Source organism: Oncorhynchus kisutch, linkage group LG13 (assembly GCF_002021735.2).
Source record: "Oncorhynchus kisutch isolate 150728-3 linkage group LG13, Okis_V2, whole genome shotgun sequence".
In the NCBI taxonomy this organism is placed as follows: domain Eukaryota; kingdom Metazoa; phylum Chordata; class Actinopteri; order Salmoniformes; family Salmonidae; genus Oncorhynchus; species Oncorhynchus kisutch.
This window is the reverse complement of record NC_034186.2, coordinates 52541997-52686175: the sequence shown is the minus strand read 5'-3', so window position 1 is coordinate 52686175 and position 144179 is coordinate 52541997. Positions and strand designations below refer to the sequence as shown.

Here is a 144179-nt window from a genome sequence, read left to right as displayed (position 1 = left end):
CTCGTGCATCTGTAAAAGTTTGTGAGTGCTTTTGGTGACAAGCCAAATTTCTTCAGCCTCCTGAGGTTGAAGAGGCGCTGCTGCGCCTTCTTCACAACGCTGTCCGTGTGGGTGGACCAATTCAGTTTGTCCGTGATGTGTACGCCGAGGAACTTAAAACTTACGACCCTCTCCACTACTGTCCCGTCGATGTGGATAGGGGGGGTGCTCCCTCTGCTGTTTCCTGAAGTCCACGATCACAGCATACTGTATGCCAACTGAGACTCACAAGCAGTGCTCGACTTGGAGTGGAATAGGTTCCGGTATTCATTTTGGCTGCTGGAACTGTTTACATTTATAGTAGGTGCAGGAGTTCCACATGACATTTGAGCTAATATTCTATAAGAGGAACAGGAGTTCAAGCAGTAGAAAATGTGTAGTGCCGGTACTCGGCTCCTTTGAGCTCCTGCCCAAGTCAAGCAAGTTAATAAAAAATAAAAAAATGCTCCATATTATGTGTATCTCCGATAAGCTACAGTACCCAGGAAAGGGCTAAGAACAGCCCATATGAGTGTATGTAGCCTTAGAAATAAGGCCGATGCAATCAATAACTTGCCAACGTTGGATAACATTCATGTACTGCCCATTTCTGAAACTCCTTCCTTTGATGATACAGCAGTAGTATTATAATAATATGACATCTACACAAAAGACAGGAATGCCTATGGGGGAGGGGTTGCTGTGTATGTTCAGAGCCATATTCCTGTAAGATTTCACGTCAAATGTACAGGTAGTTCAAGAGATGTGGTTGCAAGTTCACCTGCCTCTTGTAAAGCTTCTTATTTTAGCATGCTGCTATGGGCCACCAAGTACTAACAGTCAGTATTTACAACTGTGACTAATGTCTGTATTATGACCCAGTTTATCACTCAACCAACTACAGTAGAGTGCATGCCAATAGCGTTGGATCTGCGACATCCACTTTTATTGATCATATTTTCACTAATGCTACAGTTCCCATTGGCTGCGGTGATCACAACAGCATGGCAATAACAAGGAAAGCCAAAGGTTGGACCTAAAGTAATTCATAAAAGGTTATACAAAATGTTCTTTCAGGAGTCTTTTGTTGAAGATATAAAACATTTATGTTGGTCTGATGTGTTAGAGGAAGTGAATCCAAATGCAATGGAAGCATTTGTAGAGTTATTCACGCCAGTTGTTGACAAGCGTGCACCTGTTAAGAGACTGTGATTACTGTCGAAAAAGTGTATGGTTCAACGAAATGATGCAACGGGCAGTATTGTACAGCCATGATCGTATGGAACTCCCTTCCATCTCCAATTACTCAAGCAAACAGCAAAAGGATCTATAAAAAGGTATAGAACAACAATGGGGATTGTCAAATGAAACACTATTACATTCTAACACACACAATCTACACACATATTACTATTTGGTTATATTGTTTGAATATTGTTGTATTTTACATTTGTGTGACTGTTCTTGTCTATCAGTGTCTCAGTGTTGTATTACTCGTCGTGTTTTATGTTTTTGTGTGACCCAAAGAAGATTAGCTGCTGCTTCGGCAAAAGCTAACGGGGAGCCGAATAAATCAAACCAAAACAAAACAGTTCAAACTGACCATTGCCAGGAAGGCTGCGGGTCCGGATGGAGCCAAACCCCAGGTGGTCAAGAACTGTGCTGATCAGCAGTGCTGAATCCTGCACTTTATCTGTATGCAGTCACTGTCTACCTCCATTGTACCTATTCCGTGAAAATTCTCCTGCATTGTGCCTGTACCCCAAAATGCCAATGGGCAGAGCCTAAAGAATTCTGGCCTGTTGCAGCTGGTGCGTAATCTCTAATATTAAGTAAGTCTCGAGGTTCTGCTCGCCTGAGTTAGAATACCTCATGACATGCTGTAGACCACACTATTTACCAAGAGAGTTTTCATCTTTTCATCCTTATTTTTCGTATCTGTCTATTTACCAACACAAACCAATGCTGGCACTAAGACCACACTCAACGAGCTGTATATAGGGCCATAAGAAAATAAGAAAATGCTGATCCAGAGGCGGCACTACTAGTGACCGATGATTTTAATGCAGGAAACCTGAAATCCATTTTACCTCATTTCTACCAGCATGACACATGTGCAACTAGAGGGATAAAATGCTAGATCACCTTAATTCCACACACACAGAGATGCATACAAAGCTCTCCACAGCCCTCCATTTGGGAAACCAGACCCAAAAACTCTATACTCCTGATTCCTGCTTACGAGCAAAAACTTGATGAGGATTTATTTTTTATCCATTTTAGAATAAAGTGTAATATTAAATAAATTATAATAACATAACAAAATGTGGAAAAAGTCAAGGGGTCTGAATATTTTCCGAATGCACAGTACGTGCATATCCCAACAGAAGCCATGGATTACAGGCAAGATCTGCACTGAGCTAAAGGCTAGATATAAGAAATTCCGCAACGCCCTTTGGCGAACCATCAAAAAGACAAAAGGTCAATACAGGACTAAGATTGAATCCTACTAAACTAGCTTTGACATGCGACTGCTGTGGCAGGGCTTGCAAACTATTACGGATTACAAAGGCAAAGCCAGCCGAGGAATGCCCAGTGACACAAACCTACCAGACTAGCTAAATACCTTCTATGCTCGCTTTAAGGCAAGCAACACTGAACCATACGTGAGAGCACAAGCTGTTCTGAACGACTTTATGATCACGCTCTTTGTAGCCGATGTGAATAAGACCTTTTAACAGGTTAATATTCAGAGCATGCGCTAACCAGAAGGCAAGTGTCTTCACTGACATTTTCAACCTCTCTCTGACCCAGTCTGTAATACCTACAGGTTTCAAACAAATCAAATCAAATTTTATTTGTCACATACACATGGTTAGCAGATGTTAATGCGAGTGTAGCGAAATGCTTGCGCTTCTAGTTCCGACAATGCAGTAATAACCAACGAGTAATCTAACTAACAATTCCAAAACTACTACCTTATACACACAAGTGTAAATGGATAAAGAATATGTACATAAAGATATATGAATGAGTGATGGTACAGAGCGGCATAGGCAAGATGCAGTAGATGGTATCGAGTACAGTATATACATATGAGATGAGTATGTAAACAAAGTGGCATAGTTTAAAGTGGCTAGTGATACATGTATTACATAAAGATGCAATAGATGATATAGAGTACAGTATATACGTAGACATATGAGATGAATAATGTAGGGTATGTAAACATTATATTAAGTAGCATTGTTTAAAGTGGCTAGTGATATATTTTACATCAATTCCCATTATTAAAGTGGCTGGAGTTGAGTCAGTGTGTTGGCAGCAGCCACTCAATGTTAGTGGTGGCTGTTTAACTGTCTGATGGCCTTGAGATAGAAGCTGTTTTTCAGTCTCTTGGTCCCAGCTTTGATGCACCTGTACTGACCTCGCCTTCTGGATGATAGCGGGGTGAACTGGCAGTGGCTAGGGTGGTTGTTGTCCTTGATGATCTTTATGGCCTTCCTGTGACATCGGGTGGTGTAGGTGTCCTTGAGGGCAGGTAGTTTGCCCCCGGTTATGCGTTGTGCAGACCTCACTACCCTCTGGAGAGCCTTACGGTTGTGGGCGGAGCAGTTGCCGTACCAGGCGGTGATACAGCCCGACAGGATGCTCTCGATTGTGCATCTGTAGAAGTTTGTGAGTGCTTTTGGTGACAAGCCGAATTTCTTCAGCCTCCTGAGGTTGAAGAGGCGCTGCTGCGCCTTCTTCACGATGCTGTCTATGTGGGTGGACCAATTCAGTTTGTCTGTGATGTGTACGGCGAGGAACTTAAAACTTACTACCCTCTCCACTACTGTTCCATCGATGTGGATAGGGGGTGTTCCCTCTGCTGTTTCCTGAAGTCCACAATCATCTCCTTAGTTTTGTTGACGTTGAGTGTGAGGTTATTTTCCTGACACCACACTCCGAGGGCCCTCACCTCCTCCCCGTAGGCCGTCTCGTCGTTGTTGGTAATCAAGCCTACCACTGTTGTGTCGTCCGCAAACTTGATGATTGAGTTGGAGGCGTGCGTGGCCACGCAGTCGTGGGTGAACAGGGAGTACAGGAGAGGGCTCAGAACGCACCGTTGTGGGGCCCCAGTGTTGAGGATCAGCGGGGTGGAGATGTTATTACCTACCTTCACCACCTGGGGGCGGCCCGTCAGGAAGTCCAGTACCCAGTTGTACAGGGCGGGCTCGAGACCCAGGGTCTCGAGCTTGATGATGAGTTTGGAGGGTACTATGGTGTTAAATGCTGAGCTGTAGTCGATGAACAGCATTCTCACATAGGTATTCCTCTTGTCCAGATGGGTTAGGGCAGTGTGCAGTGTGGTTGAGATTGGATCGTTTGTGGACCTATTTGGGCGGTAAGCAAATTCGAGTGGGTCTTGGGTGTCAGGTAGGGTGGAGGTGATATGGTCCTTGACTAGTCTCTCAAAGCACTTCATGATGACGGAAGTGAGTGCTACGGGCGGTAGTCGTTTAGCTCAGTTACCTTAGCTTTCTTGGGAACAGGAACAATGGTGGCCCTCTTGAAGCATGTGGGAACAGCAGACTGGGCTGGGATTGATTGAATATGTCTGTAAACACACCAGCCAGCTGGTCTGCGCATGCTCTGAGGGCGCGGCTGGGGATGCCGTCTGGGCCAACACCTTTAAATGTTTTACTCAACTCGGCTGCAGTGAAGGAGAGTCCGCATGTTTTGGTTGCTGGGCGTGTCAGTGGCACTGTATTGTCCTCAAAGCGGGCAAAAAAGTGATTTAGTCTGCCTGAAAGCAAGACATCCTTGTCTGTGACTGGGCTGGTTTTCTTTTTGTAATCCGTGATTGACTGTAGACCCTGCCACATACCTCTTGTGTCTGAGCCGTTGAATTGCGATTCTACTTTGTCTCTATATTGACGCTTAGCTTGTTTGATTGCCTTGCAGAGGGAATAGCTACACTGTTTGTATTCGGTCATGTTTCCGGTCACCTTGCCCTGATTAAAAGCAGTGGTTCGTGCTTTCAGTTTCACGCGAATGCTGCCATCAATCCATGGTTTCTGGTTTGGGAATGTTTTAATCGTTGCTATGGGAACGACACCTTCAACGCACGTTCTAATGAACTCGCTCACCGAATCAGCGTATTCGTTAATGTTGTTGTTTGACGCAATACGAAACCACCATAGTCCCTGTGTCTAAGAATGCCAAGGTAACCCACTTAAATGACTATCGTCCCTTAGTACTCACATCTGTAGCCATGAAATGTTTAAAAGGCTTGTCATGGCTCACATCAACACCATCATCCCAGAAACCCAAAGGTTGCATGATCGAATGTCATCACGGACAACTTTAGCATTTTAGATACCTTGCAACTGCTTAGCATGTTAGCTAACCCTTCCCCTAACCCTAACCTTTTAGCTAACCCTTCCCTTAACCTTAACCCTTTAACCTAACTCCTAACTTTAACCCCTAACCGTAACCCCTAGCCAAGCTAACGTTAGCCAGCTAGCTAAAATTAGTTTTAGCCACCTAGTCACATACAGTAGATTACATTAGCCACAACAAATTCATACCACATCATACGTTTTGCGAATTCATAACATATTTTACATTTTTGCAGATTCATAACATGGTATACGAATTGTAATTCGTAACAGGGTTTGCATACCGCCCCAACAGATCCCCAGAGGACGCAATCTCTATTGCACTCCACAAGAACACAGAGATGAGAATGCTGTTAATTGACTACAGCTCAGCGTTCAACACTATAGTGCCCTCCAAGCTCATCACTAAGCTAAGGACCCTGGGACTGAACACCTCCCTCTTCAACTGGATCCCGGACTTCCTGCCTGGCCGCCCCCAGGTGGTGAGGGTAGGCAACAACACGTCCACCACACGGACCCTCAACACAGGGGCCACTCAGGGGTGCGTGTTCAGTCTCCTCCTGTACTCCCTGTTCACCCATGACTATTACACTATAAAGTCTACACGTTGTATTTGGTGCATGTGACCAATAAAATATGTTTTGACCCTATGAGCACAAGACGTTGAAAATACATATTTGGGGTAAAAATATGTTTAACCAATTTTGCTCACTGGGAAGGCTAAATCCAACTGTAGTCGAAAACATTGTGTTCCTCGTCAACTCAGAAAGGGAAAGCTTCCACGGCAGGTTACTGCCAAACTCCTCTCAGGATTTTGAGCTGTTTCAAATGTCTCCATCAGTCCTCCTTCCCTCAACCACTGCTCCCCATGCGTTTCTCAGTAGGTTAGGTTACCCAACGTCTGCATAAGTAGCACACTTCTCTTTGTTGGCGGGGTAAATTGATATTTCACTCTTTTATGCAAACTGACTCAACTGTCAAAAGTATCCCTGGTCCCCATCTACGCATGACATCACCACGTCTGCCTTGAATTAAAAAACAAAATGGCAGGATGAGAAATATGAGCGGATATTTGAATTTCAGTCACTATCGCATTTCCATTATTTCACAGTCTGCGTCCATGGGAATGTGTCATACATGTGAATATACAATGATGTGATCAGTCAGAGAGCGTTAGAGCCAGGGCAGTGGGGAGAGGAAAGTGCTGTGAATGGAGACTGCTGTGAATGAGAGACCATGGAAATACAGTAGAGTCTTTCTTACCCAGGTGGATTTCACAAGGAGGCCCAGCACACATTAAGGCGGGCATTTTCAACTCATTGACTTCAACTGTACTTCTCAAGTTTCTACGTCATGTAGCCTAAGACTTATTCATACACACACGTACGCGTGTGAGCACGCACACACGCACGCACACACACATACAAACACACATGCAACAAAAGAATGAAGAGAGGTCATCCACGGGGTAAAAATCGGTCCTCTCAATGAAAGAAGAAAACTGAAGAGACAGAGGATAACTGTCATGGAAATGTTTTACACATACTGTACACTCTTAGAAAAAAGGGTTCTATAAAAGGGTTCTGAGGCTGTCCCCATAGGATAACCCCTTTTGGTTCCAGGTAGAACTACTTTGGGTTCCAAAAGAACCAAAAGGGAGGGGTTCTTCAAGGGGTTCTCCTATTGGGACAGTCGAAAAACACTTTTTGGTTCTGGATAGCACCTTTTTTCCCCCCAAGAGTGTACAGTAGAGGCCTAAAGACATTTAAAAGCACAAATACAGATCAGAATTGAGTAACCCATAGATATGAATGGAGTGAAAATAGATCTGGGGAGGGTAAGGATGGATAAAGTTCAATGGGAGGAACATTTAGTTGTTCATTCCTTCTCACAACCTTTGAAGCCTGAGTGTACAAAACATTAGCTCTTTCCATGACAGACTGGCCAGGTGAATCCAGGTGAAATCTATGATTCCCTATTGATGTCACCTGGTAAATCCACTTCAATCAGTGTAAATGAATGGGAGGAGACAGGTTAAATAAGGATATTTTAAGCCTTGAGACAATTGAGACATGGATTATGTATGTGTGCCATTTAGAGGGTGAATGGGCAAGACGAAAGATGTAAGTGCCTTTAAACGGGGTAGTAGGTGCCAGGCACACCGGTTTGAGTGTGTCAGGAACTGCAATGCTGCATGGTTTTTCACGCTCAACAGTTTCCCCTGTGTATCAAGAATGGTCCACCACCTAAAGCACATCCAGCAAACTTGACACCACTGTGGGAATCATTGGAGTCAACATGGGCCAGCATCCCTGTGGAACGCTTTCGACACCTTTTACAGTCCACGCCCCAACGAATTGAGGCAGTTCTGAGGACAAAAAGGGGTTCAATTCAATATTAGGAAGGTGTTCCTAATGTTTTGTACACTCGGTGTGTCTAGGTCCATCCACTGATTCAACACTGGATGAATAGTAGTGTATTGGCTATGGCATAGCTTCTCTTCCCATTTCCCTTACTGCTACACAATAATTGCATGCTTACCAAAGAACAACTGTACAGGGCACTATCCCTGAATTTCACTCATCACTGCAGTGGACGAAACAACAAAAGGGCCGTGTCCATTGATTGAATGTCCACCAGGAGGTGTAATGAAAGACCTTGGAATGACACCTTTTTAATGCAGTACTTATAATGACCAGTAGATTGCGCCAATGGCACATGAATCAAGGATGCAGCTTTTTTTGGTTCACCACACTCCATTTCAAAATTGACCTGTATTTGACTTCTTGTGCTGTGTGACCATATACAGTATGAGCTATCCATAAAATAACTGGTACCAAAGTGACTTTACATCCCTAGATCATCTTAGGAACTGTCAATCAACAAGAGCCATTCAGGCTATAAAAGTGTGGTTATCCAGCACTGAGTGCTGTCATGTCCACTATTCTAAAACTCTTAAATCCAGATGCATTCTCAGTGACAGTTGGCAGCACAGTACATCTGCTTGGTGCCATCTGTCGGTGGCCTGTGGGTGTCTGGACGTGCCAAGGTTAAGGACCCTCTACCACATGTGGCAGGCAGCTGAAGGGACATCCTGCTCCCCCTTCCACCCCTCCCCTTCCATATCACCCCCCTCCACCCCCCAGCCCCTCAGACCAGGGTGAGTTATATCAAACACTTCTCCAACCTGACTGATGGTATTTTAATTACTCTTGTCTGATTCCAGTCAGCGATCCAGACACCCACAACTTTCCATCTGCTCATATCCAATGTTCTTTCCTTCAAGCCCTTGTCTGATTGCTTCACACATCTCCACGATGCCATGATGCAGTATTGTCACGATTGTTCCTGTGATTAAAAGTTTGTGGTCTCGCTCTGTCATGAGATGTGTAACGCGATATCCTTGAGACTGAGATATTAAAGCACATCTTTATCTGCTAATGTCTGTTCCTATAGTTTACTAGCTCCTTTGGTCTCTGGTCAAAAATATACTCTAGATAGCCTCTGTGAATTTGTAAGCGCCTTCATATGGGAATCTATTCAAAGGAAGACATTGTTTCTCGTTATCTGCGATATTACAAATGGAAAGTTATGATGAATAAACCTATGACCAATATGACTGTGGCTCACTGAGCAAAGACATCAGAACAACTTCCAATTTTGATAGTTTATTCAACGTGAAATAAACTGTTGGAAGCCCCAACGTCGATTTATGGTTGTAATCTGGGTTATTATGAGACAAAATTAAGAGTAACTGCAAACTTGACTAAATTGATAAATGGAGTTGAATTAACAATAAAACAATGTTTAGCCAACCAATCGACCTTGCATCGCGTGTTATTTTAAGGTAGCATACAAATGATCATTGATGCTATATACAGTATGTGTGTAATTTTGTGCACATAAATTGGACTGTGTGTCCACAGTCCACCAACACAATGAATGTAGGAAAAAAGAGAGGACCTCAGCTTGGGCACACAGAACAATACTGCAGTGTTTTCCTAGTGGAGAGTCCAACTATTTTGCCAGTCAAATCTGCATACCTAGAATGCAGTGAGGGTGGGTGGCGTGGTGAATGTGGCACACAACTAACACTGTTCTGCCTGTTTAACCTGCTGCGGTTCACCCTCAAAAACACACATCTGGACATATGCTCATGTGCTCATGTTCAAACATACAATATGTGTACATATGTATCACAGCTCAAAAGGACAGTGTGATTAAAGTAGATCAGAATAACATACTGTAATCCAAGGAAGCCAATCATACTCTATATTTTTTTGTTTAACACACAACAAGTACAGAACACAAGTGTACTGTACATGAAGTATCAGGATATGCCAGGGGATACAACAACACATTACACCCATATTTGACTGTCAATCTTGGGTCCAGGGGACCTCCATGGCCTAGCATCAGTCCCGGAGAAATGCCCAGACACACTTTACCATTCTGGGCAATGAGCAAGTGGTGGGAGACAACGAGGATCTTCCTCTAAAATAGAGCTTGGTGCCAGTTTCCCTCCAAAACCACATCACGGAGGCATAACTGGGTTATAATAATGCGTTTGGTGAGCGAGTTTCATAACCGTCTAGACATTGGGCCAGTGCCGCCATGCCAGTCTAGCAGCCTTAATATGAGACCACCTCTCCACTCCAGCCAGTTCACATCCATGATGAGATGTAATGGATTTCAGAGGCCATTTTCCACCTCCAGCTCAATTCAGGGTCTGAGGGGCTTTTAGAAGTAAACACGCACACGCAAACTCAAAACACTAATGTGTCCCAACAGAGGACCCAGGGCAGAAATTGGAAGTCTCAGCCGTCTGGAGACCTCTCTAACCAGACCCTGGTATTTCTTTCTGGGAATTGTGGAAAGCGAGCCACACTGAGTCACTCAACTTTGAGTCAGAGCTGTTAAAGACTTTTAGAGGGGGAGTAGTGAGTCGGTGGAGGCCAGTTGGGAGCATGTCTATTCTCAGTCTGGCTAGCAGGGATTCCCTCTGACAAGACCTAAAGCCTTGCTAATCAGGACTTCTGTAGAGGGAAGGGTGAACGGGAAGTTTGCATGAAAGGTGTGTGTGTGTGTGTGTGTGTGTGTGTGTGTGTGTGTGTGTGTGTGTGTGTGTGTGTGTGTGTGTGTGTGTGTGTGTGTGTGTGTGTGTGTGTGTGTGTGTGTGTGTGTGTGTGTGTGTGTGTGTATGAGAGAGAGAGAGAGCGATTGAGAGAGCGAGCGTGCATGTTTGCATTTGCATGTGTCTGTGTGTGTGTGTGTTTGTATGTGCTTGTGTGTGTGTGTGTGTGTGTGTGTGTTGCACGCACCTCCGTGCGTGTGTGTTAGTATTTTTGTATGTTAGTCTGTCTGCATATTTGTCTGGCAGCATTGCTCTCCTCAATCTCTCTACAAGAGAATGATTAAGGGCCCAGACGGTTTCCCAGAAGCCCCAGGGTTACGTAGGTAACAGCCGTGAGCCGTGACACACACACACACATTCAAACATTCAGACATACAGCCAGCAGTGTCTTGACACATGGGAGCTGCTGAGTAACAGTGCCTCCTGCTGCCAGATAGGCCAAGCTAACAAACCGTGAAGGCATGCAGACTTCCACAACCTCTTACCCAACCTGGAACGCACTGGGGAGAGATGTGTCGTCTCAAATGGATATAGTATACAGTAAGGCATTATAATGCCAGCTCTCCTGTGAAAATACTCCATCCTGCAGCTAGCGCACTAATGGTTCTCTTAATAATGGATAGCATACGTGGATGAGGAATTTAACCAGGGGCGCAACTTTGGTTTTAGAAGTGGGGGGGAAGGGGCATTACCTGGTGGGTGGGGGGTCTGAAGGTCCTCCCTCAGAGGAGGGGGGCATCTAAAGCTAATTTTCTGCATTTCTACACAATCTAATATGACCCTTTTTGGGTCATTTTGGGGAAACTTTTATTGTAAATAAGAATAGAACATGTTTCTAAACACTTGTAAATGAATGTGGATGCACCATGATTATGGATAATCCTGAATGAATTGTGAATAAGGATGAGTGAGAAAGCTATGGATGCAAAAATAACATACCCCCCAAAAAAATACTAACCTCCCATGTTATTGTGTTGGTGTGAGGTTAGAATGTCTTGGGGGTATGATATTTGTGCGTCTGTAATGTTCTCACTCATCACTAATCACTATTTACTCAGGATTATCTGTTAAGTGTTTAGAAACATATTTTAATGTTATTTACAAAAAAAGTGACTCCAAAATGACACAATACATTATTTAACATTAATTTCTATTGTGGGAAATTAAATTATCTGAAACTCAACCAAAATAAACAGCAAATGCATCAAATATCCAGCTTGATATAGTAATTGCGTGCTATGAATATGGGCCGGAATACTTTTTACTAATTTAATACACACATAAGGGAATTCGTCCCAATTATTTTTCTCACCTAAAATGGGGGGACTATGTACACAAAGTGTTGTAATTTCTAAAAGGTTCACCTGATATTGATGAAAATATCCTCAATTGAAAGCTGACCATCAACACTTTAACTTGTACTAAAATTTTAATTCCAAACTTTTATATATAGAGCCAACAGAAGAAAAAATGCTTCACTGTCCCAATAAGTACGGAGGGCACTGAAATTCATATCCTAGGCCTAAAAGTACTATAGAACTCGTTTTACTTGCACACAGAGGTGGAAAAAGTACTCAATTGTCATACTTGAGTTAAAGTAAAGATACCTTAATATAAAATGATTCACGTAGCCCAGTAAAATACTACTTGAGTAAAAGTCCAAAAGTATCAGATTTTAAATATACTTACTGTAAGTACAGTGGAAAAGTACTCAATTGTCATACTTGAGTTAAAGTCCAAAGTAAAAGTAAATGCTATACATTCAATTCCTTAAATTTTGCAAACCGGATGGCACAATTTCCTTTTTTATTACTTTTATGTTGACAGCTAGGGGCAACTCCAACACTCAGACTTAATTTACAAAGGAAGCATTTATGTTTAGTGAGTCCACCAGATCAGAGGTAGTAGGGATGAACAGGGATGTTCTCTTGATAAGTGTGTGAATGAGATTTTTTTCCTGTACTGCTAAGCATTCAAATTCAAGCTAATACTTATCTTATCTAATACTTATCTCCCCTGAGGTGGGTATGTTTCAATACAGACTCCTTTTGTCGTACAATATTCCATGTATTAGGCATCCAGACCTTGTGAAAGTTGCACAGTATACCCTTAATCCTGTAATAAATCAAATATAATGATACATAACTTGACATTCCTGCCATCCACTGTGACATTGTGGGAGGATAACCAACCTTCCAATAAATGGCAATGCATTTCTTAGCCGCTACAAATGCTAGCTTACACGGTTTCTTCTGATAACAGTCTCCAGTAACAATATTTCCAAGCAAACAAAAACAGGGAGAAGGTAGAATCTGTAGGCATGCAGATAAAAGAACATACTCTTTGCCAAAATTCAGCCAGCCTTCACAAGAGCATAACATAATGAAATATGTCCCCTTATGTGTTTTACACCTCCAGCCAAGGAATTAGTTTTCTGAGTGCATGATATTCAGTTTCACCTCTATATAGTATGTTCTATGAATGGTCTTAAGTTATAATTTATGTCTGAGACTACATGAACATGGCTGGGCATTCAAACATATCTGTATCATCATCAGTAGTGTGTCCAAGGTCTTCCTAGGAACGCGAAGCGAGGCGGCCATCTCTGTCGGCGCCGTCTTCCTCACATTTTTGTTTTACATGTTTGGTGTAATCGGGAAAACCCTCTCAACTTTAGATAACATTTGGAAATCAACTTTAGAGGTTTGACAGACTGCCTTAATAAATCTTCTTAGGGCTGAAAGTGCAGAGCGCCAAATTCAAACAACAGAAATCTCATAATTAAAATTCCTCAAACATACAAGTATCTTATACCATTTTAAAGGTAATCTTGCTGTTAATCCCACCGCAGTGTCTGATTTCAATGGGCTTTACAGCGAATGCGCCAGAAACGATTATGTTAAGTCACCGCCAAGTCACAGGAGAATTCAGCCATTTTTCCAGCCAAAGATAGGAGTCTCAAAAAGCACAAATAGAGATAAAATGAATCACTAACCTTTGATGATCTTCATCTTCATGTTACACAATACATGTATATTTTGTTCGATAAAGTGCATATTTTTTTAACAATCTTAGGAGCTGTCATTTTAATGTAAGGAACTGCAGTTTTATCAGACATTTTCTGTTTTGTCCTCTGTTGTGTGTATGTAGGATGTATCCAAAAATCTCAGTTTACATTGGCGTGTTATGTTCAGTAGTTCCAAAACATGCGGTGATTTTGCAGAGAGCCACATCAATTCACAGAAATACTCATAATAAACATTGATGAAAGATACAACTATTATACATGGAACTTTAGATAAACTTCTCCTTAATGCAACCGCTGTGTCAGATTTTTTTTTAAACGTTATGGAAAAAGCATACCATGCAATAATCTGAGTACGGCGCTCAGAGACCAAACAGCCAAAGAAATATCATCCATGTTGGGTAGTCAACATTAGTCAGAAATAGCATTATAAATATTCACTTACCTTTGATGATCTTCATCAGAATGCACTCCCAGGAATCCCAAAATGTTTTTTTTTCTTTTCGATATTGTCCATCATTATGTCCAAATTCCTCCTTGTTAGCGCGTTCAGCCCAGTAATCCAAATTCATGACGCGTGAGCAGACGAGAAGTCGAAAAGTTCCGTTACAGTCCGTAGAAACATGTCAAACGATGTATAGAATCAATCTTTAGGATGTTTTTAACATAAATCTTCGATAATGTTCCAACCGGAGAATTCCTTTGTCTGTAGAAATGCAATGGAAAGCAAGCTAACTTTCACATGACCACGCATGGTCAGCTCGTGGGACTCAGGCAGACCTGAGACTCATTCCCCTCTCATTCGGCCCCACTTCACAGTAGAAGCATCAAACAAGGTTCCAGAGACTGTTGACATCTAGTGGAAGCCTTAGGAAGTGCAAGATGACCAATATCACACTGTATCTTCAATAGCGTCTGATTTGAAAAACTATAAGCCTCAGATTTCCCACTTCCTGTTTGAAATATTTCTCAGGTTTTTGCCTGCCATATGAGTTCTGTTATACTCACAGACATCATTCAAACCTGTTTTAGAAACTTCAGAGTGTTTTCCATCCAAATATACAAATAATATGCATGTATTAGCAACTGGGACTGAGGAGCAGGCAGTTTACTCTGGGCACCTCTGGGCACCTTATTCATCCAAGCTACTCAATACTGCCCCCAGCCATAAGAAGTTAAAATAATTTCAATCTTTGAAGCTTCTGGCTTCAAACTTTGAAGCTTCTGCATCTGCAGAAGTTCACCGCAGCGCAGTCAGACTGGTCTTTCCCGGTTGCCTGACTCTGCTGAGACCTATGATCCTGCTTAGATGACAAATGACAAATAATGACAAATAACTATCTTAGCATACATGTATACATTATATTATCCAATAATAGAATTAATGGTTCAATAATTGAAATTACCATTATTCCCAGATCCCAGATTGTAGAATGCATATCAACTCAAGATGGAACTTTGTATCGATTCACTGACTGTTATAATATGCTGCAAAATTGACCTGTGCTCCATAGACTGGTCTTCCCTGTCTGTCTGATGCCTGCTGGGACACCTGTCACCATCTGATCCTGCAAAGACAGGATGAGTATATTGTTGTGTACTGACTGTGCACCATGACAGTGAACCTGTAGAGCTGTTTATACCGTTTCAGTGTAAAAAGCAGGGAATTAGTTAGGGAAACTGACAAATCAATAACGTTATATTGCTATACTGACTGTGATTGGGGCAAAAATGATATCTAACGTTAGCCAACTTTTGGCTAGCTCTAATGGTACATCAACTGGCAAAATGGAGCCAAGTTAATTTACTTCTGTTGAAACGCGACAAAACAACGGCTACAAAACATTTGCATGAACACAATAGCTGTTAGATACTGCTAACTGACAAATAGCTAGAGCCTACAGCTGAACTGGTACTCCAGCTACTAGCTAGCAAGTTCATTCACTTCAAACAGAACTTCAGTCCACATAGTCCTAAAGCACACATTTGCATTTTTTGCTGGGGGAGACAAAAATGCAATTTCAGAATGTGGGGGGGTGTCTCCCCTGTCCCCAGTGAAAGTTGCGCTTCTGAATTTAACCAAGGGAAAAAGCGTTCTGCATCAAACATCTACAACCTCATTCAGAGAGCAAGTGTTTAACAGTGCTTTACCCTAGAAAGGAGGCCGTATCAACAATTTTACGCTGTAGAGTCTACACAGCAAATCAAACAAGACACTGTCATTCACTTGAAGTGTTACTGTAAAGTTCCTGAAAGGAAAGTTATGTTTTCCATATCCGTAATCAATTCAAATCCAGCCATGTCTCAAGAAGAAACATTAGGATGCCTTTTGTTTGTAGAGGACTGAGTTGCCATTGCTTAAACACACATCTCCTGCATGTCTGTCAATAAACCCGCCCTGAGCCGGATGCACAGTTCCTCTCTGCTTAGCTACTGAAGGTCAGTCCGTCTGGGCTAATCCTGGAAAGAGGAGAGGACAAGGAGAGGAAAGGGGATGAGAGGGGACGAGAGGAGGCGATATATAACGTGTCCTGTTTTCTCTCTGTACTGAAACTTGTCCTAGACTCACCACAAGTCTTCCCAGGGCATCCCAATTCAGTCATCTGTTTGTCTGAGTGTTTTTTGTTGTCAAACGACGTTGTTTACTCTGATTGTGTATTCAAGGCTATATACAAGGTTAGACTAAAACTCATGCAAATCCAACAGTAGCATCGGTCAATAGATCTGCCAAAACAAAGACTTAACATGACAATATAACAGTGTGTGTACTGTTTTTATTTGAATGCTAGTTCTTAAAATGACAACTTAGTTTCATATTTAATGGGAAATATTCATTATCCAATACAAATGTTGAATGTTTTGGTACCACCGTTGTATACCAAGCTCACTGGGATAGACCAAGAGAGACATACTAAGTTATCTGCAGTAGCAGTGGTAGGATTTTCCAATGTTTTCCATGGAGGAAGGCCACTCATTATACCATTATACTATTTGGTTTCAGTGTAGAGGGAGCAAACTGCAGCATCAGTGGTATTCCACTTGATTGGGATCATTGTCTGGGCTTAGGAGCACTGCTCTCAAAAAGGGAAAAACACACCATAGCTTTTGGCTGCAAGGTGGATATAACTTCAAATGTATTCACAAAGATTTGACCTATATTCCCAATGGAGGGATATCTTTCAGCAGACAATAATTGTTGTCCTTTGATTTGGTAAGCTGATCTACAGATGTAGGATATTAATTTGATCACCCTGTTGCAGAAGACCTTGTAGTATATTTGAGGTTTATAAAGGCTTCCATTTCCACTTGGAAATTTCAGAATTGTTTTTCCCTTACGAAAAATGTATTAACACATAATAATTAACATCTCCTGTTGCTACAGGATTATTTTTCTGCTGTAGCAAACTGCCTCAAATTAAGATCCTACATCTGTACTTTAAGCCTATCATGTAGAAATGACTGAATGGAAATAAGAGCCCAATTTGTTTTATACTACACCACCACAGCTGTGTGTGTGTGTGTGTGTGTGTGTGTGTGTGTGTGTGTGTGTGTGTGTGTGTGTGTGTGTGTGTGTGTGTGTGTGTGTGTGTGTGTGTGTGTGTGTGTGTGTGTGTGTGTGTGTGTGTGTGAGTGTGTCAGTGTCAGTGTCAGTGTCAGTGTCTGTATCTGTGTGTCCGTGCCTGCGTGCATATATGTGTTTGTGAGATTGACTAAATAGAACGCATGCCCTCTGAGTCACAATGTCTTGATGATAAGTTTATCCTGATGCAGAGATGTTCTCACACTCACACTGTGCGTACAATGGAAGAGACACATGTGTGTGTGTCTCTTCCATTGTACTGTACCTCGCTTACTATCTACAAGTGGAGCTAAGGTAAAATAAGTTCAGTTCTGGGGGGATATGTGCTCTGATAAATCAAGTCATTTGTAATTACAATCTAAAGTGAAATTGAAATCCTCTTGTTATTTAATGGCAAGAAAGGACACTCCAACAGTACAAGTACTGTGTGTAAGCCTAATGGGCCAATCATGTGTGTGCACACATCTGTTGTACTGTGCATAAATAAACCTTACACTGTGGTCCAGTGGTCCTCACCAAAGGCTTGTATTTACATAATTTAGCAGAAACTCAGCAATTTGGGGTTAACCTCTCTGAACTACTGATACCGGATCCGGGAGCGTAACTACACCCTCAGGCTCATTACCATTGCTCAAAGATTTTTCACCTAGTTGTCTCAGAGATTTGAACCAGCAACCTTTCAGTTACTGGCCCAATGCGCTTAACCTTTGGGTTACCTGCTGCCTACAGGGTTTCTATAGTCTCTCTAAGGCTGTTGAACCTTTGAGGATCATACAGTAAATTCCTCATGTGATACTGGCTCATGTCATATCAAAACCAGATAGAAGTGAATCAAACAAAGGGCTGTCTATAAATATAGTGTGAATCACACGCTATATTTCTAACAGGGTCTGGAGCATATTTTGGCCATTTTGTCCTCTTAGTAAAAGAGCAGTAGCTAAATGGCTTTGGTTAACACGAGAGACACCCATTACTATTAGACAATTATTTATCCTATCCTCTTCTGACAACATCAAGAATGTATATCGGGTGTATTCCTCTTTTTCTGTACCAAAAAAAATGAAACACAATCAAAAATTCCCATAATCAAACTCCCCTCACACACACACACCTGACCCGCTAACCCCACAGCCCCCAACGTGACTTCAGAAAACACACTCCAATCTGGACAGCTGCCACGGTTTCCCAGCAACCCTCTCAAACAGCAGGAAGCAGATGAGGGATTCCGTCCCAGGGCCTGCGAGAAAGAGAAAGCCTTGACTAGAAACAGGAAAACAGAGGGCAGCCTTGTATTCTCATCCTCCACGCACAAATATCTACCCTATGTTTTAGAGACCACTTCATAGTGCCAAGTTCTGCTCCTATACAACCTGACCAGATATACCCTTTTCACTGAGCCAAGAGCAAGCTGTACTGATCCATACTGAAATAGAGAATGTGGAATTAAGTTGTGGAAAGAAAATATCCAAGCCAGCACAAATTGGTTCTTAGAGGCTCTCAAATTGGCTCTTAGAGGCTCTCAAATTGGCTCTTAGAGGCTCTCAAATTGGCTCTTAGAGGCTTAACAAGAATGTGACTTACTACTACAACACCAGCCATGGCAAGGGTATTTTTACTATTTCTACTGCAAGTCACAAGGGTCAGCAAAGGACAGGTCATGGAATTACAGTCACATGTGCACACATTGGTCCCAGTCTCCTTGTAAACAAAGTACAACACACACTACAGAAATAGCTCAGTGTACACCATATTCTGGTTCATAGTCATTGTTCTGTACTCCAAACTATGTTGTAAAATTCAGATTCGGGAAAACATATCGCTCCATCTAATCTAACTACATAGATGAAGTGAAGTTCCCTGTACAATAGAGAGCAGGATAAGGTCCTGTTTAGGCTTGTCTCTGTACAAGTGCCCTACTCTGCCTGAGCAGGATGGTACTCACTACTCATTCATTCAACAAGGGAAGCAGAGATGAAAACATAAACTTTATGACATGAACGGATCATAAACTATTCAGACAGTCATATATTTTGGAAGTGGAGGCAAATGCAACAAACTCAGCAGAGGGTGCCCTATATTTTGACCACCAAGAACAACCTACAGAGAAAAAATACAATATATCAAGTGGAAAAAAAAGAAGAAGGACGGAAAGCGCCAGAAGGATACAGTAGTAGATCATCAACAATCTAATTGAAGGTGCTCTTTGTGGTGTTATTGGTCACCCGAAAAACAAAAGAGTACCAAGGCACTCTTCATGACGTTTCCTTCATCGCAGTGGTTATGTTCAACTAAACAAAATCTGGAACAATAGAAAAACAGAGATATGCAATGTCTCTGCATTCAGCACTGAGCCAGAACTGCTAGATCATTCTGACAATGCTGTGATGTAGGCTACGTACAGTGCCTGTCCTCACCTGTTGTACACTTAATGGAAACTATGGTTCGAAAATAGCCATGAAAACCTGGCTGTATGTGACAACTAGTCAACCCCAATGTCAAAGGAGAGAGTGCAGCTTGATTCAATGAGTGATCTACACGCGCCGCTTCGGGATTCGGAGATTGAACCTGAATTTGTGAGTGACCCTTTACATGGCATAGCCAGGGCTCTCACTGCACTAGACTCTATAAAGGCATTTAAATGCACTTCAGAAAGCCTGGAGAACCCCGTCATAAAAATGGCCTTGGCATATGTCCCTGGGTTTAAATCATCGTAATAGAGCCTGATGTGACAGTCATAGCCCAAGGAAAATGAAACCATCCACGCTCATAATCCCATATCATTACTGGATTTGCAACAAAACTAAACTAATACACATTTTTTGAGGGAAAACGTGTATTTATATAATATCATCTTGTCTGAAACTGACATTATGGTCTTTCTCGTCCGGCTCGCCAAATGATTCTCCATGTTAAATCTCCTGTTGGAAAATTGGGTCTATATGACTTGACATAGCATGTTATTGGCTACAGGTTTGGATAAAACACACATGCATACATGTTGCATTGGTTATCCACAGTATATTTTACAACACAACAGACTGTCTAACTTACTTCACATCTGGTGATACAGACGTGTTACAGACTAAAGTTCAAAAATACAGTATGTTGTATTGTTGACCATGCAAATTCTGTACACTAATGCTGCCTTCAGGTGCTGTCAGAAATGTGAATAAACAATTTTAATTTAGAAGAAAATCTTATCCAGAGTGACTTACAGTAGGGAGTGCATAAACATTTTTACTTTTGCATAGTAGTCCCCAGTGGGAATCAAACACACAACCCGAGCATTGCAAGCACCATTATCTACTAACTGAGCCACAAAGGAGGTCATACGAGGAAATCGTCACTTGAACGACCCTTGAAGTCTGAATTATGAATTGGACAGATTTTGTTGACCCAATTTTAGGAGTTGACCCGTTTAATCACTTACCTTTCATCATTTTAACTAAATAGATGATAAAGCAAATCCATTTTTACAATGTCAAACTTTGACAGTATGGATAATGTAGCTAGTTTTAGAATGTTGTTAAAGTTAGAAGAAAGCTAGCTTACTTTTAGCATATCATTAGCGACATTACAGTTAATCTAGCTAACAATAATCTAATTGCAGCATAAACCATAAATACCTTCAACAAATGACAGTTTGTATAAGGACTGATCTCTTAAACAGGATTTGAGAATAGTATGCAAATTCTTATGAATCAAGTCGTTCCATCGCCTTGCCAACACACCAGCACAGTAACCTGGTCCTATTTCTGACAAGTCTATAGATTACATTTTAGTCAATGGCTGTGTGACAATGAACATCCTGTTCTCTGAGTGTACAAACCAGCCAAACACAGCACTTCACTTCATACCCAAATGAGGAATCTTAAAAAAAAGGGGGGAAAAGTCTGTTGCTAAACATACTGTGTTGTCCAGACATGCCTAAGATAGCTTACAGCAGTTCTTCATTGTGAGCTGTAAGACAGTGAATTTTGCAGCTCCATAAATAGTAACAGAGGAAAAAGAGTGTGAGGTTTGTAGCTACAGGCCCTGGGTTGTCAATGAGTAGGCGCTGCAGGCACCATTAACAGCGATGGAACTAACCACAATCATTCACACCTTGTTTTCTGTATCAACAACAGAATTCTACTGTCTTCCGAGCCACTCTGCTAGATACCCTCGGAGAGGACATAAGGAAGTGAGACAAAAAGGGGTCTTCCCGTTGTTACAACGGTAGCCTAAATAACAAGTGTCACAAGACAGAACCATGTGATGCTTGTGGAATTGATCGTCCTGTCCTTTCCAAAAACTATCAGCAATACAAATGTTTTGCAAAATAGGTCTACACACTACTCAAATATATATTGACATGTACAGCTACTGTAGAATACGTTTATTGATGATACGGACTGAAATAAGTCTTTGCTTATTTGAGGTGATAAAATGTATGTATGTTGAGGTCCTACAACAGCCATGTACAGTGCCTTCATATTCATACCACTTGACTTATTCCACATTTTGTTGTGTTAATTAAGACCTTAATTAAAAATGGTTTAAATATATATTTTTCACTCATCTACACACAATACCCAATAATGACAAAGTGAAAACATTTGATCTATTTTTTTTGATGTATTGAAAATTAAATACAGAAATATCTAATTTATATAAGTATTCACACCCCTAGTCAATACGTGTTAGAATCACTGTTGACAGTGATTACAGCTGTGAGCTTTTCTGGTTAAGTGTCTAAGAGCTTTGCACACCTGGATTGTACAATATTTGTACATTATTATTTAAAAAAATATTCTAGCTCTATTAAGTTGGTTGTTGATCATTGCTAGACAGCCATTTTCAAGTCCTCCCATAGATTTTCAAGCCAATTTATGTCCAAATTGTAACTAGGCCACTCAGGAATATTCAATGTCATCTTGGTAAGCAGCTCCAGCATTTATTTTACCTTGTGTTTTGTGTTATTATCCTGCTGGAAGGTGAATTTGTCTCCCAGTGTCTGTTGGAAAGCAGACTGAACCAGGTTTTCCTCTAGGATTTTGCCTGTGCTTAGCTCTACTCAGTTTCTGTTTATCCTTAAAAAAACTCCCTGATCCTTGCCGATGGCAAAATACCCATAACATGATGCAGCCACCACCATGCTTGAACATCTGAAGAGTGGTACTCAGTGATGTGTTGTGTTGGATTTGCCCAAAATATAATGCTTTGTATTCAGGACATAAGCATGGTCAATTAATTTATTGTTTTACCCATCTATAAATATTGTGAGGAATTGGAAAACCTTCCTGGCCTTTATGGTTAACTGTATTTGAAATTCACTGCTTGACTGCTTTTACAGATAATTGTATGTGTGGGGTATAGAGATGTGGTTGTCATTCAAAAATTATGTTAAACACAAATCCATAGCTCAATTTTCCCAGACTATCTTAAATTTGAGTGTTTAATAAACCTCTCAGGACAGTTGTTTATCACATTTGTTTACTCTGTTTTGGAGTGTGCTCTCTCAGTCACAATCCAGTCTCCACTGCACAAGTGAGTGTGACCATTATTGTAGGAGGTACCAGCCAGCATCTAGTTAAATGGTTTGTACCAATGTATCTTATGGCACATAAATGACCAAGTATTTACTTAGAAAGTACATAATAAAATGGTAACACAGCAATAATATGATTATTCTGTTATTCTCAAGTCAATGCCATTGCATTTCCATCTTTCATCAACTGGATGGACCCCAGTAAAGTATGAATGCTTAGCATGTCTTTTAGATTTGATTAGAGACAAGAGGGGCTGAAGAGCACAAACTGGCATCAATAGGTGTCATGGCCTTTCTCTCCTCTGATTCAGCTGGTGTCAGACACCGATGTTTCAATTTGCGGCCAGTTGATATTGTCTGTTGGAGTGTGTTTGAGTGAGTCTGTCTCTTGGAGAGTTTTAGAGGTTCAGATGTTTAGTGCTGCGTACGTACACACATGTAGCACGAAACATCTGAACATCTAAAACCCTCCAACAGACAGACTCACTCAGACACACTTCAGAAGTCTTTAGCCAAGATCAACTGGCCGCTATTCACGAGTGTGCACTTGAACCGTTAAGCTTGCATCCAGAAATGACCATAGGAAAAGTACCAGTAAAACCAACCGCAGCAGCAGTCTTCAATGCGTAAATGTTGAGGGAGTGAATGTCTGTTTACAAGACAGAGCAATAATAATTTTGCATGAAAACACAAGCGAGGAGCAGACTGCTCGTAAATCTCAGCGCAAGACATTCCATGTGGTTGCTCTTTGCTGCGCTGTGCTATGTGTGTGTGTGTGTGTGTGTGTGTGTGTGTGTGTGTGTGTGTGTGTGTGTGTGTGTGTGTGTGTGTGTGTGTGTGTGTGTGGGATGCCATTGGGCCAGATGTAGAAGCGTTATAAATTATGACGTCTTCCCAGGAAGTGTATCATTAAAACTATGTAAAAACACAATTATCAATTATTTTAATGACACTTTGAGATGAGAATGATATACAGGAATAAATACAGGCTGGGAAACTGAAAATGTCGGGGCATCAATAGGTGTCATGGCCTTTCTCTCCTCTGATTCAGCTGGTGTCAGACACCGATGTTACAATTACAATCAATAGCACATTCACAAGAATGAAGTTCCAATTCCACTTGCCAAGGGTGCAATGATTCCTGGTCTGACTGCAGTTGTAAACAAGCGGTAGCCGGACCCCCGTCATTGAGCTTTTCCACAATTGTCTACAGCTCCTTTTTTCCCTACCAATGGTTAATACCATCATTTATCTTCTAAAGTATGTGATGTGGCTTTTCACCCAGAAGCTCCGAGAAAGAGAAACAGCCAAGCCACAGTCGAAACCAGAAATCCACTGTAGGCAAGGAAAACACAGCATATACTTTCCCCTCTAGCAGAGTGCTTACGCTGCCCCAACCCTACACCGCCCGTCCCACAAGGCTCGGGATGTCTGCTGGTGATTATGTGTGATGATCCTCTTTGCTTAACTTGCCAGCTAGTTTTTCAGGTTAAGGGGGAATCCAGGGTTTTTCAGGACTGGCTCCGGTTCAAGATGAATTACTCTGTAGATTATTCAAACTGTCACTAATTATGGAGTCCTGGGAGTAGTAGCACTGATAGCAATATTTCTGATCTCCTTCAGTAGGAGTGCTAACATGGGGAGCCAGGGAGAGAAGAGCACAGGGTGTCCTGCCAATCCTTTTATTATGGACAGGTTTTATGATTGAAATAGGGGAAAGAAGGGATTGGTGTATTCACACAGTTTCTCCTACAATTCTATGTTGCTTTGTGGAAAGTAACTAGGCAAGTCAGTTAAGAACAAAATCTTATTTTCAATGATGTCCTAGGAACAGTGGGTTAACTGCCTTGTTCTTATATTTCTCCTGTCTTATCCGGTGTCCTGTGTGAATTTAAGTATGCTCTCTCTAATTCTCTATCCCTTTCTCTCTCTCTTTCTTTTCTTCTCTCTCACGGAGAACCTGAGACCAAGGACCATGCCTCAGGACTACCTGGCCTGATGACTCCTTGCTGTCCCCAGTCCACCTGGCCGTGCTGCTGCTCCAGTTTCAACTGTTCTGCCTGCGGCAATGGAACACCTGACCTGTTCACCGGACATGCTACATGTCCCAGACCTGCTGTTTTCAACTCTCTAGAGACAGCAGGAGCGGTAGAGATACTCTGAAAGATCGGCTATGAAAAGCCAACTGACATTTGCTCCTGAGGTGCTGACCTGTTGCACCCTCGACAACCACTCTGATTATTATTATTTGACCCTGCTGGTCATCTATGAACATTTGAACATCTTGGCCATGTTCTGTTATAATCTCCACCCGGGCACAGCCAGAAGAGGACTGGCCACCCCTCATAGCCTGGTTCCTCTCTAGGTTTCTTTCTAGGTTCTGGCCTTTCTAGGGAGTTTTTCCAAGCCACCGTGCTTCTACATTGCTTGCTGTTTGGGGTTTTAGGCTGGGTTTCTGTACAGTACTTTGTGACATCAGCTGATGTAAGAAGGGCTTTATAAATACATTTGATTGATTGATTGATTTGATTACAGGTCCTACCATGTGGGCAATATCATGCTACAGTGCCTGGTGTGGGTGCAGGCTTTTGTTTTAGCCATGCAGCAGCATACTATGTTCTACTAATCAAAGACCTTGGTTAAAAACTACATGACTTTTTTTTGTTGCTTGGCATGAATGAAAGTCTCCCAATGGCCCTTGCAAAGGTAAGATGACCCAGCCCTGGCCCCTGGTCTCAATAAATGGAGTTACACAGGGCCATGCACAGACCTTTCAGGGGGAACAGACCTTTCACATAACTCATATCTCGAAATTCATAACATACAAACGGCCTCTGTAGCCATTTTTTTCTCTCAATGTTTTAGCATAGGCCTATATATTTATGCAACAACGCATTCATCACATATTGTAAGCACGCTAGTTGGAGTGCCTCCTAAACACATGACACCGGAAAAGAGGGTGGGCTGTCAGCTGATCACTGATGTTGATTGATGTACATCTGTTAGCTAGCTCCAAAAATGTTCTGATTGTGATTTATCATAAATGCTCTTACATTCTTAAATAATAGCTTTATAGTATATTAGTAATACTCTTCTAACTCTAGATATATGCCTGGCTAGTGGCTTGTGTAGATAGTTTTCTATATATATATATATATATGGTGGTTAGCTAGAGTCTAGACCACCTGTGTTGCTACATGAGCAACTCCTGACTGAAAAAGGGAGGGAGTTGAGTTGGGGGGGGGGGGGTGCTGATGCAGCTGCTCCTCTCTCTGTCTTCGCTTACTGCCTCTCTCTTCTGTGCATATCGGGCAGCCAGACCGAATATTGATGGTGATGCAAATCAAGTGGTATCAGGTGTTAATCAAATGTCGTGCTGCTGTGCCAGTACTGTTTATACTTAAACTAGGTAACGCCGTACAGGGCAGACCAACAGGCGCAACCAACCGACAGACGGACGAGGTGAGGGGTGAGGGGTGACGAACTTGAAGACGTCACGATGACTTGTTGATATTTATCATGTGTTACCTGAATGTGTGTAAAGCCTTTTTCTTTCTTTTGCCTGTATGAAGTGTTGCTAATAGGCAAGCGGTAGCCTATGTAAAGTACCCACGGAACATAGGCTACCGCTAGGTTTAAACACATCCAAGTAACACATGTTGAATGTCAACAGAAGTGATCGAAAAATGATTTAAACACACATAGCTCAGGGATATAGACATGTCCTCCCCCTGGGAATTGGTAACCTTTGCACTCATACTTGCAAAACAGGATAAACCTTGCGCTCCAGAATGCACCGTTGTTTGACTGTCAACCTCTGACCAGGAACCGGACAGAAAACTCTCTTCAATAATGAGGCAAATCGTGGTAAATACTTTACATTTTTGGCTAGACGATTGGCTACAACATTGATTGGCATTGCTGTTATGACTTTAGTTGTCCTTGATGTCCTTTGTTTTAAATGTATTATTTAGTTGTATAATTTTTTTTGCGTTGTTGTTTGCTGTTTTCTTCAGTCCTGGTTGTTGAGCGGCTTCACTGCAAGTATATTGTATGTTTCGGATGTTCAATAAATAAATACATTTAAAAAGTACAAATATTCACTAAATGAACTAAAGTAAAACATTGAATAAAAAGTAACACAATAAAATGACATAACAATAACGAGTCAGTGTGTGGGGTACAGGGTAGTCGAGGTAGGTAGGGGTAAAGAGACTATGCATAGATAATAAACAGCGAGTAGCAGCAGTTTAAAAACAAAGGGGGGGGGTCAATGTAAATAATCCGGGTGGCCATGTGATTAATTGTTTAGCAGTCTTAAAGTTTGGGGGTAGAAGCTGTTAAGGTGCCTTTTGGACCTAGACTTGGAGCTCCGGTACCTCTTGTAATGTAGTAGCAGAGCGAACAGTCTATGACTTGGGTTACTGGAGTCTTTGACCATTTTTGAGGAACTTGGGTGGCTGTCATACATGTCGATCCAGAGCATCGCAAACATGTTCAATAGGTGACATGTCTGGTGAGTATGCAGGCCGTGGAAAAACTGGGACATTTTCAGCTTCATGGTATCTCTGTGCATTGAAATTCGTAGCTTATGCCTACCCATACCAGAACCTCACCGCAACCATGGGGCACTCTGTTCACAACATTGACATCAGCAAACCGCTCGCCCACATGATGACATACATGATGTCATCTGCCCGGTACAGTTGAAAACCAGATTCATCCATGAAGAGCACACTTCTCCAGTGTGCCAGTAACCATCGAAGTTGAGCATTTGCCCACTGAGGTCGGTTACAACGCCTAACTGCAGTCAGGTCAAGACCCTGGTGAGGACGACGAGCACGCAGATGAGCTTGCCTGAGACGGTTTCTGACAGTTTGTGCAGAAATTCTTCTGTTGTGTAAACCCACAGTTTCATCAGCTGTCCGGGTGGCTGGTCTCCAATATTCCCTCAGGTGAAGAAGTCGGATGTGGAGGTCCTGAGCTGGCGTGGTTACACGTGGTCTGCGGTTGTGAGGTTGGTTGTCAGGTGGATGGATTACCTTGGCAAAGGAGAAATGCTCACTAATAGGGATGTAAGCAAATGGGTGCATACAATTTGAGAGAAATACAGTACACGTTGCATTTATATTTCTGTTGAGTGCAATTTCAAGAGCTCTGTAATGTATATGGTAGGTTAGGCTAGCCTAATTTTGGTATTTTTGAGGTGAGCACATTATCACTTTTTTTACCCAGGTCAATATTATTTGCATTCACCTGGATATTATGTTGTAATACAATTCTAATGAGGTCATACACTTGTAACTGTGGCTATGGATGTTCAAGTTATTTATGAACTAGGCCAGGGGTAGGCAAACTTTTCTTGGCCAGGGATCCCCATCATACATTAGAATTTATTTGTATTATTATTAATATGTTTATTGTACTTTTTACCCCTTTTCATGATATCCAATTGGTAGTTTACAGTCATGTCCCATCGCTGCAACTCCCGTACGGACTCATGTGTCCCCCACGACCCTGCCAAGCTGCACTGCCTCTTGACAAACCCGGGAAGCCAGCCACACCAATGTCAGCGTGCATGCAGCTGCCACCACAAGGAGTTGATATAGAGCGATGGGACAAGGACATCCCAGCTGGCCAAACCCTCCCCTAACCCGGACGACGCTGGGCCAATTGTGCGCTGTCTCATGTATCTCCCGGTCGCGGCCGGCTGCGACACAGCCCGGGATCGAACCCGGTATCTGTAGTGATGCCTTAGACCGCTGTACCACTCAGGAGGCCCAGAATGTTTCGTTTTAATTCACGTCTTGTCTTAACATCAGGAAAATGATCATGGAAAGTAGAAGTAATCAACATTTTCAAATAAATAGGTTGAGTTAATCATTTTTCATTATTTTGACCTCCCCACATTGTTTTTTTTAACCTTTATTTAACTAGGCAAGTCAGTAAAGAAAAAAATCGTATTTACAATGACAGCCTACCAGGGAACAGTGGGTTAACTGCCTTGTTCAAGGGTGGAACATGTTTTACCTTGTCAGCTCAGGGATTCAACCCAGCAACCTTTCGGTTACTGGCCCATCGCTCTAACCGCTAAGCTACCTGCCGCCCCATTATAATTATAATTGGAAGAGGAAGTGTAAACTAACATAGCCAATTAGCTAGAAAGGTCACGCCGAACGCATTTTCGCTAAGAGCAGCTGTTTAGCTGGTTAAACAAAGGTTAGTGTGTTGGCAAAAAATGTATGTCCAAGTCAAGAAAGCTTAACAGCAGCCAGCGACAAAGCCTATTTCCTCAATATTAGTAGTTGAGAAATAGAAAGTTAGAAAGAAGACATTATCTTATTTTCTACTGTAGGTATGTAATAACACATGTATTATTTATGTTGTTGCTAGCAATATTCATAACAACATTGAAATAAAAAAAAGATTTGTTCCATTTTCTTTTGTTTTTATATTTTTGCGGACCCCATGCAGTGCATCAGCGGATCTCTAGGGGGCCTCGGACCCCCGGTTGAATACTCCTGAACTAGGCTATCTGCATTCAAACTGCCCAAACTGACCTGAAAGGTGAGCAATGTAAGACACAAATAAATAGTCGAGGATTTTCAAAACACCTCCCGACTCCCTCCCACGTATACAACAATGGAATCTCTTGGCGGACTTGATCAAGCACCGTCAGTCTTCCAGAAAGGAGCTTGTAGGCAGCGATAACGTCATTCCTAGAGGGGCGGCGCGCTGAACAGGAGGTGTTTTCCAGCTTTAAAAGGGATGGAGCCAGCCCCTTCTGACATGCCCTGTGTCACAGCTACCAGGAGTCTAAGGAAATCTTAATTAGGCTAAAGCATAACAAAACGACAGCAAAACTCATCTAACCATCAGACCAACCCCGAGTGTGTGAGAAGTGCTGTGAAGATAACCCTTTCGCATACTCTACTCTCTTTTCCATCTGTTTCTCTTGGAGGGCTGTCACGTAGATGAAAGTGTTTGAATTCATCTCAAATCAGCATTCGAGTTTACTTTTTTATTGACAAATAATGCGTTTATTTTTGTTTTGATTAATGCACATTTCTACAGCCTGAAATCGTTTTTTTCTCGCAGTTCTCATATGATACTGCCTGTGATATTATTGTCAACCGTCACCACCACAAAAGTAGACCAATCGCAAGTTGAATGCAGGATATCAGCTGTTTGAGACTCAGCTCCAAATTCAACTTTGGACCAGTCCTCCCAGCGGCTTTGGGAAAGGAACGAGGATTGCAGTTTCTCAACTCTCTCGCTACCGAGATGAAGTCTGCAGAAGAAGGTAACCGGCTTCACTGTCTAGCCTATATTTTCCGTTAATTTGACGTGGCAATGTTCAAATGATATTATCTGACTGGAGTGCGTGTGTCATGTTTACTTTAATGATTCTCAAATCGTGAGTTGCTATCAATGAAACCATGCGTATTATTATGAAGGTATACACTACAATAGTTGCAACCGTCTGGGAAGGTTTCTTCAGCTACCAATCGGTGTCGGTGTTTTCAAAACAGGAGTCTCCTAAGTGCGCAATTGATGCTGTGCGTATCGCGCTATACCTGACGCTGTGAGGGGCATCCATATGATAACCAGAGCCCGAAGTGCGCGAGTAACACTTTTATAGCAATGTGTAGGCGACATTTGAGTGCAGGGAACGCTGTTTTTGGTAGGATACACTCATTTGTATGTTTTTTTCCCCCCAGGCTTCACAATGCCCTTATTGTCAATAATCAATCATTCACAGCCCACATTTTGCTCTATTTATTTGACCATGACGATTGAAAATATTCCTGTATGTTTTCATGGTTGTGCTTTTCCACCTTGACAAATCTACATCATGCATGCACACATACTTGGACCATCCACTTCACTGACGGTGCTCTATCTGCCATGACACTTAATTCAGGAAGTAGCCGAGGCTATTCCAGTGCTGATGTCATGGACTTTTTGTGGTTTGGGGATTTAATTTGTCTTTGAGGTTTCTAGATGTGGACGGGTGGGGGCTGTGTTATTTATTCATTTCAGTCCCTCCTAAGACTCATAATTAATAGCAGACACATGTGCGTTTGTGTGTGTGTGTGTGTGTGTGTGTGTGTGTGTGTGTGTGTGTGTTTCCATGTGTAGCTTGCTTGGCTGGGGTATATGCATAACCACTCTGCTTCACCAGTCTGCTGACAACTGCAGTATTGCAGACATACAGTCAGACACACACACACACACACACACACACACACACACACACACACACACACACACACACACACACACACACACACACACACACACGCAGCCCCTCTCTCTATGGTGACTTAGCCACAACAAAAAAAGGTGCTCGTGATAACTGACTGCAAGCCACGAAGCGGCTGATTTTCTGAGCCTACAGAGGGCTTTATCTGTGACCATCTAGCTCTTCCTGAGGTTCACTCTGTCTGGGCCGAGCAGAGCCCCACCATCTGTGTGAATGAAACCAGATTGTATTTAGAGACATGCAGATTGACTTGGTCCCATGTTCTGGGGGAAAGGATTTATGGATGGTAATAACACAACCAGAGTGAAAACATTTTGGAATATGGTGACGAGAGAGAAAAGCAAGCCATGCGAGTCACTTTAAACTGCAAACGCTTATACAGTGTTAATAGTGCCATAATTCTGCAGATGTGATTACTTACTGTCATAAGAAATTCCTTGAAAGCAAGTCACCGAAACAGGTCATCAGTGATTGTTTTCCTTGGATTTTTAGATACCATTATTCCATAGAGCTTTCACCCTCAATTTGCTATCTGTCACTTTGTTAGTTCAGCATTCAGCAGACGCAACCTGGAAATACAAAGCTCAAGATCGGCAGCGATAACACAAATGAGTGAAAGTCCCGATGTGTATGGGTGGATGTAGCTCATGTGTTAGAAACAGAGAGTGTGCTGAGGCATAGTGTGCGCCACACACACACACACACACACACACAACACACACACACACACACACACACACACACACACACACACACACACACACACACACACACACACACACACACACACACACACACACACACACACACACACACACACACACACACACACACACACACACACACACACACACACACACACACACACACACACACACAGACAGAAGAGGGAAAAACAACTTGCAGTCAGCCCTGTAGTCAGTAGGTGTGTACCACCCCTCTAAGTCACATTAGGTGGAGTGAGAAAGAGATCTGCATCCTCAGCACTAGTGGAGGGTCTGTCAGGAACGAGCACCAGAAAAGAACAGCATCTCTAAAGACAAAAGGAGAAGACAAAACAGACAGACAGAGACAGACAGACAACAGTTAGAGCTGAGGTGTTGGAGGCTGTTCTCATCACCCTTAAGCTGAGGCTAAGATGAGCTCCCTTCGTGAAGAACCGGAGTTTGACTTCAACTTTTTGTTTGAGTACAGCCAAGGGGGAGAGTGTGGCCACAGGCCTGACAGAGGTTGGTGGTGACGGATCTCTGGATAGGGGCTGGTGTCTGTCCCTGAACTTGTGGTTGCTCAAACTGTTTTGGTGATTTATTTTGCTCTGTGTGTATGTTTTACCTTATGCAGTTGGCCTAGTGTGATTCTTTTTCATCTGCTTGTCAGAGCTAACTTATTCCCGTGCTTTTTTCATGTTTCTGGTGTGTAATTAATAATACATAGGCTACTTAGACCGTAATAAGTATAGGACAATAAACGTTTTGTTGTCCTATCTTGCTTAGCAGAATCATTTACGTAGAGGCATTTAGGCTTGTAATTTATTATGATTACACATTATTAGAAAATCTAATAATGTAGTTATGTTTGCTTCCCTTATTATTGCAAGCTTTGTTCGTGCCCTTTGGCCCTTTTTGCTAAGAACATTTCACATTTGCATTCCCTTCCTTTGCTTTCTCCACCATAATGTGCTTTAATGTAAGTTTGTGTGCCTATAAGGTTTCATACTACTGTTAATTGCTTCATTGAGCACCAAAAACAAACCAAAACTTTATGAACTACTAAATACAATTAGAATTTGACCTGCCACTGTTTCTGGAAATAGTCTGCCGTGAACTAATTTTAGACAGTCTACCCACGTATTCTGTGGTGCATGACAGGTTCATCATTTCATGTGACGTGCTGTTTGTGTAGCGTTGTGGTTAACAAATATAGCACACAAGCTGGAAGGGGATTGCCTTACTCTAGTACACTTCACAACATTTGGTTGAATATTCATTTGAGATTGTAAAATAAAATTACCCTTATCAGACAGAAATCATTATATTGTAACAATTGTGTGAATTGTTAAAGTAAATGTTTCTGTGTTTGTGTGTGTGTTGTGTGGCAGATAATGTGTGTATGTGTGTGTGTGTGTGTGTGTGTGTGTGTGTGTGTTGTGTGGCAGATAATGTGTGTATGTATCTGTTGTGTGTGTGTGTATGTATCTGTTTGTGTGTGTGTGTGTGTGTCCAACCATTTGTGTCTGAGCATGTATTCTGTATGTGTGTGATGCCTCAGCAGCTGTAAACTCTCTGACTTAATCACGAGCTCAAAGCAAAGCAGAGTGCTGTTAGTGTTCAACATGGGCGATCCCTAATTCACTCAGTGAGTGAAGCCATCAATCAAATAAGATCTCCATCACTGCTTCGCTGGAGGAGGTCCTATAGTCTAGAGAGCAAACCGTGGATCTCTGCACAGCTCAAGACGGACTGTTAACAATCTGCTGATATCTCACACATTTCATTGGACCGTTATCAGTTCAATAGACGTAGGGTTTAAGGGATCATTTTGGGATTTTCGGCAATGCAGCCCATTATCTACTCCCCCAGAGTCAGGTGAACTCGTGGATACCATGTTTATGTCTCTGTGTCCAGTATGAAGGAAGTTAGAGGTACTTTTGAGAGCTAATGCTAACTAGCATTAGCACAATGACTGGACGTCTATGGGTATCTACTAGCCTGCTATGTGTTATACCTGTAATATAGCTTTTATAAAGGCGTTATGAATGCATAGGTGACCTAGGGTAAAAAGAAATCAAAAACTTCATGAAAAATACTGTGATGTCTTGGATGGTGGCCTATACTTACAGTGCCCTTGTGTGTTTGTATTTTCCAGATGCATATAGCTACACTCCAAACGTCAGCCTGTCCCTGCCACTGGGCATGGGAAATCCCTGTCTGGCCACCCAGTACCACACACTGCAGTCCAGCCCCATTATCTCTGTGTCCTCCTGCCACCAGACAGGCTACGGTCTCCACGATCACAACAACCACAACCCAGCCCAGGGCTACTACATGTCCCACGGCCTGAGGCCTAACGGGGCCCCGGCCCTGGAGAGTCCTCGCATCGAGATCACAGCCTACCACCAGTACCCCGAGGAGGAGGTGGAGGAGAGCAGCAGCATGGACCACATCGTCCACCACAAGCGGGGGGTCAACTCCATTGTGACCCTGACGCTGCCAAACGGCGATGGCTACCGCGACCCCAGTTGCCTCAGCCCGGCCAGCAGCGTGTCATCACGTAGCTGCAACTCGGATGCGTCGTCCTACGAGTCTGGCTTTTACAACTATGACAACTCATCCCAGAACTCGCCATGGCAGTCTCCTTGTGTCTCTCCGAAAGGCTCGTCCTCTCTCCTCTCCTGCCCACACGCTCCTCTCGGCCCCCCCTCAACCTCCCCCCGCCACTCGCCATCCACCTCCCCCCTGATCGGGGCCCAAGCCGAAGAGGGCTGGGTGGGACAGGGGCCCTGTGGAAGCTCCAGGCCAAACTCCCCGGCTTGCAGCGGAGGAGGTGGCAGTGTTGGCGTGGGGAAGAGAAAATTCAGCTTCAACGGCACCACCTACAGACAGCCAACCTACTCGCCCAACCAGTCGTCCACGCCTTCCCCGCGCGGCTCGCCCAGGGTCAGTGTCACAGACGACAGCTGGCTGGCCAACACCAACCAGTACACCAACTCTGCCATCGTGGCAGCCATCAACGCCCTCACCACCGACGGACTGGTCGACATGGGCGAGGGTGTCCCCGTCAAGGCCCGCAAGACCAACCTAGACCACAGCCCCACCATGAGCCTGAAGACGGAGCCGGGAGGAGAGGAGATGGGCCTTGGGAGCGAGCTCCTACAGGAGGACTACATCTCCCGCCTGCCTTTCAAGAAGGAGAGCTACTGTGGAGGCTTCCTAGACGTGCCCCAGCACCCCTACTCCTGGTCCAAGCCAAAGCCCTACCTCAGGTAGGTGGAAATAAAATATTGCTGGACTGGGAAGGCTTGGGTCAATTAATTGTACTGTATAATCATTTATTATCAACAGTTTAAAACAAAGTCATTTTGACGTCGGCAGGGAATTCACTGATAACATAAGGCAGCATTGTTAAGCGTTATTAGGCCTCTTGAAAAAGACAATGACGCTCATGGAGCTGTTGACTTATTTCAAAAGATTTATGGACTAACATCCACACCACACAAAAAACAGTTCCTCCACTTGCACTGCTATTTTGCCATCCCAGGTTTTGTCTTGTCTTTTTCCAAAAATAGACATGTTTATTTATTGCAAGTGCCAAATTGTTTTTGTCTTCATAGACCGCAGAGAAAGACAGCAGTCGAAACGTAGTCGCTGTATCGTGTCCAAGAGGGCTTCTCTTTGAAGATACAAAACATTTCGTAAATCATATTTCGCAGGGAGGAGTAGTGTAGCACATGTGCCCTGTTACCATAGAAACCCCCGCACAAACAATACACACGGATAGACATACACACACATACACACACACACAGACAGACTCCCTTCTTAATAAGGCAACCTTTTCAGTTCACGGCGACCCTTCCTCTGTTTTCTCTTTCCTGCCCTGGCACACTTTCCTGTTGGAAATCAAATGTTTGATTAAGATAATGCAGAGACAGGAAGTGATGGTGACAAGCTTGCTCAAGGAAACAGTTGGTGGGGTAATCACACAACCGGCTTCCCTGTGCTGTCATGTGCCCCCTCTCTTCTTTGGCCACTAAACATGATGTAATGTTCGGCCAGAACAGATAAAGCCTGAGAGGGGGGAAATCAGTTAGTTTTGGGTCAACAAACACCCTGAAAGTTCCAAGAGGATGCCAGAGATTGCTTTTCATGGCCAGCCTTTAGGTCAGGGGTTTTATGCTTCACAGGCATCCGGCGCAGTGAAATATTGTCTCGCAAATGTTTGTTTTGGTTCAATATCTCTGCGGTCTTCACATGGGAAGATAGGCTAATTCCCTGGCGACATCTGAACAATGATATTATGAGTAGCCAGCTGTGACACTTTCTGAGATACCATGGTCTTTCGGGTTGTCAGACAGTTGTCTGGTTACTTGGTGAGTTTGTTTATTTAAAAATAAAGGACTGTGGGCTTCAATGATTTTTGATGATAGCTCTACTTCTATTATTGATACCATCAATGCACTTAGGTTATCTATGTTAAGCCTTTAGGCATGTTGTATCATTGTGCTGCTGAAATGACTATGCCCCCTCCACACACTTAGGAAAAAATATGCTATCTAAAACCTGAAAGGGGTCTTTGGCTGTCCCCATAGGAGAATCCTTTGTTGGAACATGGAACCCAAAATGGTTCTACCTGGAACCAAAAACGGTTTTACCTGGAACCAAAATGGGTTCTCCTATGGGGACAGCTGAAGAACCCTTTTGGAACCCTTTTTTTTCTAAGAGCCCGCTTATCGACACCTGTCACAGCAATATAAAAAAACCAAAAACACAGCAGACTAACCAGACCACATGCTTCTTTCATTTAGTTTCATTTAGTTTTCATCAAAAGAGCCGTTATTGCCCAGGCTTTAGGAATTACATACGTCAGGCTAGGACTTCAATTGATTAGATTAGAGCCAATGATGAAATGGAAAGGATCAGGACATTATTTAACAAGGGAAACAGAGATCTGGATTTAAGTGAAATGGATCCGTCTTTGTGCATGCGTGCGTGCTTGTAGGTAGCCTGGTGGTCCTGTCTGTTTGTGTTTTATCCAACTCCTTTCTGGTTTCGTTCATTGCATTGTCATGCCATGCATATGTTTCCATGTATTGCATGATGTCTATAGAAGAGTTGGCTACGGCTGATACAGCTGGGACCAAGCTATTCTGTAGATTCTTATTTATATTATTACATTATAAATACTATCTATATGTTCCACACAATACCAAGCACGGTCTCTCTTCCTCATAGCTCCCTGCCCGCCCTGGATTGGCAGCTGCCATCTTGCTCTGGCCCGTACAGTCTGCAGATCGAGGTGCAGCCCAAGTCCCACCACCGTGCCCACTACGAGACAGAGGGCAGCCGCGGGGCAGTCAAAGCTCCGTCCGGAGGTCATCCGGTCGTACAGGTACCTTTCTCAATAATGTGTGTGTGTGTGTGTGTGTAGGTGTGTGTGTTCTCTATTATGAATGTCCCTTGAAGCCGGGAGTCAACCTACTGCAGTAAGAGGTCACTGTGGCTAGCAGTTGCACATATTGACACAATTAGCATGGAGCAGGACCATCACCTCTCGGTATTGTGCTTGGCAATGCTTCTAGAGCTCACGTCACTCTCACCACAGCGGCCCAACACAGAGCTCCTTTCTCTCTAAGGCCGTCACGCTGATTTACTCAAGGTGGGGACCCTGGTAAGCTACTAAGACAGTAGTGTGTGAATGGGGGGGGGGGGGGGGTTGTGTGTCTCATTATATATGTACTGTAAATAAATATAACAATACATATCTTATATATAAACACATAGCAAACACAGTATAGCGTAGCACATTGCCTATTAGAAGGGCTGAGCAAACCCTCTTCTCTTGGTCCAGCTTGATGGTTCCTACTTCTCTCCAAAACACTCAACATGTGTTGTTAGCACTGCACCCCGTTTTTCCAAATAGATCTTTTCAACACAACTTAACGTGCTGAGTTTCAAGTCTGACAACAGCTGTTGTGCCCAACAAGGTGTTGTAGACATAGCCTGTCAAGTTTCAGTTTCTCTCTCTAAATTTAAAGTAATTACACCCCTTCATTAAAACCCTTTGTGTAACAACATACAAGTGCACTGTTGACCAACGTTCAGTGTTTTGGCAGGTGAAACTGAACTTGATTTAGTTTAGTTTATACCACTTTGTGACTCAGGCTGTATGTCAGTCTTTAAGGGGGTCTAAGGAGTGAGTCAGGAGTAGGGAATTAGCATCCTGTGTGTGTACGTGGGGGAAACTTTCACAGGTGGGTGATGGTAATGGTGAGTTGCTGTCTTACAACACGGATACTTCAGTGAAGTGAATTGAAAAGGAAGTCCAACACACTACAAGCCTGCATAAACCCTGACGAATGTCTACTGAGAGCATCAAGCATCGAGGCCCTTTTTTCCCCGAGGCCCGTTTTTTGATTCCTCGGAACCTTATCTCCTCGCCTCCTTCTCAGCTGTATTGGAGAAGGTCCAAGGTCCCTCCCCTCAGGTCTTCTACTCCAATGCCTTTTGTGGAGGAGGAAAAGAGAGAGTATGTGAGGAATCGAGGAAAGATTCATTGAAAGAGCCAATATCACTGGGGTGCTGGTGTTTTATTAAAGAGGTATCAACAGCTGTGTGTCAGTATTGCAATGGTTCAGATAAACAATATGACAGCTGCTCTAGTGACACACATATTCTCACCCACTCACATTGTTTTTTACTTTTACTTTTACGGAACAATGGAGGTGATTCAACACCTCTAATATTACATTTGGAGAGAATTAGAATCTCTGGGGAATTTCACGAGAATCAAGCCTCTGACTGGAAGTTTGTTGGCAGAGAACGATTAATGCAGAAGGTCAGGTAAATACTTGATACACACGCACAACATTAGCAAAATGAAGACAGAATTTCATCATGTCTTTCCCCGTGTGTAGGATGTGGGGGCACATTTCTCTTTCTCTCCTTCTTCTTTCTTTCTTTCTTTCTTTCTTTCTTTCTTTCTTTCTTTCTTTCTTTCTTTCTTTCTTTCTTTCTTTCTTTCTTTCTTTCTTTCTTTCTTTCTTTCTTTCTTTCTTTCTTTCTTTCTTTCTTTTCTTTCTTTCTTTCTTTCTTTCTTTCTTTCTTTCTTCCTCTCTCTCTTTCTCTCTCTCTTTCTTCACTCATCCTGTGCAGTCCCCAGGGAGGCTGGATAGGGGTGATAGGGCATGTTGTAGTCCCTGGGGTGCCCTGCTGTTATGAGCAATGAGTGGCAGGCGATCGGTGGGTGGTGCAATCATGGAGAATGGGTGAGTGTTTAGTGATGTGGGATGGGGGATGGGGGGACAAGGAAGACAGGAAGAGAGGGAGATGGAGGGAGAGAGAGCACATGCAGAGGCAGATGTGATGAGGGCAGACGGAGAGAGTGAGGCGGTGGAAGGGTGTAGGGAGGGCAGAGGGAGGCGTAGGGAGCGGCGCAGAGGAAAGAGGGAGAGAGGGAGGGCACAGGGAGTCACCAGGCAGGCAGCTGGGTCTCGGCTGTGTTACCCCCAGAGAGACTCTGCTTCCTGCTGATTAGGGCCCGGGTGGCCCTGGGGCTGGGTGGAGGGAGAGGAAGAGGGGTAGGGTGAGGTGAGACTAGTCCCAGAGCCCATCCGATGCCTCCTCCCCCACCACCATCCTGGCCCAGTGGGCCTCCACATCACTGCCGATGTTGCTCCTCATGAGCCGCTCATTCCTCAAACCTCTCTCCCACACCGACATTCCCAATGCTGGCTAAACCTGCACAAACACCAGCACTGGGGTTTTGGCTCAGGGTTGGACAGGCACAACACCTATGAGTGATTGTGACATATCCCATTGCTGTGCGCAACAGTTTAAAAATACCATGTTGAAAAACTTCATGAGACACCGTGTATCTAACCTATCAGTCAATGAAGCGTTACAGTACACACTATGACCCCAAGAGCACTGACTGACAAACACCTGACTGAAAAACAGTTACTCAAAACAATGTTTGCTACCTTTACAGCGCCACTGTTTCTGTCTTCATGACCGCTCAATTTGCTACCACGGAAGTCCTCCTGTTGCTCCTACTTAATGAACGGAGGTGTTTTTCTAATCCAAGCACACAGGCTCCCCTTTGTTCAGGAAACGTCCCTTTGTAACAGTGACATCATGCTCAGCTCCTAGCTCCGTCTCCTCCACCATACCGCTCTTGCAGGATGAAGACGTAAATCTGGGGAGGCCCCGAGCTGCAGCCCACTGCCGCAGCCGCACACTCGCGGTAACCTCCAGATTACGGGGTACACTGACTGCACTCTGCTGTCCGTATCCCCTCACACCCCACCGGTTTTCTTTCTGGCTCCTCGATCAGATATTCCATCATTTGTTTTTGGAGATCGCTACAGTGCAGACCTCCTCCCACAGGCCTCTCAGCCCCTTCTCATGGTGATGTACCACGTCCTGACCCCCGCGGCCACTTTTCCACTTTACTTACTGGCTGCAGACCACAGCGCCCATTAACGGGATGGAGGGTCCTCTGCTCTACCCCAACTAGCCTCCAATTTCTCCCCCTGATGATTCACCAGGCTCCCCTCCTCTCACCACAGTTATGTCCAACGTCTACAACATGGTTTCTAAAGGCATGCTCAGGAAAAATCCAAAACCTGATCTTCTACCTTCCTTTACACCAAAGACCACCACGTCATGATGGGATGTTTTTTCTTCTTCAAAGAAACCGATATTATGATGGAATTGAATGATTGCCAAAGTGGAATTACATGGAATTATATTTGCATTGAGGGGTAGCGACCTGGGACGTGACCCTCTCGGGGGAATTTCACTCAGGTATACATTGAGACAGGAAACCACAGGAAACACGTAGACGCGTACAGGGCACACAGTGTTAGACGACACCTGTAGAATATTAGACCCATCACACAGTGTTATAGTAAGTACTACATATGGATAGAGTATATCTAGAATGACATGAAGAACCTTAGCATATGTGCTGCTGGTTGAACATGTGCCGTTTCACCTTGACATCTATGCTGGCTGTGTAATGTCTTCGGCAATAGCTACAGTAAATGTACGTTCGCTGCGAAGACTGTCATTTATTGTGTTTTAAATCTGGTGCCGCCTCTTGTTTAAAACATGAAAGATACCTTTTGTTCTTCCGTGCAGACTCCCGGATTCTGTTCATTTGACGAACACCGTAGTCAAACGTTTCGCAAACACATATGAAAATGAGCATTTCTTATTGGACAAGTTCTGATAGTGCCTCCCTGTTTCATTTTACTTCGAGAGCGTTTTTCGTTTTGCCCCAACTGAACACAACCATGTACTGCTCTACAAGAGGCAGTCATGGCTGTTCGTCTGTGCCCCGAGGAGCAGTTAGGCTCCCATGAAACTGTGTTTTAGGCCTCCGAGGGGCTTCCCTTACTCACAGCCTTGGTATATTGGGCAACCACTAATTACCATTGAACAGCAACTGGAAAGAATTGGACTAAATGACTGCATTTTCACTAGTTTGAGGTGAGGACCAGAAGCCGCCAGATTTACGAGGCAAAACACTGGTTGCCAGCCTTTATATCAGGGGTAGACTGAAATCATCTACACATCACTCTGCCCAAATGTAATACCCTGTACCTGGGCTAAAACGTAATGCCTAGACATTTTGGTAACAAGTCGTCCTTTTATTTGGAATTTGGACTTTGCTGGTCTAGACATGGGCCAGGACTTGAAACGTTGCCCTTGATTACATGACATTGGGGAATACGCTTAAATACACACTTTGAGGAATATAGCCCCTTTTTCGCTTGTATAAAGAAGTGCCATTTGGAACCAGGGAAACCCAATACATTAACAATTCACATGTAGATCAATGCATACTCTATGACTATGAGGCACCGGAGAAAGAGGAGGAGGAAGGGGATAATGAAGACAGTATGGGGGGAGAGAGAGCGAACTTGGGATGAGTGTTTGAGTTGGGTACAGCGAAGTCTCGCCGTGTGACTGTCAGCACTTGAGAGAGGGAGCGCGAAAATGGGGGAAACCTGAGCTACCCTCCCTCCTCTCCCTTCTCCCCCGCGTCCAGTCTTCTCTCCCCTCCACTGCATGCGCCACGTGGAATACGAGTCATGACATTTCTCCAGGCGGTGATGAAATCTCTGGGAGCTGGAAAGAGAGGGAAAGAGAGTGTTCCTGTGCAGGCCCATATTCACACTCTCCCCACAGGCCAGACTGTGCTGCTACTCACCAGCAAGTCACATTCTTAAACAAACATGTGCAAATCTTTTCTCTGACATTTTTCAACCCGGTCTGTCTCTAAGATCTTGAGCATAACACTTACAAGTGTGAAGCCGAGTTTTTATGTAAACAGTAAGTAAACCAAGGTAATAAAGCAACAACTACAAATAAGAAGAAGAATAAAAAAACTTCATTAAGCTATCACTGACAAGGACACATGATTCTCATTAAGAGGACATAGCAAACATGGTTTGAAAGCCCATAGGAAAAACCTCTTCGGAGCACCACCATCTCAGGGCTGAAATTTAGCAGCCGTGATGATGGATCTGTAAGGGTTCATGTCAAATGAATGGTGGAAAAGGACCGGGTGAGCTCTGGTTCTGAGCTCAACACCCTCAGAGTTACACATCATCAAAACCCAGTCTGACCTGTTTAATTTGAGATTTCGGTCTATCCAGCATGGCAGGTGTTGGAAGAGGAGATGCTGTCTAACTTGCCAGGAGATGGGGGTTAGAGGTGTAAATTACGCTTCGATTCAAATTTGGTTGAAGATGAATATACGTAGCCCAGCTTGACTACATTCCTAGTTTAGCTAAACTCATCTGGTCAAGATTAGGCTGTGTATCAAGACTCAAATGTGACGCAAGACGCAAATGTGAATTAGGATTCACAGGTGTGCGAAGCCTCTCTCGTTGAACCACACTTAAGCTTTACGACAGTTCCTCAACTTTGTCTTTTCTTATTGCCCTTGTGAGGATTTAAAATGAAGAAGTACATTTTGCGCTCAGTTTGTGGTTGGTGTGTGTGGACTAGGGAAGGTCACAGGAGCAGAGAGGGAAAGAGATAGAGGAGATATGGGAGAGGAGAGCTGAGGGCTGAGGGAGCACATATGGTACATTTATTGAGGGAGGTCGCCCAGGGGGGATCACAAACCACGTTCATTTGCTGTTGGGAAGACCAGCATCACTTAGAGGGTTGCTTGAACTCATTAATCACTTCCCGACCCCACCGGAGGACGCCACCGAGTGAAGGGATAAAGACTACCCCCAACACACGCACTTCACCTCTTGTGGTTTATCCATATGCAGACACGTGAAGGCTGAGGCTAAGGTAATGGTTGGAGGTCACAAAGAAATTCAATAGCAAAGTCTACCGAGGAGCAAAGCTCAAAAGGGAGAGAGGCCACAGGCTTGGCAGAGTGGCAGCCTGCCTTTTATTAAATCATAAAGAAATTATGCCATTATTAACAGACCGTTTAGCGTTTTCAAATTGGTACCTCGTGCCCGGTTCCATCGGTTCCGTTGTAGCATGATGGTACAACTTTTTCCTTCCTTCTCTGTCGACTTGTCTATGTGTAAGTAACTGGTAGCATGTGGCGGCTAAGCGTAATTACCACTGGTGACACCGAAAGTAAAATATAACAAGGCGAGCAGAGAGAGAGGGGTCTGCTGGTGAGATCACTGCATAGATGAAGTGCTCTCTGGAGACACAGAGACTTCAAGAAGCGCCTGACCCCAGCGTAACTCACTGATGACTAGCATGTGTGACTAGCACACAGCTCAGGACAGCTGCTGGAGACACTGTGTGGAGCTGTGAAGACGAAAAAAGGGGAAAGTGAATGAGGAAAGGAGAGTATAGCTTGCTTAACTAGTTCCCTTGATATCTGAATCAAACAAGTGCTGATATCAAGTCGAGAACTAGAAAACCAGATCGTTTTGTAATGATTGCTGCTGGTTTGTCCATTATTGAGACCCTTGGATAGCATACGTCTAGTACTGTGCTGTACTGTACTGTGTTGAGAATCACCAACAGAGAGCTACTGCATGAGCAGGCATGAGCATAACTCAATATGTCGCACCAGCCAAATGATGCCTTCAGTTTGTAGATCACCTCACCTCACCTCACTTATTTTCACAGTCACCTGGCAAGTTTGTCATCAGTTTGTCTCACCAGAGCAAAATGAGCTCAGTCGTTTTTCACTGTCTTCATAGATGCGTGCTGATTGTGTCTTCGGTTGGTCGTTCTCCTTTGTATTTGGCAGAGTGGGGTCCTAATTATTGGTTGTTACCAAGTGTCAACATGTCCAACAAGGCAGACGAATTACTGTGGACACAAGATTCCAATTACGTATTACTCTACCTTCACGTACTCCCCAATCCCTGACCCCTCGCAAAGGTAATTATAAATCCATTAATCAGATGATGTCATAGGTTACATGTGGTCTGTGTTTTGTTCTATGACTCAATCCGTTAAATAAACACGGAGTCGCTTATTCCGTTTGACTCGCTGTTTTCAGTCGGACACAGCCGCGCTGAACTTCCATAAGACTGAACTTTAAGAAGGGGCTTTTGAAATGATATACACTTTTATTGGGGAGATAATTGAGCAATTTGTGGGATTTTTTTTCAGATGGACGTTGTTTGGTTAGACCTGTCTAGTGGAAGTGATTTTTTTTGTGACGGTCTCTGATGTGGTCAAGGACCTAGCTGTGTGAAGCCATGGAGGTCTGTCCATCGTTACCCAGTGTGAGATTTGCCTGTTGACTGTTCGGAATGGGTCCCCAATTTTTGGAGGGTTTCTAGGTTTGGAGATTCTTCCAAGTCCACATTAAATGCACACGCACGCACGCACACACACACACACACACACACACACACACACACACACACACACACACACACACACACACACACACACACACACACACACACACACACACACACACACACACACACACACACACACACACACACACACAGACACACACACACACACACACATACACACACACACACACACACTTGAACAAACATTGCCTGGGAGCTGGGAGGTCTAAAAATTTGGTTGCACCAGAAGTGGTCCATTGGGTTAGCAAATGGGCCTGGGTCAGGATTCTTACCCCAAAATATCTGGTAACATTCACCACATTGAGGAATGTGCACCTCTGCCAATTTGAAGTATTTTCCCCCTCTCCAAATGGGTTTCAACCATCCCCCATGCTGCTTTCTGCAGACAGTGTTGTTGTAGATGGTTGCAGTTGTTCTAGATCAGGGCTCTCCAACCCTGTTCCTGGAGAAATACCCTCCGCTAGGTTTTCGCTCCAACCCCAGTTGTAACTAACCTGGTTCAGCGTATCAACCAGCTAATTATTAGAACTAAATGCGCTAGAATAGGGTTGTAGTGAAAACCTACAGGATGGTAGCTCTCCAGGAACAGGGTTGTAAGAGCTCTCTTCCAGATGGTTGTCCTGGTTGGTCTATGTTTGTTTTAGATGATTCTAGTTGTTCCAAGGTTGGCTAAATGTTCAATGAACTGACAGGCATCGCCTTCTCACATATCTCTTGTTTGGCTATTGGGGCCATTGGAGATCACACTGAGCAACGCTGTCTACTAAGTCTACTGCACTATCTAGAAGATGTAGTAACCATCCCTGTTTGTTTTTTTGGTGTACTTGTTTTTATTGGGGAATCAGTAGCAGCTTAAGGTGGTCCGTGAGAGGAAGAGGGGAAGTGTAAAACTGTTTGAAGTGGCGGTTCCGATACAGGGGCCTCCTTTCATCTCTGTGTGACACCGTCTCTGGTTCCGCTCCTGAGCTTCATAGGCCTTAATGGAAATCATAATGCAGGTTCATAAATGCCCAGAGGCCAAGGGGTGGTATGCTGGCAGCATGCTAGGCACAAGTAAGCTACTTGTAGAGAATAAGCTAGCCTTGCTTCACTGTGATCTGGTGTTTTCTTTGTGTGAAAGTCAAGCTATCCGTGTAAATGTGGCTAGCGGTTTTTCTTCTGTATTTTGCAACCAAAAAGGAAGTAGCTGGAGCCTATCTCCTGCTTCTGTAGTGCGAGGCAGCTTAACATGACAGGACACTAGTCTATCGCAGGGCCTTATCCTCAATCGATCTCCCGAGGGCCAAGCAGAGACACATCGGGACCCATTTTTACAGTCTTTGGTGTGACTCGGCCAGGGATCGAACTCCCACATTCCAATCTCAGGGCGGCACTATAACCACAAGGCCACTAAGTTTATGATTTCTTGGGGCCAAACGCAGAAGAATGTAGTCAACAATGTAGAACAAACAGACGACCTAAGAAATAGGAAGAAATCGATATAGAGTCATGAAATTTTGTTTCAACCAAGTGTGAGTGACTTTTGTCCAGAATTGATATTTTCTCATAAACATTAGTATTTTGATATTATGTGTACTAGACATTTATTGAGCACATGTGTGGAGCTACTAATCATCTAGGATTTATTGTTCTTGAGATATTGCTGATCACATTAAAAAGCAATTCTATAAAGGATTGCATTTAAAATACTTAATACGTATGGTGCACCAGCAGAAATATTCAACGTAGATTGCCAAAATACTGTTTATGATTACCCCTTAAAAATTCAACTCCATTTCTGACATGGAAATTAATGTTTACTAACGTTAGTCCATTGCTGAGAGGATCAAATCCTCATAAACATTGTGCATTCTGCTCAGAGGCAGACTTTTAAATTATCATCTTGGTTTTCTATTTGGTCTCCAAAATGGTCACTTTCCATTGAGTCACTGTCGACTGCTATCCTCTCATTGGGCACTTTTTTATGGTGCCTGTGAGGTTTTAATGAACAGTGAAGTGATGGGAAGCCAACCTCTCCATCATCACTCGTGTCTGGCTGCCCAGAAGATCTCTACCCCAGACAGACTACCTCCAAAATATCAAAACCCTCTTTAACCCTCCCCTAAAGGGATGTACATTAACAAACCGCTCCCAAATTCAAAAAACAGAAGACACCAAGAATCTGGAAACGGGTCTCCAGCCCAACCGAAAAACTAATCCGACCAAAGGGCCTATTTTCTAGAAACCTCCCCCTTAAAACCCTTTCATTAAAGGGCTTCTTAACTATCAGTAGCTGATGTGATGTTCAATCTCTATTTCCCCAAATGACAGGTTGTTTATGAGGTGCTTTAAAACCCGGCGTTGTGTCTCACCTGGATCTCTTTGTTCTCCCGCCAGCTCTACGGTTACATGGAGAGCGAGCCCCTTACCCTGCAGCTGTTCATCGGGACCGCAGACGACCGCCTCCTGCGACCGCACGCCTTCTACCAGGTCCACCGCATCACGGGCAAGACTGTCTCTACCGCCAGCCACGAGGCCCTGCAGTCCAACACCAAGGTTCTGGAGATCCCTCTGCTGCCCGAGAACAACATGAGAGCCATGTGAGTGCTTGTCCTTTCACTCCCCTGTCACTCGCTCTTAACACTAGGAAAGCTAGGCCTCGAAGGGACCCCACTTTGAAGCAACGAGCAAGCATTTTGACTGCAATATTCTAACAGTGTAATAAATGCATTTCATATTTAATTATAATTTGGTTGTGTTTATGAAGGTCTTGGATAACATTAAAACACAATAGCATTTTCATTTGTTTGTGTTACTGTAGGCCAGGGATACTCAACTAGATTTAGCCACAGGCAGATTCTTCCTTGAGCGGATGATCAGGGGACAGGTACATAATTACAAATAATATGTAGACTGCAAATTGATCGCAAGAAGCCCAAACAGATATAATATTTGACATAAACAGAATAATTTCAAACCTGACTTACGTTTCTATACGATCGTGTGTCTTTCTATTGTGTGTGGGAACACTCGGGAACAGATTTCCAAAATGAAAATAACTTGGAGCTCGCAAAACTTGGGCGAGAGCAGATAAAATCACCTGCCCGTTGGGTAACCCTGCAGTAAGCTATCTGCTCACACATGGAGCGCATGAAACATAGGTTGTTCTTGGAGATATATATATTTTGAGCGTATCTCTTCAATTATGAGAGTTTTCTGACAAAAGTGTGTTGGAAACCTCAGAATCTGCTCTTTCTGATATTATATTGGATTCAAAACATCTTCCCTGCCCAAAAAAAACAAGGCATGTCCTCTTAAAATGGCTTATAACAGAAATTCTGTTTGCGACATCGAAATTCGAAACAAAATTCTAACAACGGACTTATTTAGGAGGGGGGCCATGACTAACAATGGCAGAGATGTTTCTATTTTAAATTAATATGCAGTCAAAAGGACTGCCTCTGCGCTTCTAGTGTTAAAGATGGTACCCTTGCAGTATTTGCAATGATCACCAACTGTGTGTGTTGGAATTCAGGAAGAAAGACAACCAAAGCATGCCTAATACAGTGCTGTACATAATGTAGAGTCTAAAAGGAATAATGCCCATGAAATCCAATCGGCCCTATTTCTGTTGGTTTTCTCCCCTTTGCACCCAATCTGCCGTGTGCATAAAAATATACAATTCCTGAAATCACTGTGCAGTTTTAAACCACTCTCCAACTCCGGATCTCCAGCAGGTCAGAAGGTTGTTCTCCGCAGGGTACCCAGGCAGCAGCTCCTGCTCTGTTCACGCCACAATTGGTCTGCTGTCCCGAGGCCCAGGACTTTCTCTGATGGAGAAGGCAGCTAAATCTCAACTCAACCCCGGTTATATAAGCTCCATCACCACCTACTGAACTGTAGTTTTATTCTCCTCTGTGTTTCATTGGTATAATGTACTTTTTAGAAGACCTGATGTAGATTGACTGGGTTTATATTAAGTTCAAGCGGATTTTAATATTTGTTTGGATATTTTGGGAGGTTGCAAAGATATTTGGCAAGCACCATGAGATATCAGATCTCTTTGACTAGAAAATGAACTTTGTTGGTTTAACATGGTTGAATCTAGCATGCCTTTTGATTTCCAACAATGCTATGCTGACCTTTTTTAAATGTATCATATCCAGACAGGGGATACTTTGTGGAGCTTCAGCCATTACACTTTACAGGGCACCACGGATAAATCTGATATTCGAGAAAACGTCAGCTTTTCCCTTTTGTCGTCACCGTATAAGCTAGAGGGAGAGAGCAGTGAACGTATATAGTAAAAACTGAGCCTCAGGATTGGGGGTAGAACAGTGTAGGCCAGGTTAGTGTCCATTAGGTCACATCACTGAAAACGTTTTCAATTGTATCGCAGCAGAACAAGTAAATGAGCATTTCTTGGTCCAGGTAGTCCTTCCATGTTTCAGTCTGTTTTCATCTGTTTGGTGTCTAATGAACACAGCCCGTGTTTTCTCTCTCTTCTGGCTGGAAGGGCCAGGGTCTGTCTGAGGAGGGTTGGTCGCTGACGGAGTCTTTCCATTGAGCTGTTAACAGTCAGCCTGATAACACTCCGGCTAGCCCTTTGCTCTCAAGCCAGCTCTCTCTCGCTCACTCACTGTGTGGGACGTTACATAGACGGCACTGTAGACAACCGATGTCAGACTCCAGACACATATCAATCGATCTCTTTCTTCCCGTATTGTTGCCGATAAAGTTTTATCTGTTGTTTGGTATCCACCCATTGAAATGGATTGTAGCCAGTAGCTTCTGCTTTATTACACAGCATGTTGTCTCTGAGAATCTAGACAATTCTGGGCTACTTCTATACTATACTATGCTTTTGAATCATGTGACATTCATGTGACATTCATTCAGTAGAGTTGGTATCGGAAACAAAAGAAAATTCCACTCAACTAGTCCAAATGTGTCCATTCAAATGTAAAATATACCGTCAACATGCAAATCCATTTTTTTGTTTGTTCGGCAACCCTTTCCGGCCACCTTTCCTGTGCAACTGACTAGGTATCCCCCTTTCCTCCATCGCAGTCAGTGACTTAATTCTTGGAGTGTTTTTTTATGACCAACAGTCGCCATTGCTGTCCCCTACAGATCTTGACTTTGAGCTGACTTCACCATATCACTTCTGCAAGCCGTGATTGGCTGCTCCACACCATAGTTCATGAGGAGAGACACTAATGTTCATTCCAACAGTCGTTTGACAGTCAAATAGAGCATGGCACACTACCTCTAATGTGTTTTGTTTTAAAACCATAACTGCATGACTGAACACTTTCATCAGGCATGAGCCACTAAAGAAACTTGTTGAAATTTTTCTTTCACAAAAAAAATAAGAATCACATTCAGATTGACCAAAATGAAGGGGGAAAATGGATTTGTGTAAAACTTGACATTTAACATGTTCCAAGAATTCCACCCAAAAAGCTTTACCAGCAACGTTTCGGTTTTAGTTTAATTTCTTGAAAGGCCAGTCTGAAAAGTTATGCCTTTTTTCCCCCTAAGGTAAATCCTCCCGCAAAAAAACAAACAAACTATAAAATAAAATAAATGAAGACAGCATAGGAAAAGCTCAATGTGACATCGGTTAGTAAGGTTGAAACCGTAAATGTTTGAAATGATAAAAGTATGAACAGTGTAGAGGGAGCATGTTTTTTTGGAGGAAAGGCAGAGGGTTATGAAGTGGCTGTGAGAATGCAAGAGGCAGCCAATGGGCTTTTCCTCTGGAGGAGACAGTGGAGAGACCAATGGCCTGGGCCGTGTTCATTAGGCACCAAATAGACGATAAACTGAGTGAAACAGTTGCAAATCGTTTTAAAGCGTGTTCTGTTACTTGCCCTAATGAACACTGCCCTGAAGATTGCTCCAGAGAGCTGTATTCTGGGGCACCAGGAACATTATAAGTCACATCAAAAAATGGAATGTTGTTCTAAGAAGAACCTAGCTACAGATGGGGTAGCGACTCAGTAGTGTTCTTACGGGACTTCCGATATCTGTGACCCGGAACATTAGACGAGACGTCTCAGAGTAGGGAGTGTTGATCTAGGGTCAGTTTTGCCTTTTAGATCATAATTAATCATATTATATGCACTCTTACCTTGGGAGAGGCTTTGCGGATCTGGCGCTAGTCTCTTTGATCAAATAGAGCTCCAGGACTTGTTCGTGACAGTGAACATATTGTACATCTGCATTATAGATAGTCTCTGTGGTCTAATGATGATGTCCTAATAATAACAGACTGTACTTGTTATGTTTATGTTATACAGTATGATGCAGTATATTCCATCTGTAATGTATGTCTCGATATAGTCTCATGATCGTGGCCTGTAATAAACTCAGGATTCTTGAGACAAGCTGTAGCATAGTGCTCCTACAGACAGTATATTGCTTAGTACCAGTATGCTGATGCTAAAATGGATCCTCTCCCCTGTGCGACAGCATTGACTGTGCAGGGATTCTAAAACTGCGGAACTCCGACATCGAGCTGCGCAAGGGCGAGACAGACATCGGGCGCAAAAACACGCGCGTGAGGATGGTGTTCCGTGTGCACATCAACCAGCCCAATGGCAGGACCATCTCCCTACAGGCCTCCTCCAACCCCATCGAGTGCTGTGAGTATACACGCACATGTGCACACATACACACATATACACACACATGGACTCACCATCGCACACACACACACACACACACACACACACACACACACACACACACACACACACACACACACACACACACACACACACACACACACACACACACACACACCTACACCCCCACACACAAACACAGCCACAAACAGACACACACACACAGCCACAAACACACACAGACGCACACACACACACACACACAAAATGACTGTTCCTTATGAACACACATATCCACAGGTGCACACACACAAACCCAATAACACTCTCTTAGCACGGAAATCAGTATGAGGTGGCCTTTTGGACCCAATTCAAATCTTTATATGATGAAATCTATTTGCCAAGTCATTGAATGCATTGTACTTTAATTGATAACTGTGAGGTCAGACACATATGTTATTTATCCCTCAGTGCATTTTATGACTTTATGCCTAACTTATTGTGGTGAGGCTACCCTATTATCACAGGTTTATGAAGGGTCATTTCCCAGCCCTAGATCTGGCGGGGTTGGAAGAGTGTATGGAAACCGCTAACTATGTCAATCAGTCGAGTGTGTGTGTGTGTGTGTGTGTGTGTGTGTGTGTGTGTGTGTGTGTGTGTGTGTGTGTGTGTGTGTGTGTGTGTGTGTGTGTGTGTGTGTGTGTGTGTGTGTGTGTGTGTGTGTGTGTGTGTGTGTGTGTGTGTGTGGTAGATAGAGAGATAGACTGTGTGTGGTAGATGGTAGGAATGTGCCAGTCTTGTAGTTTATAGTCCAAGGTTGATGATGGCACATTTTTGATTGGTGACTACATTTTTTTTTTTTTACAATGTTCTGATGGATCATTATTACAGATGAATGAATCAAGTACATTTCACAGTGATGTAATGACGGAGCATTGTGTGTCTGGCTGTGAACATGGTCTTGATAACCAAGAACCCCGAGGTACATTGATAAAAGCAGAGACAGGTGGTGGTTAATGCATGACCAAAGTATGACTCGTTATTTGGCTTGTTCCTCCCTGAGTGAATATGAAAAATAATGAATCTAGAAAGTAGAAAAGCTGATTGTTTTCATCCCATTTTTATATATTTGACAGTAAAAACAATAAAACATCTGTTGTCTGAAAATCTGAAAATGGCCAGTGGTGTTTAAATGCCATTTGTAAACTGATAAGGCGGTTGCTAACCAACTCCTGCTGTGACATGGCAGAGTTGGGGAGGGAAGGGATCTGGAGGACCGGGGGCGGATGGGGAGTGGGTAAGGAAAGTCTCAACAGTGTAGAGTGCTGTTGTATATGTAGTATAAAGTGTATGTCCGCTCGCTGTTTTTCTTTTTTTGTCCAGCTATTGTGCCAAGTTGGATGTGAATTAACACTCTCTGTCTGCCTGCCTGCCTGTCTGTTTCTCTGTCTGTCCCTCCTCCAGCCCAGCGCTCGGCCCAGGAGCTTCCCCTGATTGAGAAGCAGAGCCTGGACAGCTACCCCGCCACAGGGGGAAAGAAGATCCTCCTGAGTGGACACAACTTTCTGCCAGACTCCAAGGTGGTGTTCGTGGAGAAGGCCCAAGGTGAGTTAGGACGCAACCAGAGCAGCTACACACTCTATCACTATCTCTCTCTATCGCTCTCTATATATCTGTCTTTCTCTCACACTTTTCCTTGATATCTCACTTTTAATTTATCCCTCTGTCTGCCTCTCTCTCTCTCTCTCTCTCTCTCTCTCTCCCTTCATTGCGTTCCCTCGGTCTCCTCCCGTCAAAATAGAGCAGGGTCTGCCAGAGAGCCACATGTGGTGTGCATTAAGGAGCTATATTTTTTAACCGAACCGTATTTACATTTGTAGAAGTTTCCATTGCCTGTATAGTGGCGCTCGCCACAATTTAAGGAAGGAATCACAAGCGGGGCATGTGCAACCTCTCTTTCTTTCTTTGCTTCTCTCTCTCTCTTTCACATATTTCAAGTTACCTTCGTACAGATGTAGGATCTTAATTTGACACAGTTTGCTACAACAAGGAAAATAATCCTGCAGCAACAGGATTATAGTTAATTGACATTTTAGTAGGGGTTGATACATTTTTTGTAAGGGCAAATAGGAAATGACAAACTCCTGCAACAACAGCATGATCAAATTAAGACATGGCATCTGTACCTCTGTCCCACCATTTATCCTGTATTCTCTCTCTCTCTCTCTCTCTCTCCCTCTCCCTCTCTCTCTCTCTCTCTCTCTCTCTCTCTCTCTCTCTCCCTCTCTCTCGGTCTCTCCATCTCACACTCATTATCTCTCTCTCATGCTGCCACATACACATGCACACACTGTCTCCCCCCTCCTGCGGTGTGATTTGTTATTACTTATTACTTGCATTTCAAATTTTTCCCATTCATTTCCTCTTTGTGTGGGAGGGAGAGGAGAGATGACTATGTGAAGACACTGGTGATCAAGTTTACAAACAGTCATTTCCTTGATTGGGTCCAGTGAATCAAAGGCAACTGTACTGGCCAAGTATGGCCTGTGTAAACACATGTGATGTTTGATGATGATGATGATCATGAGGAGATAGTGGATAGTGGTAGACATTTTCCAAGGAAAGAGGAAAATCCTACCTTTTCTTCATTATAGGTTTATATAGATATACTGTCTGTGGTGTTTCTTGGCATTTGTCAACTGATATTTACTGCTCATGTTTGAAGACGTTTGTTCTGTAAGAAGAGAGAGTTATATTTGAGAGGTTTTCATAATATATTCATTTACCCTCGTAGGAATGATTTGGAGTTGCTAGACAAACTATAGAGGAAAGACGACTTATAGGTACATTCCAACTCCCGGATAACTCAGTAGACTGGCACAAGACTTGAAGCATCAGCCCTGACACGTCATTATGTCCTGAGAGGGTGTCTGTTTTCTATTGGGTGAAGATGGCAGGCTCTAGGACTCTGCAGCTGCTTTATCAGCTCTGAGCGAGGTATTTGCTTCTGTTCTTTTGGAGAGGATTTCCCCACGCCTGGTATTATTGGCCTTGGAGTCTCCCTGTCATGAACACCCCTGCTGCCAAGAGTAACTTCTCCCCCATCCCCATATCCTCCCACTCCCGAAACCCCTTTATCAACCCCTTACCCTTCCACAGCTGTGTCATTGTGTCACTCTCGCCCTGATGGCTGGCTCACCCCTCAGCCCCTTAGAGCCCACCGGGGTGAGGGGGGGGGGGGGGATTGACTTGTTAATATGCTGGGACTAACTCCTCATGAAGGTGGATCCCTGAAGAGAGGGAAGAGAGGGAAAGAGAGGGAAAGAGAGGGAAGAGAGGGAAGAGAGGGAAAGAGAGGGAAAGAGAGGGAAGAGAGGGAAGAGAGGGGAGGAGAGGGGAAGAGAGGGAAGAGAGGGAAGAGAGGGAAAGAGAGGGAAGAGAGGGGAGGAGAGGGGAAGAGAGGGAAGAGAGGGAAGAGAGGGGAGGAGAGGGGAAGAGAGGGGAAGAGAGGGAAGAGAGGGAAAGAGAGGGAAGAGAGGGGAAGAGAGGGGAAGAGAGGGAAGAGAGGGGAAGAGAGGGAAGAGAGGGGAAGAGAGGGAAGAGAGGGAAGCCCTGTCTAGTCCAGAACCCATTTTACCCCCTTCACCTTTCATCCCACATGCCTTTTCCCCCCTCCTACTCCTTCTGCTCTCTCATTCTCTCTTGCTCTATCCCAGCCCTGTCCTCACTATCTTTCTCTCTACTCGTCGGCCCGTTAAAGCAATTAGCCAATGTGGTTTGGAGTTCTGTGCTCCAGGGATCCCCACACGGCTGCCTGCTATCGACAATTTTAGTGGCTTGTTTTCCTTCTCAGTGGTGTCAAGGGAGTGAGACTTCTGAGAAGGTGCACAAAGTGAGGGATTTCTTTTCATGCCCCCCTCCTTTCTCCTTGACCCTGTCTCAGTGTCTTGTCTGCTTTGTCTGCTCTTATGTAAACAATAAAGGACCCAGTACTTCCAAGGGTCTCCCAGCTCAAAGCTCATTATCACAGTACGACACGCACACTGACACTGACACACACACACACACACACACACACACACACACACACACACACACACACACACACACACACACACACACACACACACACACACTTACACACACAAACACACAAACAGAAACCTTTGTATAATAGTCACTTCACAGGGGTTGATACATCTGTAGAAATGTTCTTATGCTCTATTTAAATGTTTTATGTAGAATGAAATCTTGGCATTTTGATCACATAATATTGCAGTTTGAGAAGCGTTTTTGAGTTTGGAAAATCTCTTATTGTTGATTTAGGTCGGGAAGACTAAAAGAGGAAAAAAATGGAAAAGCTATCCAATGAAATATATTCATATTAAAGTTGTATGCCGTGAATCGAGTTTTATATTACACTGGAAAAAGTTCATGAGTCAAATTCATAGCCTTACACTAATTACACACGCGCGCACAGACACACACACACACACACACACACACACACACACACACACACACACACACACACACACACTATAGCCATCACTGCTTGTGTTCCAGTGGTGACATCCATTACTGCTGCAGTGATTGAAGGTGAGGAGAGCTGCTCATTTTCTAGAATGTACTCCAATAAGCACCTCCCGGAAAATTCCAAAGAGCTATTCTTCGAACGCTACAAAAGAGCAATAGACAGGACTTAACTTGACCTAACTTGAGCTTTCTATGCCAAACTATGGAATGGTACTGTTTTCCATTGCTGCACAGAGAGGCCACCTCCTTCATGCTGTATATCAATGCCCATATTTGATATTTTGCCATTTCCTTTGGTTGTGGCGGTCTAACTGGTGCTCTCCAGTCTTTATTGGTAGGATGTTCAATAGATGGGGTAAAGAGGTCAATGGAACTCGACCAAAACAATGTAATTGCCATGGTAACGCGCAGGGTTGGGAAAGATGCCATGGGAGAAAGATCCCGAATCTCCATATTGCCCCCCAACAAAATGAGTCATATGTGTATTGTAAATAAAATCAAATCTAGGTTTATTGTTTGTATTTCACAATAGGTTAAGGTTAGAATCAGAGTAAAATACTTGGATGGATGTCAAACCCAATATATGTTCATGTCATCGTCCCCAATCGAGTGCGTTACAGTTAAACCACGACCACTACCACCGATTTCTGTACGCTAGCTATGCTACCAGCTCATATGAACTTGAGTTAGCAGCCCCTTCTCCTCAACCTGAAACGGGACCACTGTGAAATGTTATGCAGCGAAAAACAGCCAAATATATCCAAATCGGATATATCACAGAATCCTGCATGCCATTGACCTTTCTACACCGCATCTAGTGTTCAAACTAAAACTTCATTACCTGTACGGAGACAGAGTTTGATTTGGCGATAAACATATAGAAGCTTGTTTTCAACTAGATAACGAATTGTCCGTTTTCCAACAAAAAGGGATTGATTTCTTGTCACAATAACAGTGGTTAAGATTTGCAGTCGATCGGTATCCATTTCAGAGGCTCATAAAGGACTGTCTTTCTGTTCCTCTCCCTCTCTCCCTCTCGCTCCCTCTCTCTTCCTCTCTCGTGTGTTGTTTTGCTTGTTTCCCGATCCCCCTGAGACTCCCTCTCGGTAAAAAAAAAAAGAGCAAAGCTCAAGGTTGGTGGCACTGCGGGAGGGTTTAATGTGCCCAGAAATATAATTATTTCTACTTTTCAAATGCTAAGGCCATCCCTATTGCTCTGTATCAAGGACCCGCAGGATGACTGATGCAAACAGCATATGCATGTGTGTGTGTGTGTGCATGTGTGTGTGTGTGTGCATGTGTGTGTGTGTGTGCATGTGTGTGTGTGTGTGCATGTGTGCTGCCGCTGAGGGGTAGGGTAGCTAGCCTACGGGCCTGTTTGTGTGTTCAGTAGGAAGTGTTTTCAGTGACTCATCTGCGAAGGATTCCCTGAAGAAAGGCGAAGCGGAACAGACGAGAACAGAGGGGGAGGAGGGAGGGAGGGAGGAGGAGTAGAGGGGAGAGAGCACAGGCAGGGTGAGACAAAGTGCTGTTCGGGAAAGCCAGGGGCAGGAGAGACGGATATTGTCCAGTAGTGGATGTCCTGCATCCGTTCCTTGGGTGTGTTTCACATTGTCGACTCTCACTGTCGACTCTCACTGCTGACTCTCTGCTTAGTGAGTGAGTTCCAACAAGGTTTTGGTGATGGCTATTATCTTTCAACTCCAAGCTCTGAGACCGATCTGTGATTTCACCCACGTTTTGTTGAGAGAACTTTTGAAGTTACCAGTTGCTTCATAAGTATGATGTTACCCTCTGCATGCCCCATGTGGGTTGAGAGTGATCATAGTGGATGTGTTAACGGAGATTTGTTTTGCTGTGTTTGAGAGTCTCACGCTCTGTACCAGTAAGTACTGCTTTATAGGCTTTCGGAGTGATTCTATTTATTTTCCATATCTCAGAGACTTTCCATTTTGTTTTGTGTTGCTGATCAGTTGGATTAGCTATGATGTCTCTGTTATTTTTATTACAGTGGTGTGTGTGTGTAGGGGGGGGGGCGTGTTTGTGTGTTTTGACTTCGCTCAACCCTCTCGTTTTGGCACAGGAGCAGGAAGGCATACCTGGTGCACCTTATCGACTGTGTGTTCTGGCTTGCCCTGATTTCCATGCATGGAGGGAGTTGGGGAAGGAGGTGCTGGGGAAAGCCTACACTCTGACTCAGAGGGGAGGGAGGGAATTCCCTTGTGAGCAGGATAGCTTTTACATCTGGTGTGATTGGAGCTGTGCCTGGAGGTCTGGAGCATACAGCACAGATATAGCTCCACAGCAGGGAAAGAGAAGTCAGGTCTGCCCCTAGCCCAGCACCTCTACCCTGGATCCCACTTCTAACTTTCCCACCCTACCACCTCTGTTGATAGATTTGTCAGGTTTCACTGGTATAAGGACTGGCAGGTACTGTACCAGGTGTCTAAGAGACGCAGAAGCCAACCCCTGGTCTGGTGTGTGATGGGACCCTGTTTGCCCTGCGATTTTGCCTGCTATTTTGGCTCCAAATTTACTGACAGTTTTTGCCAGACAGGTGGCAACAGAATTTTGATAACTGACTGTATTATAGAAACAGGAAAGAGGGATAGAGAGAGATAAAAGACACCCCCAAAATTATCTCTGGGAGGGACGAAAGTTGAAAAATAAGGCTGGCTTGTTTCACAAGTGCCTCAGCAATTAAGACGGGGTGAATCAGATTTTCCATTCCCAAAACCACCAAAGTGAACATTCTTTGGCCAGTGGAAGTTGATGAGAGAGATGAGAGAGATGTCTCTCTCTCTCTCTCTCTCTCTCTCTCTCTCTCTCTCTCTCTCTCTCTCTCTCTCTCTCTCTCTCTGTGTCTCTCTCTCTGTCTCTCTCTGTGTTTGGGTGTAAACCAACCACAGGTCAGTGCAGGCACAAGTATAAGAGAGGCCTGATAAGAAAGGTTCTTCAATAAATACCAGAGTGGTCCCACCATCCTGTTTTGCGTTCCACATTGTGTCTCCTGTCAACCAAATCTCGAAGCAATTACCGTAGAGAAAGAAAACAAGTGGGAGGTTATTGTTATTGTAGTCATGTGGGAGCATGTACTGTATTATATGAGTCATAGAATAAACATAGGGACCGTGTTGTTGCTTAGAAATACTTAGTCCTGGGAGTTGAGTTGTGGTTAGATGGTTTAAACCCCTCTAGGGTATGTGGGACGCTAGCGTCCCATCTGGCCAACATCCAGTGAGATTGCAGAGCGCCAAATTCAAATACAGAAATACTCATTATAAAAATTCAGAAAACAAAACATATTTTAGATAGGTTTAAAGATGAACTTCTTGTGAATCCAACCACGGTGTCAGATTTAAAAACGCTTTACGGCGGAAGCATACCTTACGATTATTTGAGAACATTTGAGAACAGTTGACAAATGATTACAAACAGTAACCAGCCAAGCAGAAGCGTTACAAAACTCAGAAATAGAGATAAAATTAATCCCTTACCTTTGATGATCTTCATATGTTTGCACTCAGAAGACATTCATTTACTCAATAAATGTTCCTTTTGTTCGATAAAGTCTCTCTATATCCAAAAACCTGTTCGCGCGTTGTATCCGTAAAGTTCATAGAAACATGTCAAACGATGTTTATAGTCAATCCTCAGGTTGTTTTTAGCCTAAATTATCTATAATATTTAAACCGGACAATAATGTCGTCATTATAAAAGATAAACAAGAAATGCACTCTCTCGGGATTGCGCTTGAAAAAACTCTGTGACACGTCAGGGTCCACTCATTCAGACTGGTCTTACTCCCTCATTTATAAGAATACAAGCCTGAAACTATTTCTATAGACTGTTGACATCTATTGGAAGGCATAGGAACTGCAAATTGAGTCCTAAGTCAATGGATACTGTAATGGCATTGAATAGAAAACTACAAAACACCCCCAAAAAATACTTCCTGAATGGATTTTTCTCAGGTTTTCACTTGCCAAATCAGTTCTGTTATACTCACAGACACTATTCTAACATTGTTGGAAACGTTAGAGTGTTATCTATCCAAATCTACGAGTTATATGCATATCATATCTTCTGGGCCCGAGTAGCAGGCCGTTTATTTTGGGCATGCTTTTCATCCAAAATTCCGAATGCTGCCCCCTACCCTAGAGAGGTTAAACCTCTCCGTCAACTGTGTCCTGATGATGCTTCCTTCGTCAGTAGGTCATTTGGTGTGTTACTGTGCAATGTGAGTCTTTTGGACTCTCCCCACCAGTTTAGACACGTTAAAAGGCAGCTGGCTGATCTTTCTCCAAAGGACTTTACTTGAGACAATGGTGTGTGTGTGTGTCTGTGTAAATCTTTTGATGTAAATGTGTTGAGTGCAATTGTTATTGACCCGTATAGGGAGTTGCTATGCCTCCTACTACCACTGCCCTGTGTTATGACCAGTCTGATAGAGGGAGAGTTTAGGAGGAGGCCGAGGTATAGATGGAGGGAGGGGTTGTGTGTGGGTGGGGCCTCTGCGAAGTAGGGAGGGGCGGTTCGGTTGACGGAACAGAAGCGTTTTACAGATGTTGCACAGAGAGATAGAGAGAGAGAGAGCATAACATTTTGCGGTTCAGTCCTACGGCACTCTCTGTCTTGAAAAGGTTTGCATTCCACATATGTGTCTGTCTCCCGATTCAGTGAAGGTGAAGGAGAGAGAAGAAGGGGAAATTACTGCTTTTACTCTTTTTGTTTCCTCTTGTTTCATCTATTTGAAAAGAGTAGGAGGGTCTGTTTAATGGCTGCTTCTGTAGATGACAAACAGACAGAGGGTGAAAGTGAGGTGAATCGAAAGAGAATGTCAACGGGATTGAGAGGAGTAAGATCAGGAAAGAGAGGGAGATGAAGACAGATGGGGAAAGAAAATGAGAGCGCGAGAGAAATAGAGAAAAAGAGAAAGAGAGAGAGAGAGAGAGAAGCCTGAAAAACATGTTTACTTGTGGAGGGTTGACGTCTAAGGTTTCCCCTCTTGGAGGGAGTCCCAGTGCGGGGGTGGGCGAGATTCCCTCTTGGTTCCCCAGATGTAATATGAGGAATGAGCATTCCCTATCATCTCTCTCTCTCTCTCTCTCTCTCTCTCTCTCTCTCTCTCTCTCTATCTCTCGGTCTCTCTCTCTCTCTCTCTCTCTCTCTCTCTCTCTCTCTCTCTCTCTCTCGGTCTCTCTCTCTCTCTCTCTTTCTCTCTCTTCCCATCTCACAGCCTGACGAGCATATCAGCTCCATGGCACATCATGATCACCTGCACAAAGCATCACACGGTCATATAGGCGTACTCGTCACCCTACCGAAATATCACAGTTGTCTATTTACTCACTTCATCTTTCTCTTCTGTCTTCTGTCTTATTTTCTCTCACTTCTGCCTGAACTCAAAATAAAGAAATCTGTCTGTGATCTTTCTCAATGTCTGGCCTTCTCTTTTCCTCACTTTTAATATTGCTTTTTGGAAACAGATACATGGTGACTTCCATCCTCCTAAGCTCTCTCCCAACCCCAGCTCCACCCTTCTTCACGAGTGATAGCAGGCCAAGCATGACTGGGATCTTTTCCTTCACTTTTTGCGTTGTGAAAAAGAACACTGGGAGAACAATTTGGTGTAGAGACCACATCTTATTACTTGGGTCTTTAGTTATACTAGTACAGCTGCCCAATGGCCATAACATCTTTGGTGTTTGTTACTTCACACATATCTCACAGTCCTTGTAAAATTAGGACCACAAACATAATGATATAGTCAGCCAGTGCCACAGACACACATTGGCACAACTGTATTGCCAGCCAACACTGCATGGTAGTGCCACAGACGAAACTATATTGCCAACCAGCATGGCAGTGCCATACACACACACACACACACACAGGCACTGCCAGACATTGCGACACAGACACACAAAGGCTGGATATTGTCATTTCTATTTCTGACAGCCACTAACGAGTCATAGGCTGTAAGAAAATGTGCTGTGGTTTGGGCCTGATTGTATAAACAGAGCACAAGAGCGTCTGTTCGCGAAGGTGTGGCATGAAATCCCGGAGAGACCCAAAGAATGTGAGAGAACTGCTACAGCTACAGATTCCCGGCAGCTGCTGCAGATCCCTGGGCTTTTATTGCATGACGGGGAGGCCTCGACACCACAACACACTCTCAAGATGAAACGAACAAAAGGCGTTTATGAAGCAGAGTTAAAGCTGCAATGTGTAACTTTTTTGGCCGATCCGACCAAATTCACATAGAAATTGGAGTTATAGGTCTGTCATTCTCATCGAAAGCAAGTCTAAGAAGCAGCAGATCTGTTCTATGTGCGCTATTTCTATGCTTCCTGTTCGTAACTTTAGTTTTTTGCAATTATATTGTGTGTGATTATGTAGTGTTTCATATTTTCTATTGTCCTTTTTTTATAGATGGACACCACCTATGGGAGACAGAAGCCAAAGTTGACAAGGACTCCTTCAAGTCTGTAAGTATTCCTCAGTGTTTTCAGTAAAACACAGTACTGTATTAGTTGTAGTCCTGTTGTTAAGATTGAAAGTGTAAGTTGACTCAGTCATACATTCCATGCATCTTTCTCTTCCATTATATTACCCACCTCTCTCTCTCTCTCCCTCTCTCTCTCTCTCTCTCTCTCTCTCGCGCGCCCTCGCTCGCTCTCTCTCTGTCGCTCGCTCTCTCTCTCTCTCTCTGGCTCTCTCTCTCTCTTTTTCTCCCCCCCTCTCTCCCCCTGTATTTCCTTCCCTCACCTCCCTCACTTCCCCTTACTCACTTTGCTGATGTAACCTTTGCTAAGACATTACCAAGGAGAGAGATTAGTCATGTTGATTAGTCCATGCAATCCCGAATGGAATTTTCACACATTTTTCTCTCTCACAGTAAACAGAGTGATTGCACCTAGAGTATCTTGCTTCATCATCAACAAGCACCCCTCAATAAACACACACGTTCACACGTGCACGCAAACAAACACACACCACCACCTTCTCTCTACTACTGTCGGTCATATTCATTAGGGCACACCATAGCAAACCATTTTGTAATGGGAAACGAAAAAGGGTGTTTCTCATTGGACAAGTTTAGGTAGTCCCTCCCAGTTTCAGTGCATTTTCTTCAGTTTGTTGCCTAATGAATACTGATGCAAGCCCAGTTGCCCTACCAAACACCTCAGCCAGCGTAGCCAGACATTTAGTTCACTCTTCAACTTCTGGTTCAGGGAGGAGGAGCGCTTGAACCACTTTGTCTGAGCTCGGCCTTCCGCGCGAGGCCTGGCCTCGAGTGGATGATACCCCTCCCTTACCTGCTGTTTTCACGAGAGAAGTAATGAGTAAATAAACCTGTGCACCTTTCTACTGATGCCCAGTCACACATTTAGGCCTACATTCTGTTCAGAAAATACAAGGCAAAGGGGATTCGTCAGAGGGGACGGTAAATGTTGTACGTGTCCCAGAAAAGCTACATGTGCTTCTGGAGTTAATTAAGTAGAGACTCGTAAAGGTCTGTGTGTTTGCCTGTGTGTGCGTCTGTGTCTTCGGGCGCACGTCAGGTTGTGTGATGACAATGAGTTTCAAATCATCCATGCCCCCTCCCTTTTCTCTTCTCTTTCACCAGCTGGGTCTCACCGTCCCTCTGTCTCCCTGTAAACAAACTGCTGTCATTGACAATTGCAGGGGGTCTCGAGTGAATCATCACCCATGGAACAGGTGTCGAAATACGGCGGCATTTCAATTGACGATGATGTTTTTTGTTGTCATGTGTTTTCACGTTCAGGTGACTGGCTTTGTCGCGTCAGGAGTGTTGACTGCGGCCTCCTCCTCTCTGATGCTTCAATGTTTAATTGGCCTTAAGGGCTGGCTGATGTTAAGGCTAGTCCCACATGTTGGAAAATGACAGTGAGGGGTTGGGTTAGGTCGGTGAAAGACAAATAGTACCGTGTGCTTATTTGGCGTACCGACAAACAAGCCACAGTGTTGCTGACCTTTTCTCCCCTGCTGCCCCCAGCCACCGTTAGGTCACCCATGCTCTGCCTGCCATATGTTTTCATTATTCCTGTTTTTGATCGCTCTGCTCACTGGGTGGGAGGATGGGAGGGGAGGGGGATGGAGGGGGTGTTGGGTCATCGACACCTGTGTCTGTGCTGTCTTTGACCCCGTCAGTCCGGGGCAGACCTGGCCTTTAAACAGACACACAGACATGTAGACAGACCCCACAAAATATGCTGAGCAACAGGGAATGGCTTCCTGCTCTGCTCCACCACCCCATATGGCCTGAGCTGGCCCCCAGAGAGAGAGAGAGAGAGAGAGAGAGACAGACAAAGACAGACAGGCTCTAGACAGGCAGACACTCAGTCATGTCCCAATGGCGCCTTTGTCATGCACCTCAATCCCTGCTCTGCAGCCTCCAAAGTTCACGTTCATTACAGAGGCTTCACCCTGGGCCTGGAGCGACACGCTGGTCAGGGGCTGTGGAAACAAGGCCAAAGGCCTCACATCTCTCCCCTGTAGTAGTCCAGGGCTAGGGTTCGAACCCCAGGCCCTCAGGGCTTCAGACAGACACGAACAGGGGCGTGGTACACACCCTGGGGTTCCTGCTGAGCCCATCCAGATTGGGCCGAAGATCCAGCTCAGAAAGCTTGTTCAGAACACTCCTCCAGGGTTCCCTGAAAGCAAAACAAGCATACATACCTGCTAATTAATGAGTTGACACTCAGTACAGTTGGAGTTTTATTTGTGTCTTAAGAAGAGCATTGAAAGGGGTTGTAGGCCTAAACTAGGGATGGAAGTTCAAACTAAAATCTTCACCATGCCGTCTTAGTCTGATTTCATAATGTTTAGGTGATGCATGTTTTTTGACAGCTTTTTGAAAATCTGCTCCGCTCACACAAATACACGGTGCACTGATCTACAGTGCATCTGGAGGGTTCGTACTGTACGTGTATCCATTCTGTGCCGTTTCTGTGTGTTGTAGACGGCGCTGGTGGTGGAGATCCCCCCCTACAGGAACCAGAGGATATCTAGCCCAGTGCAGGTCAACTTCTACGTCTGCAATGGCAAGAGAAAGAGGAGCCAGTACCAGCGCTTCACCTATCTCTCACCAAATGGTAACCCCAACAACCGTCAGGTTTACCGCCTCCCTTACACGTGGTTTGGGGGTTTATGTGTCCTACTAGTGTTGCTTGGTAAATTATAAAGGGGTCATACATGCTCATGCCTTATACCTGCAATGTTACCCAATTGTACCTTTTCCGTGTTTCCTCCTAAATCATTTTCGCTCCACAAAAACAGACGCAATCTGTTGTGGCTTCGGTAGTGCCTGACACAGCTGCATCACTGGCTCTGTCGAGCGAGGGCAGAAGCAGAAGATTGTGAGTTGTGTTGATTTGGTTTGCGAGCTTGCGTTCTCCGGTGATGAGGTGTGAAGGGTTGACTGACAGAGCCTCTGGGCGATGTTGACGTTAAGTTTCAGAGGTCAATCCCTGGACCGTCGACCTCACACACAACTCATGGGAACATCCGTCACACACAACTCACGTTCTGCACTGCACACTCACGTGCCCCCTGGCCTCCCCATTTATAGTTGGCTTGACACATTGGAATGTGAAGAAGATATTGGGATTAGTAGTCCTTTCGCCGTCTTACATCACCAACTAAATACCTCTCATTCTGGGCTCAGAGTAAATTGGCCAAATCCAAGTTTCATGCATAGACACAATGATATTGATTGAAATCCATTGATGCTGCTAGAAACAACATTGTTAATTATTCACAGCTTGCTGCATCTCTCTCGCTCTCTCCCTCTCTCTCTCTCTCTCTCTCTCTCTCTCTCCCTCTCTTTCTCGCTCTCTCTCTCTCTCTCTCTCTCTCTCTCTCGCTTTCTCTCTCTCTGTCAATTCAATTTAAGGGCGTTATTGGCATGGGAAACATATGTTAACATTGCCAAAGCAAGTGAAGTAGTTAATAACCAAAAGTGAAATTAACAATAGAAATTAACAGTAAACATAACACTCACAGAAGTTCCAAAAGAATAGACATTTCAAATGTCTCTCTCTCTTTATATCCCATATTAAATGAAGAATCAGGTCCAATAGTGCTTTAAGGCAGCCTTCTCCTTTAAACTGACAAAATGTGATTCTTAGACTCCCTAAACAATTCAATGATCCCCGGCCGCTATTGTAGCCTGGAAGAGATAAGAAGCAATGATTCAGGCTTTTGGACGGGACTATGAGAGAGAGACCGCATCACCACCTTGACAACGAACAGAGATTGAGAAAGGGAGAGGTGAGGAGGGGGGAGTAGAGAGAGAGGGGGGGAAGGGAGAGAGAGGGCGAGATGAGACAGGACATTTTGGGGTAACTGACCTTAGCAGAGCGAGCGAGCGTTGGTGGGAGGACAGACAAACTCTGTCCATATTTGGCAGGCCCATACGAAGCAGGGAGACAGACAAGGAGATAAGCTGTACAAGGAGAAGACTTATCACGCTTTGACCAATTGCATCTTCAAGTCATTTTCACAGAGAGTCAACATGGTCCAATTAACAGATGAATGGGGTGTGCTCTCTGTTACGATGCCAAGTAAACCTCAGTGGGGACCACACAAGCAGGGGCAGTGTCTTTATGACGGAATACAATGTACCACTAGAGTCACAGTCCAAGGCACTTGCTGTGGTCCACCAGATCTTCTTATTTCTTATTTTGATATTTATTCATCTATTATAAACTGGATGGGTTGAGCCCTGAATGCTGATTGGCTGAAAGCTGTGGTATACCACAGGTATTACCCCATTTTTCTTTTACTGTTTTAATTACATTTGGTAACACTTTTCTAATAGCAATAAGGTGTTATAAACTTAGCCGTGGTATATTGGCTGTATACCACACCTCCTCGGGCCTTAACACTTAAATATAATTTATTCAACACAATAGTCAACAAGCAATAATAAGCAACTCAGACAATACTGAGTAGCGATAGTGGCGCATTTTGCTACAGAGTTCATTTCCATCCTGAAAGTCCCTGAGTTTGCCACTCATCTAGTTTGAATCCATGTCTGTCTGCCCATGGGCACGTGTCTGGGTGAAGTGGCCTCTACTGTATATGACTTCAGCAAACAGAGCCGTTTTCAACTGTGCCGAGGTCGAAGAGATTATATCTGTCCAAGATAAGATGCAGGATGGCATCAAAGCAAACAGATCTCTTAAGTCACAATGAGGGTAATTATAACAGTGGATATATAAATAGCAGAGGAGAGGAAAACCTGGTTGTTTGCTTTTGAGGCTTTCAGGGGGGGTGCTACATAGAGTTCGTTCTCATCACTTCCTCCTTCACCCATCTGAGTGGTGCTTCCGGCGCTCTGCTCCACTTTAATCACCGTTGTGGTCGTCAATGATGCTTTCTATAAAATGACTTTTTGTTCACTCTCGGGTGTGTGCTCGTCTCTGTGCTCATCTAGAAACCGCCCCTTAAAAGTAGCCCCGCTTGTTTGAAAAAAGTGAGAGTGGCGAAACAAACGATCTGCGGTCCTCCGATCGCTATTGAAAACAACGTGTATATTCCACTGTAGTCACGGGATGTTTTCTCTGCTCATTCATGCCACAACATTATCAGACAAGTGTGTGAAAAGGTTTATCGAACATGTTGACAGCCCAAAGCTTTCACTGTTAGAACCTCAAACCTGTAACGGAGCAGCTAAATGCCCAAGTAAGGAAACAAGAGATAATATGTATTTGAATCGTTTCCTCTTCATCCTCTAAATAGCTCAGTCATATCTCACGGGAAAGGCATTGTTTCTGTCATGTAAACATCATCTGATTCTTATCTCCCTTTTAGTTTAGTCACGCCTCAGAGCTAGTACGGATATTATTATCAGATGCAGTCTGGAGGATTGGAAACGATTGAGTCTTTGCCAGGTTTGACAGGTGAAGATAAGCTTGAATGACAAGGCTGTCGCAGGCCTGTTTCGTCCTACACAAGCAAGAAAGGAGTAGCGGATTTGAACCGTTACTTTTTCCAGATGTTATCGGTAAATATTCTTCCCGGATTTCGTACAGGGAGTTTTTCAAATTGGCAATTAGCATGGTAATCATGCCGTTGCATATTGATGCCAAACAATAGAATGTAGATTGTCTTATGAAACGTTTGTTTTTATTTGTCTTTGTGTCTCTCAAAATGCTCTTCATTGTCCTCGCTTTCCTTTACAATGTCACGTTAGTCCAATGAATTTGATGACGAAAGCTCAGTAAGCTTGTCCGGAAAGTGCATTGTCATGAGTTACAATTTCAGAGGAGAAAGATCCAAGATTCTAAGCAATATGTCACTCTGAAGTTACTCTTTTTTTCTAGACTCTAAAATGAGCTGCTGGCAGCCGTTCTGGTTTGTATAAATCACCACATATCCGATGTTGCGACGAACATGCAGCACAAGTGTCCTTGTCTACCTCCTAGTGTGTGTGTGTGTGTGTGAGTGAGCGTTACTTTTCTTTTCCGAGCTCATTTCCAATCATTCTTGCGTTGAGAAAAGACGTGACACGCCGCCCTTTTCTTCTCTTTAAAGAAGAGAAAGTTTCACAGAACCACATAAAACAACAAACGCCAAAATTGCTGGCGCTGACGAAAGCCCAACCAAAGTCAGTTCTCGGAATGGCTTTCATTTCACAAGCTGTTTTGGAGGTTCCTCGTGTAGATCGGGTTCTATTATTAACACCAACGGGGGGGGGGGGCTGCTGCTGATTCCTGGCCATAGGTTTGTGGTCTGAGACGTGGGAGGGAGGAGAGAGAGGGGTATGTTCAGAAGAAACAAGAGAGACACATACATGAAAACTTAACGAACCGCACGCCGTGAACGTCTCCCCAAAGATGTGTCATGCTAACCAAACTGGAGACTGAGACGTTTCCTTGTTTCCAAGTTAGGGCAGTGACAGACACACACACGCGCGTAAACATGCGCAGACACACTCACACGCACCTTTACATGGCCCACGTAGACTAGGACACCAGCCGTCAGCCAGATTGCGACCACAGTGGGACGTGGTGAATTAGACACCTGCGAGTTGATGACTACCACCATGAAGCACCGCCTGGTCGCTAAAACTAGGGCCTAGTCAGGTCACGTGGTCAGGAAAAACTCAGGGCCCTAGGTATAATGCATTGTGCACACTCTTTCCACAGTGCAATCAAAACAGCTCTTTTATGGAGACAGTAGGTCATCCACTCCATAGTTCCACTCTGAGAGCAGAGCAGCCAATCGTAATGAGAATCAGAGTGCATCCCAGAAAACCCTCTTGCCCGGCTGTCTCTTCCCTTCACACGACAACTTACCGGGCCTAGGCCCTCTGTGCTCAACACCCCGCAAACCCGTCCTCGAACCCTCACCCCCATCCCTGGGAGGAAACCAGTTCCTAATAAATACTCAGATCAGGCCTGATCACTTTAATGCGAGCAGACAGACACAGACAGGCAGAGATGTGGAGAAAAACATGTGGGCCATAACCCGTAGGTTGGGAGGAAATAGAAGCCAGCTGGGGATGGGACTCACAGGGTGAATCTGCTTTCATGGAACTGGGAAGGGGAAGGTTGTGTGTTTGGAGGGGGACACACACGCAGATAGCTAGAAGGAGTGGTCAGAGAGACGGGGGGGGGGGGGGGGGGGGCATATTGAGGAATGATCGGTTAGAGTGGGGGAGACAAATAGAGCTGGGTGGAGGAGAGGCAAGCTCGAAGGATCCCTCAAAGGATCTCATTCTGCAGATACTGTAGGAGAGGGGGAATGTGTGACAGAGCGTTTGGGAGACTATGAAGCTTTACAGAATAAATCAGATTGCTAAGTATTCCATGTATTGCTATGTATGTAGGGTTTACACTTTTTGGACTATTCCATTGGTTCCATTGCAATAGGCAAGCTCAATCAAATGCAGCTAAAATACTAGACCTAGCATAAACCCAGGTCTGTACTATGGAGAGCCTGTTACAAGGCTTAGTATGATGTTCCCTAGTAAGTGTATGGAGGTGTCATCCTGGGACCTTCTTAAGGATACAGACCTTTACCTAGGGAGCCTCTAAGACAGATGGACCGGCCCCGTGGCTATGACAAGACTGACGTAAATGAGCTTCCCACTGGGTAATCACACCAGCTCATCTCTCCCCAAAGGAGACTGGGGGTGTGAAAGTGAATCTCTCAGTTACGTCCTGTCCCAACAATAATAACATCATAACATCACGATAGGGCTGTTTGTCATCAAATCACAACACTCATTTATTCAGACAATGGAAGTAGAAGGGCTTATTAGTATTATTACGACCTTCATCAGGATTGACTTATTCTTACTTTGTTAGTAGGAAGTAAGTATTACAAGAAATACACTTATGATGGCCTGTTTGTAGGCTGAATAGAGTGTCAGAAGACTTTGCCAAAACACTTATGATTTGCCAATCAAACACTAACCGCACCCATTAACACATTTCACTGTGTGCAGAAAGAGCAACAGACAGTGCATGTATTGTGACTCATAAATGTTTTGTTATTCATCTGGGTGTCTTAATTCAAGCCTACAGTAGTTGTGTCACAGTACTCGTGGCAGAATCGGAGCACGTGGGTGTTTATAAAGGGTTTTCTCAGAGAAACTGGGTCTTTTCATCTTTTCCTTAGGGTTTGGCTCTGGTGTGTGTGTGTGTGTGTGTGTGTGTGTGTGTGTGTGTGTGTGTGTGTGTGTGTGTGTGTGTGTGTGTGTGTGTGTGTGTGTGTGTGTGTGTGTGTGTGTGCGTGCGTGCGTGCGTGCGTGCGTGCGCAACTGGAGGATATGTTTACATATCCAATAAATAGTGCACACGTCATGGTCAGTCTCTGAAAGATGAACACGGATCTTGATCACACATCCAGGAAACCTACTGTACGATGATTGTCAGTCCAAACTAATCAGGAAATGGCGGAAACATCTCCCAAATGGACTCTGAGTGAGTTGGAAGACGGCGGCATGAGCAAGTGGGGTCATAGCACTCTCCTCCTGCCATTAGCTGAAGTCAGAGCTCCTGAAACCGCAGGCATACCATACTCTCTTAAGGAGCACGGACCACCCCAATCAAATCCTTTTTCATCCTTCCATCCTTTTTCTCTCTCTCTCTCTCTCTCTCTCTCTCTCTCTCTCTCTCTCTCTCTCTCTCTCTTTTTGTCCTGAGAGCAACAATTGCTTTTGGAGCACGGAAGAGGCCTAGGGGTCCCCGGCTCCTGCAGCAGCAGTCCATACTCTTTAAAGCCCTCTTTCATAGGATATCAGAGCTGAAGGAGAGTCCAAAGAAAATAGCGCCGTTTCATGATTAGAGCCAGCTGTGGCTTTCTGCTCTGATGACTCATCTATTTTTTTGGGATGGAGGGGGGGTGGGGGGGTTCTGAGCTGGCGTTTGAGAGGCCAAGCAAATGACACAGTGTCTCTTTTAATCGCTGGTTGTTTGTTTGGTTTTGGAGGGTATCCTTCCCACAATCCATCTCACTACAACTCCTTTACTCATACACTCAGTTCCTCATTCAGCCACGTGGACCTACGCAACATTTCTAATCTGTCTTTTTTCTCTCTCTCTTTCTCTCTCTCTCTCTCTCTCTCTCTCTCTCTCTCTCTCTCTCTCTCTCTCTCTCTCTCTCCCTCTCTTTTTCCAGTCCCGATAATAAAGACAGAACCGAATGATGAGTATGAGCCTCTGGGGGCTCAGGGGCTGTCTGTTCATTCCAAGCTCTACTATGGCCAACCCAGGCTCACTCCTATCATACCTGTGGGGGACGCTGACACATGCCTGGTCGGGGTTTATTCTCCCTGCCCGCCTTGCCATGGCAGCATTGGCAGCATGCCCCCCTCCTCCCCCAGGTCCAGCCCAACACTGCACGACCTGTCCCCCGTGTCTTACCCCAAGTGCCTCTCCACCAGCCCTACGCACGCCCACAATGGCCCCTTGGCGTCCGCCATCCAAGAGACGCCAGGGCTGAGCCCAGTGCCGCTGGTCTGCCCTTCCTCACCCGACCAAGCTCCACTGGGCATGCTTCACTCCCAGGGCAACAGCCCGCAACACCTTGGTAACCCCAGTCCCCATGGCTTCCACCCACTCTACCACAGCAGCAGCCCCTCCACCTCCCCAGGGTCCGACCCCTCCACTCCAGAGGGGGCAGCAGAGAGCCCGTTCGCCCAGGCACCAGATTACAGCCCCACCCAGGGACAGAGCCAGTCTCAGGCCAGGAGCAGCCCTCCCAGCCTGCTGCCGGTGGACGCCAGCCCCCGCGACCTAGCCGTCACCGTCAAGCGGGAACCCCAGGATCTGGACCAGATGTACCTGGACGATGGTGAGTCACAAGAACAAGGTTTATCTACCTAGACCTGTCAATCAAAGCTCTCTATTAGCTAGTGACATCACATCATTATTGCCATTATCACATTGGTGTGATAATTGGTGTTGTTTTTCCTTATGAAAACACAGGGTCATAAAAAAACACAATTCTCGTTTCTCTCTAGAACGTTCCATTTACAGTGCACATGACGTTAACTTTACACCTTTGCTTATCTACACACCCACACCCACCCACACCCTTTCCCCCGCTATCAACCATGGGTTTACGTCAGATTTGTTCATTTTAGACATTACAGATTCTTTTTGTTTTCGCAACTACCGTGTATGTTGTCTGAGTTAGTAACAGCTTTATTTTAACAGTCAATTGGGCCTTGATAGGATTTGCGAAACAATCTGTCAAAACATCAGAAGCAACGAGGTCAGGCAGGGAGCAAGAGAACAAAAACAGTGGCGCACGCGTGCCGGCCCCCGACTGTTGACACAAGGACTAATGAAGGAAGCAAAACAATAGGTAGGGGTTTCCTGAGCTGCAACGCTTCTCCCCCCCCGCCCCCCCCCCCCCCCCCCTCGGTGCGAGGTATGTCAGGAGGCAGGAGGCGGTTTGTTTTCCCGTGTTTTCCCTGCGGAGGGTGTAGTGTTGGAGCTGACGTCATCGAGGGAGGCTGGGTAGGCTGGGGGGGTCACTAGAGCCCCACTGGATGTGAGCCCAGGCACAGCCAGGGGAATGGGGGAATGCAGCATTTGTGTGAAGACCCCATATTAACTCTCTATGTGCCCCGCCCCCCCCCCCCCTCCTCACAATCGTCCCTCCCTCTGGTCACTCCCAGCCTGTTATGGCCCTGTCGGCGTTGCTCATCACATTATTGTTATGCTCTGGTTGTGCGGTATGCAGCATACGTGGCGGTATGCCAGAAGAGATCAAGTCCCCTTGCATCCAAACAGGGTGAACAATGCGATTCCCCACTCAACTCAGGAACATCCCTCTTCCTGTGCACCTTTTGTTTCACTCCTACTGTAAACAGTAGTAGACCTACAGCACTGTGTGTGTGTGTGTGTGTGTGTGTGTGTGTGTGTGTGTGTGTGTGTGTGTGTGTGTGTGTGTGTGTGTGTGTGTGTGTGTGTGTGTGTGTGTGTGTGTGTGTGCGTGTGTGCGTGTGCGTGTGTGTTTGCATGCGTGCTCCAGAGCCAAGGGAGCACAGGGGTGATGGGCATTGGGGGCAGTGCTGTAATTGAGTTGAGACGTGGCTGTCAGCTGTCAGTCCCGTTTGTCCTCGCCTCGTAAACAGACAATAGCGAGAAGTGAGGACGTCTGTCTGTTATCGACTCCATAAAATGAGCACAACACAACACTCAAATAGGACATTCTACAAGTCTTTGTCACTTCACACATCCAGAGCTAGCATTTATCTTCTGACTCCGCGCCAGCTCCTGGCATGTTTCCCCTTACTGGACATTGAAACAAGAGAACACTGGCGCTAAATCCAAAAGGAAATACAATTAGCATTGTCATGTACATGTCTAATTCCTTTTCAAACTTCTCAGTAGTTATGGGCAGGCAAAGGAGCCAGAGTATGAGAATTAATCAAATAAGAGTGAAACTCAAGCTTTATTTTGCGCTAGGTAAAAGGTTGTTAGGGGGTCATTTCCCTCTGCTAAAGTTCTAACTCTTTAGTAGTAACCATGTCTTCATAATCCACCACCGCCTAACACCACCCCATCAACTGTCACTTTAGCGGAGCCCATATCTCTGGACCAAGTGACCAAATGTTATTGGGCCTGTGATTACAGATGCATTAGAGACTCACAGGAATGCGTATTGATTGGAAGAGGCCTACCAAGGAGTCCCTGGTAAAAACCTTGGCCCGCTGCAATCTCGCCTCATCTAATGTCTTGAATGAGCATCTGTGGTGGGCTAACTGTGCTCCTGGAGTACCGGTAAGTGTGTGGTGGTAACAGCATACTCCAAAGGCCTCTGCACGCTGGACCGGTCAGGTCTACGGGCCCCATTCCGGACCATTCCAGACCCCTCGAATGAGCCTGAGATAAAAAAAAATAATTAGAGCTGGGAGAAGTCGGGCGAGCTCCCTTTCCACAGTCATTATCTTCCATTATTATCATATGTTAGCGAGTTGCTCCATTAAAAGGGCGACGGTAGGGGATGACCTCACCAGGCGGTTGGGCGGGCGGAGGTGATTTAGCGTTAGCCGCGTAGCATAGAGTCCCAGCCTGGCCGGTTTGGAGCCAGTGATTTGAGCTCTGCAGCGAGACGACACTTGAGCTTCCCCAGAGTGGAGCGCCTCCCACGCTCAGGCCTCGGGCTCTCATCAGCCAGAGGAAATATCTCTCACTGGCCTTCGGCTCGCACTGCTAACCCAGCCCCCGAGAAATCACTCAACCTATCAACAGGCTGAGCTACTGTACCGCAAGGAGCTCTGTTGTCAGTGTGGGGTAGATATGTAGGAGATCTAGAGGGGGAGGGGATGATAAGTTGAACATAAGCCCCTCTAACTGCCCTTCAACCCCCTAACCCACTACCCCCTCCCAGCTAGCATCACTTCATCCACTACTACTGTGATGGTGCATTGGAGCCTCGAGGCTAGCTAACTGCAGGACATTACGCACTGTCTGTCTGTAAAAGGGTGCCCCAAGGCTTTTTGGGTAATATCCAGGAGCTACGATTGTATTTAAATTGATGAATGATCTGTTGGCTTGTGCTGGGGATGTATTTAGGACTGCTGGCCTGCGGCTGCCATTGGTTCGCTGCAGCAGGGGTCTGTCTGTCTCACGATAGCCAGAAGAGCGAATAAACCTGGACCAAGGTCCATGGATTGATGCTTAGGGGGAATGGAAGCAAGATGTATGTTAAAGTGAATTTTCAAAAGCTAGCCCTAGAGGTCTTTGTATTGTTTCTGGCCCATTGTCATACGCCAAACGCAATATATACATATCTAATGTGAGGTTTACATTAAACAGAAGTTTCTCAAGTAAAAAAAAATACCTTTCACGTTGAGTCATACGCTCCCTCTAATCCGGGGCGATTTACAGTACATATGGCATTGAGCACAATGTCATGCAAACGACATCAATAAAAACAATAGAAGTGATGAAGAATGAGGAGGGCGGTATATTTACCCTCGCCTTGTTAGCCTGGCTAATTAGCCCATAAAACAGGGGCCTGTGATGACGCCACGTTTTTGTCACACGTCCTAGCCTGAGCTGCAGTTGCGGTGACATCATTACCCCCTCCCGTCACACGCACACACACATGGCCGCTTTGATCCTAGACTTGGCTGCTGTTTACACATCAGATTTGAAGGCTTTGAGCCACATTGCGCACCATGAAGGCCTCTTTGTGCCTGTGTGTGTGTGTGTGTGTGTGTGTGTGTGTGTGTGTGTGTGTGTGTGTGTGTGTGTGTGTGTGTGTGTGTGTGTGTGTGTGTGTGTGTGTGTGTGTGTGTGTGTGTGTGTGTGTGTGTGTGTGTGTGTGTGTGAGTGTGTGTGTGTGTGTGTGTGTGTGTGTGTGTACGTGTGTACGTGTGTACGTGTGTACGTGTGTGTACGTGCACGTGCACGCATGTGTGTAATGCAGTCATAGTATTCCCGACTTGGACATCTGTCTGATCCAGCGAGGCTGCCGCTCTGTGTCTTCTCTCATTAGCTTCTGGTGTGATGGTTGATATAATGAAGCGCAGCTGAACTAGCACAGGGCTAACGCTAATCAGCCAGCCAGACTCTTACCATCTGGTTACAGCCGAATACAGAGGGGCCTTATTCACCCACATGAGAAAAACACAACCAAATGTACACTGCTGATTTCTGACACTTGACATGTGTATTCTGATTGCCTTATATTTCAAGGTCAGTTTTCCAGTAGTTGTTTCCTCCTCAACTCAAATTCAAGTTTTTTCTAAACTGAAAACAGACTGCATGAGGCAGAGTGGCAGACGTCAGTGGCAACAGGTTTCTAGACAGACCTCGTCTTTCCTCCCTCTCTTTCTCTCTCCCTCTCTCACTCCCTCAATCCATTCCCCAACAACAATACAGAATTCTAACATTTCTAAGGATCCTCGTCCGCGACCGTTCCCCTCCAACGGCAACTCAAGCTTTTCTCATGGAAACTTTTACACATCCTGGATAGGTGCCCAGACCCCAGGACTCTGCAAAACCCCTAATGATGATTGAGAGCGTGTCCGCACCACTCTGAAAACATGCTGAGTCTCTAACATCGGAGTGTGTGTCGCGAGACTGGCGCGGAGTTGGGGTGAGGGGGTTCATTAAAGAAGCTGCGGTTGGGGTGAGGGGTGTCTAATGGGACGGACTCTATGAGCTGCTGTTATTGAGTTGCTCCCGTGTGTGTGTGTGTGTGTGCTTGCACACGTGCGTTCTGCCTGCGTGTGTGTGTGTCTGTGTCTGCGAGCCCGCGTGTGTGTGTGAGGAGGAAAGGTAGACCATCTGACGGTCAGCCGTTAGCGGTTAGAGCCTGTGCTTTCACAACACTCACCCTTTGAACCCCAGCTCTGCTGGGAGGGGGCGGAGCCTGGGCTAATAGAGGCGGGAGAGCAATACTCTCTGTTGGTTAAGTGCAGTGTCAAGACCTCCTATCCCCACGGCTTATGCTTCATGATATTGACAGGTATAATAGAAGGGGGATGGCTTCTTTATTATTTATGACTTCAGAGAGGATGTGGACTTTTTAATATTATTGTTATTGCTGCGTTTTCGTGTTAGGAATCTTGTTTTCCTGGCAGGACCTTGAACTGATGGTGGATAAAGGAGGGTGTAGGCTTTTGGGAAGTTTTATAATGGTAGGAAAAAATAATACAAGGATGTAGGATAGGCCTATGAGAGCCGTTGATGGCTTCGGAGATGGTTAGAGAGACGATGAAGATCACTAGGACATTGTGTCAACTGCAGATTTCTCCTAGTGGAATCAAAACCATGTCTTGTACCCTGCGATTTAAACAATAATTTTTCTCGTTTTACTATTGTTATCATAGATTGGCCCAATGTACTATTAGTCACGATTAATATCCTTTCTTTGCTTTTCACATTATTTATGCATATAGTAGTATATAGTAGCATATAGTATATATATGATATGCAATGTCTTAGCAGTCCAAAGCAAGGAAAGCCTTCAGGGTGATCTCTTCACTCCTTACACTTTTAATTGAACTATTTGATGTTCTGTAATATAATAAATGCATGCTGGACTCAATGAAACCCTGAAATCAGAATATACCATGATCTCATGGTCATAGCGAGATCCCATCAAGCTTTGAGGAATAGGTTACCTTTGCACTGTGTGTGTGCGTGCGTGTGTGTGTGTGTGTGTGTGTGTGTGTGTGTGTGTGTGTGTGTGTGTGTGTGTGTGTGTGTGTGTGTGTGTGTGTGAAGCACTTTGGATTACCTTTAGCACCGGGTTCTGTTTCCTCTCAGTGTGCTTTTATCTCTGTCCTCTTGGCCAGGCTTGAGAAGCTCTCTGGTTGCTGTTTGGGACCAGCTGCTTTCTACACTGTTCCCCCTATTATGACATGTCATGGTGTTATAGGCTCTCTGGTCCAAGATAATGAGGAAAGGGGAAATAGTCCTATTTAAGTGGTTACATATAATGGTGAAAGTATGATAGGCTGTCACCATCAGGCTTTGAATTGCAGTATCCTTGTCGTAAACTCATGAGGAAGGTGATTGGCGGGATGAGCTGTATGAAGACTCTAACTTTAAACATACTACATGGAAGTTAGATATATTTTTGTTGTATTCATTAATATAGCATTCATCCATTTTTTTTCATAAAACTACACAATCCTTAGTTGTAAGCTAACAATGTATGCTTTTGCTCACGGGTGTGGAAATATGTGTCCCTTTCTGTCCAATTAGGTCATTTCTGGGCAATATCTATATTTAGGGGACCTCTTTTGTCTCAAGAGCACCCCCAAAAGACAAATGTTCTGTATATTCTCTTTAAATGTCAACCTATTAAGTTCCATTGGACTCTGGGTATTTTCAAATGTGTTCCTACAGGCCCAGCAGCTTAACCGCAGTAGTCTGCTGTGCTTTCGGGCCGCTCCGTCATAATATCCACAGTCGCTGTGAAAGAATCCGTCTACCACGTAACTGCAGCTCTACATCGAAACAAATTGGGTCTCTCCATGTCAGAGGCCTGATGTAATTAGATGCGGGACCAGATTTCTTTTTTAATGGGTTTTGTGTTTATGAAAGAATGCTCAGATGTCAGGAATGCTTCTAGACGATTTGCTACTGTGAGAGTGTCTGATTTCTGTCTAATTATTCCATGCTGTACGCACATGGTTAGGTACAGTGGATGAACTGATTTAGGTAGAAGCCAATCTATGGTGTCACAAACTCCACTTCTATGAAGTGGTGACACGGTGGCTAGCTGTGCTCTCTCATCATAGATCTAATGAAAGTAAGGTGTGTGTGTGTCGTGTGCGGATGCGTGTGAGCGTGTGTGTGTGTGTGTATGTGTGTCGGTAGGACTTTTCATTACTCTGTCATTTGTACTTGCCTGGATGGGCGTGTGATGTGTGTTTATGCAGATTCTCCTGACGCAGCCGTTTAGATGGCTGGTTTCTGTGGCTTGCATTCTGAGGCTCCGAGAGTACACATCCAGAAGCCACGGAGCCACACGATTCGCAGCGGGTCAAGCCCCAAAGAGAGGCCTGTGGCTTGGCCTGGGATGGGCCATGTATCTGGGGGAGGTGGTGGTGGTGGTGGTGGTACCTCTGCGCCCCATAGCCCCATGCATTCTCTCCACAGCATCTAAAGATGATTGATGTGCATGTGGTTTACAACACTGACAGGGTGATCTATATTGTTCTCCACAGGCTTTGATTGACTCCCATTTGACTCCCTTTTGGCCTGTGAGCCGTTGAGGTTATCTGTAGCCTGGCAAAGACATTATACTAGATATGATTGTAGCTTCCTCTTCTCCAGACCACTGACATATTGGCTTCTGAATGGTTTCACGGTGAATCTTTTCTCACTGCTGTGATTGTCTGCTGGCACACACACACACAACACACAACACACAATCTAAGCCCACGCGTAGATTCACACACACACACAGGCAGACAAACACACATTCCTGTGTTAAGTCCCCCTTTACAAAGCGGGTCTGCCACTGCCACACTGTAAGTCCTCACTCTCACACTCTTCATACCGGTGGTTTTTTGTTGCTGTTAGTTTGTTGGGGAATGTAAATACCTGTGGCATCGGTAAAAAGAAGCAGATCTCTCATTTCTGACTCGTTAATAATAGGCCCCATCTGAAATGTATTCGCTCAGTGGTATAGGATCCTGTAGTGACGGATGTCAACAGAAGAGGCCAGGCAGGATGGGGAATGACGTGGGGTTTACTGCTCTTGGAAAAGCACCCTGTCTCCATTGTGTTCTGTTAAAGAGAGAGATGGGGAGAGAGAGAGAGAGAGAGAGAAGAGAGAGAGAGTAGAGGGAGCGAGCAGAAGATAGGGACAGAGAGGAGAGAGAGAGTGGGGAAGAACGAATAGCTTCTGTCACTAGTAGCTTCTGTCACTGGCCTATAAACTAACTGCACATCACCCCCTGTTTCAATGGTGCAGGCCATTACACAAATCATCCTCTCCAGATATGTTTCAACAGAGAGAAAAGGAGTTTTCTCGTATACACATTTATAATTTTACAGTTATTTATCGATTTCTGTATTTCTTCCTGTAATCATGTCTAGTTTTAGCATCAGGATCACGGGAGATATTTTCTACTTTAGAGTATATATTCTCCTTGTGGAATGGGAATCGTAGATAAAGAAAGAGACAGAGAGAGAGAGAGAGAGAGAGTAATGTACTGTATGCATGCTTGATTGTAACCCACTGGGCACAGACCTCAGTTCAACATCTAGTTTTTATTTACATTTGGAGTTGTGAACTAACTGTGAATCCAACATGAAATCAACAATACATGTCACCATGTCATTGGATTTAGGTTAAAAGGTGGATGAAAAAAAGACAATATATCAAATAAAAATAAAGATATCTCAAAGTGCTGTACAGAAACCCAGCCTAAAACCCCAAACAGCAAGCAATGCAGGTGTAGAAGCATGGTGGCTAGGAAAAACTCCCTAGAAAGGCCAAAACCTAGGAAGAAACCAAGAGAGGAACCAGGCTATGAGGGATGGCCACCTGGCTGTGCCGGGTGGAGATTATAACAGAACATGGCCAATATGTTCAAATGTTCATAAATGACCAGCATGGTCAAATAATAATAATCACAGTAGTTGTCGAGGGTGCAACAGGTCAGCACCTCAGGAGTAAATGTCAGGTGGCTTTTCATAGCCGATCATTAAGAGTATCTCTACCGCTCCTGCTGTCTCTAGAGAGTTGAAAACAGCAGGTCTGGGACAGGTAGCACGTCCGGTGAACAGGTCAGGATTCCATAGCCGCAGGCAGAACAGTTGAAACAGGAGCAGCAGCACGGCCAGGTGGACTGGGGACAGCAAGGAGTCATCATGCCAGGTAGTCATGAGGCATGGTCCTAGGGCTCAGGTCCTTCGAGAGAAAGAGAGAAAGAGATCATTAGAGAGAGCATACTTAAATTCACACAGGACACCGGATAAGACAGGAGAAGTACTCCAGATATAACAATAGGTAGGAGCAAGCCCATGTAATGCTTTGTAGGTTAGCAGTAAAACCTTGAAATCAGCCCTTGCCTTAACAGGAAGCTAGTGTAGGGAGGCTAGCACTGGAGTAATATGGTCAATTTTGGGGGGTTCGAGTCAGGATACATTTTTCTGCATAATTTTTGGACAGAAAGTTTCTGATTTTTGCAATGTTACGTAGATGGAAAAAAGCTGTCCTTGAAACAGTCTTGATATATTCGTCAAAAGAGAGATCAGGGTCCAGAGTAACACCGAGGTCCTTCACAGTTTTATTTGAGACGACTGTACAACCATCAAGATTAATTGTCAGATTCAACAGAAGTTCTTGGGACCTAGAACAAGCATCTCTGTTTTGTCCGGGTTTAAAAGTAGAAAGTTTGCAGCCATCCACTTCCTTATGTCTGAAACACAGGCTTCTAGCGAGGGCAATTTTGGGGCTTCACCATGTTTCATTGAAATGTACAGCTGTGTGTCATCCGCATAGCAGTGAAAGTTAACATTATGTTTTCGAAAGACATCCCCAAGAGGTGGTAAAATATATAGTGAAAACAATAGTGGTCCTAAAACGGAACCTTGAGGGACACCGAAATTTACAGTTGATTTGTCAGAGGACAAACCATTCACAGAGACAAACTGATATCTTTCCGACAGATAAGATCTAAACCTGGCCAGAACTTGTCCGTGTAGACCAATTTGGGTTTCCAATCTCTCCAAAAGAGAGCACTTAAAATAGCCTTACATTGATTACTTTTTCAAATCCTATCAGTTTTCCACATTGATTTAACGTCATCACATTGATTTCTTGGGTCTCCTAAAGTGTCTACTAAATGGCATACTCATATATTTATATATATCTATCTATTCCGAGAGAGAGGATAGGAAGCAATGGGGCAGAAGCTGCTATGAGAATGGCTATTGGGGGGGGGGGGGGTTGCAGGCACCCTCCACACCTGCTTAGATCCAGGGATATTCAGTCAGACACACACAGGGCAGACTCACAAGAAGGCTGACAGACATACTGAGAGTGAGAGGGGAAAATGTGAGAGTGAAGCATGCAGCATGCAATCTCTGGTTAGATTCCCACACAGACAGAACATACTGACGGGGCTGAAGCTGTTTTTAACTGAATCGATAGAAGTCTAAGAAAGAAAAACACGGCTCAGAGTGGAGGAGTGTATTTCTCTCTCTTTTTTCTCATTTTCCCACTGAGCACCTGTAGAGCAGAGAATTACCACGCTGAGGTTGAATGGGTTTGCTTTTAAGGATCGTTCAGAAGCGGTGAGCGTTCAGTGTCCCATTGCTGGCTTATGAACCGTGGAGGATATAAATCTCAATTAGTCCCTAGACTCCCCAGACTGACCTCTTTCTCTCACACTACAATTTTAAGTTCTCATCTCGATATGTATATGTATAACATGTATAGAAGATGGAAGCTAAGCCGGTCCTGTCTACTGCCATACCTCACTAAGAGGTAAGACCTCTGAGAGCTAGTCAGGGGAGTCCAGGTTGAAACTCGGAGGTGATGTGAGATTGCAAAGCTGCACTCTTGAAAACTTTTGTTTATTTCTCTTTAGATGGGGTAAATTGAGATTCTCTGTCTGTTCGGTATTATAAATCACTCATGTCAAATCTGCTCGCACGTTCCTCGTGTCAGGTAAGGTCAGTTGTTAACGCTCCAGGTGAGCGGCGATGTCACATATGTTTTAATTGAATCAGTAAGATTGACTGTTTTTCGGGACTCCCTCTCTGCTAAGACGTTCATGTGGCGAACTCCCCGAGCGATGGCAAGCATTAAATCTACAGGTGAGGAAGTCGTATAGGCCATAATCAGGTGAAACCGCCATCTATGATTTACCAGTGACGGCTCAGATAGGTTTTTTGTTTGTATGTGTGTGTGTGCGTGCGTTCGTGTGTGTGTCTGTCTGTGTGTGTGTTAGATTGCATGTGTGCGCAGGGTTGCTGTGATGTGTGTAGGAAGAAGTTGGAACAGATATCCTGGGATCCCTATAGATGTTATAGGATCCAGGATGGCTGGATCAGAACCTCCAGATGTAGAAAGGTTGTCTGTCTGCACACTAGGTAAATCAAAAAAGAGGTTGACGTGAGGAGAGGACTTGCCAAGCCAGCCCACCCCCTTCCCTTTAACCCTAGCCCAGGTAAGTAAGTCCATGAGTCACCCTAAGTTGACCCTTATGCCTCTCAGTCTACCAATCATAGCAGGTGGACGAAGATTTAAAACAGTGTAGACTCAGAGCAGATTCCAGGTCAGTGGACTGAGAGTGAATCAGATCTGAGACTTACAGTAAATATAAGTCTGACCTTGTGGGTCAGCTGCGAGATCCCAGCAGGAGTGTTGGAGACAGGAGAAAGGAGGAGTTTCTCTGCACTGCTTGAGCCTTTTGTGGATTTAGTGTTTTAGTGCTGCGCTGTGACTCCTGGAAGTTCCTCATGGCAAGATCTTCGCTGTATATCCAACATTGCGAGGCAGATTGAGACAGTATCCCTGCTGGCATTGGGATGGGTCGCTCCAGGAGTATATTGTCAAGTTCAAAGGCTCCCTTTTTTAAATGCATGAAAGAGAATTCAAAAGAACAAGAGCTCCTACCTCTTCACCGGGATGGAAAGAGCAACGGTCCAGTCGAAGGCCAATAGCCAGGAGCTCTACACACACACACACACACACACACACACACATACACTCAAACGATAAGGTACTGCTCTAAGCCTCATGTCTATGATAGATAGGATCTAATAAAACTTGCACCGAGGTATGCCTTTTTGGATGCAGGGAATGTGGTTTTCTATATAAAACGTGGATTCCAAAATCTCACTTTACAACTGACAGGGAACAGGTGATTTAAAGAGGCAGAATACAAATGCTGATGTCATAAATCCCATTATATGCAGGTGTACGGCCAAATTCTCACTCAGGTGGCTGTAATCTCGCAAAGTATGATGGCTTCAATATGTCAATGCTTTTTCCGCCATATTCAAAAGGGGAGATCTCAATCCATGTGCATTAGCCACTGTTGCCTCATGCCTTTCCAATTCGGTATCAATCCGACCGGGCATGTCTGATGGCCATCGTTATTTTAGCACGAAACTTTAAGTCAATGAGGCATGCTGAACTTTTCAAATCCGACTCCCTTCATACCTCCACCATGCAGGCGTGTGTTTCACTCACTCACTCTCTCACTCAGATATTTGTAGACGTTGTGGTTGGTTGGGCTTGCGCTTTATTTCAGCTTTATACGTAAAGAAATATGCTATCAAATATATCATGAAATCTTGGTGCCGCTGCGTTACTTTGTACTATTAGTAGTCGAGAAACTGGGGGAGGACACAGTGAAGACGATCAAGTGACTAATTTCAGTCCATCAATGATGAGCTCACAGGAGAGCAGCCCTAACCATGTAAACACCTCCATGGCCTCGTCCCCGGAGAAGGGCCCCAGCGAACACACCCACTGCCCCCAGGGCCTTAGAGGAAGTGAGAGGAGGAGAGGAACGGGCGGCGGCGGCATCTCACAGAGGAGTAAGATAGGGCGGAGAGGCAGCAGTAGCAACACACCATGGAAGATCAAAGAGAAAGTGCCTTGCCAAAACAAGCAAATCAGTGTTGGGTGGTTTTCAGTGAAAAAGCTGTTGTTTTTAGTTTGGCTGTGTAATTTTGGGGTGGCTGGCTATTGTTCTTCAGCCCGTTTCGGTCTGCGAGGCGGCGGTTGCAGCCCTCTGGCTACGGCCTGGTGTTTTCCGTCTGGGCTGAGCACAGAGCAGACGCTCGCTAGCTCTCTAGGGGTCCACCCGTTTAGCCTGGCAACGAGCAGGCTTCATCTGACGTCGGAGACCAATAAAGCAAGCTGTCTGAGACGAGGAGCACATCAGAGACTCACGTAGGAAGACAGGTGGAGATGAGATGAGAGCAGCACTTCACTTTATCTCGCTGTCTCCCCACTCCTTGCTCTCCAACGTGGAGCAATACTCGGAGGTCCTGCAAGCAGTAGCAGCCATCAGAGGAAAGTATTCCAAGGACTCCCTCTCTCCCTCTCTCCGCCAGCGTGGCTCAGCCTCTGTTAACCATTACTCCTCTCCCCCCCTTACCATTGGTGTGCACCTTGGCAGTGGAGGAAGCGGATTGGCCGAGGCCCAGGGCACACAGCAACGTCTGCGCAGCAGCCCAGCTGCTGCCGGAAGGGTTGTAAAACTCGAGCAGAGACCCTCACAGTCGACTCCAGCTACCCCCCCCCCCCCCCCCCCCCCCGCCCTCTCTCTCCGCTCTCTCTCTCTCTCTCCCACACAATTTAACTTTTTCTTTCGTCTCCTCCGGTCAGTCGTGAGGCTGAGTGCTTCCACATGGGGAAAGGCAGGCTTCACACATTAGCAGAGTTGTGGGGATGATATATCCCCATCTGCACATATAATCACATCATTACACCCACAGGGCTTCCCAGGGTATCAGTCTCTGTTGTCTACCTGCTAGTCTGAGACGAATTTATGAAGTGTTCGATCACGATGAAGAATTAGCTTAGTGTAATTCCTCTGTGTCCAACTGCGTTTATCTATAGGGATGAGTTTGTATGTGTGCTGCGTGTGTGTGTGTGTGTGTGTGCTGCGAGTGCACGTGTCTGTCTGTCTGTCTGTGTGTGTGTTCGTGCGTGCATGGGTATGTGTGTACCTGTTTGCATGCTCTGACCGTTTCACAACACTGGTTCTGACAGATTCGTAGGAGAAGAGGAGTGAGGGACATGCATCCAGCCTCTCCCTCTAGCTGTTGCAGACCTGCGTGGGAGGCTGCAAATTGTCCATTAAAGCGTTTCTGCTGAAACCGAGAGCAGATTTGATATTGTAGGGAAACAAAAGTAATATGTAGCAGGAAATTCAATTGTCTCTCTTTAGCAGCTTCATACTCCAGTTCAGCTTCCTCACCAAATCAATTTCACATACACGTTGAGTTCAAACGAGGTTGAACATTTGTTTTGTGAATGTCCAAATGTCTGTACTCCCCTCTTCTGCCTATTACAGTATTTTGAAATAGAGAAGGGTAATGCATAGTTTTGTTTGCATTACGCTATTGTTCCTAAATCATCTGGATGTTCATGCCATGGTTTGCATGTGTGTCTGCCTGCGTGCTCCTTTCTGTGTGCCTGTTTGTGTCTGTGTGCGTGCCTGCATTCATGGATGCTGTCCGTATGTGTTGGTGCGCTTGTGGGCCTGCGTGCCGGTGTGTCCATGTTGATATGAATGACCATTATGATTCAGATCAGCTTCTTCATGTGGAGCCAGAACACAATAAGTGGAAGCTGTGCTTGTCTTTCTGACAAGGCATGATGGGGCACACGAGGGCCCGGGGAAGTGTAAGCAGAGGAAGAGTACGACTATGTACAGCACCGAGGTCTCTAACCCTAGCACCACTGGAGTTAATGTAGTTTATCCACCCTGTGAAAGTGTTTCAGGATGTTAGCTATGCCTTCCTTCATGGGCAGCCGGAGGCCGGAGAGAATAGAAACTCCCAAGCAGAGGATGCCTCTCTTACAACGCTTACAACTCAGAGTTCAAAGGGTATGTTTAGAAAGTTGAGCAGGAAGAAGGTGAAGTGAATTCTGCGCTGCTGCCAGGTCATTGCCAGTCGTTGATTGGGTAAAGGGGGAATCGGGTTACGCTTGCAGGGACCACCAAGTGTTTTTGCGGCCTGGGAGGCTCTCCTCTCCGTCTCCTCTAACCGCATGGCTATCCTCTGTTCTCAGAGGATAGCCTGGATGTTATCGAACCCCGACGCCAACGCTATCTGCTAACCTCGGCTAACTCAATCCGCCGAGCGGGTCAGGTTTGGCTGGAGGAGCTCGGGTGGCGCGTTCTCCTCGCCCAAATGAAGTCATAATGCTTCTGCCTGAATAACTCAATCAAAATAGGGCCAAATTGCTCCACTGCTGCTCTGATGGACTTCACTGTTGGATCTCGGATCAGTCTTTATCAGAATTGAACAATGACAAGCTCTTTAACCTTTTGGGTGCTTACTGCCTTGGCGTCCATTTCAGGCACATTATGGTAGCTTAACCTAACAGAAGGTTCACTTGGTGCTGTGTTCTAATTTGATGTACAACTGACAAACATGGTTTAGTCAAAGCTTGAAATTTAATTACATGGCATTGCAGTCCCTCTGCTGTGCACTTTGGGCCCTTTCAGAGGTGCCTGGTAGCTCCTCCCTGAGATGAGGGATGTCTTTTTAATGACTGTTTATGCCGACAGAGAGAGTACCTTGGAGAGCTCTCTCTATACACTTGTTCAGTAGGGCCACACCCCGGAGGGAAAGCTGCTTCTTTCCCTGATGTACTGTAGCAGAGAGATTAGAGAGCCCAACCCAAGCCAATCCCATAGATACATCCATCTATTGCCTGTCCGCCCGTAGAAACATGGTTCGACGTGTACTCCCCACCGCACAAACACATAGAAAGTACTGCAGCAGGATAATTATAGAGGTGGGTAGGAGCGATGGCTGCTTCATTGACACACTGTATTTCCATACTACCTTCTCTCCTTTCTCCAAACATTGAGTACGTCTACATGCACAGTAAATCATTTGAATATAAAAACGGATTATGGCAGTAGGCTGATCATGGCAATATTCCTGCAAACACTTTGCTTACCTTCGTGCTTACCTTCCTCAAAATCGAAGTAAGCGCACGCCGATTAAAACACCTGGTTTTCTGAGTAATCTTTTGAATTATTAGGACACGGAAGCAGCTTAATCGGGGTTCCAGACTGTGTATTTGATCTGCACGTGCCAGCAGCAGTAGCGCCAGCCTCCCTCTTTTGCGCGAGTGGAGTGAGTTTGGATAAACTGAAAGTATGAATCTTAGAAGTTTAGTTTTCACTCAACTTTATATGTCGGGAAACTTAATCAAAAAATCAAAAAGGCTTCTCTGTGGGATAAAGGTTTATTTTGATTTGCCAATTGTCTACACTGTGTCCCAATCGGGTAGTCTAAATTCAGATGTGTCCATGTAAACAGGATTATTAGTGAAATCGTTATTCTTGCAAAATGTGTCAATGTTTTAAACAAACGATTATATTCATCTGACTAGCCACAGTAATCAGGTTATTGTGTGCATGTAACCATACTGATTGTAGGAGAAAGAAAGAGGCGAGGAGAGAGGAGGTGAGAAATCAAAGGATCACAATTGAGATTCAGCCCTCTGTCACTCTCACGCCTTCCAAAATGTGCTGTTAAACAGGCGTACAGCTCTGGCTGTGGTTTGAACGCGATTAGAGGTACTTAAGGTAATAAAGGATGCCGCTTTTATTCCGTTTTTTGGAATATGTTCAGTTGAATTTTCCACTGTTTTTGTTTATTCAACAAAAGACTTCTCACACTTATAGCTTTCCATACATGAGAAACCGGAACCGGAAAAAATAATAATACGTTTCCGATGCTGTTGAGAAGCTTGCCAAGCAGGTTGGAATGACAATAGTAGTGTTACTTTGTCAATCTAAGTTTGATCCAAGGAGAGTCGCACATTAACATCTGTAGTGGTTAAAATAATATTTTCAGAACCTAAATTAATTTGGCTTATATATAATGTAACTACATTTGATACTGACTGCCTATCTTCCAAAGATTCACATGATCATCTTTATGAAGTGTCCTTTTTCTATTTTGACAGTCGGGCATATTTGATAGGGTCTTACTCAGTCTGCGAGGAGACATTGCAGTCTTGCACCAACTCACAAGGCCGTGTGACACCTTGAACTGCCTTGATTTATAGCAAAATTCCATTTCGAACACATTGTTCGCCACTCAAATAGGACTTCTCACCATTTTACTGTGTCCTCATGCTTGCCTCCTTCATATGAGAGAGAGTGAGGTGGATGGGGGGGGGTAAAGTGAAGTGAGTAAAGCACTGTCATCCCGGTTAGTGTTGAGTCATGGAAGAAGAACGCAATGAGAGGACCTAGGCTGACCTCTGACCCCGTTTCCCTTCTTTCCTCGCCTCATGTGTTTCTCCTCAAGGACTAGACAGGTTGGCCTAGGGTACAGTAATACAACTGGGTCATGTCCATTCGGGAAGGTAACACATGGAAGAAAACTGCCTGAAATAGGGAAGGACTACCTTTACTTGTCCAATGAGAAACGTAGATTTCTATTTGATTTGAAACCATTTCCATCACTATTTCCAAAGCTATTTCCATGAACAAGATCCAGGGCTTGACGCCTTAACCTTGATACTAGCCTACAACTTAGGACAGCCCCTACCTAGCAACACGGGTATATAATTAGAGACAGACTTCATAATAGGGTGGACCTTGAATACTGCAATAAAGTTTCACATGACATCTTATGGGGAGCTCTAAGCACAGTAAAACACCAAACACGAATACAAACTAATTTGTCCCTGGTCAGTCAATTATTTTGAGGCCTACCTAAGAATGATTATTTCCCCCTAGAGATGCAGATAGCTGATGGCATTAGCTAGTTAAAAAAAGAACTCTTTGTGATAGTTGTGTGGTGTAACAGTTGGCCACATCCTGTTTCGGTGGCTTTCTGAACGTCAACAGGGCTCAGACAGAACTACCTGTACAAGTGGAAAATATTAGTTGATAAAGCGTAGAAAAACAACACTGTGGTTAATACGTGGGTGTTGAGATGTCAGTGTTTTTATCCTGACTGACAAGAAGCGAGGAAGCTACTGCTTTTCTCTCAGAGAATAGGTACATTTGTGGCATATGCTGCTGAGGTGTTGGGTTTTCCCTCCCTCACAATTCTTCTCTGCCCCAAGCTATTTTCTTGTTTCTCTCACAACCATGGAATTGAAGACTGGCATTAAAGTTTGATCATTTAATTGTAACACGCTTGTGTGCCTTTTTTTTGTTGTCCCGAGGAGGCGTAACTAAAAATAACCCCAACGTGTAAAAGCCTGTTTAGCCCGGAGCGGAATCACTGGTAAAAACAGCTAGCGGTGTTGGCTCAGGTTGACTTTTTCCAGTGGGAGTTGAAAGGGAGGTGAGCCCCAACTCTGTGTGTGTGTGTGTGTGTGTGTGTGTGTGTGTGTGTGTGTGTGTGTGTGTGTGTGTGTGTGTGTGTGTGTGTGTGTGTGTGTGTGTGTGTGTGTGTGTGTGTGTGTGTGTGTGTGTGTGCTCGTGCGCGCGTGCATCCGTGCATTCATATTCAGAATTATTTCATTATTTTTACCTCTACCAAGCTGTTTCAGTCAATCATAATTCAAACACTGAACTTATTTATCATAACTCATATCCATAGACATTCATATTCATAGAAACACCAGGAAAATACAGTATTTAATCATGTAAACACTTCTACTGCCACAATAGATGAAAGGGTGCCCTCTTTTGGTCCCCCCCCTCCTCTCTTCCTGTGTGTAGGGTGGTGATGTCTGTGTCTGTGTGTTTGAGGGGGGGGGTATCTGTGTGGGTAGGTTGTCTCCACTGTATGCCTGTTTGTCCAGTGGGCCAGGAGCTGATAAAGTAGGCCTAGTCTGCCCAGTCTGCCCTGGTCTGTGGGTGCAGAGTGGATATGAGGAGGGTGCTGACTTCCTTTCCCGCCTCCAGTGATGTGGATAGTGACCTCACTGAGTTCCAGACTGAGTGGCCCTTCTCTCTTTCTCTATCTCTCTCTCTGTTCCTCTGCTTTACATTAGAGTGCCTTGAGGAGCCTCTAGTTTGCTCCCAGTCCTAGGGCCCGAGTCAGTCACTTCCCCCTCCAATGTGCCAAAGCACACAGCAGATAAAGAGAGGGGACTGCTCTCTGTCTGCCTGACTGTGGGAAACATGAGGGCACAGGATCTAGAACAGGAAAGACAAGAAAGAGAATAAGGGTGTGTGTGAGTGTGTAATAGTGTCTAAATCCCACAGTGGTGATTCAATGAAAATTCTTAAAGAAAAGCAATTTTATTGCTGTATCAAAAGAGATTAAGAATGAGGTATATATTTTTCACTTTGCTATTGAGAAAGTGGAGATATTACTCTTACATGAATCCGCAGAAATCACAGTGACAAACAAAATGTCATGCGGCACACGTAACAGCTGCAGAAAATGGTGGTGATGATGGTGAAGATGACGAAGATGAATATTGTGACAATGATGATGTTATAATGAGAGGTATATTTTGGATGGGTTTTCGAGTAACAAAATCTCTCCTTTTGTCTCCACAGTCAATGAGATCATCCGAAACGACCTGTCCAGCATCTCAGTGCATCTCAGTACATAAACTCTCTGCAGATACAAAAAGGGACAGAGGCAAAGGAACCACAAACCAAAGCTCCTATATCCACATGAGGAACCCCTTAACAGAGAGCTTTCACATTACCACTTCCTCATTGCTACATTTCCCAGATGCCTGATTCGCTTGCCCCTCGTGACGCTGCAGAACGATTGGTCGACTGGTGGTCATTGACAGGAAACTGCAAAGCTCCATATGAATGAATATTATAATATAATGTGAGACGGCCTTTGATATAATGGGAGGGACTGTGACAATTACTACACTTGCCTTAAATGACAACTCTTGCTCTTCCATGGACCAAACAGCTCAGTAAGACTGATTTACGTGTTTCTTTACTGATAACGTCTTCTTTATGTGTGTTGGACTCTAATATACGGACAAGCCAATGGGTGTGTCATATGTTGGTCAGAGCGTCCTGGCAAACCACAGCAACCCAGGCGGTGCCTTACAACATCACTCACTGACTAGAATGCAATGTCATTTCGATCACTTCAATCATTCGTTTACAGGGAAACTAAAAATAGCTGGAAAATAAGTAGGGACGTGTATAGGTTAGTTTTGTGTATCCGTTTTTTTTATTATTATGTCCTTGTCCATTTATACCGAATGTTGTGTATGATATTCTTTGTATAAACATGTATTTGAAATGTACTTTGTGTATGCCTTAAATCTATTATGCAGTTTCGCGGTTTAGCATTGTTTTTTCAGCGTCTTCCTTTTTCTGATGATCCAATGTGTACCACCTAGTTGCTAGCATCTGTCTTGACACCTAGTGCCTCTTCTGTCCTTTCGCTCTGGCCTACCTCTCCCTCTTCCCTTCTTTAAAAAAATATATATATTCAGAACTGCTTAGACCATCAGGAGAGAGCCTCCTACACATATCGAAGGAGAATAACTGGGTTGGCATGTACATACCATAGGATGATAAGGACAATCTAAGTCTTCATCTTTATTCCCCTTGCCTGTATAATACAGCTGGAGAAGGGTTGGGCCTTCCGCCTTCAGCTTGGTAATAATTGGTTTCCTCATAATCAAAGGATTTCTTACCTAATTATTGTTCGAGCTTCTTCGTTCTTTACTGTTAGAGACAGTGGCTCAGTAGGCTTCAGTCAGTATGTAATGTACTTTACCATAGTAGCAGCACGGCTTTCTCTTCCGTCACGACCAAATGTTATAGGATCTAGATTCACATGCTTAGTATGATAGGACAGACAGCCCTTACTGAGCCGTGGGGTCTCTTCTTATAAAGGATGACAGATCCGCCATCGTTTTCTACGTCGTCTAGTGCAATGTCTTTCTTCAGCATGCAGAGAACACTAATGATATATATGATTTAGCTTTACAATACCATTAAGTAGCTTCACGAATACATGTGGACTATATGATAGCATGGCTTTATGTAACAGATTGACGTATTGTGCCTTATTCTCTATTGTCTCTCTGCTACAACATGATTGTAACTCTTACTCATTTTCTATCCAGGCACAAAGGTGAAACATATTTCCTCTTTAATATGAAATATTTATGGAAATTGAAATGGTGTTTTATGTGTTCTATAAAAAAAAAAGAATCAATAAATGACATAACGATGACAATACTGACATGTGCATTGCTGTTATTAGGATTTTAATTTGATTTTTACGTTGAGCATTTTACACACGCACGCACACGCGCACACACACACACATGCAGTGATACTCTAGCTGTTTCATATTGCAGTCTTTACCAGATGGCTTTGTCCATGAATCTATGCGTGTGCTATAAAAACCCTTTCCTTTTGGCACAAATCATTCCCAGGAATCCTATATGGTGTTTTATCCCTCCGACTGTCTGGAATGACATAACATTTTTACATATCTAATTTACCTCAACACTGAAACAATATTTTCCGTACAGCGACGCAGAATCAATCACTTGCATCTCTCGAAGCACACGGAACTCGTGCTCTGACTTATCCATCCATGCTCCATATGGCTATGCTTTAGTTGAAGACTTTCTCTATAACTCAACAGCTTTTGGTTTTTCTTGTGTTATAGTATTTGACCATGGTAAACCTTGGATGGTTCCTATGCCTAATAAAGCTTGAAATGGACACAGCAGGACCTTGATGTTTATGGGCCAAATTCAATTACCTTGCCATTGCTTTATGCAAACTCTGATGATGCATTCATTTCCTCTAAGGTCTCTTGCAAGAAACAATACAGTCGTCTACAGATATGGCCTATCTATGAACAAAATGTTGAAATACAATTCAAATATATGGAATATATTTTTGAATTTTTAGATAGGCAGTTGTTTTTTGGGGAGATGCAACAAGGTATTTACATAAATGAACTGCAAATAGTAGGCATTGTTTGGTCATAAATAAAGAAAATAATTCTTCTTCTTATGCAATTCAAGCCATTGATCCAATATTCAAGCCTTTACCTTAATTCAGATTGACCTGACGAGCATGACTAGCTGCTATACTCGATTAAACATGCACTTCCTTCAGGTGTAAGTCTTCGCAAGGACGTGTGTAGCCTACAGTAAGGTGTTGCATGTGTGGAGTGGGTGGTTATGGGAGTGGCATGGTGTTTCTCGCCAAGGGAGCTGTACCACGCTCCTGTGTACCAGTTCCTCCAGACTTTTTCCATCAGTTCTGAATGGCCCATCGTCATAGTGACAGAAGTCAGGCGGGCAGGCCTGGGCGGTGCTCCCCTGTACACCCACGGCAGTCCCAAAATAGCCCCTCTATTTACAGACGCAGTCACGCCTCTTTTTCCTGGCGCCCGCTCTCACCTAGGTCTTCCTCTGCCCGGAGACAGCTACCCTTTGACACAGTTGAGAAATCATTGAAACGGCTATCATTTTATTAGAGGACCCATTATAGTTGATTTAGAAGAACAATCGAACTGAGAAACAAATAGCAACGGTCCTATTCATGTTCATGTTATAGGGGCATTTATTTGATGAAGTGGCCTAAGACAGCGTGAGATACATCGACAGATTTAACAGGTGTACCTACGTGGCTTGATTCGATGTGCTTCCTTTGTAAGTGACAAAAGATCCCAGTGATCCCAGTGAATGGTAATGATTCCAGCTCGTGCCATTTGGTCCCTGGGGGGGCGCTCGTGCACCCTTCACCTGGCACGGGGCACCACTAAGACGTTTCAGAGGGTAGATTTACAGGTTCTTTATGGCTCCGCTTCCTCTCTCGTTGTATTCCCACCGAGCCCTTGATTTCTGCTTTTATAAAGTGAATGTATAGCTAGGCACAGTGGTTCGGCTCTTGCCCTCTCTTCTCCTCTCCTCCAGTTCAGCCATCTGCAGATCGTAAATCCGGGATATAACTTACCTCTGTTATGAAGGGCATGTTGAGAGAGCCATGGGGGTGACTTTAAGAGATGCTTTAAGAGATGATTGCTTGACCATGCATACAGTTGGACTTTGATATTCTGTCATTCTAAGCAATAGAGATGTTTTAGATGTTTTTCTATTTTGGGTAAAGGAGAAAACTGCATGGATATTTTTGTTCATGATCACAGAGACATAAGGGTATGTCGTTATGCAAATTTAGCAGGATAGCGGCGATATTAATGCTGGTCTCAGATCAGCATCTACTGCCCGTGAAGAGAATGAATGATTATATTGCCCCTCATAGGGAGCGGGGAAGGAGGGTTGATAGTGTGTGTGTGTGTGTGTGTGTGTGTGTGTGTGTGTGTGTGTGTGTGTGTGTGTGTGTGTGTGTGTGTGTGTGTGTGTGTGTGTGTGTGTGTGTGTGTGTGTGTGTGTGTGTGTGTGTGTGTGTGTGTGTGTGTGTGTGTGTGTGTGTGTGTGTTTGCGTGCGTGCGCGCGTACGTGCATCAGTGTGTCTGGGGGTTCCACAGGTGCACTCTCTCTCCACATGGGCCCTCTGGACATGTGACAGGCCCAACAGATGACCCACTGACATGGTCACATCACTGCGGTCACAAAGACGAATCCCCTTTTAAAAGTGACTTTAAGAGACACTCAAAAAGACAGAGCCAGATGGACTGGAAAAACTGTGTGCGTATCTTTTCTTCATCTGCAATCATTCAACTTGATTCACTATATCTCTCTTTTGCGATGCGTGAAATGTCATGCAAGGATTCAAACAATTCTGACGAGGACATACTGTTGTGCTTGATGAGACTTGAATTGAAAATCATTAAAAAATAGTCCATTTATTGATATCATCATAAGGTTTCAGTGTGTCAATCAATCCAATGCATTTAATTCCAACATCCCCTTCTGATTCCTTTTTAGTGCGCTAAATTCATGCGAAAACCCCTGAAACACACACATACTGTACAGTCATCGACCCTACTATTTGCACTCAAGCTTGTCTACCATACAGTTCTGTATACGCTATGTAGTTGTGTTGATGTTACAGTAGCAGTAGACACGTGGGCTGCTCTTAATGGGCTAAAAGCAGGGCTAGTCAGAGTTCAGGTGGGTGCTTAGTACTCTCTCTCTCTCTCTCTCTCTCAGCCATGGGCTCTCGGCTTAAGATGACTTCATGACAATCACTGGAGGCTTTTAGACGCCTTCTCTCGGCTCAATCTTCATATCCCCTGACACTGATTTCACAATGAGGATCCGGAGAAAAGGGGAGTGTCCAGCTATTCATTTTAATGATCCCTCTGTATTGATTGTTAGCAGGGTGGGGGCGGGACGAGGGGGTAATGATTCTTTGCCTTAACAGGCCGATCCCTCCTCTTAAAGGAGCAATCCACTAAATGAGCACTCTAATGGATGCCCGGCGTGACCTCGGGGTGACCTGCTGGCACACCCCTGGTGGATTGGCTTCCTGACAGAGAGGAGACTATAGGACTTCTCAACAGGAGGTTTAAGTCTGGTTCACTGTCCGAATGCAGTAAATGAGATGGACAGGACACCAGAAAAGAATCGTCAATGAATCCAAATTGCTCTGCACGGACACGTTTCGGGCCGCAGCCTTATTCAGCGTGTAGAGAATCAGCATAGCCAGACTAGCTAAAGATGTGTGTTAGACGTGGAAATAAAATGCTTAGTGAACATCTAGAGCTCTATTCAATCTATATCGCTGAAGCAATAGAAATGTGAAGGTCATTTCTGATTGAGCCAACGTATGCAGTGTTTGCAGTGAATGAAGTCTCGGCTAACGCGGGAACATTGCCTTTAAATGTCAATCCCGGTGAAACGCTGAAATTCGGCAGTACGGATTGAATAGAGCCCCCCCCAGTCTTACCTGCATGAAAATAGATCACATAGAGCAAAACAATGAAGTAACTTAAGAAAATAGTGTTTTCCATCACAACTAACCTTTGTCATTAATAACTGTTTACTTTTCCTCACATTCTGTGGTCCAACAGGGTTTTCCTCACCTGATACCATTTGGGGTCCAGAAATTCCCCTCACATGAGACATTTTGTGATCCATCTCAAATCGGTTTTGAATGCCCTGCTTCGAGGCCTTCAGCAGATGACTCGCAGAGGACTCACAAGGAAGTGCCTCCACGTTTTAGAGAGCCAGTAAACACAGAGGTATTTCCTTCTCTGACCGCAGCTCGGACATTCTGTTTCATAGTCCCTACTGTGTGCATTGTAGCACAGACAACTCATAACAGCCGAGTATTATGTTAACAGAAGCCCCTGCACTCTCTGTGATGGGACTGTGTGTGTGTGTGTGTGTGTGTGTGTGTGTGTGTGTGTGTGTGTGTGTGTGTGTGTGTGTGTGTGTGTGTGTGTGTGTGTGTGTGTGTGTGTGTGTGTGTGTGTGCGTGCGTGCGTGCGTGCGTGCGTGCGTGCGTGCGTGCGTGCGTGCGTGCGTGCGTGCGTGCGTGCGTGCGTGTGTGTGGCCTCATGGTTCACGAAGTGTAGAGCAGTAACGCTTGCCACTCATAGAGTACCTAACTCGTTCATTTCATTCATCTCACAAATGTAATTTATTTGATGAAGTATTGCAAAAAATTGATATAGCACACTGGTATAGATATAGCACACTCTGGTATAGATATAGCACACTCTGGTATAGATATAGCACACTCTGGTAGTACACTCCGGATGTAGGTCAGTCAGCTACAATTGGTTGACAAGGGGTGGGAGAAGGATGATATTAGAAGTAGCCATCTACTTTGTAAACCCATACTGGACTTAGCTGCAAGGCAACCCTGTCATCTCCAATGATTTCCTGCCTGATATATAATATAGCCCATATGAATGTTTTATCAGAAAATATTAGCTTTTTTTGCTAGGTGCCTACCTTGTGTTGCTTTTAACTTTTGATTACTTTGTGCATGGTCGCACAAAAGGAGTAGCCAAGGTCAAGACAACTCTGTAATGGGCTAAACGGAAAACAAAAGTCTATAGCCTTCCCCAAAGGGCCCAAAGTGATAGTATGAAGTTGCAATAAAAGTGTTTTGATGAGTTTGGACAAAGTGGTAATTTTAAGGCCTGGAGTAAGCCGTCCTTTGCTCAATAAGACTTTCAAATGCAGCCAAGCAGGTGGAAAGAGTAGAACGAAAACAGACATGACATAATCATATAAATAATAGTGCCTAGCAGGATTCCTATATGAACCATATGTTTCCGTCCGTCAGGAAATATAGTGTGTCAAGCATCACAGTGTATTTTTTTTTTTAAAGCAATATTAAAAGCAGTCGCCTCCAGAGTCTCTGCATTTGAAGTGGTGAATCAAATCTCATTTGGCTCCTCTGATCGCTCAGCATTCCTTTAGTATTGCCTTGAATCATTTAGAGAAATCCCTTTTAGGTCTGGTCCAGACGTCGGGCTTTCCATCCCTCCCTCTCTGGCTTTTACCAGACGTCGCGTTGTGAGGGGAGAATGGTCGATTGCATAACGCCAGGCGAGACCTGATCGTTCCTGGCCTTAACACAAAATTCAATCATTCTCAGCATTCTCCAATCCCACATCGGCCCGTTAAAGAGCAGCGGGTGCTAGGATTTCCCCTCATATGTTTTCAATTCAAATTAGGATCACAACGTATGCTGTACGCATAATCAAAGGGAGCCAAGAGAGGGAAACGGACAGTGTGAGATATGGGTCAAGAGGGAGAGACTGAGCGAGAGAATTGGTTTGAGAGACAATAGGAGAGAGAGAGAGAGAGAGAGAGAGAGAGAGAGAGAGAGAGAGAGAGAGAGAGAGAGAGAGAGAGAGAGATGGCCATTGCCACTCCAAAGCACCCACCTTCACGTAGGTCAGGGCAGTCCACCTGCATTTCAGTTTGCACATTCACAGAAGCAATAGCGATCACAGAAGAAGCATCCTAATTGGCCAGGGCTCTCTCGACAAAATAGAGGATAAGTCAAAGAAATCCCTGCATATATTACTCAGCACCTAAAAGTTCTCTAACCTCTGTTATTGATGGGCCCCTGCACACTTCAACCATTAAAGCCACAAATAGACATAAGAGCATATGTATGATATGAGACGACAGGAGATGACGAATCCACTGGGGCCTGAATCAGGCTATGACTTTGTTCCTCAGTGCTCTGTAGGGGGTCTGTAGAGAAAAGGAGCACACACCTGCACCCATAAACTGCTCTCACTAAGTTACTGTGAGTGGGTGAGACTCAGGAAATGATCGAGACATGACTCTAGTGGCATGGGGCAATACTCAAGAGACATGCACAACTCCTACGGTACTTTGAGCAATCTCAGGAAGTGTTCAAAAAGCAGAAGGAAGGTCAAATAGAAAATAAAAAGTAGTAAGGTCTCCTAAAAATATAGAAACAATTACCCTTCATCATTGTCAACGTGATAGAGTGATATTTACAAAATGATCTTGAATATAAAAGGGCTATATTCATGGTAACATTAATGTGAGTAAATGTGTTGTATATCAATACATGTTTTAAAATCCTAAACCATACTGTAAGTCTACACCGATGATCTAGCTACTGTACAGGACTTACATTTAAATAAATAACAGGAACATGCCTACACAAAATTAACTATTAGACACTTGTTAAGAAAGCAGTGTTAAGGGGGAAAAAAAATACATTTTAAAAAAGTGAAATAATTTTCCATTAGATCTTGCAGTCAGATTGAAGGCATATGTGATATCCATAGGTCTGAGCTGTATGCCAGGATGTGGACCCCTGCTCTGTTCAGATCTCACTCTCAGCCTGTGTTACCATTATCCTAGCCTGACACCTACTGGTCAAATTCTGGAAGCGAAGGATCTAAGTATGATTACGATTACAGTGATGCTTTATACCCATGCTAGTGATAAATAAACTACAGAAAGTTGATAATGAAGTAAGCAATTAGTAGAGAAATACAAAAAAAAGATATATATATATATTTTAATGTATACATTTTAATTGACTCGAGCCATACATAATTACAGTGCATTACATTATGACTGCAGTAAGGTCATATACAAAGCATGTAAGACAAATTTTGGTTTTGGAAAAAAAAAAACATTAAAAAATAGACTAGTAAAGAATAAACATAAATGACCTTTTGGTTGACATTTGCAGTACTAGAAACACCAAAATGAAGGCACTGTTTTGTCCCTGTAACATATTCCAAGTCATTCGGCTTCTTTTAAAGAAGAATTGCAAAAAGCTTAGCAATTAAAGAGTATCATCTTTGTGGTCTTTGTAACAATAAAAATTGGCCTCCCACACTTTACAGATTTCAGATCTTAATTTGAGCCCGTTTGCAACAGCAGGAAAATAATCCTGCAGCAACAGGAAATGTAAATTATTATGTGGATTATAATTCATGGAACATTTTATAGGGAATGAAACATTTTGCACAAGGGAAAAATTAAGTCTGAAATGTCAAAGTGGAAATTGCAAACTTCAGATGCCTTAAACCTTAAATACACTACACGTTTTATAGCTCCTGCATTGCAGAAAAAGCCATCTTGCAACAAGGTGATTAAATTACGACCCTATGTTTTTCAACTTTATTCAACGGAAAACAAACACAAATGGTTTGGTGCCATTTAGTGTCTAATCTGAGGATGTGCTTCAAAGAGATCCTTCCGCAACCATAGGGAGATATTTCATTGCTTTGGCAACAGACTAGATACGTCAAAATCAGTTTAAAGAGACAAACTCACATGATGAAATATACATTTCCAGTGTCAACAATTTTTGTTTTCGACAGTGAGTTTCAACAGTAAGCCACATCTTGATCCCTACTTTGTGCACATGGTGTTACAAGGGTCCCCTGATTTGAAGAGTCCATAGACACTGACCAAGGGAAACATGGACAGGGCACCCAGCATGGAGCCAAGCTGTACTACTGCTCCACACCACACGAGGGCACTGTGGCCCTCATCCCGAAGGATCACCCCAATGATCACCTTCACATAGGAGAGGGTCAGGACAAACAACATCCAGGCGATCACCTACAACAGAGAGTAGATAGACATTACAAACAAAATACTAGCATTGTGTCAATATTCACAGTACATTAGAGGATCATTAACTACATACCGAATAGCATGGACATGAGTTCGATTGTTTACTGTTGTTTAGGAAGACTTTGCTTGACCTCAAACATCTAATTTTCACTCAGAAACATGTCGTTTTCAATGGCGCAATGAAATCAAATGGACAGTCATGCAGTGTTCAGGTGTTATCAGCAATCTTGCAATGTAACACGTGGATTTTCTCTATTTCATGACCTAATAACAGAAAGAGCCTTACTATGAGTGCAGTGCCTGAGACGCTGTGGACCAGTAGAGGACAGGGGCTCAGTGCAGCCATGGCCATGATGTAAGTACCAAACCCTGTCCCAACTATTGTCAGAAGCCCAATCAGCACCAACGACCTGGGAAAAAAAGAACAAGGACAAGCTAGAAGGTGAGTTGAGGAAGTGGGTTGGAAAACTCAAGGTGTTTGGATTAGTTAAATGATCCGTTGAAGTACTGTATGATTCAGGATGAGACAGTACAATGTTACTTAATGCTGTTTATTCTGTATTTTGTTATAGACGTCAACTTGATTCAGTGACTGATAGTCATTCTATTCCAGCCATTACAATGACTCCTCCCTATGTCTACTTTCAACAGCCTTCACTGGTGACTGCATAGATCTGAGAGAGTCTATGTTCAGTAAATTATTGATCAGTCAGTTCTGCTAATCCAGAGTTGGGTTTACCTTAAGGGCAGGAACATGGCGATGAAGCAGGCCACGGGGTTGGCCACGGCTGCCATGGTGGCCGCCAGATGGTAGGCCTGGTTCCCGTAGGGCAGACAGGAGTAAGACTGCACTGAGGGCAGCACTGCGTTGGTCAGGGCATTGACCCAGGCCAGAACCACAAAAATGAACGTCACCTCCGGCCCACTGTAGAAGCCCGTCCCAAAGGAGCTCCGCCGGGCTCTCCGGTGGCCACCCGGAGAACTGATCATGGGCTTCTCCTCTTGAGGTCTGTGAGACAGGGACAGGGCTTGGTCACTCTTCTCCTCTGCCAGGCCTCTGTTGAAGTAGTGCTCGCGCTTCCTCTCCCTGGCCACGGCCGGGTGGTGGTTGAGCAAGAGGAAGGCGGCCAGACACACCACCATCATGGCACTGAGGAAGAGGAAGAAGACCTGGGCCGAGAAGTTAGCGGGCTGGTATTGAGCCTGGAGCTCTCCACTGGCCCCTACCGTGGAGTTAATCCCTAAGGTCCCATTGGCTAAGCTAGCCACTGTAGCATTCCGACAGTGAACCACCCCCACCCCCTGCACCAGAGCCACTATGGCAGGCACCAAGCCACTAACGCCCTCCCCTACAAAGTACGTAGTGAGGTACTGGGGCCCGAGGCGCATCATGAAGGGCAGGAAGGTGACCGAGGAGGTGCAGTCCACCACAGAGAGTAGGAAACAGAGCACTAGGAGGGGGACACTATGCGTAGCGCCCGCTAGGGACACCGTGTGCTTCCAGAAGAAGGCCAGGAGGAAGGTGGCGACCACGCCCAGGCCCACTATGGAGTAGATGACGGGCCGCTCGTCCAGCTTGCCCGGGCGGAAGCGGTGCATGAGGGTGACGAAAAGGGGCCCCACGTTGGCCATCTGGATGAGCACAGTGAGGTAAGAGGGCAGGTACCAACCCTCTGGGATTTCAGGCACTATGAGGGGCAGCTCCACCCACATCCCGTTGATGGCCACCCAGGAGCCCATGCCAAAGAGACATGCCAGCACGTGGGTTAGGAGAGTCATGGTGAAGGGCAGGGGCACAGCCAGTAAACAACTCGCATAAAGGACCTGAAACACACAAACAATGCACAAGTTCATGATTATAATGCAACAACATACGTTGCCATAATACTGATCATGTACTGATATTTTATGTTTATTGGGGGGGGGGGGTATAAATCAGCATTAATATTGCAGATAGATTGTAGCTTCCATCAATGCAATTGTCTGCATCATTTCCAATCCCCCATATAAAATATTTTTGCAAATTCATACACATATATATATATATATTTAAAGATATGTATGAATTTGCAAAAATATTTTATATGGGGGATATATATATATATCCTTTATTACCCTCCAACCCAACCACCACTCCCCCATTTGGAGCAAACTAGTGAACAACATGAACTGACATTTGTTGGGATGGTGAAACGCATAATTACCAAAAACTATTAATTGTACCAGAACACAGAACTAAATCAAAATACTCATTCTCAGCTCTGCAACATCATCACAATGACAACATTATATGAACACTTGGTTCCCCTCAAGGTTAGCCTATGTGTAAGTATTGGTGGGGGTATCCTCTCACCCACGTTGTCATTGGTTACCAAAGCCAGCCTGTCTGCTACGCAGTATGTGACCATAAGACTCAGCAGCCTTCCCTCCCCCGCACACCCCGAATGTTGAGTCTGGCACATAGTACCTGACCTTTCACATACAAACTCACTAGTCTCGGAACAGCCCCATATACACAGGCTGAACCTACACTTCATCCTTTTCTGTGCAAGTACAACGTGGTAAGAGGGTGTTACTGTGACTTCTGCTGATTCATAGTTGCCTGTAATTCAACGTCTGAAACTGAATGGTTGATGAGTCACCTCACTCAGTGTATGAATGGAGAGAAACACTGTTCTTGTTTACATACGTACTGAAACACACATACCCACAAACACATAACCTTAAGAGTTTACAGAACTACTGTATGCTCACAGTAACTCAGTTCCTCTTCCTGGTTTGAATCCATCCTACACGGAAGACATAATAATTCCATCTGCTCCACACTGTAGCTGAGACAATTTGTTAATTCGGCAACATGGGATGTGAGTGATGAGGAAATAATCAAACCAATAATAATATTGTTTAGACTATTTCTCTATCCCATGTTGCCTAATTAACAAACAGGCTCAGCTTCAGTGTGGAGCAGATGGAATTACAGAGGCTTGTGGAATTATTTTCTAATTCCTCTTAGACTCAGACGAATGATAATCTTACCTTGTGATGGAGTGGGACTGCCTATTATATCTCCTTCTCTCTTGGGTAACTTCTCACTCCACTGTGATCAGAGCATTATTACATTATCCGGCAAGTGTGTACATTCAGTTCATATTCCCTCCCCCCTCGTTATCGCTATTACATACACACTCACGAATTCCGTGTATCCCATTCAATTGACAGAACAGGAAGTACACAGGCTCCTCTTGTCTATGACACCGTAATCCCCCGGATTTAAAGGAGCCTCGTTCGAAAAATAATTTCGCCATGTGCTCTGCAGCTCTGCCTCCCTGCAGCCCCTAGAGCACTAGAGAAAGTTGCAGTAGCAGAAGGGGGAGGGGTCAACTACGTACCCTCCCCCTCTCCTCCACCCCTAGAAAATATGACCTTGGCTCTGCCCCCCTAAACAGAAAACGTTGGCTGTAGCGTGAGAGAAACAGAGAGAGCGAGAGCGAGCGAGAGAGAGGGAGGCAGCTGCCAAGTACTCTACTACACACCAGTCATAAGAAGCTGTGTATTTATAACAGAATGTCAGAGGGCAGTTCTGACTACTCCAGATAGTTTTTTTTAGGAGACTGTAACCTGAGACCGTGACACTACTAACAGTGTCACTGCTCCTAGTTTCCAGTACAGGTTTCCTTTTGCACTGACCTGAAAGGCTGATGATGAAACAAGTTGTCACTGTGCCCCTGAGTAAGCTACTCAAAGGAAATGCAGTAGGAAATGCTACTTTGACCACTCTGTGTAGCTGTAATGTCTATGACTTGACTGTAAAGACAACACACCCAAAACACATGAAAAGCAGGATTGACTTGTTTGCTCAATCTTCTTCCTGTCCCATATTCTCAGCACTTCTCTCCAACAGCCTTGAATCCTTGGAGAGTCATTAAATGTGTTTACCCCATAGAGATTGATACATGTGTTTATCTCTATGTTCTACCCTCTAGTATGGCGCCTACAGATGTTGTCACAGTCATATTGTGCTGTTGATCTTTTCTAATTGTTAATTTGACATGACACAATTTTGGCTGGGTTCAATCCATAACCGGATTACAGCTCGCTTGACATTCAAAGGTAATTTCCAATTGAGTTGGCATCTGCAGCGTTTACCTGGAATGTTGTGGACAATCCTCTGTTTGGAGTACAGCATGCCTCTACCCTTTTCTCACATATGGATTCAGTCAGCTACCATTTTCTTTAGTTTGCTCTGGTCTTACTGATTGTCTCCTGATTCAGATGAACGTTGGGCTGCGTAATTGGATCCAACACTGCATTATGTAGCTGGAGCATATGAACCAGTCTAATGAGAAAAAAGTTACCCATGTTAAGCATACAATTTAAAGTATGCAATAACAAAAACTCCACAATACTAAAGGATTATTACCTAATTGTTTTTCTATTTTTCCCCGAGAGAAACAGCAGGTGATTCCTCAAGCTCTTACAACTTGCTTTGTTTTTGCCAACAAACAAAAAAAACAGATGGATGCCGCCTAGAGTGAACATATGTTTCTTCACAGTGAAGAATTGACTGTGAAGTGCACTTTCGGCAAAAATACATACATTTATAAAATCACACGTCACCGTGGCAAACTCAGTTTGATGAAACAAGTATTTGAACTATGCCATTTTTTGTTTCACTTGTTCACAACAAATCTTCAGTAGAAATCAACAAGAGTATTAAGTAGACCTGCGGGTCCTACTTAAACGCTATTGAATATACGGTACATCGCCTTTAGACCAGTAGATGGTGCTAAAAGCATCTGATTTCGTTTTTTTTCCTTCGCCTCTTTATGAAAGGTCTCCCAGAACAGTTATACAAGAGAAAGACAGAGTGATATGAGGACTGATGAGAAAGTGCATTAATCTGCATTTGACAATTAACATACAATGCAATGGCGGTTGCATTTCAACTACCCCATGTAATTTCAAGGAAAAGCTCTAACATCATCCATACTGTATTTCACACAGTTCAACTAGTTTGGTATTGTACAGCTGTAACCAATCTCCAGCCATTATTTCTACTTTACATGAATAATCATTGCGACAAAAAGACCATTCCTATTTGTTCTTCCTTGTGCAACCCTTGGTAAAAGTTTCAGTATGTTGTTGACTGTAAAATAAGGCGTGGAAATAATTGCAATCAAATTAGTTTCACACCGATTACTTGCTAGAAGAAGAGAAACTAAAGAACACCAAACTTCATATTGGATATACTGTACTGTACCACTAATTGCTAGAAAAGGGGGTGTGCAACTTAATGTGAATTGACATTTGAAATCCTATGAGGTATGCCGTCTTAGGTAAGATGTAAAGTAAGAAAAATACAAACGTTCCTCAATTATCTTTGAAGAGACCTGAGGAACTTTGTTGCATCTCTCATATCCAAAATGTTATGTCATTTCTTTTCCAAATACAGTCAAATATGCTTCTGTTAGTCCATCCCAATTACCGTGTAAACTTGATAAATGATAGTTATGCACACCTGAAAAGTAATTGTCATGTGTCAAATAAAATCTATAAAAAGACAGTAAAATAAAAGTGATGATTTTATAACTCATTAAGCAACCAGGAAAAATACCACCCCATTATATATCTATACCAGTGATCCTCAACCTCAGATGGCCATGTAACATGATGGTATTCAACCCCTTACGCAACTCTTCTCAAAACACGATGTAGTAGTTCTTCATCTACTAATGACAAATTTCCAATCCTGACCGAAACACCTGACAGGAAGCGCCTACCTGACTCTGTAAGCTTCCTCTCAGTCAGACAGAGTTGGATGCAGTTGATGGATATTGGCTGCTGGTGTTTGAGTCCCACAGCGCAATGTGATGGTCCTCTGACAGAGTATGTTTGTGTGAGGCTGCCGTGATGATACGCTACGCTCTGGAGCGACCTTGTGCAGGTTGCTGATGTGTCTGTCTGTTAAATAACAGTGGGATGGTGCTGTGTGTGTATAACTACTGTACCAGACTATCACGTGACTCGGGGGGGCTTTGCTGCACTTTGGTTCACAGGGGTCCATTCAGGGAGCCAATGTCCTGGGCTACAGAGGCTGGAGAGGGGGAGAGGAGCTGGGCGGCTGTGGAAGTGAGGTAGGGTGGGGTAGTAGGGTTGTGCCCTCCCTGCTGGTTGGAAGGGTTGGTGTGTAGCCCAGCCTAGCCAACCATACGACAGCTTTGGACAGCAGCTTGTGATTTTTGACTTCAGAGGGAGGGGCTGCATGGTAGCTTTTGTTCAGCATAAATTCCATGATGTCAAATGAATGGATCTGATTGGCCTGGAGCTTGATTAGATGGGAGTTGATTTGAGTGCAGAGAATGAGCACCCCTCCGCCTTCTATCTCAACCCCCCTCTTCTACTCAATTAAGGACAGATATTTATTTGGGCCAGATATTAATTTCCTCAAATTATTTTCACCCTGATTTGATGCTTATTCATTCAAACTTGAGCATGCTTACAGTACAGTAGATGCAGTTTACTGAGCATCTGTCATCTGAACGTGCTACCAAAGGGAAAACATTTCTAGCAATCTTTAACACCCACACTACCAAACTTATCACATTTTTTGGTGCTGGGAGTTACTGAGCCCGAAATCAACATTGTAGAAAACATAAATGATAATCCTATACAGATCCTTTACCTCTGCACATTTGTTGTCAGCATCCTTTGTCACATTTATGTTTCACAAGATTTTAATGCAAGGTGTATACTTTTAATTGTTTGCTGCTGATAACGTTCTGGAGTTACGAAAACACATTGTTTATTATTTTTGAAGTTTTTAGCATTCTTTCTTTCAAAATTTAAACTGCTCCGAATAACACAAAACCTTTTTTTTTTTACGAATAAACAAACAACTCCCTGATTGTTCCCTGAGCCCTCCCCATCCCTCCCAACATACCCTCCCATGTGCCCACCCATCTCCAACTTTTCCCACCCGCCACCCTTGCTTAACCTATCCTATCATGCAGGGCTTCTACTTTTTGTCTGATAAAGTTCTAGAGTTACGAAAACATTTTCTCAGATTGGCTTTTTGTAATCCAGGATGGTTTGTCAGATTCATGCGCCCTATAGCCATGGGCTTAAGTTGGATGTCAGGCAGTGTTTGGCTGTGAATCGCGAACCATCCTCAGTAACACAGTTCACATTGGTCTCTCATTAAATGAGCTATTTCCTGTCTTTGGGAAGGGATCCAAGCTGCAAGGCATTGTTCTGACTATTATTTCCTTCATTATCAAGCACAGTGAGAGTGTTGAGTCTGCCATGCAGGACAAAATAACTCACACTCGACTGTGCAGTTGAAGGAGCCCATGGTCTGCCTGGAGGAATTTCTTCTCAATTGCTCTCATTGGGCACGTTCACTCAAAAGTATAGTCAGCGAAGTCAATTGCCTAGGATACTGAGGTACTGAGTAGCGTAACTAAATAGGTATACAGCCTAACGTGGCAAACATGTTTCCCAGCATTACAGTAAGTAGAGCAGTACAGTAAATGACCAACTCTCATCTGATTTTGTTTTGCAACTCCCTCTGATCCTTCTGCAGGGCATTCTACATCATGTGTTATCCTGACTGAGACACCCTCTGTCCAGAGGTGAAGGGTTAACGACTAGGGAGAACAGAACATTGGTCTATTTTGAAGCATGGATAGTGTATCATAACTGTCCTGATGTTGTTTTGTTAGACAATGTCAGGCTTCAACACATGTAGAACAGCATTTTTTAATGTGGCATTTTGATGTGTGTGTGCGAAGCAGACCTGTGTTGAGATTGCATTGTGTCTTCTTTCAAATACTTTTCGCTGCGCTTGATTGAGCTTGCCTGGCGGAATGGAATCAACAAGGAAATATAGTCCTAAAACTGCAAACACCACCCTTTCAGCACTCCAAGCAGGCTCAATCGAACACAACTCGGGGCTCTATTCACTTTTACAGCGGGATTGAAATTTAAAAAGGCAACGTTCCTGCTTCGCCGGAGTCTGCATTCACGGTGACCTTTACATTTCTATTGTGGATTCTGGAACGCTTCAGCTTTACAGATTGAATAGAGCCCTAGATCAAAGTATTTGAGAAAAAGCAAACACTATTTGAACCCAGGTCTGGTGGGAACTCGTGAATTGGACACAAGTCCAGTCACAGGACACTATGGTGGTTTCACTTCAGGCCAAGCCGGTCAAGCAGGTCACTCTCATGACCTGAGTTGGTGCTGGCTGTGTGTGTGGAAACACAATTGACTGTTTTCTTCCCCTTCTCTCTTTCTGCTGGGTCTTGTGGCTCCATTTTAAACAATACACATTTGTGTGTTTTGGGTGACATGTATTAACAGGAAGTTGGACATTTATGAAGGGTCTTAGTGTGGAGAAAGCAGAAACAAAGTAAGACGACCACCTGGGAATGATGTTAGATCTTTTTCTTTCTATACTCTTATTTAGGTACAAGAACAAAAGACATGGTCATTTGAGACTAGGAATAGATTATTTTATGTTCCATCATCCTTCAGCAACCTGGTCGTGCTAGCTGATGCTATCAGGATGATTTCCTGTCTCTAATTTATTTCACAGAGTACTAACATAGAGTATACTATAAAATGCATTATTAGCATACGTGTCACTTCTCTGTAACAATTAACTATGAGAACCCCATGTGTTTAAATGGAGCAGAGAAGATGTCTGAAGGTCAGAAATAAATGATAGGTTGATTAAAGCTAAAAAAGTGTGTAATAAAATATGAAAAATGTTCTTAATTTCATTACAAATGGTTTATTTTTACAGTAATAGACTTAAAACATTATTAGTGACATGATTCTACAGTGTTCCTAAATTAGATACCAGAACAAGTGTTGGATATAGAAATTGACATGTGCAGTACAGAAAGATAGGGGTGCATAGCAGTAGAATAATCTGGCTATTGTGTTTTACAGTACATTGAGATCTGTACTGCCCAATGTTCTAACATTGAAGTGTAAAATAACAGTGGAATGAATCGTTTCTTGTTTTTCTTCATCAGAACTGCATAAGCCCAAACCTTATTGTGTACACACATGTAAAGTACACACTCCACTGCTTTTGTCATATAAGATTTAACCCTTCTTCGACCAGTCTCAATAAAATCGAAAACCCACACTTAACACATACCCACACACACACACACACTTGCTTACAGTGGTAAGCATACAGTAAACCATAGAGAAGGCAAGCACTATACAAGACTGAGCAGGGACAAGTCCAGATGCCACCTACAGACAAAAAAAAATGTACAGTGTCAATTTTAGGACATCGTCAGCCTCAAGCCTCATCTGTCTGAGGTAGAGTTGAGGGTGTAGACCTTCACAAGCATGTCACCTGATAAACAGTTTTCTTTGGGTTTGTAATTTTGATAGGAATTGTAGCACCTACACAGTCATGGTGAGTGAATCAATCCTTTGTCTGATAGTTGTTGTATGCGGAGGTGTAATTGTTTGAGAGACGCATGTGAGGAACGTTTGCTATAGGTGGGACCGTTTGCTTATATGCCTAGGCTCAAAAGGAAGAAAGGGACATACAGTAGGAAGTCAGAAGTTTACATACACGTTTTTCACAATTCCTGACATTTAATCCAAGTAGAAATTCCCTGTTTTAGGTCAGTTAGGATCACCATTTTATTTTAAGAACATGAAATGTCAGAATAATAGTAGAGAGAAATAATTATTTCAGATTTTATTTCTTTCATCACATTCCCAGTGGGTCAGAAGTTTACATACACTCAATTAGTATTTGGTAGCATTGCCTTTAAATTGTTTAAATTGGGTCAAACGTTTCGGGTAGCCTTCCACAAGCTTCCCACAATAAGTTGGGTGAATTTTGGCCCATTCCTCCTGACAGAGCTGGTGTAACTGAGTCAGGTTTGTAGGCCCCCTTGCTCGCACAAGCTTTTTCAGTTCTGCCCACAAATTTTCTATGGGATTGAGGTCAGGGATTTGTGATGGCCACTCCAATACCTTGACTTTGTTGTCCTTATTAAGACATTCTGCCACAACTTTGGAAGTATGCTTGGGGTACTTGTCCATTTGGAAGACCCATTTGCGACCAAGCTTGAACTTCCTGACTGATGTCTTGAGATGTTGCTTCAATATATCCACATAATTTTCCTCCTCATGATGCATCTATTTTGTGAAGTGCACCAGTCCCTCCTGCAGCAAAACACCCCCACAACATGATGCTGCCACCCCCGTGCGTCACGGTTGGGATGGTGTTCTTCAACTTGCAAGCCTTCCCCTTTTTCCTCCAAACATAACGATGGTCATTATGGCCAAACATTTCTATTTTTGTTTCGCCAGACCAGGGGACAATCGCAGAATGCGTCTCCTTCTTGAGCGGTATGACGGCTGCGTGGTCCCATGGTGTTTAAACTTGCGTATTGTTTGTACAGAGGAGTGTGGTACCTTCAGGCGTTTGGAAATTGCTCCCAAGGATGATCCAGACTTGTGGAGGTCTACACATTTTTACTGAAGCTGATTTATTTTGATTTTCCCATGATTTCAAGCGAAGAGGCACTGAGTTTGCAGATAGGCCTTGAAATACATTAGCCAATTAGATTCTTCTAAAGCCATGACATCATTTTCGGGAATTTTCCCAGCTGTTTAAAGGCACAGTCAACTTAGTGTATGTACACTTCTGGAATTGTGATACAGTGAATAAGTTAAATAATCTGTCTGTAAACAATTGTTGGAAAAATGACTTGTGTCATGCACAAAGTCGATGACCTAACCGAGTTGCCAAAACTATAGTTTGTTTACAATACATTTTTGGAGTGGTTGAAAAACGAGTTTATGTACATTTCCGACTTCAACTGTAAATTAATATGTTGGTTTGCATAAAATAGTCTGTATTAAGACCCGAATGGAAGAAAGAAAGTCAAGATCTCATTGAGAACTACACTTTTGTATTTTGGGAGGGTCACACCCCGTGAAACCCTGTAGAAATACAGTTGTTCATCGTAAATAAAATAAACATCAGTCTATTTCTCTAGTCCTAAACACTGAAGCTAAGTGAATGAAATCAGAAAATGTGTCACCACACACACAGAACCAAACCGATGCACTGACTGTAATAAAAAGTGCATTTCATGGGGAGAAGTTAATGTGTGAAGAACATAACTTGCCATATAAAACCTCCAGTAACTATACAGCAGTAACATCAAAAGTACATCTACAAAAAAGCACAGTAATGTTCCACTTAAACATTGAACCCTTAAACATAAAAAGGCAAAACCAACCCTGAGAAAATAATCTCAACAAAATAATGACGCATCTTCATACATTTTTAGATCTTAAAATGTAGCATTTAAAACAATACTTGAACAGGACGTCAAAAATACATCTTTAACAGTGTAGCATCAGTTCAGGTTAAAGTGGAAACACGAAATAGCAATGTGGGCCCCGCCAGCAGTGTTTCCTTAGCCTGGCCCCAGATCTGTTTGTGCTGGCTTGCCACTACTATGGACGTTGTTGGCGAAACAGTACAAGCAGATCTGGGACCAAGCTAGTGTTTCCTATTATGTTGTGGAAAAATAATGGAAAGATGATGGAACCATTCATTGGCTGTGTAGGTTTTTTGGAGTCATCTTTTGGACGGTCTGTGTCTTGTTACTAAACACAGGGCATACTAGCACACCTTCACGTATTTGCATGTGAGCGCATTTTACAGACACACTTGTTTAAAAGGAGAAACGCAGTACACACAGTAACATAAAGGAACTAATTATGACAGTCGCTGATGAAATCCTGACTTTATATAGCTTCGAAAATGAAAACCCAGTTTCTGCTAATACACGTGTTTGTTCTTGTGGAGTTTTGTGATTTAGCTTCAGGCCACATCGTTGCTTGATCACAGCTTGCCCTGACATCATTAGAAGGGCACAGGGTGAAACAAATATTGAAGCTAGATTGTAATCTATACTGATAACCGTCATGCAATGTGTATCCATGCAGACTGTTCCAGTATCTCTATCCTCGGACTCTGTCATATTCGGAAAAACCAGTGTTGAAGTTGCATATTGATATAGATGATCGAAATGACGACTATATCAATACAATGACTCAGAGAGGAGTGTAGTGGGATATGTCCAGGTTTAGGTCAGAGGTCATGTCCATATCCCTAGCTGAACAATCAGAGGCTCTTCACAGAGCCTACAAACACAGTGTCCAATAGAGAATCAGGCCCTTTTGTATCACTTCTGAAGATTGTGGAGTTCCCCTTAGTGGCAGACTATGGGCTTGTGACTGAGGCCTTGTCTTGTTGGTCTCTCTCTCTCTCTCTGGACCCCAAGGCTGTAGTGGAGCTCATCACTGTAGCGTTCACATGATGCGCATTGTGGACATACCTTCCTCATCATGTGGGCAGTCTTTCAGCTTCCTCTTAAAATACAAAAAAAACAAAAGCCATTATGTCAATGGAGTGGCTATCATGTTGAACTCATCTATACTAAAATTGCAATTCCAATTCTGTTCATAGAGGGTTGATTTACTGTACACACCTGATTGCGAAAGAGAATCCTCATCCGCAGTGGAAAACTGTAGATCTGACCCCAGAGCAGCTATGGAGCTCCTGGGCCGGATGCAGCGGTCGCCTGAGAGACTCCTCCGCAGTAAGGCCTGGAACATGGAATAGAGATGATCAAACCATGATACTAGCCACCTCAATGACATGAATAGATGATCTTAACTTATTGCTTTGAGGACTACCATACTTCTACAAAGGAGAGTGTGTTGGTTTGGGGCTAGTACAGTGGTAAGCTTACCTTGTTGGTTTGTAGGCTTATACACAGGTAGTGATAATAGTGTTTCGGGGTTTGGTAGTACACTATGATAGACGTGATCTTACTTTGCGTGTTAGGGGGCTGCTTGGAGCCGAGGCGCTGCTGTAGAGACTCAGGCTGGAGTTGGACCTGCTGACCGTCAGGGTTTTAGACGAGCCTCCTTTCTGGGAGTTGTCGAATAAATACTTCTCCTTTATCTTTAGGTTCGTCCGACCTTTCACTGTGAAATAAATATCAATGGTCATTGTGAATCTGGCTTCATTAAAGCAAGCGTTTTGGGAGGATGTAGTGGATGCAATGCAAGTGGAAATGGACTGTATTAAAAGGCATGCGGAAAGAGCTTTACAGTGCTTCTCAGGTCACCGCGGGCGCTGTCCACATGCTTTCGAATGCACTGCTAAAAACTGATACAAGCTTTCCCACTAGCATTGCAAAAAAAAAATGCTAGCCAAGAGATTATGGATGTTGCTAAATGACCAGCTAACAAACTTCAAAATGGTTCGGATGAAATGTCAACATCCAAAATAAGACGAAAATAAACTAAAAGTTAAAACCTTATATTTGAGAATTATTCATCAATCAATGCGGTCCTACTTTAAGTCTCCACTAACCTCTACAAGGGTCATTCTTGACCAGGAATTCATCAAGTGCTGTCCAACCTCCTCCCACTCGTACCATCAGGGTACTGCGCAGGATACGCACCATCCGCAACTGTTGGGAATCCCCAAACTACAGCAGAGGCCAACGAAAAACATAACTGGTTTCAATAGTCTGGCATTAACAACCCTATGACCAAAGTTTTCTCTGGGTTCAGTTCAACACATGTTCATTGTTACAATGACCCGACATACAATCAAAAGGTTTTACGGTCCCTCACCCTGTAGCGGTTGGCACTGATCTGCTCCACCTGGAACCTCTTGGGACAGTTGCACTGAGACACCTGTCGACTCACCTGAGGGAGATACGGGAGTCAGTGAGTCAGATAACGTTCATCAAACACAGCCGTGTTCAGGTGTAATACGTGGAACTGTATGCTGTTACACTGTTGGAGATCCTGGGCATGAAAACAACTCTGGGAGACATTTCACCTCCTCGTTGATCTGATCTGCATCTAGCGTCCTCCTGTAGGGATCCCGGCTGGGATGGAGGGCACTCACAAACTCATAGTAGTCAATGAAGCCGTCCCCATTCATGTCAAAGATATTGGCCACTGCATTCATCTCCAGGGAGTTGGTGGGGAATTCTAAAAAGGTCATATGTGGATTTGTTTTAGAATTTTAGACTTTGAATCAGTGATGGGAGATGACATTTAAATACGATTTTAATAACAGACTGATCAAAGGTTTCTGCTGATTCAATAAGGCCATCGTTCTCTCCAGGACATTAGTACCAATTGGCAGTTTTATACACAAATCAAATCAATAATGAATGGGCGTTGATATTGATTAAATGGATATAGAGTTTGAGTGACCGATGCTGAGAGGCTTGGAAGTGGGTATGAGGGCAGGGCTTACTGGATGCCAGGACATTGTCGATTAACTCCTTCTTGCTGATTCGTCCATCCTGGTCCCTGTCGATGTTTCGGAACACATCTAGGATCCGAGACTTGAGGTGGCTGATCCACTGCATGTAGCGCTTTCGCCAGACGTTGAAGTCGAAGTTTGCAAATTCCTCCATCTGTTTGTTGAAAATCAATAATATTAGTGACAAATGACATTAACACTGTACATAGAGTAATTTTGATCCAGATTTGAAGCTATTGAAAGGGAAACTCGGTAACACTTCCAATGAATACCCTCTTAATAATGCATTTTTACTATGTCTTATTAACTAATGCACTTTAATGCACCAAAAGCTGCTCACGAACGTTTACAACTAATGTATAAAGCATGTAGGGGAACGCAGCATACCGCTGTGAAGCAAAGAGTTAACATATAGCTGGCAGTATGTTGTGGCAGTCACCTCTTGGAGCCTCTGCTCGTGCTGCTCTAGGCGGCCCTGTCTGGCCTGAGCCAGGAGCCAGAGTTTCTGCCAGTGGCTGACCAGCTGACTCAGCTGAGGGGTCTGAGGGTTCAGGTTCTCCAGGGGGAGAGGGATTACTATAGGCTGGAGTTTCAGAGTGCTCCTCCTCTCTGGAGCAAACACAGGAAGATGGATACCTCAATTAGCTTAGTATCTACAAACATCCTTTTACATAAAAAAAAACATATTTTATCTGAAAATCAAATCATTTCTGGGGAAACCTTACTGTGGTCAAAAATGTACAAAAACAGCAAAGAGCAATTTCTCAAGCAAGAATTTAGCAAGGACTGTCTGGGAGTGGTCTGATTGGGTGGAGGGGGGACTGACAACGAGCAGTTATTGGCAGAGAGGTTTGGAACTCTTTAGTCTTTTAAGTAATTTACCGCCTGGTGATGTCGATAGGCAGGCCAAAACTCAATCCCATCAAAATAGGCAGAACTTTCAGGTGGTGTTTTCAAACAACTCTTACACTAAAAAGGCATTATCATCATTTTCACAATTTCACACCATTATTCCAACTTCATAGTGTGAAAATATATAAAGTATAAAACACAGGACAATTAATTACGTGTTTGACTACATTGGGCCTTTAATGTAAAATTTGTCCATGTTTGACATAATCCCTCCAAAAATGTGCACGTCAACATTTTAATATGGCTCAGATTAGTGCTGTAAGTGAAACAGGTATTCAATAAAATACAAAGTCCCTAAGCCAACAGGTTGCAAACCCTAACCCTTCACTTACTTGTCAGTGCCTTGCGGCACGGCGAAGCCTGCTGTTTGGGGATCAGCTTCTGTTTGCAGGATTTTGTGGCATGTTCTACATCTGGTAGTTTTCGGTTCAGCTCCTCCATGAATACCTGGAGAGAGGAATGGTGAGTTATTATTCGAGTCTTAACTAAAAAGAAATTGAGTCTGTAAAGAACAAAATAGATAGTATTTTGTGAACTAATACTCACACTTGACTTTTCCCCCCCTTAATAGCTCAGATTTTGCTGATAGCTACTTTATTGAGGAACAATGTCCTTACTATGTGATATGTGGTTGTCCCACAAAGCTATCTTAAAATGAATGCACTAACTTTAAGTCATCTCTGGATAAGAGAGTCTGCTAAATGACTAAAATGTCAAATGTAAATGTATTTGGTTATTGTATACTGTGTGGATTGCAACTGTTTAGCTGTGTTTGTTAGTCCTGTGCTCTGTATGGTTTGAGGCTCGTAGAGACTCTATGGTTTGTGACTGTGAAACTCTGTGTTCATGTACTATACCATGTGTTGGACGATGAGTTCCTGGTTGTGTTCTATGCTCTCAGCCGGTGGCTCCTGGTCTCTGAGGTCGAGGGCCTCCTCGGCGGATGAGATCCAGTCCAGTAGGCGCTGCAGATTCTCCCGCTCATCCTCCAGAGCAGACAGGCTGGCCTGGATCCTCTGGCCCTGCTGCTGGGCCCAAGTCTGCACCTGAATCAGAGAGAGAGAGAGAGAGAGAGAGGGGGAACACCAGCAAAAAGTTACTTCTGGATTCTGTGTTGTCTACAGGGAATCAGCAAGACCACCTAACAGAAAATGACTAACTTGCAGACTGACTGACTGCAAATTGACTGACAGGCTGTCTGGCTGGCCAACTCACTCATTCCCTTTGCACCGGTTAGCACATCATAAGCAGCAACAAAAACCTAATTTATCTTCAAAATGGATCAAACATTCACAGTTTCTTTGGTGGGGGAGGGGCAATGTAAATATAACCTAGCGTAGCAGGTGTAGAAAGATGCCTGAACAGAGATCCCACTTCAGTTTTTAGGAGAAGCAGATGTTTGGCTGTAAAATACTGTGGCCCTGAAAACCGGATGTTAGTGTATTCTGGTGGCTCCGCAAAGGCTAATTTATATATCTCAAAGAAATAAGGCTACACTGACACAATGCTTAAGTCATTATCATTACATTTTTGTCCTACGTAAAATCCTAAGTAGGTAAGAGTGGTCTCACCTCTTCGTAGCGGGTCTTGGTGACGCTGATCCAGGACTTGAGTGTGATGATGGAGTCTGGGTGACAGGAGGACAGGATTTCCTCACTCAGACATTGGATGCTCTCTAGCTCCATCTCCTGGAAGCTCAGGGAAGTGATTGACTCCTGGACACAGGGCACCAACACAGAGCTCATTACACCCCCTGTCTACTGGGTAATGCCATCAAACTATAAAACTATGAGTAAATACAAAACGATCTGAAGCGTGGTATCTTGAAAGTCAGTAAAGCTGAAAAGGCAACCACAAAACTGAAACTACCTCCCTCCAGCCATCTGAGTCCATCACCATCTTTCAGTCGAGCCCTACCTCTTCATCATGGCCTGCCCTTAACCCCACTATCCTCACACACTCTTCTCAAGCACCCATTATCTTCTTATACACCTTAATAATGGAGGCTACAGTGATATTAGGCCTAAATGTCTACCTACCTCATGTTGTTTTCGAAAGGCCAGCAGAGCTTCCTCCTCCTCAGGGATGACCCCGTACTTCAGCACCCTCTCTGCCTCCGCCAGATGCTCCAGGAAGGAGTGGACCAGCCTGTCAAACTTCTCAGCCTGACAGAGACACACATATGAAAGGACAATGAGATAAACCGTCCTAAATAGAATGACATAACAAGGCATTATAAAGCCTCATGCATGTTTATAACAAGTCATAAATCATTATACCTGCAGGCTTTAAGTAAAGTGTTTAGGAAGGATACACTTTGTTGTCCAAGAGGGGGGAAACTGTCTTGAACAATTTCTGGGTATACCCCGTCCATACTATACAAGTACATTACATAACACTGAAGACGAGTCAAATGTGATTGTAAAATGTGAATAAGACAGTATGGTGAGTTACCTGTTGAAGGGCTGCCTCCAGCCTGGCCTGCTTGGATACGGACAGTTTACACACATCCTCCCAGCGTCCCTCCAATTCGTCCATCTGCTCCTGCAACCAATGGGCATCAGCAGTGCTGCTCCTGGTCAGGTCCCTCACCGAGCGCTTCAGGGTCCTAATGCACCCGGCTCGCTTCCCCAACTCCTTCTGGAACACCTGAGAAACAAGAGAGTCCAAGAGAATGTCAGCGTGAGAGGAATGTCATACCCTATATTGCTGTCAAACAGCTTTCAGGTGACGCCTCAAGAAAGGTATTGCTATGGTGTCCATAGAAAAGCCTCAATATCTTATCGAATCACATTCACAGAATGTATAAATAATGACCTTGTGCTTGTCGATCAGATTGTTGACCATGTCTTTTTCCCCACTGACAGATACGTCTTCAGCCAGCTGTGGCTCTGCTCTGTATAACCAGTCATTCAAGGCTTGAAGGGCGTCTGTGAATCTGCCTGAAAACAGCAGTGCCTCCTCCAGTTTGTGTTGCCTGAGGAAAATTTTACTGGATCATAAACTCTGTCAAAGTTGGCCAACCGTGTTGCCCAAATTGATTCCGGCCACAATCCACTCCCTACCCCTACCCTTGGCTTTGATGTTTGCAGATCCCTTCCATGTTTGCAGATCTGTAAGGTGGAAGCAAAATTGTGGATAGTCCACAACTATTTGGATTGAACCTATCCTATCCCTTCAGGTCTACAGATATTGAGGGCCTAGGGGAAGAGGTAGGGAGTGAATTGGGACCAGTATTTTAAATAATTTTAGCTGTGTGGAAATGCCATTTCCCTCAGCAGTGCATTGTGTCCCTCACCTTTCCATGGATTTGCCACTGATGGTATCCCATGAGTCCCGGAGCTCAGAGAGCAGGTTCTCCAGGTGCTGTCTGTCCTGGGCGCTCTGAGACCTCTCATGGAGTCCCCGCCCACTCTTTAGAGTGGCCTCGTACATAGGTCGCTTCGAGCGCAGAAGCTTCTGGAAGTCCTAGGAGCACACATACAGAAAAATACAGGAATAAAAGGTAAATATGTAATTTTGCAGAACAAAAACAATGGACAAAAACAATGGATTTAAATTATACATTCTAAGCTAGAATAATATTCACAAGAGCTACAATTATTTCTATAATTTTATTAGGCCTACCTTCTGTTCGGTGAGCTGCAGTTTAATTTCCTCGTGGTCCGCGGCGATCTCTTTATGTGTGTCCAGCGTCTGCTCCACCTCAGTCATCCAGTCCACTAGAAGGCGCCAAGATTCACTGAACTGAAATTTTAGAGGATAACGTGTGCTTGTTATCACGAGAGCCCTTCTAAATTGGACTATTGAAACTGAGGCATGAAGACTGTTTTGGAGGGTTACTATGAGTTAATAGATAGAGGATGTCGGGGAAAAAATAATATTATGTGGGGTGGAAAATACAGAATAGTTCATAATTACCAAAAAAACGATATTCCAGAGATGGTTCTGTATCTATACCTGTTTTGCATTCTTCTTGACGTCCTCTAGTGTTCGGCCCCTCTCTGTGGTGCACTGGTGAAGCTTCCTGTAGCGGTCGTGTACGGTCATGATCAGGTTGTGAACCACGTCACAGTCCTCCTTCCTGCTCAGCTCGGTCAGCCTGGAGCCTGCAGTCTCCACCACTGTCTTCTTCTCACCGTAGCAGTTCACCTCACTCACCAGAGTCTGTAGGGAGGAAATACACTAGGATTTATCATATACACACACAGACATCATTCGCACATGCACACACATATGCACAAACACATACTCTCACACACATAGACACAAATGCATGTGCACATGCATGCTAATACACACAAACACAAACTCACACGCAGGCACAGACAGACAGACAGACACACACACACACCCGGTGTTCTTGAAGCTGGCCACAGACTGTGTCCAGGACGAAGCTGGGGGCAGGCAGGTCTCCTATGGCCTCCTCATACTTGGCCATCCTGGTCAGCAGCTCCTGGACATTACAGTGGAACTCCTTTGCCAGGCTCAACCCTTCGGTTAGCTTAGCCTACGAACAGAACAGATATCACACTTTTACCCAGGTCATTCACAAATATACTGTAGTTAATCATCATACTCTTAGGCCCCTCATCAGTGTCACTTAGCCTGGTCCCAGATCTGGGTTGGAAGAAAACTGACTGAAAAAGGGAGGGACTACCTGAACTTATCCAGTAAGAAATGCTCCTTTTCGTTTTCTGTAGCTAAAACATTGTTGCATGCCCTAATCAACACAACCCTGTATGTAAGGTTGACAATGGTCAGAGGGGTTGGCTAAAACACATAGATCTGGGAGCAGCCTAAGTCTCACTCTCACCTTGCGGTCCTGTACTTTCCCGTAGACGGTAGTCCACTTCTGCTCCAGGATACAGAGGCTGTGTTCCGTGCTGGAGCCCCGGGTCACGTTGCCGCTCTCCAACATCCTGCGGATGGCGTTCCTCACGTCTGTGTAGGCATGGAGCTTGGAGTCCATCTCGTTACACAGCTCCTGGGGCGGTAGAGAGAGGGAAGCTCAGCATCCACTATGTCCACTTATATACAGCACGTCTCCCACTTTCCTTTCAAACTGATATATACATATATATTTTTTTTTATGGACAAAATATTATTCATTATGTATGCAGGCAAATGTCCATCTGCTAACTAGTTACCGTCCACCGTAACTGGGTAGAACAGGAAATAGACTATTGACTATTTGTCATCTTTTTGCAAATCGGTTGATATGAGGCTGCAAGGACACCGTTGTAATTTATTGATAACAATATTAAATATGCTCTCGGAGCCATCGGCATCAATACCTTCTGTCTCTCCAGAGTCTGTGCAGCAGGAAGGAGCTCTACAGCACAGTGGCATTGTGACATTGAACAAAGATGATTAGGGCATTTTGGGGCTGGCACTGAGCACTAGCACCCGGTCCTCTCTCAGGACCCTCTGGGGAGTGCCAGTGTTGTAGTACTCCACTTTAGCAACTTGATTGACACTGACACTGTGCTGTCAGCTCAAGAGGAAGAGATTATTCTGGGACAGGTACTGGGCTCTAGCACCCTCTCCTGTTCCCAGGACCCCTGGGGAAGTGCACAACACACTAGCACTCTGTTCTGTCAGCTCCGTTACACCCTGAGAGTGGTGTAAGACTGGTGGAGTGGTCTTGATGCTCTCCAGAAGGCATCTGTCACTGAGTCTAGTCCCAGGGATAACAGTAAGAGAGAACACTATGTCAAACTGCCTAAGCTCATTAGCTTAGGGGCGGCAGGGTAGCCTAGTGGTTAGAGCATTGGACTAGTAACCGGAAGGTTGCAAGTTCAAACCCTCAAGCTGACAAGGTACAAATCTGTCGTTCTTCCCCTGAACAGGCAGTTAACCCCTAGGCCGTCATTGAAAATAAGAATTTGTTCTTAAATGACATGCCTAATTAAATAAAGGTAAAATAAAAAAAATTGACCCTAGGGTGATTGACAGCCATCCTCAGCCCCAATCAAGGCTCCTAGCTACCTGGGAGGGAGAACATTGGACAGTGTGAGATAAATAATGAATCACTAAGCCTGGGTCCATTGCATTGCCTGCCTGCCTGCAGGCAGATTAAAGCATACCTTTGGGACAGGTTGACCCTGAATGGGATTCACTGTGACTATTTCCACCAGATTTTAAAGGTAAAATCTTACATAATGGATTACAACAGTGTCATGTCTTTATTTTTACACACGTTTTAAGCAATACCTTCATCATTTCCATGTCTTCACCATTAACAACCATTGCTTTTTGCCATGTCTGGGTACTTACTGACATCCAGTGGTAAAGAGGTCTGCTCACATAGGTAAAAGTCCTCACAAAATGGTCGTTTGTTGTTGTTTTGTGTCCCTTTAGTATGAATTAATGAGTAACATTTGATTTTCGCGTCAAATCGCCATTTGGCAACTCATAATTGGCACATAAACAAACATTACAATAATTCACTGTGGTAATTCAATGATATTTCTTCTTCTGGTGTTCTCTGCATTACGCATCGCATAAAGAGTGAATAATGTAAGGTAAAAAATCAATACATAATAGTAAATAAGGTTATCCAAACATTTATATGGTATATATACAGATAAATAAATACAGAAAATAAGAAACAGAAGGCATTTGAACCCAGTCTGGCACAAAGAGAAGTTTTATGTGTGAGACAAGCCTATGCACAATCTTTATGCACACGTACCATTTACCACATAGAAGCTAAATATATGTACAATGTAATTATAGGTAGCCCATTTTCTTTATTCCAGGCTTTTAACTAAATATTCCGCAAACGGAAATACACAATGGACAAAAAAACATAGTAGTTCGTACAATATTTTGCCTATGATAATTGTTTACCATATAGCTATAATAATAAACAGTTGACATTATTGTCGGTAGGTACTATACTGTACATACGTCCAAGCCTGAGTTTCTGCAAAGAGGCAGAGTGAGTTTAGTTTCTGTTTTGTTTCTTGGTAACTTGTGGGTGAGGTCCATTTCAACCAATGAGGAAAGAATAGCACAGACGATCCCTGTGTGTGAAAAAGAATGGCTGCCAGGTTGTCTCTCTTGGAGGAGCACCTCTCTTGTCCCGTTTGCGGTGACATCTTCAGGAATCCGGTGGTCCTCAAATGCAGCCACAGCTTCTGTGAGGAGTGTCTGCAGAAATACTGGAAGGAAATGGAGAATCCGCTGTGTCCCGTATGCAAAAAAGAGTGCTCATCTGAGGAGCAGAGTTTAAGCCTCGCCTTAAAGAGTCTCTGTGATTCCTTACAGAACGGGGGTGAAAACATCAGATCTGATAACAACTGCCAGCTGCATGGGGAGAAACTTAAAATCTTCTGTTTCGACGATAAACAGCTCATCTGTGTTGTCTGCTACACATCAAAAAAACATAAAGGCCATGACTGTTATCCCGTTGAGGAGGCTGTGCCGGATTTGAAGGTGAGACCATTTTGTACACTTTTTGTTTACTTTGCTTGCATTGGCAATGTACCTCTCTGCGACAAAACCAATTGCTTAATCAGCATTAATCAGGACTTTAAAAAATAAACGAACCTAAATGTGAAAAAGCTCGTTGCGTAAAATTACAAGTTCATGTTTGCTTGTGGAAGGCGATGGCAAAAGACACTGCACACACGCACTTTATTTATTTTTTGACATTGATGAGGAGAGCAGAGCACCAGAGAGGATGAAAACTACTATCTACTGTCTTTGAGAGCACAATTTCCGTTGCTCTTGTCCTGTGAGGAGTATATCTGTCTGTAATAAAAACACTTGTGGGGGAAAAACTCCTTCTGATTAGCTGGGCGTGGCTCCCAAGTGGGTGGGGCCTAATGAATTTATTTCAATTGACTGATTTCTTTATATAAACGGTAACTCAGTAAAATCGCTTATTGTTGCTTTTATATTTTTATTGAGTTTAAATTATACACCGGATAGGTGCAGTGAAATGTGTGTGTTTTTTACGGGATCAACCATAGTACGGCGCTCCTGGAGCAAATTAGGGATTAAAGTCCCTCGCTCAAGGACAGACGCATCGACAGATTTTTCTCACCTCGTTGGCTCGGGTATTCGAACCAGCGACCTTTCAGTTACTGGCAAAGGGGTAACATCCCGGCTCCATGCACATATACGGTACCCTGCAGGGTTCAATCCCTGACATAATTTTCCCATTTATTTTTATCCCACTCTTATTTAGCACAAAAAAAAAAGAGATTAGAGGGCTTCAGATTATTCAATACAAAAACCCAAGGCAACCAACCAGCTGCAATACGATTTTTAGTTACATTTGGGCATGTTGAATTGTATTTTCAATCAACCTAAAAAAATTCAAGCAAATTTGTGAATGTTGGTTGAGCCCAAATGTTGCGCAAACAAAAAATGGTATTGCATCTGGTTGCCTTTGAAGCTGAATCAACACACATTATTTTTTAAAGTATGGGTAACTAAATCAGATGTTTGACAATTATCACTTCCAATCTAGAGTGAAATCCAGGCTGTGGTTTCCACTTTGAAGAACAAACTAGAAAACAAGAACACAGCCAAGATGTGTCATCAAAGCTGGGTGGAGCACATAAAGGTAACTATTATAATGCATTTGAAGTAACATGAATATTTGAGTGAGCGTTTGAGCAATGTTCAAAGTTGAGTTGAATGTTCTAATTGTAGGGCCAGGCCCAATTTGCAGAGGAGCAGATCAGCAGGGAGTTTCAGAAACTCCACCAGTTCCTAGACGAGGAAGAGACGGCCAGGATAGCTACCCTGAGAGAGGAAGAACAGCAGAAATCTGAAGTGATGCAAGAAAAAGCTGAGGCATTGACCAGAGAGCTCACAACCCTTTCAGAGATGATTGTAGTTATAGATAAGGAAATGGAAGTTGACGATATCACATTCCTGCAGGTAAGGGGTCTGTCAAAATGTTAAAAATCCCATTGCTGTGAAATTGTTTCTCTCACAGTCGCCTGATATTAAGTGACGTTGTCCTCGTTCTTTTTTCATAGAACTACAAGGCCATACTTAACAGGTAAATCACTTTCTTTTTTTTAAGTGTCTAAATTATTATAATTCCTTCCATTCCACTGACGCCACCCATTTTTTTTTTTTTTCATAGAGCCAATTGCACATTCCCAGATACTGAAGATACTCAGGTAGTGTCAGGAGCACTGATTGACGTGGCCAAACATGTGGGATCTCTCAAGTTCAAAGTCTGGGAGAAGATGCATGAGTTTGTTGACTACAGTGAGTGCATTCCCCCCCCCCCCCCAAAAAAAAATGGTTTCTCTACTGTATGTCTCCCACCAATATAGTTCAATATTAATATACAATATCTCTGCACACATCCCTATAGCTCCTGTGACCATGGATCCGAACACAATGTCCACTAAGTTCACACTCTCTGATGACCTCACCACTATGACATACTGTGACGAGAGGCAGAGTCTCCCAGACAATCCCGAAAGGTTTCTTAACGTAGGAGTGTTGGGTTCTGAAGGGTACAGTAAAGGCATCCATTACTGGGATGTGGAGGTTGGAGATAATGATAACTGGATCTTAGGAGTAGCCAAAGAGTCCATTCCACGCAAGAAGCAAGTCAAAATGGAGCCTCAGAGTGGATTGTGGATCATCAAATACATCAGTGGCAAATACAAAGCATGTATAAAATCGCATGTCCAGATCAAAGTAGATGAGAGCCCACAAGTGATCCGAGTTCGACTGGACTGTGACAAAGGGGAGGTGACATTCTGCGACATCACCAAGAACACGACTCTCTACACCTTCAAAGACAGATTCACTGAAAAGGTGTTCCCGTACTTTAATAGTGGAAGTAAGATTTGCCCACTGCGCCTTTTTGTAGCGGGAAAGGCGAAAACTAGCTAATTGCCAGGGTCAAGTGAGGACAAACTGACATTAGCTGGAAGTTTTTTAATTTTTTTTTTTAGCTTTATTTAACTAGGCAAGTCAGTTAAGAACAAATTCTTATTTTCAATGACGGCCTGGGAACAGTGGGTTAACTGCCTGTTCAGGGGCAGAACGACAGATTTGTACCTTGTCAGCTCGGGGGTTTGAACTTGCAACCTTCCGGTTACTAGTCCAACGCTCTAACCACTAGGCTACCCTGCCGCCCCGACTAAAACTCCATGTAATTAAAATGAAGACTTTCCTTTAATGTTTTTTAAAATTTTATTTATTCGTTATTTTACCAGGTAAGTTGACTGAGAACACATTCTCATTTACAGCAACGACCTGGGGAATAGTTACAGGGGAGAGGAGGGGGATGAATGAGCCAATTGTAAACTGGGGATTATTAGGTGACCGTGATGGTTTGAGGGCCAGTTTGGGAATTTAGCCAGGACACCGGGGTTAACACCCCTAATCTTACGATAAGTGCCATGGGATCTTTAAATGACCGCAGAGAGTCAGGACACCCGTTTAACGTCCCATCCGAAAGACGGCACCCTACACAGGGTAGTGTAATCACTTCCCTGGGGCATTGGGATAGTTTTTAGACCAGAGGAAAGAATAAGACACACTGCCATCTGAGAAGTAATGAACAAGTGTTTTAAGCAGTTGATACAGTATATAAAACATTTAATGTCAGTAATCAAAATAAATGATATGTAAGTTTCAATTGCACCTTCCTAGTCATTCAATTAACACTTGCATTTACACATTCACAAAAAGTTTGAATGTACTGTCATTAAAGATATCAACCACTAGATGGGGGTATCCAGCTATAGACATCCCTATTGCTCAATGCCACACTGTAAAATGTGCGTACAGTCAGAGTAGGTTCCTCTGAGCTGAGACAAAACCTTGTAAAAAAACTATCATACAATGACAATACATATTAGGTTTCAATGAGATCCAGGTGGATGGGTAAAGGGGTCTCACCCTATAGTACTATGAATCTCTGAACTTGGATTTCAGTTTTTGATCAGGGCACAGGACCGTTTGTGGGCAGCTACTAGATGGGTCCAGTGGCGACCCATCATTCAGGGCAGTTGAGTTTTTTTGTTTTGTTGCATGTTATTTTGGCATTAATACAGTATGTGTCATATCAGTTTGCAAACAATGTCAATTAAAAATGTCATACATTGAGTCAGTAAAACTGCATACAAACATGGTCTCTTTTTTTGCATTCTTGAGCGAGGCAGCTTCAAAATGCAGATGTTTCAGCCTAGCTCAGCACTTTCTGTGGTGGTGGGGCAGCCAGCAGAATATATGGAACGTAGGAGTTGGTAATGTTCTCTCGTTGCACTGTAATTGGCTCAATGTTCTTTCACTCATGGGGACACTACGTCACCGCAAAATATACAGGTAGAGCTAGAAAATGCATGCCCCTTTGGTGCTGCCATAGAGTTACATTAGAAGTGTCCATCCAAGAAGGCTCAAGGTCATTGGCCACAGATAAAATTACATCAAATCACATATCTACAGTAGCTTTGATTGGATTGATCATGTCAACATCATACTTTCAAAAGTAGCAAGCTAGCAGTCATCATCATTAATCATGTGACAATCATACTGGCAAATCCTTGTCATATGAAGAGAAATTATAGATAAAATGTATTGGTGCTCATCTGCCATTGGATATAAACGTTACACAGCAAGTTGGAAATCGCAAATTCAACAATGAGTGGTTTGGAAGGAATCAGTGGCTAACTGCAAGCAGTGCAAAGTGTGTGGTCCAAGTTTGGGTTTAAGGGTCTCTTTTCCAAGCTTAAAAGGATAAACATTTAACATTGGTCATGCTGTCAATCCAGCATAACTTCTGCTGCGATCAAAACAACTGGAAACTCTGAACTGGGAAATCTGACTTCAGTGAGTTCAAGACAACTCGGAACTCTGAAAAATAATAGCTCTGACTCGGTCATCCAACTCAGAATTGCAAGTCGGGAACTCGGGCCTCTTTCTAGAGCTTCAACCTGAAGATCACTGACGTCATCATGTTTCAACCTTGTTTTTAATCAGAGTTCACAGTTGTCTTGAAAGCACTAGAAATCCAGAGAGTGCCAGACTTTGATGACAAAATGTGCCCACAAGGGACCGCCGCACCACCTTCCTGTTCAAGTAAGCACAGCACAACAAGGTGAGTCCCAAATGTATTGCATGCTGCTCTATAAATGATGTAATATGCCAGGGTGATATATACTGTAGCTAAGAAAGTAATACTAAGTGTATGTTGTGTAGTAAGCTGTTAGTAGCCCATGTGCCTCACCCTAACAATGTGGTCCATTTTCCCCTCATAATTTAGCCTACTGTTCTAACTTGGTGGTGCACACGTAGCCTATAGCCTGTTTTAGAGAAATGTAATCATTGAATATTGTAAGAGCTGTCATTGTCTGCTTATACACCCCCTTTATATATCCTACAGTTCTGACTTGGTGTTACATGGAGAATACCGTAAGAACGGCCCATGTCCTGAATTCTGTCGCTGTACATTTCAAAAGTGCTGAACAAATAGTTACAGTGAATTCGGAAAGCATTCAGACCCCTTGACTTTTTCCACATTTTGTTATGTTACAGCCTTATTGCAAAATGTATTCAATTGTTTGTGTTTTCTTAACAATCTTCACACAATACACCATAATGACAAAGAAAAAACTGAGTATCAATGCACAGCTATTTTCAGGTCTCTCCAGAGATGCTTGATCAGGTTAAAGTCCGGGCTCTGGCTGGGATACTCCAGGACATTCAGAGACTTGCAACTCCTGTGTTGTCTTGGCTGTGTGATTATGTTCGTTGTCCTGTTGGAAGGTGAACCTTTGCCCCAGTCTGAGGTCCTGAGCGCTCTAGAGCAAGTTTGCATCAAAGATTTCTCTGTACTTTTCCCATTCATCTTTCCCTCGATCCTGACTAGTCTCCCAGTCCCTGCCACTAAAAAACATCCCAACAGCATGATGCTGCCACCGTAGCGATGGTACCAGCTTTCCTCCAGACGTGACACTTGGAATTCAGGCCAAAGGGTTCAATCTTGGTTTCATCAGACCAGAGAATCTCGTTTCTCATGGTCTGAAAGTCCTTTAGGTGCCTCTTGGCAAACTCCAAGTGGGCTGTCATGTGCCAATTACTGAGGAGTGGCTTCCGTCTGGCCACTCTACCATAAAGACCTGATTGGTGGAGTGCTGCAGAGATGGTTGTCCTTCTGGAAGGTTTTCCCATCTTCACAGAGGAACTCTGGTGTTCTGTCAGTGTAACCATCAGGTTCTTGGTCACCTCCCTGACCAAGGCCCTTCTCCCCCGATTGCTCATTTTGGCCGGGCGGCCAGCTCTAGGAAGAGTCTTGGTGGTTGCAAACTTCCAACGGTTACGGTGTCCTTGGGGACCTTCCAAGCTTCAGAAATGTTTTGGTACCCTTCCCCAGATCTGTGCCTCGACACAATCCTGTCTCGGAGCTCTATGGAAAATTCCTTTGACCTCATAGCTTGGTTTTTGCTCTGACATGCACTGTCAACTGTGGGACCATATATAGAAAGGTGTATGCCTTTCCAAATCATGTACAATCAATTACATTTGCCAGAGGTGGACTCCAAGTTGTAGAAACATCTCAAGGATGATCAATGGAAACAGGATGCACCTGAGCTTAATTTCAAGTCTCATAGAAAAGGGTCTGAATACTTAGGGTATTTCTGTTTTTTTTATTTTTTTTATAAATGTGTAAAAATGTTTTATTTAATACATTTTAGAATAAGGCTTAAAAGTAACAAAATGTGGGAAAAGGGAAGGGGTCCGAATACTTTCCGAATGACTTTGTCCATCCTAGCTCTCTCATTAATGCCTTGATCAAAATACAGATTGCCTCTTAATCTGCTCGTCGTCCCCTCATGCCATAGTGCATGCCATAGTTCGTACATCTCAATGGTCAGTTGAAACCATATTTGTGCAAGTCAGCCATATCAGCTATGTTTTTTTCAAAGGCAGTAAATGAAGCTAAATGAACTGTTTTGCTGCCAGACAAGGCTCCGCTGATATCAGTGATAAGGTGTTGGGACTGCTGTTAGGACAGCTTTATGTAGGCCCTAACAGTTTGTTGTCACCGTTATAGTGCAATTAATGTATTGTTTAGAGTTGTGTTTTGTAGTTGTGTAGTTGTGTGGCTTTGATGGCATGCATAAAAAAACTGCGGGGTTGCCTCACCAAGATGTACATGCTAAAATCGCCACTGGCTAGGTCAGTTATTGATTTGGGGTAGAGTAGGTGTTGGGTTGGCCTTACCAGATGTGCGTTAAGCCTCTCGCTGGCAAAGTCAGGCATCCCCCACACTGTCTTACTGGAGGACAGCCTCAGGTCTGTGTTCTCCAACCACTGAAGAAGATCCTGGATCTCCATTGTAACATCTTGGACCTAGGGTAGAAAAACAATCATAAATACACCTCTGAAAACCATATTTAATTATCAATTACTAATCTGTTATGATTGAAATATTTTAGATTGTACTAAGTCTGATTCACCCCTAGAGGGCACCACAAAGCAGATAATCATTCAGTACTAGTGATATTGCAATGTTGGGACAAACCTAATAAGTAGTTTGTCCTAAGATTTCTAATAAGTTTGGCATCTCTTTGCATATGTGATAGTGAATAAGACAAAGAGATGGAGTGATCATGAAAAATAACTTGCCACTTGGTCTATTCCCAATCTCCCCTCACCTGACTGAGGTTGTTCTCCAGCTCCAGCTGTCTGCGCTCTGTCTCACAGCGGACAAACTCCCAGCGTTCGTTCAGCTGCTCCAGCTGTGGGTGCAGACCGTGAGGGCTGTCCCCAGTCCCCACCTCCAATAGGCCCCGCCCCGCCTGGTTCAAAGACTCCACCGTACGCACGTGGGACATGACATCATTACGCAGCACCTAGAGTGGAGAGGAACATAGCAGCACACTTGATGACAATACTGTAATACACATGATATTTGCAAACAAACATCTTATGCTCAGAGAAAGTATCCAATAGTATCATCCTTCCTCAAACACACACATACCCATAGGTGTCAGAAGCTTTAAAATGGAATTGATCCCAATACATTGTGTTGATTCATTTAAGTCACAAACCTTGTGTTTGGCCAGCTCTATCTCGCATGCCTGCAGGTCAATGCTGATTGGCCGACTGCCATGGAGGAGGTCGGCTGTGTGGGAGAGCCAGGTGTGCAGCTCATCCAGAGTGTTCTGGAACTGACCCAGACCCAGCAGGGAACACTCCAGCTGATGCTGCAACCACAAGTAGTGAAAACACATTAACGCATTGTCCGACCTCTTCAATACCATAACCCAAGCCATTAAAAAAAAATACGGAACAGGTGTCGGTTTCCTGAACACAGGCTAAGCCTTTTCCTAGACTAAAAAAACATCCTCAATGGAATTTCTTAATCCAGTACTAGGATTAATCTGTGTCTGGGGAAACCTGTCCCAGCCAACTGAATTGCACATATTGATGAGTGATTGAGTGGAGTCTAACCTGTCTGCTGACAGTCTCTGCCTCCAGGCTGTCCCAGCGATGTCTGAAGTCACACAGGGGAGAGACAGATCCGGGACGCTCAGAGCCTGGAGACAGCCTGCACACAAAGCGATGGTTCAGGCTCTCCATCTCAATCTTCTTCTGGTATAGCTCCCGTTTAAACTCCTGAGGAGAAACAGCACATGTTTCATATACTTTACAGAGCTGGCAATGTAGAAAGAACTGTCAGATTCAGCAAAAGACTCAAAGGCTTAAAGTGACAATTATGGAATGTCTTGCTTATTGCTACTATGATATTTCATTGGTTTGAATTTAGGAAAGAGTGGGAGCTCTTCAGTGGGTTCTGTTTGTGTAGAGTAGACTCACCTTGAGGTCACACAGCTGCTCTTTGACTGACTCTAGGTCAGTTCCTACCAAGAACTCCTCTGTGGATCTCAGCTCTGCTGACTTGAGCCACTCGAAAAGCCCCTGTGGAAAAACAAGAAATGTATTGTTTAAAAACATAATTCCTTCATATACACACCCAAGTTCGTGTCACAAGAAACTATGAATAGTTGCTACAGTTGAAGTTGGAAGTTTACATACACCTTAGGCAAATACATTTAAACTCGGTTTCACAATTCCTGAATTGTAATCCTAGTAAAAATGCCGTTAGGATCACCACTTTATTTGAAGAATGTGAAATGTCAGAATAATAGTAGAGAATTATTTATTTCAGATTTTATTTCTTTCATCACATTCCCAGTGGGTCAGAAATGTACATACACTCAATTAGTATTTGGTAGCATTGCCTTTAAATTGTTTAACTTGGGTCAAACTTTTCAGGTAGCCTTCCACAAGCTTCCCACAATAAATTGGGTGAATTTTGGCCCATTCCTCCTGACAGAGCTGGTGTAACTGAGTCAGGTTTGTAGGCTTCCTTGCTCGCACACGCTTTTTCAGTTCTGCCCACACATTTTCTATAGCATTGAGGTCAGGGCTTTGTGATGTCCAATCCAATATCTTGACTTTGTTGTCCTTAAGCCATTTTGCCACAACTTTGGAAATATGCTTGGGGTCATTGTCCATGTGGAAGACCCATTTGCGACCAAGCTTTAACTTCCTGACTGATGTCTTGCGATGTTGCTTCAATATATCCACATAATTATCCTACCTCATGAAGCCATCTATTTTGTGAAGTGCACCAGTCCCTCCTGCAGCAAAGCACCCCCACAACATGATGCTGCCACCCCCGTGCTTCACGGTTGGGATGGTGTTCTTCGGCTTGCAAGCCTCCCCCTTTTTCCTCGAAACATAACGATGGTCATTATGGCCAAACAGTTCTATTATTGTTTCATCAGACCAGAGGACATTTCTCCGAAAAGTAGGATCTTTGTCCCCATGTACAGTTGCAAACCGTAGTCAGGCTTTTTTATGTCAGTTTTGGAGCAGTGGCTTCTTTCTTGCTGGGTGGCCTTTCAGGTTATGTCGATATAGGACTTGTTTACTGTGGATATAGATAGTTTTGTGCCTGTTTCCTCCAGCATCTTCACAAGGTCCTTTGCTGATGTTTGGGGATTGATTTGCACTTTTCGCACCAAAGTACATTCATCTCTAGGAGACAGAACACATCTCCTTCCTGAGCGGTATGACGGCTGTGTGGTCCCATGGTGTTTATACTTGCGTACTATTGCTTGTACAGATGAACGTGGTACCTTCAGGCATTTGGAAATTGCTCCCAAGGATGAACCAGACTTGTGGAGGTCTACAATTTTTTTGCTGAGGTCTTGGCTGATTTCTTTTGATTTTCCCATGATGTCAAGCAAATACGCACTGAGTTGAAAGGTCGGCCTTGAAATACATCCACAGGTACACCTCCAATTGATTCAAATGATGTCAATTAGCCTATCAGAAGCTTCTAAAGCCAAGACAATTTTCTGGAACTTTCCAAGCTGTTTAAAGGCACAGTCAACTTAGTGTATGTAAACATCTGACCCACTGGAATTGTGATACAGTGAATTATAAGTGAAATAATCAGTCTGTAAAAAATAGTTGGAAAAATTACTTGTCATGCACAAAGTAGATGTCCTTACCGACTTGTCAAAACTATAGTTTGTTAACAAGAAATGTGTGGAGTGGTTGAAAAACGAGTTTTAATGACTCCAACCTAAGTGTATGTAAACTTCCGACTTCAACTGTATGTATTTTGAAGTGGTGAAATAACTTCCATATTGAACAATGAAACATGCGATCCTGTTGACTTGTACAAGTGGCGACACTGAGGCTGGCTTCCCAGACCTCGGGCATCGACTGTGTCTCTCGCAGTTAACACCATTTGTTTCCCATTGGCAGGGAAGTGCACAGTCTGTCAGTCACTCATCACCAACACTACAGGGAGCTAGAGTCTGGTTTCTGCCATTGCAATGGACATAAAAGCCTAGTGGAGTTTATTGTTGGCTGGTTGCCACTGCACTGGGGGAGTTCAGAGGAGAAGCGGCAGCCAAGCAAAGCTAAGTGACAATACGGATATGTTAGTGACCGGCTCCCACACACAGACACACTCACAAATGCACGCATGCACTACACATGCATACACGCACACATACTGTACACACGTACCTGCATGGTGTCCTGGTAATGTAGAGCCATCTGTAAAGATTCCTCCAGTGTTTTGTGACACTCACTCCAGAGTTTACTCAGGTTGTTCCATGTGCAGTAGAGCTATGGAGTCAGTGATGTGGTTGTTTAGAAACACATTGGAAAAGGATTGTCTTATGGAGAATGAATATTAACATAAATGTTACCTCCTCTCACTCCTCACCTCATCTAAGCTCTTGGTGACATCAGGTTTGTCTGTATCCCCACATGCTGACATCAGGTCCATTCCCAGAATGCCAAGCGTGTCCAGGTCCCCCTGTAGACTGTCGATGTCCTCCCTGAGTGTCTGTAAGGCGATATTGTCAGGGGTGAGAGACCCCGCAATGGAATCAGTAAGAAGGGAGATAAATTGAAGCAGACAGCGTAAAGTACATTCGTTGAAATAGATCGTCTTGGATCATCTTAGTACCTGACAGAGGATGGGGGGAAAAAAACACATTCACTGGAAATTGTACTGAACTATTTCATTCATCTTAAAGCAGCTAAGATCAAACCAACAGCTCCACTGTCCACAGTTACCTGCATAGTCTCCAGGCTCTGGCGGATGGTCTCTGAGTCTGTCCTGCTGGCGTTCAGGTCCAGGACAGCCTGTTGGGCATCGTACAGGCCGGCCGTCGCATCACTAACATCGCTCCAGAACTTGAGAGCCAGGTCCAGCAGGTTGAGCAGCCAGCCATCTCTCTCCTGAGCCTGCCTCTGAGCCTCCTCCCACAGTTGAGTCAGGCTGGACACCCGCTCCTGGATTGCTAGGGAGAAGACAGAATACAGTCATTATAATACATTGCATTTTAGTAATTTAGCAGACACTCATACACATGTTAACCACATATCACAATCATTGCAAGTCACAGTGACATCTGCATTTTCTCTCAAATTACTTTCTCTACACACTCCATTTTTTTAAACCATTGTAGGTAACCTAGGCAGCATCTCTGTCAAAGTTGTTTCAAGATAAATCCAAGATTCCCCCTCTCCTGATGTGTACTGCTAAACAGAAAAGCTCCAAATTGATTTAAACAACTCACATGAAAGAAAGTTACACACCCTTTATACTCCCGACAATTGAATGCAAAGAACCAACATTTCGGGCACTTCGTGATGAGTGTACCTGTACCGATGGAGGCGTCCCCAGCTGCCTGTGTGTTGGCCAGGAGCTCATCAGCCTGGGTCCCTATACTCCCTAGGCCCAGTTCCAGCTTGGAGAGCTCAGCCAGAGTGTGCTTGTTGTCCTGTAGCTGCTCCTGGATGCGTGGGGTCTGACCCTGCAGAGAGGCTGGGGACTGCATGTGACCAAGCAGACCATCCAGACTCTCTCTAATCAGCGTCATCCTCTCATTCAACTACAGAGACAAGACACCATTGTGTCACTATGTGTATGTGATGGTCAAATGTTTACATGTTTCTATGTGTATAGTCTATTCTCACAGTATGAGTCTGGCGAGACTGCTGTATGTACTGTATTTACAGTAAGTATACATGCACCATGTGTGTGTCTTTGTGTGGGTGCGTGCGTGTGTGCGTGCGTGCGCTTTGGGTGTGTGTGTTTGATGCATGTGTGTCTTCATGCATGCTTGCGTGCGTTCATGCAGCAGTGTGTGCATACTGTCACCTGTGTGTATCTGGGCAGGGACTCTTCCAGTAGATTGGCAGCCTCTCTGACCCTGTCCCTGATGGCCCTGTGCTGCTCCTTAAGCTCTGTGGCGCTATGACATAACTCCTTCCCCTGGGCGGGACTAAGCTCTGACAGACGTTTCCCCAGCGAGCACAGCCGTGCTATCACAGGTCTATGCTCTGCTATTGACTCCCTTAGGCCCTAGGTGAGAAACGGTTAGGGGTTATAGAAATAGATCCTTAGACACATAGATCTGGGTTGTATTCATTAGGGCACACAGTAGTAAAAAAGGACAGTTTCTTATTGGACAAGTTCAGGTAGTTCCTCCACATTTTCTTCCATTTGGTACCTAATGTTTACGACCCAGATGATTTTTTGGGCATGGTAAAGGAATTGTTGAGTGCACGTAAATGGCTATGTTTGAGAATCGAGGGGTCTCATTTCTATCCCTGAGAACTGTTGAAGAGGAAAGGGAACACGGGTCACCTTGTCTCATTTTCCATTAACTACCTAGGAGAATAGAGATGTCTTTTATATACATGTGGGAATGTTCAATGGTTTCCTTTCAAGTAGATTAAAGTACTCTAATGAACGGAGCTGAATAATCTACAAGGGAAGAACAGTAGAACAGCACATTTGAGCAGAAAAGGGGGAGCTATGAAATCTAAAAGGGCATCATTGTTGAACGGGGGGAACATTTTTTTTGTAAGAATTGGCACTCCACTCAAAGGCAGGTCTCTGCTACCTGTAAGAGGTCCTGTTGTTCTCGGAATGCCTTGTAGCTAATGGTGCTCAGGGAGAGCTGGCCAATGAGCGCTTGGGTTTCCTGTAGCCACGGTGACACCTCAGCAAGGCCCTCAGTGAACTGGACCAAGAGGGACTGGGCATGCTCCAGCTGCAGGACCACATGGGAGTTGGTGGCTGACGTGGTGTTGCATTGTTCCTGTAAGGCATCCAACGGGATCTGGGGAGATCGGATGACAACAGCTTTAACGTGACCCGTATGCTATTAGCTTGTCTCGTTTGTTTGAACGTTTTATAGTCAGATGTTATCATGGGTAAGATGGTACAGTATGTACCTGCAGGTCCCCTATTTCCCCTTCATCACCGTATGTCTGCAAGATTTCAGCGATCTTCACCATCTTCTCAATGTTGAACTTGTGTTGCAGAATCTCCACCGCAAGGATCTTCATGTACACAACACAAAAGCATTGGCATATTTTACAATCTAAAATGAAGGTAATGTAAAATGCTGTGCAAACACACAAGCCTTTGCAAACCAAGACATATGTTTAAACATCACACATCAGACCTCTATACAAATCTACATAGGTGGTTGTAGAACAAAACAAAGCATATGTAGAAGTGGATGAACAGGCTTGTATAGGCTGGCCCTAAAGGACAAAGTAGCTTTTGAAATGCAGTTCCAATGGGTCTCTTCACCTTCTGTTCATAGAGTTGGGCAGAGATATGTTCAGGCTCCAGAGTAATAGCTTTGAGTTGCTCCAGGCCCAGGGCAGTGTCTCTGAACCAGGCCATCTCCTTCACCACAGCCTGCTCCAACTGACAATAACATACACATACAGACAGGTTAATAAAAGTACACGTTGCTGTCTAGTTGAAGTGTGTGCCGAGTTCCTACTACTTCCTCCTTATCAGAAGACTGTCAATATTGCCTAAATGCACGGGACCCAATGAGTAGTCATGACCCGGGTGTAAGCAGTCCATCAACCTCATATCAGTTATGCACACGGGCAACATTGCTAAGCCCCGCATCTTACCCTCTGTCTCTCTGCAGCACAGAGCACTGTGTCTCCACCCCCAGTCTGCCCCCCAGCAGGCCCCAGCAGTTCTCTCTCGATGCGGCCCAGCCACAAGTGGAGGTCTTCCTGGCTGGAGGTGCAGCGGCTGGATGCCTCCAGGGCCTGCTCCAGTCTCTGCAGCACGTCACCACTAGTCAGGCTCAACACCGAGCAGCGTATCCTCAGGCTGTTCACACGCTCCTGCACCTGCTGGGCTTCCTCCTCTGTGGGGACCACACCAAACACAAAGACGTGTAGGATTAGCATGTTGCTAGTCTTAGCATGTGGATCATCTTATCATTTTGGTGCTCGTAGCATGTTGATACTCTTAGCATGTTCATACTCTTAGCATGTTAGTACCCTTAGCACGCTGTTGCTTTTAGCATGTTTTTACTATTAGTATGTAGCACAGGAGGTTGAGGCACTTTAATTGGTAATGACTGGAGTGGAATAAGTGGAATGGTATCAAATACATCAACCACATGGTTTCCATGTGTTTGATGCCATTCCATTTGCTCCGCTCCGGCCATTATTATGTGTCGTTCTATCCGTCAACAGCCACCTGTGACATGTCGCAACTCATGTTGTTTCTCTATGTAAGTCATCTGTTGATGGATTTTGTTTATTGGTAAGGGTAAACATATACAAACATGTTGATTTTGCACCATCATTTATGTTACCTGAAATCATCTCCTTGAGATCATGACCGCTCTGTTGAATTTTCACCAAGTCAGCGTTTTTCGCCTTGATCTCTTCCACCACAGCCTGAGGGGTATTACAAAAATATGATTTCTCCACCCACCAGCCTCCACTGGTACATAAACATGCAGTATATGGCACAGGGTATACAGTGCCTTGCGAAAGTATTCACCCCCTTGGCATTTTTCCTATTTTGTTGCCTTACAACCTGGAATTTAATAGATTTTTGGGGGTTTGTGTCATTTGATTTACACAACATGCCTACCAATTTGAAGATGCAAAATATTTTTTATTGTGAAACAAACAAGAAATAACTATTCACCCCCCCCCCCCCCCCCCCCCCCCCCATTTGTCCATTCTTCAAGGCAAAACTGTTCCAACTCCTCAAGATGGATGGGTTCCTGCTCGTGTACAGAAATATTTAAGTCATACCACAGATTCTCAATTGGATTGAGGTCTGGGCTTTGACTAGGCCATTCCAAGACATTTAAATGTTTCCCTTTAAATCACTCGAGTGTTGCTTTAGCAGTATGCTTAGGGTCATTGTCCTGCTTGAAGGTGAACCTCCATCCCAGTCTCAAATCTCTGGAAGACAAACAGGTTTGCCTCAAGAATTTCCCTGTATTTGGCGACATCCATCATTCTTTCAATTCTGACCAGTTTCCCAGTCCCTGCCAATGAAAAACATCCCACAGCATGATGTTACCACCACCATGCTTCACTGTGGGGATGGTATTCTCGGGGTGATCAGAGGTGTTGGGTTTGTGCCAGACATAGCGTTTTACTTGATGGGCAAAAAGCTAAATTTTAGTCTTATCTGATCAGAGTTTGGGGAGTTTCCCACATGCCTTTTGGCTAACAACAAACGTGTTTGCTTATTTCTTTCTTCAAGCAATGGCCACTCTTCTGTAAGGACCAGCTGTGTGGAGTGTAAGGCTTAAAGTGGTCCTATGGACAGATACTCCAAATTCCGCTGTGAAGCTTTGCAGCTCCTTCAGGGTAATTTTTGGTCTCTTTGTTGCCTCTCTGATGAATACCCTCCTTGCCTGGTCCATGAGTTTTTAACCCAACCCTGATCTGTACTTCTCCACAACTCTGTCCTGACCTGTTTGGAGAGCTCCTTGGTCTTCATGGTGTCACTTGCTTGGTGGTGCCCCTTGCTTAGTGGTGTTGCAGACTCTGGGGCCTTTCAGAACAGGTGTACAGGTATATATACTGAGATCATGTGACAGATCATGTGACACTCAGACTGGACACAGGTGGACTTAATTTAACTAATTATGTGACCTCTGACGGTAATTGGTTGCACCAGATCTTATTTAGGGGCTTCATAGCAAAGGGGGTGAATACATATGCACGCACCACTTTTCCGTATTTTTTTTTTTTTATACGTTTTTTTTTCATTTCACTTCACCAATTTGGACTATGTTGTGTATGTCTATTACATGATAATACAAATGTATTTAAATTACAGGTTATAATGCAACAAAATAGGAAAAACGCCAAGGGGGGTGAATACTTTTGCAAGGCACGGTAGGCTTGCATACAGAAGAAATGTATACATAAATTATATCCTACCTTGGCTTTCTCCGTACCCTCGGGGAGGTGTAGCATTTCCCTCTCAGCATTGCGTAGCTCGGCCAGGTCCTGCTCCACAGAGATGAGCCATTGCTGCAGGCTGTCCACCCTCTCCTGGAAGAGCTTGGCCCTGGGCAGGATGAGCTCCAGACTGCCCCGCCTGTCAACCCCAATACACAACACCCATTACATTACAGCTCAGCCCACGCTGCCAACAGCATGATAGCATAGCATAGCATTGCAAAGCAAAGCAAAACACAACACAATATGACATAGCATACCATAGCATAGCATAACATGAAGGGACAGCACCACAGTTCAATGAGCTGACCTGTTCACTGCATCTACCAGTAAGGCCTCCCATTTGTGTCTGAGCGTGGAAAGCTGGACCCTGGCCTGCTCCCCCTCCTTGCCTGGGAAGGCCTCGGACATATGAGGGCCCTCCAGCATCATGGTCTCCATACTATGCCTCCGGTCCTCCAGGAGGCGCTGCAGGAGCTGTGAGATGATAATGGATACTCAGCCATTGCCTTATTGTTGTTATGACCAGGAGTTTTACCTGACCACAGTACCTGACCAGGGAAAATGCAAGTCTTACTCATTGTCTTTCTGATGGTGAAACTCGTGGATATTTTCACAATGATAAAAAGTCCAAACCTGTGATAAATTGGGGAAGAGCTACTTTGGAACATCCAGTGTAATCTTACAAATGCTTGAAAATAGGCTACAACTATTGAGAAGTGAAGTGTAAAGCCAGATAATACCTCAAATAGATGTATTAGGAGTTAGGACAACTACAGCTCAGACGACTCGGGTCTGAGCTTCAGAGAGTCATTGCTACTTGCTAGTCCTGAGAATTTACATTTGGGTACATGTGCCTTATTCTTGTCTCTCCTTCCTTTGTGTGAGTGCAGTGAAAGCCCCATCTCAAGTGTTAGACTTGCATTGTGAGGAGTCAGGCAGGTTTCACCTCACCCACTGTACTCACAATGGGAGCTGGTTCACACTGAAAGGTAAATTGCTGGGGATAAAATGAACCCCAGGAATTGTAAGAGTGAACCTTCCCTATTCAGCACTGAATTCAAGAGATTTCATACAATAAAGGGAGCATTTTACTATTTCCATAATCTCAGTGCCATTTTCCATAGATAAAGTATCCTCTTGCAATTGATCAAACATTATAGTTACTTAGCCGTGGGTGCTTTGTGTAAGTTTAGACATTTTGTGTACCGTGTTGTAAATTGCTGTACCAGTCAAAAGTTGATACACATTTACTCATTCAAGGGTTTTTCTTTATTTTTACAATTTTCTACATTGTAGAATAAAAACTATGAAATAACACATGAAATCATGTAGTAAACAAAAAAGTGTTAAACAAACCAAAATGTAATTTGGATTCTTCATAGTAGCCACCCTTTGCCTTGAGTTCCCACAAATGCTGAGAACTTGTTGGCTGCTTTTCCTTCACTCTGCGGTCCAGCTCATCCCAAACCATCTCAATTGGGTTGAGGTCGGGTGATTGTGGAGGCCAGGTCATCTGATGCAGCACTCCGTCACTCTCCTTGGTCAAATAGCCCTTGCACAGCCTGGAGGTGTGTTGAGTCATTGTTCTTTTGAAATAGTCCCACTAAGCACAAACCAGATGGGATGGCTTATCGCTGCAGAATGCTGTGGTAGCCATGTTGGTAAAGTGTGCCTTGAATTCTAAATAAATCACAGACAGTGTCACCAGAAAAGCACCCCCACACCATCACACCTCCTCCTCCATGCTTCACGGTGGGAACCACACATGCGGAGATCATCCGTTCACCTACTCTGCGTCTCACAAAGACACAGCGGTTGGAACCAAAAATCTCAAATTTGGACTCATCAGACCAAAGGACAGATTTCCAAATGTCTAATGTGCATTGCTCATGTTTCTTGGCCCAAGCAAGTCTCTTCTAATTATTGGTGTCCTTTAGTAATGGTTTCTTTTCACCAATTTGACCATGAAGGCCTGATTCACGCAGTCTACTCTGAACAGTTGATATTGACATGTGTCTGTTATTTTAATTCTGTGAAGTATTCATTTGTGCTGCAATCTGAGGTGCAGTTAACTCTAATGAACTTATCCTCTGCAGCAAAGGTAACTCTGGGTGTTCCTTTCCTGTGGCGGTGCTCATGAGAGCCAGTTTCATCATAGTGCTTGATAGTTTTTGCGACTGCACTTGAAAAAACTTTCAATGTTCTTGACATTTTCCGGATTGACAGACCTTCATGTCTTAAAGTAATGATGGACTGTCAGTTATCTTTGCTTATTTGAGATGTTCTTGCCATAATATGGACTTGGTCTTTTACCAAAAAGGGCTGTCTTCTGTATACCAACCCTACCTTGTCACAACACAACTGAGTGGCTCAACGCATTAAGGAAAGAAATTCCACAAATTTACTTTTAACAAGGCACACATGTTAATTGAAATGCATTCCAGGTCTACCTCATGAAGCTGGTTGAGAGAATGCCAAGAGTGTGCAAAGCTGTCATCAAGGCAAGCTTGGCTCCTTGGAAGAATCTCAAATACAAAATATGTTTTGATTTGTTTAACACTTTTTTGGTAACTACTGTACATGATTCCATATGTGTTATTTCATAGTGTTGGTGTCTTCACTATTATTATACAATGTAGAAAATAGTAAAAAAATTAAGAAAAGTAGGTGTGTCCAAACTTTTGACTGGTACTGTACCTTCTGCTCTTGTAGCTGTGCTTTCACCACTTTGACCTCTGAAGATGGAGGCTTCTGATTGGCTGTCAGCTCCTCTATCTCACAGACCCAGGTCAACAGTGCTTCCAGGGATTGATGGAACGTTTCAGAATCTGCAAAATCATCTCTCAGACTCAAGGCAGATCTCATTCCCTGGGGGAAAAGAGAGCATGACACAGCATTAACTATACAATATAAAACCACGGACATCATGGAACCATGCAGTAATATCAGTGTTACCTTCATACTGTGCAGAGACGATTGAGATAATGCTAAATAGTCAATTCCATAAAAAACAGAGCAATACACTGGATATCTTACCCTCCAACGGTCCAGGCTGGAATCTTGGTCTGAACTAGAATGTCCATCGCTATGCAGCTGGGAATAGAAATATAAAAATCAACACACTGCACAAACTGCTTTTCTGAAAAAGAGCACTGGTCAAAAACATAACACATTCTGTAGCACATGCTGCTGAAGAGATGTTAAGGAGATTGCAGAGTGGTAAAGATGATAAGTTGAATTTCAGACGTTCAATGAAAGAATGGAATGGAAAGGGGGGGGGGGGGAGGGGAAGGAGCCAAATCCTAGTCTACTGTACTGAATAATAAGACACTTTAGAGAGGCTGTTTGCTGTTGAAGTTATATTGACCTCAGCGAGTTCCTCAGCTGCTCCAGTCAGAACCCTAACAGTCCTGGTGACTATGGGATCTCCGCCCTTCTCTCCAGAAGGGTACTCCGTCACCTCCACAATTTCTGTCACAACTGTCTCTGTCACTTCCGTCACCTCCGTGACCTCGTGGGAGGCCAAGGTCTTCCAGGACCAGGGGCTGCCCTCTCTAGAGTCTCTCCTCTGGAGACTTCCTTCTCTGGAGTCTCTCCTCTGGAAGCTGGCCCTCCTCTCCGCTGAGCCTGGGACTGAGCCAGGCTGGGCTAGAGGGGATCTCCCATAGGGGATCTCTTGGACCACGGCCTTCCTGGTCAGGGTGCTGTTCCTGGATGTCTTGATAGGGGAGGGGGTGCCTTGCCAGGCATTGTCCAGAGTACTGATGGTGGTGACCGTGGGGGTGGGGGAGGGGTTGGTCTTGAGGGGTTTGTCCGAGGGAGGGGTGTTGCTGTGAGACACCTGTGAGACATCCTCCACCTCATCCTCCTTTGTCCTGTCTGTCATCCTCTCCTCCTCCTCCTCCTCCTCCTCCTCCTCCCTCTCTCTGACCACCTCCTCCCGCCTGGCCTCCCCATGGTGCGTCAGGGGCGGCGCTTGCCATTCACGGCGCCGCTGGTAGCACTCTTTCAGGAAGTCCTCGTCGGACCTCACCTGCTTGGACTTCTGGCCCAGGCAGCTGGGCCGGCTGATCAGATTACCCATAATCCTTCAGCCCAGGGGATAGTGAGGTAAAAGGCGAGAGTGGGCCCCTCTGCCATGCATGCAGGAGATCCTTCAGATGCCTAGAGTGAGACAAGGGGGCTTGGGGTGAGCATCCAACTGTAAAATCATTCCTCTTTGACTCCCCCAAAACAGTTTGATTTATGTGAAATGTTTTGTTGATCTCTGATGTTATTGGACCAACTTTGGATAATGCTAAATATCATATTATTTGCAATGTGCTTGACTTGTGAAAGTAATCACTAACTAAAACATGGTGAAAACCACTACAACTGCAGAAACATATCCATGAGAGGTTAACTACCTATTCACTCCATCTCTATCCACGCGCCGCCACAGCCCATTTGTTGAGAGAGAGGGAGTAGTACAGTAAAATCAACTGAAGCACAGCAGAGCCAGGGACTCCTGGCTGTCTTACTGTGCAGACAAGGCTGGTTCTTTGTCATCCTTGGACCACATGTACTGATCTGGGCTCTCTTGGTCTTGGATGGCCTGCAATGTTCTGGCTATTGAAATGTGTGTGACAGGCCTGTCCACTGAAAGCAGAATGTTGAAGGATACCCACTGTTAGGAAATCCACTGTTGAGCTCTGGCAGGCAGGACCAGTTCTCCCCTGCCAGCTCTAGCCCTCTCCGAGCCGGGCCCGGCCCTGGGGACACTATTTAGCCCATAATCAAATATGACATGCATAAAAACGCCCCCTCTTTTTTTTGTGTGCTGAGGAGGGGGTGGAGGAAGTAGGGGTGGCTGTGCTGGGGGAGGAG

General features: G+C 44.1%; 4 protein-coding genes across 8 annotated transcripts; 2 read left to right on the top strand and 2 right to left on the bottom strand.

Moving 5' to 3' along the window:
* Positions 1-29440: 29440 nt before the first annotated feature.
* Positions 29441-92458, top strand: LOC109902196 (nuclear factor of activated T-cells, cytoplasmic 1-like). Of its 2 annotated transcripts, none has more exons than XM_020498357.2 (10): positions 29441-29974; positions 33803-34919; positions 36889-37045; positions 46866-47068; positions 50946-51118; positions 52565-52705; positions 62072-62127; positions 64626-64758; positions 71297-71971; positions 90792-92458. In XM_020498357.2, exons 1-10 carry the CDS (start codon positions 29842-29844, stop codon positions 90845-90847), a joined length of 2844 nt encoding a protein of 947 aa, XP_020353946.2. In that variant the 5' UTR covers positions 29441-29841; the 3' UTR covers positions 90848-92458. The 2 variants fall into 2 exon arrangements, with proteins under 2 accessions (XP_020353946.2, XP_020353947.2); XM_020498358.2 differs by lacking the exon at positions 29441-29974 and adding an exon at positions 31877-32166.
* A 6698-nt stretch (positions 92459-99156) lies between these two features.
* Positions 99157-106222, bottom strand: LOC109902197 (riboflavin transporter 2). 4 transcript variants are annotated; one of them, XM_020498361.2, is made up of 5 exons: positions 104667-104865; positions 104393-104582; positions 100986-102070; positions 100533-100656; positions 99168-100231 (listed from the first exon to the last, which is right to left on the bottom strand). In XM_020498361.2, exons 3-5 carry the CDS (start codon positions 102023-102025, stop codon positions 100019-100021), a joined length of 1377 nt encoding a protein of 458 aa, XP_020353950.1. In that variant the 5' UTR covers positions 102026-102070; positions 104393-104582; positions 104667-104865; the 3' UTR covers positions 99168-100018. The 4 variants fall into 4 exon arrangements, with proteins under 4 accessions (XP_020353948.1, XP_020353950.1, XP_020353949.1 ...); XM_020498359.2 differs by lacking the exons at positions 104393-104582; positions 104667-104865 and adding an exon at positions 103283-103735 and having other exon boundaries at positions 99157-100231; XM_020498360.2 differs by lacking the exons at positions 104393-104582; positions 104667-104865 and adding an exon at positions 106027-106222.
* A 4962-nt stretch (positions 106223-111184) lies between these two features.
* Positions 111185-143446, bottom strand: LOC109902918 (microtubule-actin cross-linking factor 1). Its single transcript, XM_020499609.2, has 39 exons — positions 142681-143446; positions 142350-142406; positions 142011-142181; positions 139621-139787; positions 139290-139449; positions 137693-137777; positions 136992-137236; positions 136654-136773; positions 136290-136397; positions 135956-136174; positions 135208-135411; positions 134707-134938; positions 134118-134344; positions 133762-133884; positions 133560-133661; positions 131328-131429; positions 130962-131126; positions 130559-130714; positions 130163-130360; positions 129729-129857; positions 120328-120498; positions 119866-120021; positions 119472-119678; positions 119139-119258; positions 118810-118979; positions 118329-118488; positions 117966-118160; positions 117551-117676; positions 117083-117226; positions 116369-116557; positions 115844-115958; positions 115039-115208; positions 114591-114753; positions 114165-114319; positions 113954-114028; positions 113688-113805; positions 113142-113296; positions 112795-112912; positions 111185-112675 (listed from the first exon to the last, which is right to left on the bottom strand). The coding sequence occupies exons 1-39, from the start codon at positions 143395-143397 to the stop codon at positions 112650-112652; spliced, it is 6420 nt and encodes a 2139-aa protein (XP_020355198.2). The 5' UTR covers positions 143398-143446; the 3' UTR covers positions 111185-112649.
* Positions 122095-126624, top strand: LOC109902200 (tripartite motif-containing protein 35). Its single transcript, XM_020498366.2, has 6 exons — positions 122095-122954; positions 123997-124092; positions 124182-124412; positions 124514-124536; positions 124624-124751; positions 124861-126624. The coding sequence occupies exons 1-6, from the start codon at positions 122559-122561 to the stop codon at positions 125388-125390; spliced, it is 1404 nt and encodes a 467-aa protein (XP_020353955.1). The 5' UTR covers positions 122095-122558; the 3' UTR covers positions 125391-126624.
* Positions 143447-144179: the final 733 nt, after the last annotated feature.

What these genes read in the sequence shown, in the direction of transcription:
- LOC109902196 (XM_020498357.2), top strand. Translation starts at nt 29,842, where the DNA reads ATGCAGGATATCAGCTGTTTGAGACTCAGCTCCAAATTCAACTTTGGA. An exon ending in AAGCCAAAGCCCTACCTCAG is followed by an intron (nt 34,920 to 36,888) that starts GTAGGTGGAAAT and finishes TCTTCCTCATAG; the next exon opens with CTCCCTGCCCGCCCTGGATT. An exon ending in GAGGTCATCCGGTCGTACAG is followed by an intron (nt 37,046 to 46,865) that starts GTACCTTTCTCA and finishes TTCTCCCGCCAG; the next exon opens with CTCTACGGTTACATGGAGAG.
- LOC109902197 (XM_020498360.2), bottom strand. Translation starts at nt 102,025, where the DNA reads ATGACTCTCCTAACCCACGTGCTGGCATGTCTCTTTGGCATGGGCTCC. An exon ending in GCCATGTTCCTGCCCTTAAG is followed by an intron (nt 100,657 to 100,985) that starts GTAAACCCAACT and finishes TTTTTTTCCCAG; the next exon opens with GTCGTTGGTGCTGATTGGGC. An exon ending in TCTCAGGCACTGCACTCATA is followed by an intron (nt 100,232 to 100,532) that starts GTAAGGCTCTTT and finishes TCTCTGTTGTAG; the next exon opens with GTGATCGCCTGGATGTTGTT.
- LOC109902200 (XM_020498366.2), top strand. Translation starts at nt 122,559, where the DNA reads ATGGCTGCCAGGTTGTCTCTCTTGGAGGAGCACCTCTCTTGTCCCGTT. An exon ending in AGGCTGTGCCGGATTTGAAG is followed by an intron (nt 122,955 to 123,996) that starts GTGAGACCATTT and finishes CTTCCAATCTAG; the next exon opens with AGTGAAATCCAGGCTGTGGT. An exon ending in GCATGAGTTTGTTGACTACA is followed by an intron (nt 124,752 to 124,860) that starts GTGAGTGCATTC and finishes ACATCCCTATAG; the next exon opens with CTCCTGTGACCATGGATCCG.
- LOC109902918 (XM_020499609.2), bottom strand. Translation starts at nt 143,397, where the DNA reads ATGGGTAATCTGATCAGCCGGCCCAGCTGCCTGGGCCAGAAGTCCAAG. An exon ending in ATTACCAGGACACCATGCAG is followed by an intron (nt 131,430 to 133,559) that starts GTACGTGTGTAC and finishes GTTTTTCCACAG; the next exon opens with GGGCTTTTCGAGTGGCTCAA. An exon ending in GGAAAGTACAGGACCGCAAG is followed by an intron (nt 120,022 to 120,327) that starts GTGAGAGTGAGA and finishes TTCTGTTCGTAG; the next exon opens with GCTAAGCTAACCGAAGGGTT.